This window comes from Dendrobates tinctorius, unplaced genomic scaffold, assembly GCF_039654945.1.
Source record: "Dendrobates tinctorius isolate UK_male_01 unplaced genomic scaffold, ASM3965494v1 ptg000022l, whole genome shotgun sequence".
Taxonomy (NCBI): Eukaryota; Metazoa; Chordata; class Amphibia; order Anura; family Dendrobatidae; genus Dendrobates; species Dendrobates tinctorius.
Genome location: NW_027361690.1, coordinates 24,891,362 through 25,035,540, shown reverse-complemented (window position 1 = coordinate 25,035,540; position 144,179 = coordinate 24,891,362). Strand labels below are relative to the sequence as shown.

The window sequence follows — 144,179 nt, the reverse complement described above, 5'->3', positions numbered from 1 at the left end:
GTGGTGGGAGGGCATCGGGTAAGCGCACATCCCCTGTCCTAGGTACCTGTGTGTGGTGGGAGGGCAGTGGGTAAGCGCACACCCCGTGTCCTAGGTGCAGGGCTGTCACCTGCATGTAGCTGTGTTTGGTGGGAGGGCAGTGGGTAAGCGCACACCCCCTGTCCTAGGTGCCGGTGTGTGGTGGGAGGGCAGCGGGTAAGCGCTCACCCCATGTCCTAGGTGCCGGTGTGTGGTGGGAGGGCAGCGGGTAAGCGCACACCCCCTGTGCTAGGTGCCTGTGTGTGGTGGGAGGGCAGCGGTTAAGCGCACACCCCGTGTCCTAGGTGCCTGTGTGTGGTGGGAGGGCAGCGGTTAAGCGCACACCCCGTGTCCTAGGTGCCTGTGTGTGGTGACAGGGCAGTGGGTAAGCGCACACCCCGTGTCCTAGGTGCAGGGCTGTCACCTGCATGTAGCTGTGTGTGGTGGGAGGGCAGCGGGTAAGCGCACACCCCGTGTCCTAGGTACCTGTGTCTGGTGGGAGGGCAGCGGGTAAGCGCACACCCCCTGTCCTAGGTAACTGTGTGTGGTGGCAGGGCAGCGGGTAAGCGCACACCCAGTGTCCTAGGTGCAGGGCTGTCACCTGCATGTAGCTGTGTGTGGTGGGAGGGCAGCGGGTAAGGGCACACCCCGTGTCCTAGGTGCAGGGCTGTCACCTGCATGTAGCTGTGTGTGGTGGGAGGGCAGTGGGTAAGCGCACACCCCCTGTCCTAGGTGCCGGTGTGTGGTGGGAGGGCAGCGGGTAAGCGCTCACCCCATGTCCTAGGTGCCGGTGTGTGGTGGGAGGGCAGCGGGTAAGCGCACACCCCCTGTGCTAGGTACCTGTGTGTGGTGAGAGGGCAGTGGGTAAGTGCGCACCCCGTGTCCTAGGTGCAGGGCTGTCACCTGCATGTACCTGTGTGTGGTGGGAGGGCAGCGGGTAAGCGCACACACCCTGTGCTAGGTGCCGGTGTGTGGTGGGAGGGCAGTGGGTAAGCACACACCCCCTGTCCTAGGTGTCGGTGTGTGGTGGGAGGGCAGCGGGTAAGCGCACACCCCCTGTCCTAGGTACCTGTGTGTGGTGGGAGGGCAGCGGGTAAGCGCACACCCCCTGTCCTAGGTGCAGGGCTGTCACCTGCATGTAGCTGTGTGTGGTGGGAGGGCAGCGGATAAGCGCACACCCCCTGTCCTAGGTACCTGTGTGTGGTGGGAGGGCAGTGGGTAAGCGCACACCCCGTGTCTTAGGTGCAGGGCTGTCACCTGCATGTAGCTGTGTGTGGTGGGAGGGCAGCGGGTAAGCGCACACCCCGTGTCCTAGGTACCTGTGTCTGGTGGGAGGGCAGCGGGTAAGCGCACACCCCCTGTCCTAGGTACCTGTGTGTGGTGGGAGGGCAGTAGGTAAGCGCACACCCCCTGTCCTAGGTGCCGGTGTGTGGTGGAAGGGCAGCGGGTAAGAGCACACCCCCTGTCCTAGGTACATGTGTGTGGTGGGAGGGCAGTGGGTAAGCGCACACCCCGTGTCCTAGGTGCAGGGCTGTCACCTGCATGTAGCTGTGTGTGGTGGGAGGGCAGCGGGTAAGGGCACACCCCGTGTCCTAGGTGCAGGGCTGTCACCTGCATGTAGCTGTGTGTGGTGGGAGGGCAGTGGGTAAGCGCACACCCCATGTCCAAGGTGCCGGTGTGTGGTGGGAGGGCAGCGGGTAAGCGCACACCCCCTGTGCTAGGTACCTGTGTGTGGTGAGAGGGCAGTGGGTAAGCGCGCACCCCGTGTCCTAGGTGCAGGGCTGTCACCTGCATGTAGCTGTGTGTGGTGGGAGGGCAGCGGGTAAGCGCACACACCCTGTGCTAGGTGCCGGTGTGTGGTGGGAGGGCAGTGGGTAAGCGCACACCCCCTGTCCTAGGTGTCGGTGTGTGGTGGGAGGGCAGCGGGTAAGTGCACACCCCCTGTCCTAGGTGCAGGGCTGTCACCTGCATGTAGCTGTGTGTGGTGGGAGGGCAGCGGGTAAGCGCACACCCACTGTCCTAGGTGCCGGTGTGTCGTGGGAGGGCAGCGGGTAAGCGCACACCCCCTGTCCTAGGTACCTGTGTGTGGTGGGAGGGCAGTGGGTAAGCGCACACCCCGTGTCCTAGGTGCAGGGCTGTCACCTGCATGTACCTGTGTGTGGTGGGAGGGCAGCGGGTAAGGGCACACCCCGTGTCATAGGTGCAGGGCTGTCACCTGCATGTAGCTGTGTGTGGTGGGAGGGCAGTGGGTAAGCGCACACCCCCTGTCCTAGGTGCCGGTGTGTGGTGGGAGGGCAGCGGGTAAGCGCACACCCCATGTCCTAGGTGCCGGTGTGTGGTGGGAGGGCAGCGGGTAAGCGCACACCCCCTGTGCTAGGTACCTGTGTGTGGTGAGAGGGCAGTGGGTAAGCGCGCACCCCGTGTCCTAGGTGCAGGGCTGTCACCTGCATGTAACTGTGTGTGGTGGGAGGGCAGCGGGTAAGCGCACACACAATGTGCTAGGTGCCGGTGTGTGGTGGGAGGGCAGTGGATAAGCGCACACCCCCTGTCCTAGGTGTCGGTGTGTGGTGGGAGGGCAGCGGGTAAGCGCACACCCCCTGTCCTAGGTACCTGTGTGTGGTGGGAGGGCAGCGGGTAAGCGCACACCCCCTGTCCTAGGTGCAGGGCTGTCACCTGCATGTAGCTGTGTGTGGTGGGAGGGCAGCGGGTAAGCGCACACCCCCTGTCCTAGGTACCTGTGTGTGGTGGGAGGGCAGTGGGTAAGCGCACATCCCATGTCCTAGGTGCAGGGCTGTCACCTGCATGTAGCTGTGTGTGGTGGGAGGGCAGCGGGTAAGCGCACACCCCGTGTCCTAGGTACCTGTGTCTGGTGGGAGGGCAGCGGGTAAGCGCACACCCCCTGTCCTAGGTACCTGTGTGTGGTGGGAGGGCAGCGGGTAAGCGCACACCCCCTGTCCTAGGTGCCGGTGTGTGGTGGGAGGGCAGCGGGTAAGCGCACACCCCCTGTCCTAGGTACCTGTGTGTGGTGGGAGGGCAGTGGGTAAGTGCACACCCCGTGTCCTAGGTGCAGGGCTGTCACCTGCATGTAGCTGTGTGTGGTGGGAGGGCAGCGGGTAAGGGCACACCCCATGTCCTAGGTGCAGGGCTGTCACCTGCATGTAGCTGTGTGTGGTGGGAGGGCAGTGGGTAAGCGCACACCCCATGTCCTAGGTGCCGGTGTGTGGTGGGAGGGCAGCGGGTAAGCGCACACCCCCTGTGCTAGGTACCTGTGTGTGTTGAGAGGGCAGTGGGTAAGCGCGCACCCCGTGTCCTAGATGCAGGGCTGTCACCTGCATGTAGCTGTGTGTTGTGGGAGGGCAGCGGGTAAGCGCACACACCCTGTGCTAGGTGCCGGTGTGTGGTGGGAGGGCAGTGGGTAAGCGCACACCCCCTGTCCTAGGTGTCGGTGTGTGGTGGGAGGGCAGCAGGTAAGTGCACACCCCCTGTCCTAGGTGCAGGGCTGTCACCTGCATGTAGCTGTGTGTGGTGGGAGGGCAGCGGGTAAGCGCACACCCCCTGTCTTAGATACCTGTGTGTGGTGGGAGGGCAGTGGGTAAGCGCACACCCCGTGTCCTAGGTGCAGGGCTGTCACCTGCATGTAGCTGTGTGTGGTGGGAGGGCAGCGGGTAAGCGCACACCCCGTGTCCTAGGTACCTGTGTCTGGTGGGAGGGCAGCGGGTAAGCGCACACCCCGTCCTAGGTAACTGTGTGTGGTGGGAGGGCAGCGGGTAAGCGCACACCCCCTGTCCTAGGTGCCGGTGTGTGGTGGGAGGGCAGCGGGTAAGCGCACACCCCGTGTCCTAGGTGCAGGGCTGTCACCTGCATGCAGCTGTGTGTGGTGGGAGGGCAGCGGGTAAGCGCACACCCACTGTCCTAGGTGCCGGTGTGTGGTGGGAGGGCAGCGGGTAAGCGCACACCCCCTGTCCTAGGTACCTGTGTGTGGTGGGAGGGCAGTGGGTAAGCGCACATCCCGTGTCCTAGGTGCAGGGCTGTCACCTGCATGTAGCTGTGTGTGGTGGGAGGGCAGCGGGTAAGGGCACACCCCGTGTCCTAGGTGCAGGGCTGTCACCTGCATGTAGCTGTGTGTGGTGGGAGGGCAGTGGGTAAGCGCACACCCCCTGTCCTAGGTGCCGGTGTTTGGTGGGAGGGCAGCGGGTAAGCGCTCACCCCATGTCCTAGGTGCCGGTGTGTGGTGGGAGGGCAGCGGGTTAGCGCACACCCCCTGTGCTAGGTGCCGGTATGTGGTGAGAGGGCAGTGGGTAAGCGCACACCCCCTGTCCTAGGTGTCGGTGTGTGGTGGGAGGGCAGCGGGTAAGCGCACACCCCCTGTCCTAGGTACCTGTGTGTGGTGGGAGGGCAGCGAGTAAGCGCACACCCCCTGTCCTAGGTGCAGGGCTGTCACCTGCATGTAGCTGTGTGTGGTGGGAGGGCAGCGGGTAAGCGCACACCCCCTGTCCTAGGTACCTGTGTGTGGTGGGAGGGCAGTGGGTAAGCGCAAACCCCGTGTCCTAGGTGCAGGGCTGTCACCTGCATGTAGCTGTGTGTGGTAGGAGGGCAGCGGGTAAGCGCACACCCCGTGTCCTAGGTACCTGTGTCTGGTGGGAGGGCAGCGGGTAAGCGCACACCCCCTGTCCTAGGTACCTGTGTGTGGTGGGAGGGCAGCGGGTAAGCGCACACCCCCTGTCTGAGGTGCCGGTGTGTGGTGGAAGGGCAGCGGGTAAGCGCACACCCCCTGTCCTAGGTACCTGTGTGTGGTGGGAGGGCAGTGGGTAAGCTCACACCCTGTGTCCTAGGTGCAGGGCTGTCACCTGCATGTAGCTGTGTGTGGTGGGAGGGCAGCGGGTAAGGGCACACCCCGTGTCCTAGGTGCAGGGCTGTCACCTGCATGTAGCTGTGTGTGGTGGGAGGGCAGTGGGTAAGCAAACACCCCATGTCCTAGGTGCCGGTGTGTGGTGGGAGGGCAGCGGGTAAGCGCACACCCCCTGTGCTAGGTACCTGTGTGTGGTGAGAGGGCAGTGGGTAAGCGCGCACCCCGTGTCCTAGGTGCAGGGCTGTCACCTGCATGTAGCTGTGTGTGGTGGGAGGGCAGTGGGTAAGCGCACACCCCCTGTCCTAGGTGCCGGTGTTTGGTGGGAGGGCAGCGGGTAAGCGCTCACCCCATGTCCTAGGTGCCGGTGTGTGGTGGGAGGGCAGCGGGTTAGCGCACACCCCCTGTGCTAGGTGCCGGTATGTGGTGAGAGGGCAGTGGGTAAGCGCACACCCCCTGTCCTAGGTGTCGGTGTGTGGTGGGAGGGCAGCGGGTAAGCGCACACCCCCTGTCCTAGGTACCTGTGTGTGGTGGGAGGGCAGCGAGTAAGCGCACACCCCCTGTCCTAGGTGCAGGGCTGTCACCTGCATGTAGCTGTGTGTGGTGGGAGGGCAGCGGGTAAGCGCACACCCCCTGTCCTAGGTACCTGTGTGTGGTGGGAGGGCAGTGGGTAAGCGCAAACCCCGTGTCCTAGGTGCAGGGCTGTCACCTGCATGTAGCTGTGTGTGGTAGGAGGGCAGCGGGTAAGCGCACACCCCGTTTCCTAGGTACCTGTGTCTGGTGGGAGGGCAGCGGGTAAGCGCACACCCCCTGTCCTAGGTACCTGTGTGTGGTGGGAGGGCAGCGGGTAAGCGCACACCCCCTGTCTGAGGTGCCGGTGTGTGGTGGAAGGGCAGCGGGTAAGCGCACACCCCCTGTCCTAGGTACCTGTGTGTGGTGGGAGGGCAGTGGGTAAGCTCACACCCTGTGTCCTAGGTGCAGGGCTGTCACCTGCATGTAGCTGTGTGTGGTGGGAGGGCAGCGGGTAAGGGCACACCCCGTGTCCTAGGTGCAGGGCTGTCACCTGCATGTAGCTGTGTGTGGTGGGAGGGCAGTGGGTAAGCAAACACCCCATGTCCTAGGTGCCGGTGTGTGGTGGGAGGGCAGCGGGTAAGCGCACACCCCCTGTGCTAGGTACCTGTGTGTGGTGAGAGGGCAGTGGGTAAGCGCGCACCCCGTGTCCTAGGTGCAGGGCTGTCACCTGCATGTAGCTGTGTGTGGTGGGAGGGCAGCGGGTAAGCGCACACACCCTGTGCTAGGTGCCGGTGTGTGGTGGGAGGGCAGTGGGTAAGCGCACACCCCCTGTCCTAGGTGTCAGTGTGTGGTGGGAGGGCAGCGGGTAAGCGCACACCCCCTGTCCTAGGTGCAGGGCTGTCACCTGCATGTAGCTGTGTGTGGTGGGAGGGCAGCGGGTAAGCGCACACCCACTGTCCTAGGTGCCGGTGTGTGGTGGGAGGGCAGCGGGTAAGCGCACACCCCCTGTCCTAGGTACCTGTGTGTGGTGGGAGGGCAGTGGGTAAGCGCACACCCCGTGTCCTAGGTGCACGGCTGTCACCTGCATGTAGCTGTGTGTGGTGGGAAGGCAGCGGGTAAGGGCACACCCCATGTCCTAGGTGCAGGGCTGTCACCTGCATGTAGCTGTGTGTGGTGGGAGGGCAGTGGGTAAGCGCACACCCCCTGTCCTAGGTGCCGGTGTGTGGTGGGAGGGCAGCGGGTAAGCGCACACCCCATGTCCTAGGTGCCGGTGTGTGGTGGGAGGGCAGCGGGTAAGCGCACACCCCCTGTGCTAGGTACCTGTGTGTGGTGAGAGGGCAGTGGGTAAGCGCGCACCCCGTGTCCTAGGTGCAGGGCTGTCACCTGCATGTAGCTGTGTGTGGTGGGAGGGCAGCGGGTAAGCGCACACACCCTGTGCTAGGTGCCGGTGTGTGGTGGGAGGGCAGTGGGTAAGCGCACACCCCCTGTCCTAGGTGTCGGTGTGTCGTGGGAGGGCAGCGGGTAAGCGCACACCCCCTGTCCTAGGTACCTGTGTGTGGTGGAAGGGCAGCGGGTAAGCGCACACCCCCTGTCCTAGGTGCAGGGCTGTCACCTGCATGTAGCTGTGTGTGGTGGGAGGGCAGCGGGTAAGCGCACACCCCCTGTCCTAGGTACCTGTGTGTGGTGGGAGGGCAGTGGGTAAGCGCACACCCCGTGTCCTAGGTGCAGGGCTGTCACCTGCATGTAGCTGTGTGTGGTGGGAGGGCAGCGGGTAAGCGCACACCCCGTGTCCTAGGTACCTGTGTCTGGTGGGAGGGCAGCGGGTAAGCGCACACCCCCTGTCCTAGGTACCTGTGTGTGGTGGGAGGGCAGCGGGTAAGCGCACACCCCCTGTCCTAGGTGCCGGTGTGTGGTGGGAGGGCAGCGGGTAAGCGCACACCCCCTGTCCTAGGTACCTGTGTGTGGTGGGAGGGCAGTGGGTAAGCGCACACCCCGTGTCCTAGGTGCAGGGCTGTCACCTGCATGTAGTTGTGTGTGGTGGGAGGGCAGCGGGTAAGCGCACACCCCCTGTCCTAGGTACCTGTGTGTGGTGGGAGGGCAGTGGGTAAGCGCACACCCCGTGTCCTAGGTGCAGGGCTGTCACCTGCATGTAGCTGTGTGTGGTGGGAGGGCAGCGGGTAAGCGCACACCCCATGTCCTAGGTACCTGTGTCTGGTGGGAGGGCAGCGGGTAAGCGCACACCCCCTGTCCTAGGTACCTGTGTGGTGGGAGGGCAGCGGGTAAGCGCACACCCCCTGTCTGAGGTGCCGGTGTGTGGTGGAAGGGCAGCGGGTAAGCGCACACCCCCTGTCCTAGGTACCTGTGTGTGGTGGGAGGGCAGTGGGTAAGCGCACACCCCGTGTCCTAGGTGCAGGGCTGTCACCTGCATGTAGCTGTGTGTGGTGGGAGGGCAGCGGGTAAGGGCACACCCCGTGTCCTAGGTGCAGGGCTGTCACCTGCATGTAGCTGTGTGTGGTGGGAGGGCAGTGGGTAAGCGCACACCCCATGTCCTAGGTGCCGGTGTGTGGTGGGAGGGCAGCGGGTAAGCGCACACCCCCTGTGCTTGGTACCTGTGTGTGGTGAGAGGGCAGTGGGTAAGCGCGCACCCCGTGTTCTAGGTGCAGGGCTGTCACCTGCATGTAGCTGTGTGTGGTGGGAGGGCAGCGGGTAAGCGCACACACCCTGTGCTAGGTGCCGGTGTGTGGTGGGAGGGCAGTGGTTAAGTGCACACCCCCTGTCCTAGGTGTCGGTGTGTGGTGGGAGGGCAGCGGGTAAGCGCACACCCCCTGTCCCAGGTGCAGGGCTGTCACCTGCATGTAGTTGTGTGTGGTGGGAGGGCAGCGGGTAAGCGCACACCCCCTGTCCTAGGTACCTGTGTGTGGTGGGAGGGCAGTGGGTAAGCGCACACCCCGTGTCCTAGGTGCAGGGCTGTCACCTGCATGTAGCTGTGTGTGGTGGGAGGGCAGCGGGTAAGCGCACACCCCATGTCCTAGGTACCTGTGTCTGGTGGGAGGGCAGCGGGTAAGCGCACACCCCCTGTCCTAGGTACCTGTGTGGTGGGAGGGCAGCGGGTAAGCGCACACCCCCTGTCTGAGGTGCCGGTGTGTGGTGGAAGGGCAGCGGATAAGCGCACACCCCCTGTCCTAGGTACCTGTGTGTGGTGGGAGGGCAGTGGGTAAGCGCACACCCCGTGTCCTAGGTGCAGGGCTGTCACCTGCATGTAGCTGTGTGTGGTGGGAGGGCAGCGGGTAAGGGCACACCCAGTGTCCTAGGTGCAGGGCTGTCACCTGCATGTAGCTGTGTGTGGTGGGAGGGCAGTGGGTAAGCGCACACCCCATGTCCTAGGTGCCGGTGTGTGGTGGGAGGGCAGCGGGTAAGCGCACACCCCCTGTGCTAGGTACCTGTGTGTGGTGAGAGGGCAGTGGGTAAGCGCGCACCCCGTGTCCTAGGTGCAGGGCTGTCACCTGCATGTAGCTGTGTGTGGTGGGAGGGCAGCGGGTAAGCGCACACACCCTGTGCTAGGTGCCGGTGTGTGGTGGGAGGGCAGTGGTTAAGTGCACACCCCCTGTCCTAGGTGTCGGTGTGTGGTGGGAGGGCAGCGGGTAAGCGCACACCCCCTGTCCTAGGTGCAGGGCTGTCACCTGCATGTAGCTGTGTGTGGTGGGAGGGCAGCTGGTAAGCGCACACCCACTGTCCTAGGTGCCGGTGTGTGGTGGGAAGGCAGCGGGTAAGCGCACACCCCCTGTCCTAGGTACCTGTGTGTGGTGGGAGGGCAGTGGGTAAGCGCACACCCCGTGTCCTAGGTGCACGGCTGTCACCTGCATGTAGCTGTGTGTGGTGGGAAGGCAGCGGGTAAGGGCACACCCCGTGTCCTAGGTGCAGGGCTGTCACCTGCATGTAGCTGTGTGTGGTGGGAGGGCAGTGGGTAAGTGCACACCCCCTGTCCTAGGTGCCGGTGTGTGGTGGGAGGGCAGCGGGTAAGCGCACACCCCATGTCCTAGGTGCCGGTGTGTGGTGGGAGGGCAGCGGGTAAGCGCACACCCCCTGTGCTAGGTACCTGTGTGTGGTGAGGGCAGTGGGTAAGCGCGCACCCCGTGTCCTAGGTGCAGGGCTGTCACCTGCATGTAGCTGTGTGTGGTGGGAGGGCAGCGGGTAAGCGCACACACCCTGTGCTAGGTGCCGGTGTGTGGTGGGAGGGCAGTGGGTAAGCGCACACCCCCTGTCCTAGGTGTCGGTGTGTGGTGGGAGGGCCGCGGGTAAGCGCACACCCCCTGTCCTAGGTACCTGTGTGTGGTGAAAGGGCAGCGGGTAAGCGCACACCCCCTGTCCTAGGTGCAGGGCTGTCACCTGCATGTAGCTGTGTGTGGTGGGAGGGCAGCGGGTAAGCACACACCCCCTGTCCTAGGTACCTGTGTGTGGTGGGAGGGCAGTGGGTAAGCGCACACCCCGTGTCCTAGGTGCAGGGCTGTCACCTGCATGTAGCTGTGTGTGGTGGGAGGGCAGCGGGTAAGGGCACACCCCGTGTCCTAGGTGCAGGGCTGTCACCTGCATGTAGCTGTGTGTGGTGGGAGGGCAGTGGGTAAGCGCACACCCCATGTCCTAGGTGCCGGTGTGTGGTGGGATGGCAGCGGGTAAGCGCACACCCCCTGTGCTAGGTACCTGTGTGTGGTGAGAGGGCAGTGGGTAAGCGCGCACCCCGTGTCCTAGGTGCAGGGCTGTCACCTGCATGTAGCTGTGTGTGGTGGGAGGGCAGCGGGTAAGCGCACACACCCTGTGCTAGGTGCCGGTGTGTGGTGGGAGGGCAGTGGGTAAGCGCACACCCCCTGTCCTAGGTGTCGGTGTGTGGTGGGAGGGCAGCGGGTAAGCGCACACCCCCTGTCCTAGGTGCAGGGCTGTCACCTGCATGTAGCTGTGTGTGGTGGGAGGGGAGCAGGTAAGCGCACACCCCCTGTCCTAGGTACCTGTGTGTGGTGGGAGGGCAGTGGGTAAGCGCACACCCCGTGTCCTAGGTGCAGGGCTGTCACCTGCATGTAGCTGTGTGTGGTGGGAGGGCAGCTGGTAAGCTCACACCCCGTGTCCTAGGTACCTGTGTCTGGTGGGAGGGCAGCGGGTAGGCGCACACCCCCTGTCCTAGGTAACTGTGTGTGGTGGGAGGGCAGCGGGTAAGCGCACACCCCCTGTCCTAGGTGCCGGTGTGTGGTGGGAGGGCAGCGGGTAAGCGCACACCCCGTGTCCTAGGTGCAGGGCTGTCACCTGCATGTAGCTGTGTGTGGTGGGAGGGCAGCGGGTAAGCGCACACCCACTGTCCTAGGTGCCGGTGTGTGGTGGGAGGGCAGCGGGTAAGCGCACACCCCCTGTCCTAGGTACCTGTGTGTGGTGGGAGGGCAGTGGGTAAGCGCACACCCCCTGTCCTAGGTACCTGTGTGTGGTGGGAGGGCAGTGGGTAAGCGCACACCCCGTGTCCTAGGTGCAGGGCTGTCACCTGCATGTAGCTGTGTGTGGTGGGAGGGCAGCGGGTAAGCGCACACCCCGTTTACTAGGTACCTGTGTCTGGTGGGAGAGCAGCGGGTAAGCGCACACCCCCTGTCCTAGGTACCTGTGTGTGGTGGGAGGGCAGCGGGTAAGCGCACACCCCCTGTCCTAGGTGCCGGTGTGTGGTGGAAGGGCAGCGGGTAAGCGCACACCCCCTGTCCTTGGTACCTGTGTGTGGTGGGAGGGCAGTGGGTAAGCGCACACCCCGTGTCCTAGGTGCAGGGCTGTCACCTGCATGTAGCTGTGTGTGGTGGGAGGGCAGCGGGTTAGGGCACACCCCGTGTCCTAGGTGCAGGGCTGTCATCTGCATGTAGCTGTGTGTGGTGGGAGGGCAGTGGGTAAGCGCACACCCCATGTCCTAGGTGCCGGTGTGTGGTGGGAGGGCAGCGGGTAAGCGCACACCCCCTGTGCTAGGTACCTGTGTGTGGTGAGAGGGCAGTGGGTAAGCGCGCACCCCGTGTCCTAGGTGCAGGGCTGTCACCTGCATGTAGCTGTGTGTGGTGGGAGGGCAGCGGGTAAGCGCACACACCCTGTGCTAGGTGCCGGTGTGTGGTGGGAGGGCAGTGGGTAAGCGCACACCCCCTGTCCTAGGTGTCGGTGTGTGGTGGGAGGGCAGCGGGTAAGAGCTCACCCCCTGTCCTAGGTGCAGGGCTGTCACCTGCATGTAGCTGTGTGTGGTGGGAGGGCAGCGGGTAGGCGCACACCCACTGTCCTAGGTGCCGGTGTGTGGTGGGAGGGCAGCGGGTAAGCGCACACCCCCTGTCCTAGGTACCTGTGTGTGGTGGGAGGGCAGTGGGTAAGCGCACACCCCGTGTCCTAGGTGCACGGCTGTCACCTGCATGTAGCTGTGTGTGGTGGGAGGGCAGCGGGTAAGGGCACACCCCGTGTCCTAGGTGCAGGGCTGTCACCTGCATGTAGCTGTGTGTGGTGGGAGGGCAGTGGGTAAGTGCACACCCCCTGTCCTAGGTGCCGGTGTGTGGTGGGAGGGCAGCAGGTAAGCGCACACCCCATTTCCTAGGTGCCGGTGTGTGGTGGGAGGGCAGCGGGTAAGCGCACACCCCCTGTGCTAGGTACCTGTGTGTGGTGAGAGGGCAGTGGGTAAGCGCGCACCCCGTGTCCTAGGTGCAGGGCTGTCACCTGCATGTAGCTGTGTGTGGTGGGAAGGCAGCGGGTAAGCGCACACACCCTGTGCTAGGTGCCGGTGTGTGGTGGGAGGGCAGTGGGTAAGCGCACACCCCCTGTCCTAGGTGTCGGTGTGTGGTGGGAGGGCAGCGGGTAAGCGCACACCCCCTGTCCTAGGTACCTGTGTGTGGTGGGAGGGCAGCGGGTAAGCGCACACCCCCTGTCCTAGGTGCAGGGCTGTCACCTGCATGTAGCTGTGTGTGGTGGGAGGGCAGCGGGTAAGCGCACACCCCCTGTCCTAAGTACCTGTGTGTGGTGGGAGGGCAGTGGGTAAGCGCACACCCCGTGTCCTAGGTGCAGGGCTGTCACCTGCATGTAGCTGTGTGTGGTGGGAGGGCAGCGGGTAAGCGCACACCCCGTGTCCTAGGTACCTGTGTCTGATGGGAGGGCAGCGGGTAAGCGCACACCCCCTGTCCTAGGTACCTGTGTGTGGTGGGAGGGCAGCGGGTAAGCGCACACCCCCTGTCCTAGGTGCCGGTGTGTGGTGGGAGGGCAGCGGGTAAGCGCACACCCCCTGTCCTAGGTACCTGTGTGTGGTGGGAGGGCAGCGGGTAAGCGCACACCCCCTGTCCTAGGTGCCGGTGTGTGGTGGGAGGGCAGCGGGTAAGCGCACACCCCCTGTCCTAGGTACCTGTGTGGTGGGAGGGCAGCGGGTAAGCGCACACCCCCTGTCTGAGGTGCCGGTGTGTGGTGGAAGGGCAGCGGGTAAGCGCACACCCCCTGTCCTAGGTACCTGTGTGTGGTGGGAGGGCAGTGGGTAAGCGCACACCCCGTGTCCTAGGTGCAGGGCTGTCACCTGCATGTAGCTGTGTGTGGTGGGAGGGCAGCGGGTAAGGGCACACCCCGTGTCCTAGGTGCAGGGCTGTCACCTGCATGTAGCTGTGTGTGGTGGGAGGGCAGTGGGTAAGCGCACACCCCATGTCCTAGGTGCCGGTGTGTGGTGGGAGGGCAGCGGGTAAGCGCACACCCCCTGTGCTAGGTACCTGTGTGTGGTGAGAGGGCAGTGGGTAAGCGCGCACCCCGTGTCCTAGGTGCAGGGCTGTCACCTGCATGTAGCTGTGTGTGGTGGGAGGGCAGCGGGTAAGCGCACACACCCTGTGCTAGGTGCCGGTGTGTGGTGGGAGGGCAGTGGTTAAGTGCACACCCCCTGTCCTAGGTGTCGGTGTGTGGTGGGAGGGCAGCGGGTAAGCGCACACCCCCTGTCCTAGGTGCAGGGCTGTCACCTGCATGTAGCTGTGTGTGGTGGGAGGGCAGCGGGTAAGCGCACACCCACTGTCCTAGGTGCCGGTGTGTGGTGGGAAGGCAGCGGGTAAGCGCACACCCCCTGTCCTAGGTACCTGTGTGTGGTGGGAGGGCAGTGGGTAAGCGCACACCCCGTGTCCTAGGTGCACGGCTGTCACCTGCATGTAGCTGTGTGTGGTGGGAAGGCAGCGGGTAAGGGCACACCCCGTGTCCTAGGTGCAGGGCTGTCACCTGCATGTAGCTGTGTGTGGTGGGAGGGCAGTGGGTAAGTGCACACCCCCTGTCCTAGGTGCCGGTGTGTGGTGGGAGGGCAGCGGGTAAGCGCACACCCCATGTCCTAGGTGCCGGTGTGTGGTGGGAGGGCAGCGGGTAAGCGCACACCCCCTGTGCTAGGTACCTGTGTGTGGTGAGGGCAGTGGGTAAGCGCGCACCCCGTGTCCTAGGTGCAGGGCTGTCACCTGCATGTAGCTGTGTGTGGTGGGAGGGCAGCGGGTAAGCGCACACACCCTGTGCTAGGTGCCGGTGTGTGGTGGGAGGGCAGTGGGTAAGCGCACACCCGCTGTCCTAGGTGTCGGTGTGTGGTGGGAGGGCCGCGGGTAAGCGCACACCCCCTGTCCTAGGTACCTGTGTGTGGTGGAAGGGCAGCGGGTAAGCGCACACCCCCTGTCCTAGGTGCAGGGCTGTCACCTGCATGTAGCTGTGTGTGGTGGGAGGGCAGCGGGTAAGCGCACACCCCGTGTCCTAGGTACCTGTGTCTGGTGGGAGGGCAGCGGGTAAGCGCACACCCCCTGTCCTAGGTACCTGTGTGTGGTGGGAGGGCAGCGGGTAAGCGCACACCCCCTGTCCTAGGTGCCGGTGTGTGGTGGGAGGGCAGCGGGTAAGCACACACCCCCTGTCCTAGGTACCTGTGTGTGGTGGGAGGGCAGTGGGTAAGCGCACACCCCGTGTCCTAGGTGCAGGGCTGTCACCTGCATGTAGCTGTGTGTGGTGGGAGGGCAGCGGGTAAGGGCACACCCCGTGTCCTAGGTGCAGGGCTGTCACCTGCATGTAGCTGTGTGTGGTGGGAGGGCAGTGGGTAAGCGCACACCCCATGTCCTAGGTGCCGGTGTGTGGTGGGAGGGCAGCGGGTAAGCGCACACCCCCTGTGCTAGGTACCTGTGTGTGGTGAGAGGGCAGTGGGTAAGCGCGCACCCCGTGTCCTAGGTGCAGGGCTGTCACCTGCATGTAGCTGTGTGTGGTGGGAGGGCAGCGGGTAAGCGCACACACCCTGTGCTAGGTGCCGGTGTGTGGTGGGAGGGCAGTGGGTAAGCGCACACCCCCTGTCCTAGGTGTCGGTGTGTGGTGGGAGGGCAGCGGGTAAGCGCACACCCCCTGTCCTAGGTGCAGGGCTGTCACCTGCATGTAGCTGTGTGTGGTGGGAGGGGAGCAGGTAAGCGCACACCCCCTGTCCTAGGTACCTGTGTGTGGTGGGAGGGCAGTGGGTAAGCGCACACCCCGTGTCCTAGGTGCAGGGCTGTCACCTGCATGTAGCTGTGTGTGGTGGGAGGGCAGCTGGTAAGCTCACACCCCGTGTCCTAGGTACCTGTGTCTGGTGGGAGGGCAGCGGGTAGGCGCACACCCCCTGTCCTAGGTAACTGTGTGTGGTGGGAGGGCAGCGGGTAAGCGCACACCCCCTGTCCTAGGTGCCGGTGTGTGGTGGGAGGGCAGCGGGTAAGCGCACACCCCGTGTCCTAGGTGCAGGGCTGTCACCTGCATGTAGCTGTGTGTGGTGGGAGGGCAGCGGGTAAGCGCACACCCACTGTCCTAGGTGCCGGTGTGTGGTGGGAGGGCAGCGGGTAAGCGCACACCCCCTGTCCTAGGTACCTGTGTGTGGTGGGAGGGCAGTGGGTAAGCGCACACCCCCTGTCCTAGGTACCTGTGTGTGGTGGGAGGGCAGTGGGTAAGCGCACACCCCGTGTCCTAGGTGCAGGGCTGTCACCTGCATGTAGCTGTGTGTGGTGGGAGGGCAGCGGGTAAGCGCACACCCCGTTTACTAGGTACCTGTGTCTGGTGGGAGGGCAGCGGGTAAGCGCACACCCCCTGTCCTAGGTACCTGTGTGTGGTGGGAGGGCAGCGGGTAAGCGCACACCCCCTGTCCTAGGTGCCGGTGTGTGGTGGAAGGGCAGCGGGTAAGCGCACACCCCCTGTCCTTGGTACCTGTGTGTGGTGGGAGGGCAGTGGGTAAGCGCACACCCCGTGTCCTAGGTGCAGGGCTGTCACCTGCATGTAGCTGTGTGTGGTGGGAGGGCAGCGGGTTAGGGCACACCCCGTGTCCTAGGTGCAGGGCTGTCATCTGCATGTAGCTGTGTGTGGTGGGAGGGCAGTGGGTAAGCGCACACCCCATGTCCTAGGTGCCGGTGTGTGGTGGGAGGGCAGCGGGTAAGCGCACACCCCCTGTGCTAGGTACCTGTGTGTGGTGAGAGGGCAGTGGGTAAGCGCGCACCCCGTGTCCTAGGTGCAGGGCTGTCACCTGCATGTAGCTGTGTGTGGTGGGAGGGCAGCGGGTAAGCGCACACACCCTGTGCTAGGTGCCGGTGTGTGGTGGGAGGGCAGTGGGTAAGCGCACACCCCCTGTCCTAGGTGTCGGTGTGTGGTGGGAGGGCAGCGGGTAAGAGCTCACCCCCTGTCCTAGGTGCAGGGCTGTCACCTGCATGTAGCTGTGTGTGGTGGGAGGGCAGCGGGTAGGCGCACACCCACTGTCCTAGGTGCCGGTGTGTGGTGGGAGGGCAGCGGGTAAGCGCACACCCCCTGTCCTAGGTACCTGTGTGTGGTGGGAGGGCAGTGGGTAAGCGCACACCCCGTGTCCTAGGTGCACGGCTGTCACCTGCATGTAGCTGTGTGTGGTGGGAGGGCAGCGGGTAAGGGCACACCCCGTGTCCTAGGTGCAGGGCTGTCACCTGCATGTAGCTGTGTGTGGTGGGAGGGCAGTGGGTAAGCGCACACCCCCTGTCCTAGGTGCCGGTGTGTGGTGGGAGGGCAGCAGGTAAGCGCACACCCCATTTCCTAGGTGCCGGTGTGTGGTGGGAGGGCAGCGGGTAAGCGCACACCCCCTGTGCTAGGTACCTGTGTGTGGTGAGAGGGCAGTGGGTAAGCGCGCACCCCGTGTCCTAGGTGCAGGGCTGTCACCTGCATGTAGCTGTGTGTGGTGGGAGGGCAGCGGGTAAGCGCACACACCCTGTGCTAGGTGCCGGTGTGTGGTGGGAGGGCAGTGGGTAAGCGCACACCCCCTGTCCTAGGTGTCGGTGTGTGGTGGGAGGGCAGCGGGTAAGCGCACACCCCCTGTCCTAGGTACCTGTGTGTGGTGGGAGGGCAGCGGGTAAGCGCACACCCCCTGTCCTAGGTGCAGGGCTGTCACCTGCATGTAGCTGTGTGTGGTGGGAGGGCAGCGGGTAAGCGCACACCCCCTGTCCTAAGTACCTGTGTGTGGTGGGAGGGCAGTGGGTAAGCGCACACCCCGTGTCCTAGGTGCAGGGCTGTCACCTGCATGTAGCTGTGTGTGGTGGGAGGGCAGCGGGTAAGCGCACACCCCGTGTCCTAGGTACCTGTGTCTGATGGGAGGGCAGCGGGTAAGCGCACACCCCCTGTCCTAGGTACCTGTGTGTGGTGGGAGGGCAGCGGGTAAGCGCACACCCCCTGTCCTAGGTGCCGGTGTGTGGTGGGAGGGCAGCGGGTAAGCGCACACCCCCTGTCCTAGGTACCTGTGTGTGGTGGGAGGGCAGTGGGTAAGCGCACACCCCGTGTCCTAGGTGCAGGGCTGTCACCTGCATGTAGCTGTGTGTGGTGGGAGGGCAGTGGGTAAGCGCACACCCCATGTCCTAGGTGCCGGTGTGTGGTGGGAGGGCAGCGGGTAAGCGCACACCCCCGGTGCTAGGTACCTGTGTGTGGTGAGAGGGCAGTGGGTAAGCGCGCACCCCGTGTCCTAGGTGCAGGGCTGTCACCTGCATGTAGCTGTGTGTGGTGGGAGGGCAGCGGGTAAGCGCACACACCCTGTGCTAGGTGCCGGTGTGTGGTGGGAGGGCAGTGGGTAAGCGCACACCCCCTGTCCTAGGTGTCGGTGTGTGGTGGGAGGGCAGCGGGTAAGCGCACACCCCCTGTCCTAGGTGCAGGGCTGTCACCTGCATGTAGCTGTGTGTGGTGGGAGGGCATCGGGTAAGCGCACACCCCCTGTCCTAGGTACCTGTGTGTGGTGGGAGGGCAGTGGGTAAGCGCACACCCCGTGTCCTAGGTGCAGGGCTGTCACCTGCATGTAGCTGTGTGTGGTGGGAGGGCAGCGGGTAAGCGCACACCCCGTGTCCTAGGTACCTGTGTCTGGTGGGAGGGCAGCGGGTAAGCGCACACCCCCTGTCCTAGGTAACTGTGTGTGGTGGGAGGGCAGCGGGTAAGCGCACACCCCCTGTCCTAGGTGCCGGTGTGTGGTGGGAGGGCAGCGGGTAAGCGCACACCCCGTGTCCTAGGTGCAGGGCTGTCACCTGCATGTAGCTGTGTGTGGTGGGAGGGCAGCGGGTAAGCGCACACCCACTGTCCTAGGTGCCGGTGTGTGGTGGGAGGGCAGCGGGTAAGCGCACACCCCCTGTCCTAGGTACCTGTGTGTGGTGGGAGGGCAGTGGGTAAGCGCACACCCCGTGTCCTAGGTGCAGGGCTGTCACCTGCATGTAGCTGTGTGTGGTGGGAGGGCAGCGGGTAAGGGCACACCCCGTGTCCTAGGTGCAGGGCTGTCACCTGCATGTAGCTGTGTGTGGTGTTAGGGCAGTGGGTAAGCGCACACCCCCTGTCCTAGGTGCCGGTGTGTGGTGGGAGGGCAGCGGGTAAGCGCACACCCCCTGTCCTAGGTGCCGGTGTGTGGTGGGAGGGCAGCGGGTAAGCGCACACCCCCTGTCCTAGGTGCCGTGTGTGGTGGGAGGGCAGCGGGTAAGCGCACACCCCCTGTCCTAGGTGCCGGTGTGTGGTGGGAGGGCAGTGGGTAAGCGCACAACCCATGTCCTAGGTGCCGGTGTGTGGTGGGAGGGCAGCGGGTAAGCGCACACCCCCTGTGCTAGGTACCTGTGTGTGGTGGGAGGGCAGCGGGTAAGCGCACACCCCGTGTCCTAGGTGCAGGGCTGTCACCTGCATGTAGCTGTGTGTGGTGGGAGGGCAGCGGGTAAGCGCACACCCCCTGTCCTAGGTACCTGTGTGTGGTGGGAGGGCAGTGGGTAAGCGCACACCCGTGTCCTAGGTGCAGGGCTGTCACCTGCATGTAGCTGTGTGTAGTGGGAGGGCAGCGGGTAAGGGCACACCCCGTGTCCTAGGTGCAGGGCTGTCACCTGCATGTAGCTGTGTGTGGTGGGAGGGCAGTGGGTAAGCGCACACCCCATGTCCTAGGTGCCGGTGTGTGGTGGGAGGGCAGCGGGTAAGCGCACACCCCCGGTGCTAGGTACCTGTGTGTGGTGAGAGGGCAGTGGGTAAGCGCGCACCCCGTGTCCTAGGTGCAGGGCTGTCACCTGCATGTAGCTGTGTGTGGTGGGAGGGCAGCGGGTAAGCGCACACACCCTGTGCTAGGTGCCGATATGTGGTGGGAGGGCAGTGGGTAAGCGCACACCCCCTGTCCTAGGTGTCGGTGTGTGGTGGGAGGGCAGTGGGTAAGCGCACACCCCCTGTCCTAGGTGCCGGTGTGTGGTGGGAGGGCAGCAGGTAAGCGCACACCCCATTTCCTAGGTGCCGGTGTGTGGTGGGAGGGCAGCGGGTAAGCGCACACCCCCTGTGCTAGGTACCTGTGTGTGGTGAGAGGGCAGTGGGTAAGCGCGCACCCCGTGTCCTAGGTGCAGGGCTGTCACCTGCATGTAGCTGTGTGTGGTGGGAGGGCAGCGGGTAAGCGCACACACCCTGTGCTAGGTGCCGGTGTGTGGTGGGAGGGCAGTGGGTAAGCGCACACCCCCTGTCCTAGGTGTCGGTGTGTGGTGGGAGGGCAGCGGGTAAGCGCACACCCCCTGTCCTAGGTACCTGTGTGTGGTGGGAGGGCAGCGGGTAAGCGCACACCCCCTGTCCTAGGTGCAGGGCTGTCACCTGCATGTAGCTGTGTGTGGTGGGAGGGCAGCGGGTAAGCGCACACCACCTGTCCTAAGTACCTGTGTGTGGTGGGAGGGCAGTGGGTAAGCGCACACCCCGTGTCCTAGGTGCAGGGCTGTCACCTGCATGTAGCTGTGTGTGGTGGGAGGGCAGCGGGTAAGCGCACACCCCGTGTCCTAGGTACCTGTGTCTGATGGGAGGGCAGCGGGTAAGCGCACACCCCCTGTCCTAGGTACCTGTGTGTGGTGGGAGGGCAGCGGGTAAGCGCACACCCCCTGTCCTAGGTGCCGGTGTGTGGTGGGAGGGCAGCGGGTAAGCGCACACCCCCTGTCCTAGGTACCTGTGTGTGGTGGGAGGGCAGTGGGTAAGCGCACACCCCGTGTCCTAGGTGCAGGGCTGTCACCTGCATGTAGCTGTGTGTGGTGGGAGGGCAGCGGGTAAGGGCACACCCCGTGTCCTAGGTGCAGGGCTGTCACCTGCATGTAGCTGTGTGTGGTGGGAGGGCAGTGGGTAAGCGCACACCCCATGTCCTAGGTGCCGGTGTGTGGTGGGAGGGCAGCGGGTAAGCGCACACCCCCGGTGCTAGGTACCTGTGTGTGGTGAGAGGGCAGTGGGTAAGCGCGCACCCCGTGTCCTAGGTGCAGGGCTGTCACCTGCATGTAGCTGTGTGTGGTGGGAGGGCAGCGGGTAAGCGCACACACCCTGTGCTAGGTGCCGGTGTGTGGTGGGAGGGCAGTGGGTAAGCGCACACCCCCTGTCCTAGGTGTCGGTGTGTGGTGGGAGGGCAGCGGGTAAGCGCACACCCCCTGTCCTAGGTGCAGGGCTGTCACCTGCATGTAGCTGTGTGTGGTGGGAGGGCATCGGGTAAGCGCACACCCCCTGTCCTAGGTACCTGTGTGTGGTGGGAGGGCAGTGGGTAAGCGCACACCCCGTGTCCTAGGTGCAGGGCTGTCACCTGCATGTAGCTGTGTGTGGTGGGAGGGCAGCGGGTAAGCGCACACCCCGTGTCCTAGGTACCTGTGTCTGGTGGGAGGGCAGCGGGTAAGCGCACACCCCCTGTCCTAGGTAACTGTGTGTGGTGGGAGGGCAGCGGGTAAGCGCACACCCCCTGTCCTAGGTGCCGGTGTGTGGTGGGAGGGCAGCGGGTAAGCGCACACCCCGTGTCCTAGGTGCAGGGCTGTCACCTGCATGTAGCTGTGTGTGGTGGGAGGGCAGCGGGTAAGCGCACACCCACTGTCCTAGGTGCCGGTGTGTGGTGGGAGGGCAGCGGGTAAGCGCACACCCCCTGTCCTAGGTACCTGTGTGTGGTGGGAGGGCAGTGGGTAAGCGCACACCCCGTGTCCTAGGTGCAGGGCTGTCACCTGCATGTAGCTGTGTGTGGTGGGAGGGCAGCGGGTAAGGGCACACCCCGTGTCCTAGGTGCAGGGCTGTCACCTGCATGTAGCTGTGTGTGGTGTTAGGGCAGTGGGTAAGCGCACACCCCCTGTCCTAGGTGCCGGTGTGTGGTGGGAGGGCAGCGGGTAAGCGCACACCCCCTGTCCTAGGTGCCGGTGTGTGGTGGGAGGGCAGCGGGTAAGCGCACACCCCCTGTCCTAGGTGCCGTGTGTGGTGGGAGGGCAGCGGGTAAGCGCACACCCCCTGTCCTAGGTGCCGGTGTGTGGTGGGAGGGCAGTGGGTAAGCGCACAACCCATGTCCTAGGTGCCGGTGTGTGGTGGGAGGGCAGCGGGTAAGCGCACACCCCCTGTGCTAGGTACCTGTGTGTGGTGGGAGGGCAGCGGGTAAGCGCACACCCCGTGTCCTAGGTGCAGGGCTGTCACCTGCATGTAGCTGTGTGTGGTGGGAGGGCAGCGGGTAAGCGCACACCCCCTGTCCTAGGTACCTGTGTGTGGTGGGAGGGCAGTGGGTAAGCGCACACCCCGTGTCCTAGGTGCAGGGCTGTCACCTGCATGTAGCTGTGTGTAGTGGGAGGGCAGCGGGTAAGGGCACACCCCGTGTCCTAGGTGCAGGGCTGTCACCTGCATGTAGCTGTGTGTGGTGGGAGGGCAGTGGGTAAGTGCACACCCCATGTCCTAGGTGCCGGTGTGTGGTGGGAGGGCAGCGGGTAAGCGCACACCCCCGGTGCTAGGTACCTGTGTGTGGTGAGAGGGCAGTGGGTAAGCGCGCACCCCGTGTCCTAGGTGCAGGGCTGTCACCTGCATGTAGCTGTGTGTGGTGGGAGGGCAGCGGGTAAGCGCACACACCCTGTGCTAGGTGCCGATGTGTGGTGGGAGGGCAGTGGGTAAGCGCACACCCCCTGTCCTAGGTGTCGGTGTGTGGTGGGAGGGCAGCGGGTAAGCGCACACCCCCTGTCCTAGGTGCAGGGCTGTCACCTGCATGTAGCTGTGTGTGGTGGGAGGGCATCGGGTAAGCGCACACCCCCTGTCCTAGGTACCTGTGTGTGGTGGGAGGGCAGTGGGTAAGCGCACACCCCGTGTCCTAGGTGCAGGGCTGTCACCTGCATGTAGCTGTGTGTGGTGGGAGGGCAGCGGGTAAGCGCACACCCCGTGTCCTAGGTACCTGTGTCTGGTGGGAGGGCAGCGGGTAAGCGCACACCCCCTGTCCTAGGTAACTGTGTGTGGTGGGAGGGCAGCGGGTAAGCGCACACCCCCTGTCCTAGGTGCCGGTGTGTGGTGGGAGGGCAGCGGGTAAGCGCACACCCCGTGTCCTAGGTGCAGGGCTGTCACCTGCATGTAGCTGTGTGTGGTGGGAGGGCAGCGGGTAAGCGCACACCCACTGTCCTAGGTGCCGGTGTGTGGTGGGAGGGCAGCGGGTAAGCGCACACCCCCTGTCCTAGGTACCTGTGTGTGGTGGGAGGGCAGTGGGTAAGCGCACACCCCGTGTCCTAGGTGCAGGGCTGTCACCTGCATGTAGCTGTGTGTGGTGGGAGGGCAGCGGGTAAGGGCACACCCCGTGTCCTAGGTGCAGGGCTGTCACCTGCATGTAGCTGTGTGTGGTGGGAGGGCAGTGGGTAAGCGCACACCCCCTGTCCTAGGTGCCGGTGTGTGGTGGGAGGGCAGCGGGTAAGCGCACACCCCCTGTCCTAGGTGCCGGTGTGTGGTGGGAGGGCAGCGGGTAAGCGCACACCCCCTGTCCTAGGTGCCGTGTGTGGTGGGAGGGCAGCGGGTAAGCGCACACCCCCTGTCCTAGGTGCCGGTGTGTGGTGGGAGGGCAGCGGGTAAGCGCACACCCCCGGTGCTAGGTACCTGTGTGTGGTGAGAGGGCAGTGGGTAAGCGCGCACCCCGTGTCCTAGGTGCAGGGCTGTCACCTGCATGTAGCTGTGTGTGGTGGGAGGGCAGCGGGTAAGCGCACACACCCTGTGCTAGGTGCCGGTGTGTGGTGGGAGGGCAGTGGGTAAGCGCACACCCCCTGTCCTAGGTGTCGGTGTGTGGTGGGAGGGCAGCGGGTAAGCGCACACCCCCTGTCCTAGGTGCAGGGCTGTCACCTGCATGTAGCTGTGTGTGGTGGGAGGGCATCGGGTAAGCGCACACCCCCTGTCCTAGGTACCTGTGTGTGGTGGGAGGGCAGTGGGTAAGCGCACACCCCGTGTCCTAGGTGCAGGGCTGTCACCTGCATGTAGCTGTGTGTGGTGGGAGGGCAGCGGGTAAGCGCACACCCCCTGTCCTAGGTAACTGTGTGTGGTGGGAGGGCAGCGGGTAAGCGCACACCCCCTGTCCTAGGTGCCGGTGTGTGGTGGGAGGGCAGCGGGTAAGCGCACACCCCGTGTCCTAGGTGCAGGGCTGTCACCTGCATGTAGCTGTGTGTGGTGGGAGGGCAGCGGGTAAGCGCACACCCACTGTCCTAGGTGCCGGTGTGTGGTGGGAGGGCAGCGGGTAAGCGCACACCCCCTGTCCTAGGTACCTGTGTGTGGTGGGAGGGCAGTGGGTAAGCGCACACCCCGTGTCCTAGGTGCAGGGCTGTCACCTGCATGTAGCTGTGTGTGGTGGGAGGGCAGCGGGTAAGCGCACACCCCGTGTCCTAGGTACCTGTGTCTGGTGGGAGGGCAGCGGGTAAGCGCACACCCCCTGTCCTAGGTAACTGTGTGTGGTGGGAGGGCAGCGGGTAAGCGCACACCCCCTGTCCTAGGTGCCGGTGTGTGGTGGGAGGGCAGCGGGTAAGCGCACACCCCGTGTCCTAGGTGCAGGGCTGTCACCTGCATGTAGCTGTGTGTGGTGGGAGGGCAGCGGGTAAGCGCACACCCACTGTCCTAGGTGCCGGTGTGTGGTGGGAGGGCAGCGGGTAAGCGCACACCCCCTGTCCTAGGTACCTGTGTGTGGTGGGAGGGCAGTGGGTAAGCGCACACCCCGTGTCCTAGGTGCAGGGCTGTCACCTGCATGTAGCTGTGTGTGGTGGGAGGGCAGCGGGTAAGGGCACACCCCGTGTCCTAGGTGCAGGGCTGTCACCTGCATGTAGCTGTGTGTGGTGGGAGGGCAGTGGGTAAGCGCACACCCCCTGTCCTAGGTGCCGGTGTGTGGTGGGAGGGCAGCGGGTAAGCGCACACCCCCTGTCCTAGGTGCCGGTGTGTGGTGGGAGGGCAGCGGGTAAGCGCACACCCCCTGTCCTAGGTGCCGTGTGTGGTGGGAGGGCAGCGGGTAAGAGCACACCCCCTGTCCTAGGTGCCGGTGTGTGGTGGGAGGGCAGTGGGTAAGCGCACAACCCATGTCCTAGGTGCCGGTGTGTGGTGGGAGGGCAGCGGGTAAGCGCACACCCCCTGTGCTAGGTACCTGTGTGTGGTGGGAGGGCAGCGGGTAAGCGCACACCCCGTGTCCTAGGTGCATGGCTGTCACCTGCATGTAGCTGTGTGTGGTGGGAGGGCAGCGGGTAAGCGCACACCCCCTGTCCTAGGTACCTGTGTGTGGTGGGAGGGCAGTGGGTAAGCGCACACCCCGTGTCCTAGGTGCAGGGCTGTCACCTGCATGTAGCTGTGTGTGGTGGGAGGGCAGCGGGTAAGGGCACACCCCGTGTCCTAGGTGCAGGGCTGTCACCTGCATGTAGCTGTGTGTGGTGGGAGGGCAGTGGGTAAGCGCACACCCCATGTCCTAGGTGCCGGTGTGTGGTGGGAGGGCAGCGGGTAAGCGCACACCCCCGGTGCTAGGTACCTGTGTGTGGTGAGAGGGCAGTGGGTAAGCGCGCACCCCGTGTCCTAGGTGCAGGGCTGTCACCTGCATGTAGCTGTGTGTGGTGGGAGGGCAGCGGGTAAGCGCACACACCCTGTGCTAGGTGCCGGTGTGTGGTGGGAGGGCAGTGGGTAAGCGCACACCCCCTGTCCTAGGTGTCGGTGTGTGGTGGGAGGGCAGCGGGTAAGCGCACACCCCCTGTCCTAGGTGCAGGGCTGTCACCTGCATGTAGCTGTGTGTGGTGGGAGGGCATCGGGTAAGCGCACACCCCCTGTCCTAGGTACCTGTGTGTGGTGGGAGGGCAGTGGGTAAGCGCACACCCCGTGTCCTAGGTGCAGGGCTGTCACCTGCATGTAGCTGTGTGTGGTGGGAGGGCAGCGGGTAAGCGCACACCCCGTGTCCTAGGTACCTGTGTCTGGTGGGAGGGCAGCGGGTAAGCGCACACCCCCTGTCCTAGGTAACTGTGTGTGGTGGGAGGGCAGCGGGTAAGCGCACACCCCCTGTCCTAGGTGCCGGTGTGTGGTGGGAGGGCAGCGGGTAAGCGCACACCCCGTGTCCTAGGTGCAGGGCTGTCACCTGCATGTAGCTGTGTGTGGTGGGAGGGCAGCGGGTAAGCGCACACCCACTGTCCTAGGTGCCGGTGTGTGGTGGGAGGGCAGCGGGTAAGCGCACACCCCCTGTCCTAGGTACCTGTGTGTGGTGGGAGGGCAGTGGGTAAGCGCACACCCCGTGTCCTAGGTGCAGGGCTGTCACCTGCATGTAGCTGTGTGTGGTGGGAGGGCAGCGGGTAAGGGCACACCCCCTGTCCTAGGTGCCGGTGTGTGGTGGGAGGGCAGCGGGTAAGCGCACACCCCCTGTCCTAGGTACCTGTGTGTGGTGGGAGGGCAGTGGGTAAGCGCACACCCCGTGTCCTAGGTGCAGGGCTGTCACCTGCATGTAGCTGTGTGTGGTGGGAGGGCAGCGGGTAAGGGCACACCCCCTGTCCTAGGTGCCGGTGTGTGGTGGGAGGGCAGCGGGTAAGCGCACACCCCCTGTCCTAGGTACCTGTGTGTGGTGGGAGGGCAGTGGGTAAGCGCACACCCCGTGTCCTAGGTGCAGGGCTGTCACCTGCATGTAGCTGTGTGTGGTGGGAGGGCAGTGGGTAAGCGCACACCCCCTGTCCTAGGTGCCGGTGTGTGGTGGGAGGGCAGCGGGTAAGCGCACACCCCCTGTCCTAGGTGCCGGTGTGTGGTGGGAGGGCAGCGGGTAAGCGCACACCCCCTGTCCTAGGTGCCGTGTGTGGTGGGAGGGCAGCGGGTAAGCGCACACCCCGTGTCCTAGGTGTCGGTGTGTGGTGGGAGGGCAGCGGGTAAGCGCACACCCCTTGTCCTAGGTGCCGGTGTGTGGTGGGAGGGCAGTGGGTAAGCGCACAACCCATGTCCTAGGTGCCGGTGTGTGGTGGGAGGGCAGCGGGTAAGCGCACACCCCGTTTACTAGGTACCTGTGTCTGGTGGGAGGGCAGTGGGTAAGCGCACACCCCCTGTCCTAGGTGCCGGTGTGTGGTGGGAGGGCAGCGGGTAAGCGCACACCCCCTGTCCTAGGTGCCGGTGTGTGGTGGGAGGGCAGCGGGTAAGCGCACACCCCCTGTCCTAGGTGCCGTGTGTGGTGGGAGGGCAGCGGGTAAGCGCACACCCCGTGTCCTAGGTGTCGGTGTGTGGTGGGAGGGCAGCGGGTAAGCGCACACCCCTTGTCCTAGGTGCCGGTGTGTGGTGGGAGGGCAGTGGGTAAGCGCACACCCCCTGTCCTAGGTGCCGTGTGTGGTGGGAGGGCAGCGGGTAAGCGCACACCCCGTGTCCTAGGTGTCGGTGTGTGGTGGGAGGGCAGCGGGTAAGCGCACACCCCTTGTCCTAGGTGCCGGTGTGTGGTGGGAGGGCAGTGGGTAAGCGCACAACCCATGTCCTAGGTGCCGGTGTGTGGTGGGAGGGCAGTGGGTAAGCGCACAACCCATGTCCTAGGTGCCGGTGTGTGGTGGGAGGGCAGCGGGTAAGCGCACACCCCGTGTCCTAGGTGCAGGGCTGTCACCTGCATGTAGCTGTGTGTGGTGGGAGGGCAGCGGGTAAGCTCACACCCCCTGTGCTAGGTGCAGGGCTGTCACCTGCGGTCACACAGAATGGTGCGTGTTCTTCGGGTCAGGTGCAGCTCCCGAGTCCTGCGGCGATGATCACCGTGTTCTTCACTGCCCTCCCGGGGCTGCTGCTTCTCCCGCTGCTCATCAGCTTCATCTTCCCCTACATCTTCCAGGACATTGCCCACTTCATCACGGTGGTGCGCTTTGGCATCAAGAGCAAGAAGCAGAGCTCGAAGACCCCGGCGCACACGGTGCTGGACACCTTCCTGGAGCAGGTGGAGAAGTCTCCGGACAAGCCGTTCATCATCTACCAGGAGGAGGTGTACACTTACTCCGAAGTAGATCGGCTCAGCAACCAGGCGGCCCGGGCTCTGCGCAAACATACGGGGGTGAAGTCTGGGGACTGTGTGGCCATATACATGAGCAATGCCCCCGCTTACATCTGGGTCTGGCTCGGGGTGGCGAAGCTCGGATGTGCCCTGGCCTGCCTCAACAACAACATCAGGTCCCAGTCGTTCCTGCACTGCTTCAGGTGCAGCGGAGCCAAGATCATCCTGGCAGAGCCGGGTAAGTAAGTGCACCCCCAGAGCGAAAACCTCTATGGAGCCAAGTTACAAGTGACAGCACTTCTTCTCTTCTATTACACTTCTATTACACTTCTATTACTCTCCCATTACTCCTATTACACTTCTATTACTCTCCCATTACTCCTATTACACTTCTATTACTCTCCCATTCTAGTCTATTACACTCCCATTACTCCTATTACTCTTCTATTACTCCTATTACACTCCTATTACACTTCTATTACTCCTATTACACTCCTATTACACTTCTATTACTCTCCCATTCTAGTCTATTACACTTCTATTACTCTTTTATTGCGCTTCTCTTTTACTTCCATTACACTTCTTTTTTTTACTTTAATTACACTTCTATTACTCTTGTATTGCTTTTCTTTAACACTTCTATTGCTTTTCTCTGAGTTTATCTCCATAAGGCTGGTGCAATGACCTGGCCCAAGCTCCTAATAAGAATCTTATAGTAGTGAATGGAATATTCTCATGATTTATGCATTAGATGAAACATGTCTGGCTGTCTTTTATACATTTTTATAAACTACTATACGTTATAATCCAATTCAGAAACCAGATTAAACTGTAATATCTATTGTCTACTGATATCAGGTTTTTCCTTATCACAGATCAGACTGGGGTACTATCAGTCTGGTTACAGTATACCATCCATTACTAGTCATCATGAGCTATTGTCCGCTGTTATCAGCAGTTTCCTTTATTACCACATATCAATATGATGCTCATTACAAGCCCATTAGTCATTAATATTATAATTATTCATACTATGATACATATAATGTTTTTATATGCCTGTTCTTTAATAATTTGGAGAAATTGTAACTGGTTCCACTTAACATGACTTCTGACGTGTTACTGAACAACTTATGACTTTTGCTTTATTCTGTATTAAATGATTTATTTCCAGTCGTATCAATCTCTACACTTCAGACTGAATTTAGACTTGTGTGTTTCACGGTCCACTTCTATAGAGCCTGACGCCGGGTATAAGCTGCTCAGTATGTATCCAGCTGTATGAGCTCAGCCAGGTATGTTCGGCTGTGAAATGCTGCGTTTCAGAGAAATACATACCTTAATAGCCAAATGAGAACCAGAAAGGCACATCTGCCAGTCTGCACAATTTGCCCAGCCTTGGTGTGTGTGGCTCATATAAATGAAAGTATGAAAGGAACAACTATGCAGATGTGACACGCCATAAAACGTGGGAAACCCACTGTGCCGACCACTTGTGGATAGGATGAGACACACTATGAATGTTCTCTGAGCTGATGAGGTTTCTGATTCATAAATCACCAAAAGGTAAGAACCTTGTCAAGTCCCGAGGTCCGTGGTGTGGTACTTTTAATAGTGAATCGCCAGAAATTCATGTGAGGGCATAAAGTGTAGGGTCTCCAGAATCCACATGCACCAAACTTGGGCAAAATGTGGAGACTAGCGCTTGTACCTTTTCTGCTTCAAATTTCACACTTGTTATGCATGTAGGCAGGCAGTATTTGTTTCATCTTTCCGCATTACGTTAGGTAAGTGGAAGCGCTTGTGTTTATTTTATTTATGCTTTACTAGGCACCGGAAGCTGAGTACATGCTATAGATTAGTCGGGCAGGCGGGTCCCCAGCGGCTGCTCCACGCCCGCTGCCCTAGATTGAGAGGTCTCTGGCTATGTACAACTTGGGCCGGACTGGCCATCTGGCAATTCTGGCAAATGCCAGAAGGGCCTGTCTGGATGTGGGCTGCCTTGTCTGCTATGTTGTTAGCAGAATCTATATTCTCAAGACACCCATACTATTAAGAGTTGTGATGGAGCATAAAGTGCTGACTCCGTCACTTACCCCAGCAGGCCACGGGTATCATTAGAAATATTGGTCTTGTAGTAAATCTTGCTTTCCTCCATCCGGGGTAATATTAATAATATGTTTCCATCTGGTGCTTGGGGACCGAGACAGCATGGGCCTGTGTGATTTCAAATGCCAGGGCTGACTTTCAGTCCAAGTGCCTGATACATACTGTCCATGGATTGGGCGGCGTGTATCAGGTGTTAGTTTCACTTTAAGGACCACAATGCTTGACCATGGATCTCCCAACAATAATAAGGGCTCATTCAGACATTAGGTTTACAAGTATGTAAGTACATATTGTATCAGTGATAGACTATCATGGGTACATGTTCTGTTGGGCTAATGGTCCACACCAAAATATGGAGACGTGCAATTTAGATCCAAGTCACATATCAGTCTCAGCAATGCAAATTCTATGGGTCTGAGAAAAAATTGTACAGCACTCAGCTGCCTTTTGTTTTTATTTCTCTGATAGAAATGAGAAATTCTCAAACTTCTAAAAAAAAAAAGAAACTCTGAGGGTAAAAAATGACATACTGATTAAACAATGATGAAAATATGAACCAAACCCTTGATGAAAATCAGTCTGTTTTATGAGAATGAGAAAAATCACTGATGTGCCACAACTGACAGCTTTATAAGCTCATATGAGGCTGTTGGTTAAGGTTAGGGGACCCATGGTTTATTTGGGAATTGTGATCTGAATATGGATTTTGAAACACAGACCTCCATAGCCAGACTAACGGCTCACACAGGTGTCCATTTCTCACATAGGTGTTCTATCCATCCTTATTTTTGGCGGGTCAAGTAACTACAAAAAAAAATGGACATATGTCAGTTTCTTGTCAAAGTCAGATCAAAATTGTACAATCAAGTCTATGGGTCTGTGAAAGACTGAGGCAGATGCCATCATAGGGTACGCTCGCATCTGCATATATAACGTACTTGAGATGGTCAGCCAGAAAGTTGGAGAGTGTCAGGCGAGCATTTTTTTTTCTCACCTAGCATCCGAATGTCATGCCAATGCTATGCGAGTGTGCGTTTTTTTTTCCTCACCTAGCATCTGTATGTCATGCGTATGCAATCAGTATGCAATTCATTTTTAACATCAGTTGTTACATACAGTAATTCTCTTTCATTTTAATCTAGTATTTGAACTTATAAAAATTTTTTATATGCAAATATAGATAGATAGATGATAGTAAGAAATATATCAGTGAGATATACAATTGGCGCAGTACGTGTATAGCTTACTGTACATGAATTTATTTAATAAAGAAATAAAAGAAAAATATGGCTTGAGGCCCCCCTTATTTTTTATACCCAGCTGAGTGAAAGTGGACAGTAGGGCGCTGGTGTTATTATTCTGGGATGAGGCCAATACCCATGAAGCTCCACAGGCTATAGTGTCCCGCCTATTTTTAATAACCAGCAAAGGCTAAGAAGACAGCTGCAGGCTGATATTAATAGGCTGGGAAAACAAATCCATTATTAACCCCATAGTCAAAAGTAATAAACACACACACAGAAAAAAGTCCTTTAATTGTAAAAAGCACTCCCCGACCCTCTTTTACTCATTTATTACCTTTAAAAAAATAAAATAATCCAAAAGGGTCTGCTATAAATCCATTTTACATCCCGACTGTTACATCTGGATGTAGTGCTGAGCGGTGACATCAGTAGTGTGACCACTGAGCATGACAGCCGGAACACGATGACTTTTCTAGCTGAGAATCTCAGCTACTTTATATATCCAGCTGTCTGCTTAGCCTTTGCTAGTTATTAAAAAATAGGGGGGGATGACTCGCATCTTTTTTTTGGTAGGGGTCCCCCTTTTTTAATAACCAGTAAATGCTACACATACAGCCTTGAGCTGATAATAATAACCTGGGAAGCTTCATGGATATTGGCCTCATCCCAGAATAATAAAACCAGCCCCCAGTTTTCTGCTTTCCTCAGCTGGGTATTAAAAATAAGGGGCACCCCAAACAATTTTTTTTTAATTTATTAGCTAAATGCATGTACAGTAAGCTATACGCCACTGCACTGAATATATATCTCACTGACATCTTTCTATCTATTAAATCTAAATATCTATTCTATTCTTACTATTCACGCTTTGAATTTACTGTACGCGGCTGATGAAATGTTGGGTTTCCTATGAGATGGGTATGTAAAAATCGGATGACATGCATGGTCCGTGTGCCGTGCAATTTTTTTCTCGCACCCATTGACTTGCATTGGTGAGTCTCAGACGTTTTGCGCGGCCATACACAGCATGCTGTAGTTTTTTTTCCTCACCCTATTTCCATTTGAGGAAAAACTTGCAGATGCACACTGCCTCATTGAATAACATTGTTGCGAGTGCAATACGATTTTTTTTATCAGATTGCATTCATTGATTTTATATGCAGATGTGAGCATACCCTTAGTTGTATCCTAAATGCTGTCCATATTTCACTGACTGTCGGGAGTGGGGGACTTGTTTTCTGCCAAGAATACCTCAGTGTTCAGTAGTGAATGCTGCGTACGCAGTCTAAGGAAGAATTAAAAGGCCAGCGACCCAAGCACTGTGGCCCCCCCGGAAATCTGCCTGAGGGTAGGAGGAAATTACACAAATGGGCAGATGGTTGATGGTTCCTCATCTTCACCCCTGGTTTAAGGCCAGTTTCACACATCAGTACGTGTAGTAACAGTTTTGTCATGTACCAGAGACACTGACACATGTAAACACATTAACATGAATGGTTCTCTGCACATGTCAGCGTGTTTTCACGGACACACGGTCCGTGTGCAAAACACAAAGACAGGTCAGTGTTTGTGGGAGTGCACGGTCCGCAAAACGTGCTGAACATGGCACACGGAGAAAGAAGTGGCTACTGTTAGCCACTGTTCCCTGATGGCTGGTGCTGAACATCGCTGTAATTCTCTCCTGCTCTGCCGGCAACAGCAAGCAGGAGAGAATGAATGAAAAAAAAAACCGACGTGGGGTCCCCCTCTGTTTGTGAACCAACCCGACAAAACTCACAGCTGGGGGCTGCTATTCTCAGTCTGTTAATGGGCCATTGATCTTGGCCCCCCCAGCCTAAAAACAGCAGCCCACAGCTGCCAAGAAAAGGCGCATCTATTAGGTGCGCCTACTCTAGAGCTTTGACGGGTCTTCCCACTTGCCCTGTAGAGGTGGCAAGTTGGGTCATAAGGGGTTAATGTCACCTTTATATTGTAAGGTGACATTAAGCCCGGGTTACTAATGGAGAGGTGTCAATAAGACACCTATCCATTGCTAATCCTATAGTTAGTCAAGGGTTAAATAAACACACACACAATAAGAACAAAGTATTTTAATGAAAGAATACACTACACACAGTGTTTAAAGCTTTATTATACTCCTAATTCCATATCGACGCCATCATTCGCCTGTAAAAAAAATTATAAAATAATAAACTAACAATATCCATACCTGTCCGGCGCTCAGTCAAGTCCCATGGTGTAATCCATCGCAGGAGTTAATCAGTTTACAGCCGGAGCACTGCTAATGTGACCACTCCGACTGTAAACTACTGGGGAATGAAGGGAAGCAACCGGCGCATGCTCAGCAACTAGCGGTGACATCACAGAACCTGTGTGCGCTGCTTCCATTCTTTCCCCAGTAGTTTACAGTCGGAGCGGTCGCATTACCAGCGCTCCGCCTGTAAACTGATTAACCCCTGAGATGGATTACACCATGGGACTTGACTGAGCGCCGGACAGATATGGATATTGTTAGTTTACTATTTTATAATTTTTTTACAGGAGAACGATGGCGTCGATATAGAATTATGAGTATAATAAAGCTTTAAACACTGTGTTTAGTGTATTCTTTCATTAAAATACTTTGTTCTTATTGTGTGTGTTTATTTAACCCTTGAATAACTCTAAGATTAGTAATGGGTAGGTGTCTTATTGACACCTCTCCATTACTAATCTGGGCTTAATGTCACCTTACAATAGAAAGGTGACATTAACCCCTTATTAACCCCACTTGCCACTACTACAGGGCAAGTGGGAAGAACCTGACAATGCTCCAGAATAGGTGCATCTAATAGATGCGCCTTTTCTTGGCAGCTGTAGGCTGCTATTTTTAGGCTGGGGGGGGGGCAAGATCAATGGCCCCTTACCAGCCTGAGAATAGCAACCCCAACTGTGAGTTTTGCCGGGTTGGTTCACAAACAGAGGGGGGACCCCACGTCGGGTTTTCTCTCCTGCTCACTGTTGCCGGCAGAGCAGGAGAGAAGAATCACAGCGGCGTTCAGCACCAGCTGCCGGGGAATAGCGCTTACTGTAGCGCTTCTTCCCAGTGGCCGTCCGTCTGGTCCTGGTGCGGCACATGCTTGCCACACAGATGTACCATGTATCCACATGGACACACGGACACGGATAGCTCCGGTACCGGTTTTTCTTGTACAGGAATTATCTGGACGTGTGAGACTGCCCTAAGAGGATAAGCTTGAGAAACCTCCCTCAGTTGTTTTGCATCGTAGAAGAACTAATGAAACCCTAAGGCCACGTTCATATGTTCAGTATTTGATCAGTATTTTACCTCAGTATTTGTAAGCCAAAACCAGGGGTGGAACAATCAGAGGAAAAGTATAATAGAAACACGTTACCACTTCTGTATTTATCACCCACTCCTGGTTTTGGCTTACAGATACTGAGGTAAAATACTGACCAAATACTGAATGTGTGACTGTAGCCTAAGGCCGGGGTCACACTAACCGACGCAAAATACGGTCCGTAGTTTACAGGCGTAACACGGATGAATGACCCCTAAATAGTGATCCATATGTCATCCGTAAGCAAGGTGTGGTCGCGTATTTTGCGCATGTAATCCGTATGCTGAGATTTTCTCGCCGGCTTGCAAAGTGGACATATAATGGAGCCCTATGACAGGGTTTATAACACAAACGAAAGAATAGATATATACACATAGAATACATATATATATATATATATATATATATATATACACACACATGTCATTGAGATATAAAAAATATATATATATATATATATTTGTGTATGTCACAGAGTTCTTCATAGCAGAATAGCCGCTAATTCAATTGCCGGCTTTTGTCAAATCATTCCCCAACCCGACATGAAATGACACATGGTTTACATACTGTAGACCATTTCATTTCATGGTTTTTTTTGTATGTCTTTCATTAGTAATTAGAGGAGGGTTGATGTGTAAAATTTGGGAGGTGTAGCTGTTAATTTAAGGGGTTAATTCGTTGTAAAAAAAATGTGTGGGCTCCCCCGGTAATTTGTCAATGCGGGAGCCCACACATATATATATATATATGTATTCTATGGGTCTATATCTATTCTTTCGTTTCTTTATTAAACCTGTCAGTGTGAGTTTACTGTATCGCGCACTGAATTGCCGGCTTTTCTAAAGGACACCGGGTGCGTATTTCTCGCAAGTCACATGTGTGGTCCGTGTGTAATGCGTATTTTTAGCGCACCCATAGACTTGCATTGGCGTACTACGGGCGTAGTACGCTGACAATCGCAGCATGCTGCGATTGGCACGGACCGTAGAATACAGACGAGAAATATACGGCGGTTGGGAGCTACCCCATAGAGAATCATTTGTCCGTGTGTAATGCATGCTTTTAACGCCTCTCACTCGTCCGTATTCCTCTCTAGTGTGACCCCGGCCTTAGGCTAGTTTCACATTAGCGTTTTTTAGCACTGCGCTTCGTGCGCAATAGAATCGCATACAAAAAACGGATCATGCGTTTTGTATGCGTTTGATTTTTTTAGGCGCATGCGTTTTAACAAGTTTCTAGCCATGTTAACTCTTAAAACGCATGCGATTTTAACCCCTTCACTACCAAGGGTGGTTTGCACGTTAACTCCTGGGCCAATTTTTACAATTCTGACCACTGTACCTTTATGAGGTCATAACTCTGGAACGCTTCCATGGATCCCGGTGATTCTGACATTGTTTTTTTGTGACATATTGTACTTCATGTTAGTGGTAAAATTGCATTCAAATAACTTGCGTTTATTTGTGAAAAAAATGGAAATTTGGCGAAAATTTTGAAAATTTCGCAATTTTCCAACTTTGAATTTTTATGCCCTTAAATCACAGAGATACGGCACACAAAAAACTTAATAGATAACATTTCCCACATGTTTACTTTACATCAGCACAATTTTGGAACCAACATTTTTTTTTTTGTTAGGAAGTAATAAGGGTTAAAAATTGACCAGCGATTTCTCATTTTTGCAACACCATTTTATTTTTAGGGACCACTTCACATTTGAAGCCACTTTGAGGGGTCTATATGATAGAAAATACCCAAAAGTGACACCATTCTAAAAAATGCACCCCTTAAGGTGCTTAAAACCACATTCAAGAAGTTTATTAACCCTTTAGGTGCGTCACAGGAATTTTTTGAATATTAAAAAAAAAAAATGAACATTTAACTTTTTTTCACAAAAAAAATACTCCAGGTTCAATTTTCTTTATTTTACCAAGGGTAACAGGAGAAATTGGACTGCAAAAGTTATTGTGCAATTTGTCCTGAGTACGCTGATACCTGATATGTGGGGGGGAACCACTGTTTCGGCGCATGGCAGACCTCAGTAGGGAAGGAGCGCCGTTTGACTTTTTCAATGCAAAATTGGCTGGAATTCAGATCGGACGCCATGTCGCGTTTGGAGAGCCCCTGATGTACCTAAACAGGGGAAACCCCCCAAGTGACCCCATTTTGGAAACTAGACCCCCCCAAGGAACTTATCTAGATATGTGGTGAGAACTTTGAACCCACAAGGGCTTCACAGAAGTTTATAACGTACAGCGGTACAATTAAAAAATCATATTTTTTCCACAAAAATGATCTTTGCACCCCCAATTTTTATTTTTCCAAGGGTAACAGGACCCTAAAAGTTATTGTGCAATTTGTCCTGAGTACGCTGATACCCCATATGTGGGTGTAAATGACTATTTGGGCGCATAGCAGAGCTCAGAAGGGAAGGAGCGCCATTTGACATTTTTGGCTGGAATTGAGATCGGACACCATGTCGCGATTGGAAAACCCCTGATGTACCAAAACAGTGGAAACCCCCCGCAAATGACACCATTTTGGAATCTAGACCCCCAGGGAACTTATCTAGATGTGTGGTGAGAACTTTGAACCCCCAAGGGCTTCACAGAAGTTTATAACGTACAGCAGTACAATTAAAAAATCATATTTTTTCCACAAAAATGATCTTTTCACCCTCAATTCTTATTTTTCCAAAAGTAACAGGACCCTAAAAGATATTGTGCAATTTATCCTGAGTACGCTGATACCCCACATGTGGGTGTAAACCACTATTTGGGCGCATGGCAGAGCTCGGAAGGGAAGCAGCGCCATTTGACGTTTTTGGCAGGAATTGAGATCGGACACCATGTCGCGTTAGGAAAGCCCCTGATGTACCAAAACAGTAGAAACCCCCCACAAATGACACCATTTTGGAAACTAGACCCCCAAAGGAACTTATCTAGATGTGTGGTGAGCACTTTGAACCCCCCAGTGCTTCACTGAAGTTTATAACGTCCGGGCGTGAAAATAAAAAAATCGTATTTTTTCCACAAACATCATCTTTTAGTCCCCATTTTTTTATTTTCCCAAGGGTAACAGGAGAAATTGGACCCCAAAAGTTGTTGTCCAATTTGTCCTGAGTACGCTGACACCCCATATGTGGGAGAAAACTACTGTATGGGGACACGTCGGGGCTCGGAAGGGAAGTAGTGACGTTTTGGAATGCAGACTTTGATGGAATGGTCTGCGGGTGTCATGTGCGTTTGGAGAGCCCCTGATGTACCTAAACTATTGAAACTCCCCACAAGTGACCCCATTTTGGAAACTAGACCCCCCACGGAGCTTATCTAGATGTGTGGAGAGCACTTTGAACCCCCAAGTGCTTCACAGAAGTTTATAACGCCTGGGCGTGAAAATAAAAAAAACTTTTTTCCGCAAAATTATATTTTTGCCCCCAATTTTTTATTTTCCTAAGGGTAACAGGAGAAATTGGACCCCAAAAGTTGTTTTGTAATTTGTCCTGAGTAGGCTGATACCCTACATGTGGGGGTAAAACACTGTTTGGGCGCATGGCAGAGCTTGGAAGGGAAGAAGCACCATTTGACTTTTTCAACGCAGAATTGGCTGGAATTGAGATCAGACGCCATGTTGCCTTTGGAAAGCACCTGATGTGCCCAAACGGTGGAAACCCCCCAATTATAACTCCAACCCTAACCTCAACACACCCCTAACCCTAATCTGAGCCCTAGCCCTAACCCTAACCCTAGCCCTAACCCTAGCCGGAAAATGGAAATAAATACATTTTCTTTTAGTTTTATTATTTTTCCCTAACTAAGGGGGTGATAGCGGGGGGTTTGATTTACTATTTATGGCGGTTTTTATGTTTGGCAGCTGTCGCACGCTAAAAGACGCTTTTTATTGTAAAAATAGTTTTTGCATCACCACATATTGTGAGCTATAATTTTTCCGTATTTTGACCCAACGAGTCATGTGAGGTCTTAATTTTTTGCGGGACGAGTTGACGTTTTTATTGGTACCATTTTCGGGCACGTGACATTTTTTGATCGCTCTTTATTCCGATTTTTGGGACGCAGAATGAACAAAAACCAGCGTTTCATGAATTTCTTTTGGGGGGTGCGTTTACACCGTTCCACGTGCGGTAAAATTGATAAAGCGTTTTTATTCTTCGGGTCAGTACGGTTACAGCGATACCTCATTTAGGTCGTTTTTTTATGTTTTGTCGTTTTTTTGCAATGAAAACAATTTTATATAAAAAATAATTATTTTTGTATCGCTTTATTCTGCGAGCTATAACTTTTTTATTTTTTTGTGGATGATGCTGTATGGTGGCACGTTTTTTGCGGGACAAGATGACATTTTCAGCGGTACCATGGATATTTATATGCGTCTTTTTGATTGCGCGTTATTGCACTTTTTGTTCGGTGGTATTATAATAAATCATTATTTTTTGCTTCGTTTTTTATTTTTATTTTTTAAGGGGTTCGCTAAAGGGGTTAACTAATGGGACAGTTTTATAGGGCAGGTCATTACGGACGCGGCGATACCAAATATGTGTACTTTTATTGTTTTTGTTTTTTTTATTTTGAAAAAATGGATTTATTGGGGAATATTTTTATTTTTTTTTACTAATTTATTTAGCGATTTTTTTAAAATTATTTTTAACACTTTTTTTTTTTTACTTTATTACCTTGTCCCAGGTGGGACATCACCGTCCTGTGACAGATCGCTGATCTGTCACATCACAGATCAGCGATCTGTCACAGGCACTGCTGCAGACTTCCTCATGCCTGCGCTTTGCAGGCAGTGAGGAAGTCAGCTCCCTGCAGGCCCCCGTCGCCATCTTGGATCCGGGGGCCTGTAGGGAAAGAGCCCTCCGCAGCAGCGCTGCACATTGCGCTGCCGTGGGGGGCTCAGGAGGGAGCCCCCTCCCTGCCGATGCTTCCCTTTAACCCCCGGTACACCGCGATCGCGTTTGATCGCGGTGTGCAAGGGGATAACGTGTCGGGGGCGGTCCGTGACCGCCCCTGACACATTGTGCCGGGTGTCAGCTATGATAATTAGCTGACACCCGGCCGCGATCAGCGGCGCTCACCACGTGGGCGCCGCTGATCGCTGGGACGTAATATTCCGTCCATGGTAGTTAGGTCCAGGGTCACATGGACGGAATATTACGTCCTTTGTAGGTAAGGGGTTAAACCCAGGCCTGCGCATGTCCATGCGCATGCCTGCGATCCCATATACTGTAATGTGATTTTTTTTTGCGCATTCCGTGCGCATGCGTTTTTTTGAGACAGGTTGGACGGACCAAAAATGCAACAGGTTGCGTCCGGCGCACACTACAAAAAACCGCATGCGCACGAAAACGCATACATATGCTAGACCATGCGCCCCTATGTTAAAGATAGGGGCGCAGGACGCATGCGCATGGACGCGCACAAAGCGCAGCGCTAAAAAACGCTAGTGTGAAACCAGCCTTACCCTAAAATCTGACACTCTGACCAAATACTGAAGACAATTGGTCGTCTTTATTCCATGAACTATTGGCCTTAAGCTTTATTCACACATCAATTTTTATCATCCATGCACTGTCAGTTAGTTGTTCCCGTGAACGACATATTGTCACTTTATACTCTATGGAGCTATTCACACGTCAGTTTTTCTTACCAATATCCCTCAGAAAAAAAAGACAAAAAACTGAGTCACATCCTACTCTTGCCTGTCTTGTGGACGGATCAGGCCCATTAAAGTGGATGGGTCATTGAAAAAGAATAAACAGCAGACAAATGCAGATGCCATCCTAGATGAGAAGCCTACATTGGTTTCTATTTGCATACAAGTAAAAGAGGTAACATACGGATGGTACAAATGGACACACAGACCAAAAACTGATAAAAAAAAAAATAGATCTACTTTTTTGTGGCCATGATAAAACAGTGACGTGTAAAAAAGGCCATATTGAATGACTCCTTTGCACCATATTTTATGTCTGGTCACCTTTACCATATTTTTTTATATGTGATGCTAGTTTTACTATATATTTGATGTCATTGTATATTATGTACCATTTGTCTCAGCCCTAAAAGAGGATTTTTCAAATATATCCATGTGAGAAGATTCCATCTTAGAATCATAGAATCGTAGAGTTGGAAGGGACCTCCTGGTCCATCTGGTCCAACCCCCTGCTCATAACTCTTATTGAGTTATTTCTTGGATCTTGGTCCAAGTTAAGTTATTTTCTTCAGTATCAAATAGATATTACAGTCATTGTCTTACTAAGGTGTCTTTTTTTTTTTAACCAATTCATAAGGTGAGGGCACTTCTGCTATAGTATATATGTGGAGGTCATGTATTTTTGGGGTTAATTACAAATGCCATGATTATTTCTCTATAGGAGTATATTGAACATTTCTATGGGATATTGCATTGTTTTTGAATTGTTTTATTTTACTTGCTAAAAAAAATATTTCTCCTCAAATATGATGTTAAGTCGACGTGGAACTCTACCCTTAAGGGAAAAACATTCTGAGATACTGTGGACAGAGTTGCATGTGGAAAATCTACTATGTATTTTAGCATCAGCATTATCAATGAGTTTTCTCAAAAACCCCATTCACATATTGCATAGAAAATGGACCAGGCTGCAGATTTGAAATATGTGGCATGTCAAACAATTTATGGAGCAAGCATAGAGGGAAAAGTCCGGCAAATCCTTACCTTTTCTGCAATAAAGTCCATAATGGTAGTTACAGACATGTGAACGGTTCCATTCATTATTATAGGTACCAGTGCTATGTGTGAACAACACGGATAGCACTCATACGCAAAAACCGGATGTCTGAATGGACCCTAATTTTGCTCCACAAATCAAGTCAAAATTTAGACATGTCTGCATGATTTTCTTTTAGCAGACATTGACTGTAATGGGTATGTGCTCTATCCGTGAAAAACATGGATAGAACACGTACGTGAAAAATCGATGTTTGAATGGGGTCTATTAGGCCGGGATCACACTTGCGAGAAACTCGCACCTCAATCCCCGGAACTGTCGCCGGCGCTCGGGACCGGAGTATTTCTATGCAGCTGAGCGCTCCAGTCCAATTGCCAGCGGCAGTGCTGTGTATTGAAGTGCGAGTTTCTCGCAAGTGTGACCCCGGCCTTAGGACGCAAGTAGGAATGGAGATCCGGGCAGGCCCTCCTTCCCTCATGACCTGTTTATCGTCACACTACTGGCCGAAGACCAGTAATCCAATCACCAAAAATGACCAAATAGCGAATATAAAGCTTTAAAAATATAGCAAAATAGAACTAATTTGTTAGTTACTGTGCCAAGCATTTGAATGTGCAAGGAAAGGGTTATTATTCACAGAGGATAATAATAGCAACAGGCTTGTTGGCAGCTAATTAAAATAGGTGCCCCCAGACTAAATAGAGTCCTAAGGGATCTAGAAACTTGGGACATTTTAACTGTTTATCTACTTAGCTGCCATCACAAATCTGTTGAAAGTCTGACTATATAGTGAAGCACGCATTTGTTTTCAGTGAGGTACATGGATGAGAAAAAGGGGCTGAGAAGTGTTAGATGATTACACGATAAGACCACATTCACACTATCAGTATTTGGTGAGTTTTTTACCTCAGCATTTGTAAGCCAAAACCAGGAGTGGGTGATAAATACAGAAGTGGTGACATGTTTCTATTATACTTTTCCTCCAATTGCTCCACTCCTGGTTGTGGCTTACAAATGCTGAGGTAAAATACTGACTATATACTGACCGTGTGAACGTGGCCTGAGGCTACATTGACAGGACCATATATTCGGTCCGAGTGCTCCCGTTGGACCAAACTGACATCACACGGACACCACTAGGACCGACGTTATTCATATTGGCTATTCTGAAGACAGTTGTTTTACACAGATCGAATGTTCGTGTGAAAAAAAATCACAGCATGCACTGATCTCTTCCGTACTTTAGATGATACTTGCATATTTAAGTCAGTGGGTGCATTAAAAAAATCTAATCCCAACAGACATGTGTGACAATCGTACTGCACTCGAATGTCATCTGCATGCAGTCCCATTTTTTTTCCCCGTGGACTCATATGGCTGAGTGCGACTCAATAATCGGCGTCAACTCCGGCATACTGAAATTTTATTTTCCTAAGGTTGGCTCTTGAGAACGGCAAAAGTTACATAAATTTAGTGGAGTCGCCAAGTGTGATAAAATGATGTGACTTTTCAAAGATTTTTGTGCCAGAATATTGCAAAGAAGCTTTGCTATATTAGGCCCTGAGTTTTTGAAGAGCTTTTTATTCAAAATCCTTCTCAAATACTGCTTCAAAAATTCTTGGAAACACTTTCCTTTCATTTGCATGGGAAATACACTTTGAAAAACAATGTGCATGAGACTGCTTTAGCTGATCCTGAAGGAATCTGCTCAACTGCTCACTGTCTTATCAAAAGGATCCAAAAATGCTTCAAGTAAAAAAACAACTTTACACAACTGTAAACAATTCAGGAAAAGAACAACCCTTCCACATTGTGAACAAAGCCTAATATCTCATTACCTGCAGTGTTTGTGCTGTATAATATGTCCTATACTTACGTCCATAATCAAACGATTATGTTCTTCAGCATGTGACAATTTTTAACTCCTCACTGTGAAATTTTTGGGCAATATTATATGTAAAGATCTATGGTATTTCCCTATCTCAGCCATATATACACATTAGGCCTAATCTCATATAAAGGCAATGAACCCATTGAGGGGCAGACATATCATTGTTGTAACCTATTCTACCTCATAGGGGCCCAAAAGGAAAGGGGACTCAACTCTACTTCCAAAGCAGCTAACAGCTTCTGTCATAGACAGAACTATTGGTCTGCAAAGGGCCCATATACTGTTCTTGCACAAGGGTCCTTTTCTGTCAATTTCCAACACTGACCCCATCAGAATGTTTTTGAAGTTTTAAAGATCAATGAAGGAAACCCACAAGTTTTACCTTACATAATGCAGAATATGTGAAAGGCGTCTTCTTCATCCATCGACTCTAACAGAAATGCTACAAATCACCCCATGAGGGTTCAATTAGTATTGATGTCTTTCAAAATCCATCGACCCCTTAATTCAATATACCTACAGAGTGTGTACTGTATTTAATACCATTTCCAATAAAAAAAACATATTACAGACATGAAAATATATGATTTATGGGGTTATGTATTGTTATTTTTTTTTATATAATTTTTTATAAATCTTTAACACATTACAGTTACATTTTAGCACAATACTAAACTACGTTAATGTATGGTCAGATATCTACGGGATCTGCCATGTTCTCACACAATTATGGTACTTTTTATTTTTCTTTTATTCATCTAAATAGCGATTATTGTACTTCAGCTCTGACGTAGGGCCCTGTCACACATAGCGATCTCACTAGCGAGATCGCTGCTGAGTCACAAGTTTTGTGACGCAACAGCGATCTCACCAGCGAGATCGCTGTGTGTGACACTTATCAGCGATCGCCCCCCCCCCCCCGCCGGTATTGGGTCGCCCTCCCAGGGCTGTGGGGTACTCGGTACAGGGCCAGTATCAGCGGGATGTGTCACAGCAGCGGGGACCCAGTCCATGGCCCTGGGCACCCAAGTAATGGGGGAATGAAATGATTTTAATGAATAGTTCGTGACGCCACCTGTGGTGTTCGGCAAGTGAGATGTTAGGCCGACGCTGCATGCAGATCCTCTGGGGCTGGTGGTGTGTTGCAGCCAAGATGGTGACGCTCCCCACAGGTGTAGCTGTAGCCCTAGGGCAGTGTAGATGTGGGGGAAAAGGAGAGGCACAAGCGGTGTAGAAGCTGGTACCCAGATGTAGCGGGGCAGGATGCATTGGCGCAAGAATGAATGGAGGACACCAGGGCTTGCAGTTCCAAAGCTTTATTCACAGTCAGTAGTACACACTGGTGCCAGCCTCCGTGCCGTGTCCTCCGGGTAAGGGACGCAGTCAATCTCCAGGCAAGATGGAATGCTCTGTTGTGAGTTCATTTTCCCCTTCACCATTGAGGTCTGATGAACTCCCTCTTCTAGTGAAGGAAGGTAGTGAGGCTGATTACAAAGCACCTGAGCAGAATGATGATGATTGGGTGACTGGAATTGCTGACTGGATATAAGGCAGCCGACGCCCTTCTGCCTTGCGGGTGATTTCTCTGAGGGATTCTTGGAGACCAGTCTGATTCCTGCTCCTCAAAAGCTAAGTTTTCTGCTCTGCTTTTTGCACTTGTGTTTTGGTTTTGTTTTGCCTTGTTTTTCTGGATTTCTGTCTTTCCCTGCTGTGTGAGCTGAATTCCTTTTTGCTCTGTCTTCAGAAAATACCTGAGTACTGATATAGTCTTTTTGAAGCTTAGCGTCTTCAGGGCTTTTTTTCCCTATCAGTCTGTTGGCTCTTGTTTTGAGAGGGTTTTGGCGGATTGCAGACAGCAGCTTTTCTATCCTGTCCTATTTAGTTAGCTTGGGCCCCATCATTTGCTCACCTTATCTTTCTATCTGTGTGTTTTTTCATCTTGCTTCACCATCATTATATGTTGGGGGCTGCCTATTGCTTTGGGGTCTGCTCTGGGGCAGTTTAGATTTCCCTTTCTGTCTTTAGGCTATGTAGTTCTCCGGCTGTGATCGAGGGGTCTAGGGCACCGTAGGAACCCCCCACGGCTACTGCTAGTTGTTGTTGTTAGGTTCAGGGGTCTGCTACCCGATAGCTGCCAACTTCTCTGGTTTTCTGGACTTGGCTAGTATTTCTGTTTTTGCCTCCTACGGTGACTCATTCATAACAATGCTCCCTTCCAACGCTCCGCCAACATGTGCCTTTCTGAACGTCTCCTCTATAGCGCCTTTAAGTGTGAAGTACTCCCAGTACTGAGTTACACTGGAGTGCCTCCTGACAGATGTTCCCAAGAACTTGTACGGCAGACAGCTGTAGCCTGCTTCGGGGACTCTCTACTCCTGAGTCCCGGCTCACTATCCAAGTTGCTGTTGTGCCCCCAAGTCTTAGATGGGAGTAGTGCATTTACAGCCCACTACTCCACCGGTGTCTGCTGCAGAACCATTAGTGTCCATACAACCTCGGGGACCGGGCCCCGGCCTTGCGCTTAGAACTTCTAGGCAGGGTTCTTCCTCTAACCCACTTCCTCTGTTCCCTTTTACTCATTCGTTCCGTGTGCGGTAAAATTGATAAAGCGGTTTTATTCTTCGGGTCAGTACGGTTACAGCGATACCTCACTTAGGTCGATTTTTTATGCTTTGGCGCTTTTATACAATGAAAACTATTTTATATAAAAAATAATTATTTTTGCATCGCTTTATTCTGCGAGCTATAACTTTTTTATTTTTTCGCTGATAATGCTGTATGGCGGCTCGTTTTTTGCGGGACAGGATGTTTTCAGCGGTACCATGGATATTTATATGCATCTTTTTGATCGCACGTTATTACACTTTTTGTTAGGCGGTATGATAATAAATCATTATTTTTTGCTTCGTTTTTTATTTTTTAAGGGGTTCGCTAAAGGGGTTAACTAATGGGACAGTTTTATAGGGAGGGTCGTTACGGACGCGGCGATACCCAATATGTGTACTTTTATTGTTTTGGGTTTTTTTTTATTTCCAAAAAATGGATTTATTGGGGGAATATTTTTATTTTTTTTTCTAATTTATTTGGCGATTTTTTTTTTATTTTTTTATTTTTTTTTTTTAAACACTTTTTTTAATTTTTTTTTTTAACTTTATTACATAATCCCAGGTGGGACATCACTGTCCTGTGACAGATCGCTGATCTGTCACATCACAGATCACTGTGACAGATCAGCGATCTGTCACAGGCACTACTGCAGACTTCCTCATGCCTGCGCTTTGCAGGCACTGAGGAGGCCAGCTCCCTGCAGGCCCCCGAAGGCCCCCGTCGCCATCTTGGATCCGGAGATGCAGGGAAAGAGCTGTGGGGGGCTCAGGGAAGGACGGAGGGAGCCCCCTCTCTGCCGATGTTTCCCTTTAACCCCGGCACACCGCGATCATGTTTGATCGTGGTGTGCAAGGGGTTAACGTGTCGGGAGCAGTCCGTGACCGCCCCTGACACATTGTGCCGGGTGTCAGCTGTGATAATCAGCTGACACCCGGCCGCGATCAGCGGCGCTCACCACGTGGGCGCCGCTGATCGCGCTAGACGTACTATCCCGTCCATGGGCATAGGGGCCCGGGTCCCATGGACGGGATAGTACGTCTGATGTTAGAAAGGGGTTAATTGAACACCAGAATCAAGTTCTGAGGATTTGGAGAGTTTGTGCTCCCAAATAAATCCGAGTGAAAACTGAGTTCTTGGAGCACCAGAACCACCATCCGTACAAGAATGCAGCATCAGAACCACCATCGGTACAGGATTTTAGCACCAAATCCATCTTCACTGCATGAATGCTGTGCCAGAACAACTATCAAGACATTAATGCAGTAGAAGAACCTCTGTCAGTACATGAATGCAGTGCCAGAACCACCATCTGTATATGAATGCAACAACAGAATCAGCATTGATACATGAGTGTAATTCCAGAACCACCGTCAGTACATGTATATATCACCAAGCTTAGTACAGCAATCAATTGCAATGTCAGGTCATCCCCAAACACAATTAGAAATCTCTTAAACTTACAACTCCAAGTGTGTCCTTAGCAATAATAAGGAGATACTGTGAGTTGTTGTTTCCAGTCATCATTAGGTTGTTACCAAGCCATCATCTGACTGCAGACCTTACAGGAACCCCAGTAGTGTTGAGGTGTAGTCAATATCAACATTTTTTTTTACATACAGGTATCTTATAGACGAAATCTTCACGGTGGCTCAGTGGTTAGCGCTGCAGCCTTGTAGCGCTGGAGTCCTGGGTTCAATTCCCACCAAGGACAACATCTGCAAGGAGTTTGTATGTCCTCCCCTTGTTTGTGTGGGTTTCCTCCAGGCACTCCGGTTTCCTCCCACATTCCAAAGACATACTGATAGGGAATTTATATTGTGAGCCCCATTGGGGACAGCGATGATAATGTGTGCAAACTGTAAAGCACTGCGGAATATGTTAGCGCTATATAAAGATTATTATTATTATTATTATTCGTTCCGTTCTAATCTCTCTCTTATGGAAGATCAGGTTTCAGTTCAATGTCTTTCTCCTTCTTTCCTTTCCCATGCCAGCAGACCCAGGTCACTTAGGTCTGCTGCAGCACCTCCTTCCTCCATCCCTCTCTCAGGGATCTCCGTTCCTCCCTCCTCTCTGAGTGGCTTCCTCTCCAAGACTGACCTGTAGTTCTAAGCCTGCCCGCTCTTTTATGTTTTCTCAACTCCACCCGCCTCCCAGCACGTTTCGTGTTCCAAGCAGGGAACCACCAAAGGTGCTCTGCTACTCTCTAAGCAAGGAGCCGCAATGTGGCTTTGCTGAACTACCCTGTTGTGTGGGGTGCGAGTGTTGGAGCGTGGTCAGGAGCCTCCAACTTACCTGGATGGTGGGGCACCACACCTCAGGAGTAGGTGCAGTACCTCTGTGGCGACTGAGCCTCAGGGGTGCCACAGTATCGCTGATCGCTCTTGGAAAGCCCTGGACATTTCGTTGATTGCTGGTCTCATGCTGGCCAGCACGCATCGCTGCTTGTGACAGGCGGGAGACGAGCGATCAGCTGGTAAATAAGGTAAACGCAGGGTTTCTAAGCACCGGGCGGTGCTTAGAAACCCGATGTGTACCTTAGTTACCAGCGCGCTGATGCAGGGAGCTGGTAACTAAGGTACACATCGGGTTTCTAAGTGACGCACATCCCTTAGAAACCCAATGTGTACCTTAGTTACCAGCTCCCTGCATCAGCGCGCTGGTAACTAAGGTAGAGGGGAGAACACTTACTGTAATGTTTTTTCTTGACATAGTAACTTGAAGCTCTAGGGTCCCAATGCAAAGTACTGTATATACACTGTGTGTACAGTTATTAGGCAATTTGTATTTCTGATGATTAATTTTATTATTGAACAACCACAGTGCTGTTGATCAATCCAAAAAAATAAATCTGAAACCTGAATATTTAAGAAAGTAAGGTTTTGTCTTTCTTTTGTGTGCAAAGTTATTGGGCAATTATTAGTGTGCTGAATTATTAAAAAAAATGAAAAATGTAAGTTTCCCATCTCAAATTGTTTATTTTAATGTTTTAACCAAAAAAACTCAAAATGTACAAAAATCTAATTCTGACATCTAAAATAAAATATCAGTAACCAATATTCCCTTCCTTCTTTTTAATCACAGTAATAAGTCTTCCAACAATGGAGTTTGTCAGTTTCTTAATCTGCTGATCAACTATCTGGGAAGCACCAACCACAGCCCCCCAGAGAGGTGACTTTTTTTCTTCACTGTATATCAAGGGCCCACAATTTCTCAATAGTATTTAGGTCAGGTGAGGAAGGGGCCATGTCATTGTCATCTTTAAGGCCTTTACTGGCAGCCAATCAGTTGAGTACTTTGATGCTGTATTGTCCTGCAGAAATATCATGGTTTTCTTGAAAGTTATAGACTTTTTCCTGTACCACTACTTGAAGTGTCTTCTAAAAATTAGCAATAGGTTTAGATGTTGATTTTAAGTCTATCTTCACTTCTTAAGGGTCCAACTAGCTCATCTATAATAACACCAGCCCATAGCAGTATGCCACCTCCACCTTGCTATTGTCTGAGTCAAACTGGAGAACTCTGCCCATTACTGATCCAGCCACTGACCCATCCATCTGGTCCATCAAGAGTCACCCTCTTCTCATCAGTCCTTAAAACCTTTGCAAAATCTGTCTTCATATACTTATTGTTCCAGTCTTGAAGTTTCCTCTTCTGTGTCTTGTTCAGTGGAGATCGGGTTTCAGTCTCCCTTACCTTGGCCATGTTTCTGAGCACTGAACATCTTTTACTTCATTGACACCTTCCTTGTACTACGTTGACCCTTTTGACTATTTGCAATAAAACTTTGGACATTCTGTGATCATGCCCTCTGTAAGACAACAATTTCTGACTTTTCAGAGTCAGTTAAATCTCTTTTAGCCTGTTTTGCCTCAGGAAAACACCATGCTTCATGTTTCTGCACACCTTGATAGGGGGTGATATCATCAGGTCTCAACCTCCTCATTACACAAATTTATACAACTTGGACTTTGAAAATGTGTATAAAATGATGATATGATCAAAATACTGACTTGCCTAATAATTGTGCTCACAGTATGTTAAGGACCCTCTTCTGCAATTTATGACAATCGCATTTATAATAATGGATTCTTCCTATTTGACAGTAGGGCCTTGGGGCCACCTTAGCCACCAGGGTCTGTGTGTGGGTAAAATTTCTGCCCCCTGTCATAGATATGCTATGCTTCTGACAGAGGCATTCTTTGTCAGGGCAGAAATTGCCTGGTGCCTACTCCCTATATCAGTTCTGCTGGCACAAGTTGTGATTGCAGAATTGAATTTCCACGGTGAAATTGAACATGGAAAAAGGAGCTTTGGATTAGCTTCATTCCACTCTATATGTTATCTTGATGGCAGCACATGGTGTCCTAATTCAGCTCCACATACCTTTTTAATTAGTATTACCTTTGTGGCAATGTGTCAAATGATTGTGAGACATTAAAGCTTTGTGCCCTGTCAGGATGATGATTTGGACCATGACAGAACACACCACCAACACCAATTTAGCCTGGCACTAGTTTTTGAAAATCTATTCCCCTGGCACTAGTTTTTGAAAATCTTTACTGTCACACATAATTATGAAACCAGCAAAAAGTAACAATGAAAATGAAGCTTTAGGAAATAATGTGACAACTAATATTAAAATATTCTTTAAATGGAATGGTGAACTGTCCACATTTTTACACACCTTCTGCTCACCTTTGTTATATAGGATCTAGTTCATGTAACCGCCATTCTTGAAACAAGCCTGGTTAAGCTGGTCCGCCTCTATTATTAGTCAAAACCGGTTTAGTTTTCTCCTAGAGGTTAATTTACCATATACAGCACTATAGTTTACAGTTTAACATTCACAGCAGCGTTGTCAGAAATTGTGTGTCCACATATTCTGTACATATCAGGTCATGTGTGATGTCAAGTGACTTCCTGCCTCCCATGTATAAAAGAACATAAAATCGGCTCTCTGAAGCCCAAATTTGCTTCTATCCAACAGTTTCTCAAGTTTTCAGGTTGTAGTCAATGAATGGAAATCTTCATTGTGTATTTCCAGAAGCTGTAAAATAAACCTTTCATGTGATGGACACACAGATACATTGCTTATTAGAAGAGATTCTTGATATCTGTATTGTATGGTCCTGATTACATCACGTTTCTCCCTGCATTTAGCATGTATGCCAAAATAGGCCCCCAATATACACAGTAAACTTGGGCATATGGTTCCATTCCCAAATGCAGGGCAAAAGACTATTCGTCAGTATACAATGTCAACATAATGCCAAAAAAGGTATTGAATCATGGATGACAGATGACATTTTCTAGCCTCCATCACAGTTGTCTATGTTGAGACATAATAAGCCTTTTCAATTGCTTTTCATATCATATATCCTAAATGGATGTCATTATAGCCTTTGGGTGATGGATGCGTTAAACACAACATTTCTATAGATACTAGATTTGCATTAATTTAACCAATATGTATCTGTTAAACAGTTTCCATATTTGTCTGTTGCTGACGGATACCACAGCTCATGTTTAACATGTACTTTCCCAAAAAAGGAATACAGATGGCACTCACCTGTAAAAATCTTCTTTATTCTATTACTTTAAAACATCGGCATAGGGAGGATGGGAGCAGGAGTGGAGATGACGACAGCTGTTTCGCGCTGCAGTAGCGATGTGACGGCACATCGCTAACGCATGCCGATTATGACATGTGTTAGCAATGCACTACGTTATGGCAGTCTATTGGGTTTGTTAATGTTAATGCCGCTTTGTAATGCAATCTGTTAAACGGACTGCCATAACGCAATGTGAACCTGGCCTAATTGCTAAGGACAGCCACCGTACAGTCTCCTGCCCAAACTGCAGGCTGGAAGTTGTGCACTGCAGAAAGTATTCTGTAGGTTTGTGGATGTTTCTGATGACAATGGACTGTTGTGGAAAAATGGATCTGGTGTGGCGTTTTTTTCTTGATCAAAACAGGATTTGTATATTTTTATTGCTACTTATGCTGGAATAACTATGTCTCCGTCGAGTGATATAGCGTTAATTGGATATTCACTACACAATATTTGAATGATACACAAATGCTGCGTATAGTGTAGACACTATAGTCACCTTTCATGCTAGAAGTATTCATGTTTCAATAGAATAGCTGTGACTAAGAGCAGGCACTTTGTATATCATACAAATTTATGTATGTTTTGTCTTTGGGATGCCCAGCTCTTATTTTAAAAAGTTTATAATAAAAGTTAATTTTAATCCCAATTGCTACATCACCTATTTAGCTGACCCAGGTATACTCAGCTCAATGTACTTCCCACTATGGATTATACTTGAAATTAGTCCAAAGGCCGGGGTCACACTAACCGGCGCAAAATACGGTCCGTAGTTTACAGGCGTAATGGCGGATGATTGACCCCTAAATAGTGCTCCGTAGGTCATCCGTAAGCAAGGTGTGGTTGCGTATTTTGCGCATGTCTGCATCCGTATGTAATCCGTATGGCGAGATTTCCTCGCCGCCTTGCAAAATGGACATATAATGGAGCCCTATGACAGGGTTTATAACAGAAACGAAATAATAGATATAGACACATAGAATGCATAATATATATATATATATATATATATATATATATACACACACACATACACTCACTGGCCACTTTATTAGGTACACCATGCTAGTAAGGGGTTGGACCCCCTTTTGCCTTCAGAACTGCCTCAATTCTTCGTGGCAGAGATTCAACAAGGTGCTGGAAGCATTCCTCAGAGATTTTGGACCATATTGACATGATGGCATCACACAGTTGGCGCAGATTTGTCGGCTGCACATCCCTGATGCGAATCTCCCGTTCCACCACATCCCAAAGATGCTCTATTGGATTGAGATCTGGTGACTGAGGAGGCCATTTGAGTACAGTGAACTCATTGTCATGTTCAAGAAACCAATCTGAGATGATTCGAGCTTTATGACATGGCGCATTATCCTGCTGAAAGTAGCCATCAGATGTTGGGTACATTGTGGTCATAAAGGGATGGACATGGTCAGCAACAATACTCAGGTAGGCTGTGGCGTTGCAACGATGCTCAATTGGTACCAAGGGGCCCAAAGAGTGCCAAGAAAAAATTCCCCACACCATGACACCACCACCACCAGCCTGAACCGTTGATACAAGGCTGGATGGATCCATGCTTTCATGTTGTTTACGCCAAATTCTGACCCTACCATCCGAATGTCGCAGCAGAAATCGAGACTCATCAGACCAGGCAACGTTTTTCCAATCTTCTACTGTCCAATTTCGATGAGCTTGTGCAAATTGTAGCCTCAGTTTCCTGTTCTTAGCTGAGAGGAGTGGTACCCAGTGTGGTCTTCTGCTGCTGTAGCCCATCTGCCTCAAAGTTCGACGCACTGTGCGTTCAGAGATGCTCTTCTGCCTACCTTGGTTGTAACGGGTGGCAATTTGAGTCACTGTTGCCTTTCTATCAGCTCGAACCAGTATGCCCATTCTCCTCTGACCTCTGGCATCAACAAGGCATTTCCGGCCACAGAACTGCCGCTCACTGGATTTTTTTTCTTTTTCGGACCATTCTCTGTAAACCCTAGAGATGGTTGTGCGTGAAAATCCCAGTAGATCAGCAGTTTCTGAAATACTCAGACCAGCCCTTCTGGCACCAACAATCATGCCACGTTCAAAGGCACTCAAATCACCTTTCTTCCCCATACTGATGCTCGGTTTGAACTGCAGGAGATTGTCTTGACCATGTCTACATGCCTAAATGCACTGAGTTGCCGCCATGTGATTGGCTGATTAGAAATTAAGTCTTAACACACAGTTGGACAGGTGTACCTAATAAAGTGGCCAGTGAGTATGTATATATATATATATATATATATATATATATATATATATATATATATATATATATATATATATATATATATATATATATATACACATACATACACACACACAAGTCATTGAGATAAACACATATATATATATATATATATATATATATTTATTTATTTATTTCACAGAGTTCTTCATAGCAGAATAGCCGCTAGTTAAATTGCCGGCTTCTATCAAATCCTTCCCCAACCCAACATGAAATGACACATGCTTTACATTCAGTAAACCATTTCATTTCATGTTTTTTTATATGTCCCTGACTAATAATTAGATGCGGGTTTGTGTGCAAAATTTGGGAGTTGAAGTTGTTATTTAAAGGGGATAATTCGTTTATAAAAAAATGTGTGAGCTTCCCATTGCCCTGTAGCGGTGGCGATTGGGTTAATCTAACAAAGGGTTAATGTGACCTTACAATCGAATGGTGACATTAACCCTTTGTTAGAGTAACCCACTCGCCACCAATATAGTGCAAAGGGAAGCCCACGCATTTTTTAACAACGAATTAACCCCTTAAAACAACAACTACAACTCCCAAATTTTGCACACAAACCCTCATCTAATTATTAGTCAGGGACATATAAAAAAACATGAAATGAAATGGTTTACTGAATGTAAACCATGTGTCATTTCATGTCGGGTTGGGGAAGGATTTGATAGAAGCCGGCAATGTAATTAGCGGCTATTCTGCTATGAAGAACTCTGTGAAATATATATATGTTATATATATACACTCACTGGCCACTTTATTAGGTACACCTGTCCAACTGTGTGTTAAGACTTAATTTCTAATCAGCCAATCACATGGCGGCAACTCAGTGCATTTAGGCATGTAGACATGGTCAAGACAATCTCCTGCAGTTCAAACCGAGCATCAGTATGGGGAAGAAAGGTGATTTGAGTGCCTTTGAACGTGGCATGATTGTTGGTGCCAGAAGGGCTGGTCTGAGAATTTCAGAAACTGCTGATCTACTGGGATTTTCACGCACAACCATCTCTAGGGTTTACAGAGAATGGTCCGAAAAAGAAAAAAAATCCAGTGAGCGGCAGTTCTGTGGCCGGAAATGCCATGTTGATGCCAGAGGTCAGAGGAGAATGGGCAGACTGGTTCGAGCTGATAGAAAGGCAACAGTGACTCAAATTGCCACCCGTTACAACCAAGGTAGGCAGAAGAGCATCTCTGAACGCACAGTGCGTCGAACTTTGAGGCAGATGGGCTACAGCAGCAGAAGACCACACTGGGTACCACTCCTCTCAGCTAAGAACAGGAAACTGAGGCTAAAATTTGCACAAGCTCATCGAAATTGGACAGTAGAAGATTGGAAAAACGTTGCCTGGTCTGATGAGTCTCGATTTCTGCTGCGACATTCGGATGGTAGGGTCAGAATTTGGCGTAAACAACATGAAAGCATGGATCCATCCTGCCTTGTATCAACGGTTCAGGCTGGTGGTGGTGGTGTCATGGTGTGGGGAATTTTTTCTGGGCACTCTTTGGGCCCCTTGGTACCAATTGAGCATCGTTGCAATGCCACAGCCTACCTGAGTATTGTTGCTGACCATGTCCATCCCTTTATGACCACAATGTACCCAACATCTGATGGCTACTTTCAGCAGGATAATGCGCCATGTCATAAAGCTCGAATCATCTCAGATTGGTTTCTTGAACATGACAATGAGTTTACTGTACTCAAATGGCCTCCTCAGTCACCAGATCTCAATCCAATAGAGCATCTTTGGGATGTGGTGGAACGGGAGATTCGCATCAGGGATGTGCAGCCGACAAATCTGCGCCAACTGTGTGATGCCATCATGTCAATATGGTCCAAAATCTCTGAGGAATGCTTCCAGCACCTTGTTGAATCTCTGCCACGAAGAATTGAGGCAGTTCTGAAGGCAAAAGGGGGTCCAACCCCTTACTAGCATGGTGTACCTAATAAAGTGGCCAGTGAGTGTATATATACAGTGGGGCAAAAAAGTATTTAGTCAGTCAGCAATAGTGCAAGTTCCACCACTTAAAAAGATGAGAGGCGTCTGTAATTTACATCATAGGTAGACCTCAACTATGGGAGACAAACTGAGAAAAAAAAACAGAAAATCACATTGTCTGGTTTTTTTTTCCATTTTATTTGCATATTATGGTGGAAAATAAGTATTTGGTCAGAAACAAAATTTAATCTCAATACTTTGTGATATATCCTTTGTTGGCAATGACAGAGGTCAAACGTTTTCTGTAAGTCTTCACAAGGTTGCCACACACTGTTGTTGGTATGTTGGCCCATTCCTCCATGCAGATCTCCTCTAGAGCAGTGATGTTTTTTGCTTTTCGCTTGGCAACACGGACTTTCAACTCCCTCCAAAGGTTTTCTATAGGGTTGAGATCTGGAGACTGGCTAGGCCACTCCAGGACCTTGAAATGCTTCTTACGAAGCCACTCCTTCGTTGCCCTGGCGGTGTGCTTTGGATCATTGTCATGTTGAAAGACCCAGCCACGTTTCATCTTCAATGCCCTTGCTGATGGAAGGAGGTTTGCACTCAAAATCTCACGATACATGGCCCCATTCATTCTTTCATGTACCCGGATCAATCGTCCTGGCCCCTTTGCAGAGAAACAGCCCCAAAGCATGATGTTTCCACCACCATGCTTTACAGTAGGTATGGTGTTTGATGGATGCAACTCAGTATTCTTTTTCCTCCAAACACGACAAGTTGTGTTTCTACCAAACAGTTCCAGTTTGGTTTCATCAGACCATAGGACATTCTCCCAAAACTCCTCTGGATCATCCAAATGCTCTCTAGCAAACTTCAGACGGGCCCGGACATGTACAGGCTTAAGCAGTGGGACACGTCTGGCACTGCAGGATCTGAGTCCATGGTGGCGTAGTGTGTTACTTATGGTAGGCCTTGTTACATTGGTCCCAGCTCTCTGCAGTTCATTCACTAGGTCCCCCCGCGTGGTTCTGGGATTTTTGCTCACCGTTCTTATGATCATTCTGACCCCACGGGGTGGGATTTTGCGTGGAGCACCAGATTGAGGGAGATTATCAGTGGTCTTGTATGTCTTCCATTTTCTAATTATTGCTCCCACAGTTGATTTCTTCACTCCAAGCTGGTTGGCTATTGCAGATTCAGTCTTCCCAGCCTGGTGCAGGGCTACAATTTTGTTTCTGGTGTCCTTTGACAGCTCTTTGGTCTTCACCATAGTGGAGTTTGGAGTCAGACTGTTTGAGGGTGTGCACAGGTGTCTTTTTATACTGATAACAAGTTTAAACAGGTGCCATTACTACAGGTAATGAGTGGAGGAAAGAGGAGACTCTTAAAGAAGAAGTTACAGGTCTGTGAGAGCCAGAAATCTTGATTGCTTGTTTCTGACCAAATACTTATTTTCCACCATAATATGCAAATAAAATGAAAAAAAAAACAGACAATGTGATTTTCTGGATTTTTTTTTCTCAGTTTGTCTCCCATAGTTGAGGTCTACCTATGATGTAAATTACAGACGCCTCTCATCTTTTTAAGTGGTGGAACTTGCACTATTGCTGACTGACTAAATACTTTTTTGCCCCACTGTATATATATATGTATTCTATGTGTATATATCTATTCTTTCGTTTCTTTATTAAACCTGTCAGTGTGAGTTTACTGTATAGCGCACTGAATTGATGGCTTTTCTAAAAGACACCGGGTGCGTATTTCTCGCAAGTCACATGTGTGGTACGTGTGTAATCCATATTTTTTGCGCACCCATAGACTTGCATTGGCGTACTACGGGCGTAGTACGCTGACAATCGCAGCATGCTGCGATTGGCACGGAGCGTAGAATACGCCCGAGAAATATACGGCTGTTGGGAGCAAACCCACAGAGAATCACTTGTCCATGTGTAATGCGTGCTTTTAGCGCCTCTCACTCGTCCGTATTCCTCGCTAGTGTGACCCCGGCCAAATACCACATATATTCTGGCACTTCAAAATATCAGAAACAAACATTTTCGGGCCAATATACCATGACGGCCCCAAAAATCATGAAGAGATCCAGTATGAGAATAAAATATCAAATTAAACATTAAAAATATTATAAAATTACAAAAACGCTCAGCAGGAGGCGCTCAAAACATTCATGCCATTAGTTAATATAGTCACACAGACAAATGTGAATCCTTGCACATAAGTAATTATAAATAATTTCCAACAAGAGTATAATATCTTTATAAATGTAGAGAATATTCACAGCACAGTATTAAAAAATATATTGAATATAAATCAGGCCCAATATATGTAACTTAATTAAATAACCTCAGTGTCAAAATAACTGAATATATCGTGACTGAACAAAAAAATACTGTGTGGAAATAATCTGGGACAACACTACAGGCAACTCACTCTGAATGTAATAGAGACCCACATTAAATTGCACCTGAATGAAGGTAACCCAGTCTGATATATGCTGCAGGTAAAAGTAAATGACCTCAATGTCAGCAGCACGATTAAATAATATCACAGCTGAGAAAGTACTAGAGGATTGCTGCATAAATCCACAAAGGTTCAAAATACAGGTAAAAAATGGTAATACCTATGAAAATGCTGATGCCAGGTCTCTGGTGAATGTGACTGCCCCCCGGAAGAAGCTAGTGCAAAACACGTGTTGGGGTGAAGGAGGTCGCGTCATTCACCAGAGACCTGGCCTAATTTATATTCAATATATTTTTTAATACTGTGGTCTGAATATTCTCTACATTTATAGATATTATACTCTTGTTAGAAATTATCTATAATTACTTAGGCCTGTTTCACAATTCAGTTTTTTTCTTGTCAGTTAAAATCCGCCAAAATGGCGGAAAGCGGATCCGTTGGTAACTGAAGCTATCGGATGTCAGCGGACCGTTTTTTTGATGGATCCGTTGGTGAGAGAGAGAGAGAGACAGAGAGAGAGACAGAGAGAGAGACAGAGAGAGAGACAGAGAGAGAGACAGAGAGAGAGACAGAGAGAATATTTTTACCGTCCGCCAGAAATGATTTCAGGGTTAAATTTCTGGCTGAGATCATTCCTCCGGGCATGCGCAGTACAAAAATGCGGATCCTTCAGCCAAAAAAAGTTACACGCTCCGTCCGGGCATGTCGGCGGACGCAAAAAAATTGGCGGATCCACAAAAAAACGGATCCGACAGATGGCCATCCGTCAAGATCCGCCAGTAATGCAAGTCAATGGGGAAAAAAACGGATCCGCCAAACAAAATGGTGGATCCGTTTTTTTAGGAAAACGGCGGATCTTGACTGATGGAAAAAAACTGAAGTGTGAAACAGGCCTTATGTGCAAGGATTCACATTTGTCTGTGTGACTATAATAACTAATGGCATGAATGTTTTGAGCGCCTCCTGCTGGGCATTTTTGTAATTTTATAATATTTTTATTGTTTTTTCAATAAAATTTGATATTTTATTCTCATACTGGATCTCTCCACTATGGATTATGTTGCATACTGTAAAAACTTAAGCTTAGGGAATATTTACTCTTGTCTTTAGTGTGGCAGATAAATCTGTACAGGATGGTCCACCTTCCAAAACTTTTATATTTCTATAGAGCAACCCTCCATTCTCTACATAAAGCTCATTTTAAAGTTTAGATAAATTCCTTACACCTTTCTTATAGAGCAGCCTGAGGGAATTGCTAGAGAGATCATAGAAGCCCCATTGTTTATATATTATATTGCCACACAGCAGCCTTATGACTGCATCATTAGTGCTAATAGTAATAACCCAGCAGGGGTGCTGGAGGCGATAGTATTGGGTTCATATGTGGCTCTCATCTCCCCAGTCCATTGTATAGAGAGAGTAGTAGGTACAGAATGACAGAGGTAGTAGCTGCAAGAAACTCTTACCCTGTGGTATAAGGGGAGGGGGAGGCGAACAGAGAATGGTCCCCCACCTTACATACCACCTAGGGCTGGTACATCTTACCTCACACAATTCTATCAGGAGGGTAGCATCAAAATAATTACGTCCCTAAAATAAAGGATAATAAAATAATTAAAATATCTGCAGGAGTACAACTCTATAGAAAAAGTCAGAAGATAAAATTTGAGTATGCTATTCTCTAATTGATCACATATTGCAGCAATATCTAATCTAATCCAAGTCTTCTCGCTGGCAGCGGCTATCACACATTAATGCCCCTTTCACCTAGATCTATTATTGTGTAATTGGAGACTTTCAGCGCGGAGTAGACTTTTGTTCAGTTGCTCAACACAACATTAGACCAAAGGTCAGCAAATTAGTAGGTAAACCGCATTTCTGTCCATTTGTCCATAAAGCAAATTACAGCAATAAAATTAAATTCTTCATTTGCATTCAACATTAACATAGTTCCAAAATATTGTAAAGAGGTTCTCACCAACCAGTTGTCACAGCGGTGACTCACAGGCCTCCCCAGTGCCGCTCGGCTCCCCATGCCGTTTCTCCTCATGCCTGGCCATCCTCCTGAGTCAGCTTCATGCAGCACTGCCTCACCTGCATGCGCTTACATCTAGCCTTAAGGGGGTATGGCCGGTCTCTGCAGGAATTTAACCCTACTGTGTCCTGCAGAGATTAGGCTCCCTGACCTATTCCCTGTCAGCAGGGCCTATAATTGACAGTGCCTGCTACCATTCCTTGCCCAATGGTTGGTTCCTATTCTGTTAGCACCCAGTCTTGTGGCCCTTCATAGTCTGTATCTTTTTAACGACCAGGCCTGTTTACCCATCCTGTCTGACCTCTGTGCGTCTGACCTCGGCTACATGTAATGACCCTGTGCCACCTGACCTGACCTCGGACCTTTTGACTAAGCGTCTGCATGCCCGAGTTTGATCTGACATTCGGATCACACTTGGCTATGCAAGTCAATGAGTGTGTGGCAAACATCAGACTGCAGTTGGATGACATCTGAGCACACTCTAATTTCCACTCACTGACACAATGGAGAAGATGGAGAAATCTTCTCCTCATCCAAGAGAATCCGATCATACTATAGTAACACTCTGTCCACAGTTTGTTCAGAGTGTCATTTGCATAATTGGCCCAATTCTCTCAAATGAGAGAATACAATGCCGTCTGTACCTACCCTAAGAAATAGAAATCAAGGCCAGATTGTGCAGAGTAGTCATTTTTGGCACCCATGAAAAAGCTAAAAAAGTGTCCCAGGGTCCATTTTTCAACCCAACAGTGCCAGACCACATGTTGCTTGTGCTACCAAGAGCAGCCTGCAAGGCTTAAACGTGCTACCCTGGGCTGCAGTTTTCTCTGGAGTTGTCTAACCTGTGAGTACATCTGGGACATCACTAGTCAGCAATTGTAAAGGGATCTGCCAGCAGCAGATTTTGGTTATTTGTGTTCCAAAATGTGTCTTCAGGGTGACAGAACATTCCTCTGACAACCATGACAGCAGCCAAGGTATGTCCGTGCAAGTATATATACATACTTGATGCTGATTCAATAGTGATGTTTTGAAAATGTGGGCCACGATTCGTTAACGCTGGCATTGCACACGCCAGTCTTAATTAAGGGGTATTTTGGTGTAGGATGCATTGAATTCATTAAAAGAAATTTGTTGTTTCTTGTTGGTGGTGGAGCCTCCAAGCTCCTCACCAGAAATGATACTACAGTCAGTAGCACTCCTGGAGTAAAAAAAAGCCGCCACTATTCATACAGTTGACGGTAAGGCTTTGCCACAATCTGTTCCACCACGTCTCCTCAGCAGCTCTGCCTATCTTGGTGGGGCTGCCAAAAAACTGGTGTCACCAAAATTTGCAAAATGTTTGAGTTTGGGAACTTTTGAAACAGTTTTACTCTTGCCTTCTGGCATAAACACTTAGACAAATGGGGCCTTGGTTTCCATTTTGTCATCATTCCCATATCAGTAACATGTCTATCATGTCTGTGATTTCCATAACACCACAACTTTCCCTTCTTGGTGTTACAAGCTCAATGTTGAGTGTATTCATGGTTCCTGCATACACTTTCAACAGCCTTGGAAATAATAGAAATAAATATACCTGTCATATTAGCATTGGAAGGAATAACAACCCAGTGTGAGTATTTTTAAAGGATTGATCTAGTCCAAACACCTAAAATAGGTTGTTTCATTTTGTATCTGCTGATACAGTGTATTAAAGGTTTTATTTTGTGTTATTTTTCTCGTTATCTCTGATTTTCCAGATTTGCTTGTCGCAATAATATTTCTCGATTTTTATTAGTTTTGCAAGGATATGTTATATTTTATGTCATATTGCATTAATATTTAATGAATCTTTGAGTTAAATGAGGCAAACACAGAGAGATGTTTTTACTGTTTAGCAGTAGGCAAAGGTCAAATAAAGATACTGGAACAAAGGTCACCAAACGCAGAAAAAATGGAGGGCAATATAAAATATTTGCTGTTACTATCTCTCTATCTTTTGTTTTCTAGTTCAAATGTAACTTCACTGAAGGCACAACATGACCCCATACAGCCCACACTTTCTGCACCATTCTTCCTCGGCATGGATCCCCCTCCTGTCTTTCTAGGACCATGGTGATGTTTGGTTTATAGTGACATCCAGGCAGTCATTGGTGATCACAGTAATGTAACATCTGTGAATAGATGATTTATACTGCAGGCACACAATATCCTTTTAATATCCCAATTCTCAGCAGGACATCATTGTTCTAAACAAAACCTCATAATAAGTAGATCAGATTCATTATCCATATTTTTTGGAATGGTTTCTATGAAGTCTTTACTGTTTTTTTCCATTTTCATACATGCAATGTGCTTATAGCTCTTTCTCCTGTACTTTCTTGAAGAACTCAAGGATGCCATAGATGAAGTCATGCCAGAGCTGAGGAAAGAAAATGCCAGAGTTTTCTACATCACTGAAACACCCGTCAGTGAAGGGACAGAAACGTTTCTCGACAAAGTCAAATCCGCTTCATGTGACTCCGTTCCAAAATCCCTCAGGTCATTTGTTGGGACAAAAACACTGGCAATGTACATTTACACATCTGGAACCACAGGTAATGCTTCTCTTCTTACCTTTCATCTTTGCCTTGAAATTCTGAAAGATCATATTGTCGCCTCGTATCTGCACAAACTTTCCACTGTGAACACAGATGGAAATCAGTGAAATACATTTATATTGCTGTGGTTTTGCAGCAGATTTCATGACATAAGGGGTATTCATGACTCATGTGAGCTTAAATTCTTAACCTTTTAAACATCTAATCCCCTCCTGATCTTTTATACTAAAAGCCCAATACACACACCACACTTAGAGTGGATTAATTGGCCACAGCAGCCTTTTATTAAAGGGGTTGTCCGGGCTTTTCACATAATCTCAGGGCATATCTGGGCTGCAGAATTGTGACAATAAGTAATTTACTTTATGTCACTAGTTTGCACGGTTTTGTAGATATTCTTAACATAACGTCCAAGGCGGGTGTGTTATGGCATTGAAATGACAACTGGTCGTTTCCTCCTCCGCTACAAAAATCATTCCCTCTGTAGCAACAACCCCACCCTCCATAGCTACAGGCCCTCCCCGTCCACATAAAGAAGCTGTCAGAGACACCGCACTGCACTTGCTCATAGAGCCAGTGCGTGTGTCCTGAGTACAGAAGCAGTGCTAAAAGATACCTGTGGAGAAGGGCAGCAGAGGTGACCATGCGTGCTTCAGGCTAATAGTGTCAGGGTCCAGTCAGCGCTGGAAAGTAAAGAGGCATAGGACCTGCGGACACTGAAAATGAATAATCTGGCACGGGACCTATGGTCATGTGACTGCAAGGGGGCGGGGCTTAGCGTCCTGTTTTCAGATAGGACAGGACACCATACAACAACTCAAAGTCAGGCAAAACAGAGGTCACAGCAGTACGGGCAAACGAGGTACAGGAGGGACAAACAGACGGGTAGTCAGACAAAGCCAAAGGTCATACACAAGAGGGCGACGAGGTACCAAGGGGACAAGCAGAGAGAAGTCGGGTCACAAGCAGAGAGTCATACACGAGAGGAAGCGCAGTACAAGAGGGTCAGGCAGAACTCGTAACAGGGACAGAACCGAATCACAACCGAACAAGCAAGCAAGATATCAGGCACAAGGCACACGTACGCACAAGGTCAACTAACTCAGCCGAGGACAGGAGTATAACTGACACCGGACCCAGGTCCAGTGAGCACTAAATAGCCTCCTTCTGCCAGAGAGAGGCAGCACAATTAACCCATAGTCTAACCAGGACGGGTCAAGGCGAAATCCCGTCCTGGATCATGACAGAAGCCCTCACACAGTAACAAATCTTCCCCACCGCTCCATTCCGCCCCCTTCCCCCCCCGGCGCCATTCCCCCCCTCCCTGCCGCTCCATCCCCCCCACCACGCCGGTCCGTCTCACCCGGTCTTCACATTGCCGGTGAAAGCTGCAGCCCCGGGAATGAGCGGGTCTTGTGACAGGCAGGCTGAAGTGACGTGCACAGAGTCTGTCACATGACCCGCCCCTTCCCTGCTGCCCTTTTGTAGGGAAGGTGACCTGGCGGACTGACTGGTCAGATTTCAAAAGGGAAAACAGCTAGGAAAGTGCAGGTGACGTGCAGTGCCTTGAACTGACATTAGAGGGAAGGGAGGAGTGTGAGCATAGGACTTGACATCAGCTTAGGGCTAAGAAACTGTTGGTCATGGGGGGCGGAGTTATAGGGAACCGGGAAAGCTATAAATTTGACAGGAGGGTTCCAGAAAGTTCCAGTCCCCAGGGGGAGCTCAAGTGACGAAGAGACTGTGACAGTTGCTGCACTGTGAGGAAAACCCAACCAGGGGGACTGAGGAGAAAGGAAGTCAGGGGGGTGGTCCTGACATAAAGTACCGCAGTATAGACGAGGCTCCGGGTGTAGGACACCGTATTTGGAACGACGTTTGACCAGTAAAATTACTGTTGGTGCACAGGCCTACAGCGGCCACAGTGACGGAGCTGTCAGAAGCGTCGCAGAGTGTAAAAGGGGGAGGTACGTACATATACATCCCCGGATAAAGTACGGTGTCGCAAGATGTTCTGTAACCGGAGAGCTGTGAAAAGAATTGCGGTGTGCTGTGAGGCCATCTGGCGGACGGCGAGAGAGAGAATAAACTTGGACCTGTTGCACCCGAAACTTGCCTCCAGCTTGTGTCTGTACGTTACTGCGCGGTATCCAGAGGGACCACGCCCCAGCCCACCGACCCTACACTTGGCGTAGTCGGCAGGATCAACGCCGCTAATACAATATCTTCTGCGGAAGGCCTGCGTCTGAGGAATGAGAACGGACTTAGACTGCACTGTGTGGATTATAAACCCCTGTGGATTACAAATTACCAACCTGGGGATTACAAATTGGGAGCACTGTGGCGTATCTGCATTGCCAGCAGAGGATCCGGGGCGGTACCAGGTCCGGAGCAAGATGGCGGTTCTGCTTCAGCGCAGAGGAGAGATCCAGGTGTTTGCCGTTGTCTCCAATGGACTTGGGCCCCCTCCTACGTACCCTTGGGGACGGCGATATGTAGCAGGAGGCCGACGCTCCCACATACTGGACCCTGACAAGTGGGTGGAAAGGCCTGCTGTCTCCCCACCCAGCAGAGGGAGTGGCACAGAGGAAAAGATTGTCTGTGGCTGTCTGGCGCCATTCGATTGCTGCCCGCTGGACGGGATGCAACGCTGCGTTTGTAGAGGCATCGGCCGCTTGGAGTGGCGATGGTGGCGGGAGGTCAAGCTCTGCCAGAAGATCTATACCTCGGAGTCACGAACAGCCAGTCCAGTCTCGGGTGGAGGAGCGGAGCCATGGCGGATCCCACTGGAGCGGCCGCCCAAGATACCAGCAGAGAGCCCTTCCGCGGAACCTCTGGGCCTGGAGGCCAGCCTCACCGGTTGGTGAAGTGAAGAGCGGAGACTGCAGGAGCAGCCGCGGGAAGATGTGATGCAGACCGCAGTGCTGGGGAAGGTGAGAGTTCCTCCGGCTTTGCCAGTGGCTCCGCAAGCGGCCCCCACCCCTCAGCCGCAGTGCGTGGCTTCCTGTGATCCCGAAAGTCTGGCCAAGGAAGATCCCACTGTCTATGCGGAGCTGAGTGGGGCCTCCACTCCCAGCCCTGAGCCACCCCACCCGGTGTCGCCGGTGCGGAGCCTCTTTCCCGAAGACACTGTTGCGTCCCCCCTGCAAGTGACGACATCCTCCCCGAAACCAGCTGTTACTCCGGTTATGCCAGCTCCGGCTGAAGCTCTGGATGCAGTCCACCCTGCGGCCGCGATTATGCCGGCTTTGGAACTGGCTGTGGCCTATGTGTCAGGCCCTGTGGCCCAACAACCGGAAAACTTGTCTGCCCCTATCCGCCACCCGGCCCCAGTGGCTGCTGGGCCGCAGACATCACCGGCCGCCTCTGCCCTTTTTTTGTCCCTGGGTAAGTCCCGCCCACCGGACTCCCGGGCTCACACCGGACCCTCCGTTTGGGTCGCAGAAGTGGTAAAAAAGAAGAAAGCCAGGGAGCAGGAAGTATGGAACCTGCTTCATGCAAAGGGAGAGGCTGGCATGGCGGCTACACGATCTATGGGACGGCTCGTGTATACGAATATACCCAGGGGGTATGGGTTCATACGCGATCTGGCTACCGGCCAGAAGGTTTATATTAATGTGGCCTCTATTCATCAAGGCCGGGCTCTACACGAGGGGGACTTGGTGTCGTACTACAAAGAGTACTGTCCCAGCGGCTAATACGCGGTAGCTGTGATTGCTGAATCTGAAGGTCACGAGCCCCCGTAGAAAGTACTCACAGGACACTCCTTACATCCCGGGAGCTCCACGGCTGTGGGGCCCCTCGCTGCCAGCCACTAGGAGGTGGCTTGAACTTTCGAAATTTCATTGCACCGTTGTGCAAATCACAAGGACAGTTTTCGTCCAAGTTAATGAAAAAGTTTAATATAAAAATGTAAGTTTTTTGTGTGTTAAGCCTGACAAAGCGGGGATGTAAGGAGAGAGGAAGTATCCATGTTAAAGGAAGGGGGAGAAGGAGAAAATCTGTTATGTTCATGTTATTTATATGTTGGTTTTAACAAGCAATAGTAAAAAGAAACAAAATGTAAGAAAATGGGGTACTTGTGATATTATAGAGTTGTTCTGATGTATGATATGCACAAGAAAATGCAACAGGTCCGAGTAAGGGAAGGTCTGTGTGACCAAAGGAAGCGTGAGACCGAAGGGGTCTATGAGATGAGAGGGTCTGGGAGACCAGGATGCCGACCATGACTGGTAATTAAGAGAAAGACAAACAAATGGAAGATGTGAAGCAGACAGTAGTCCTAGGTCAGGTCCCAGACACCACGGCCCCCCCAAGAAGAGGAAGGCGGGCGCCGGCGATGATCTGGTAGGTGTAAGGCCACGATCATGGCGTACCGGATTGTGAAAAGTGACAGAAGGGAAGAGTAGGAGAGTAAGATTGTCGGGGACGACGATAGACAATGGAAGGGAGAGTGTAGGGAAGGTGACCTGACGGACGGATTGACTGGTCAGATTTCAAAAGGGAAAACAGCTAGGAAAGTGCAGGTGACGTGCAATACCTTGAACTGACATTAGAGGGCAGGGAGGAGTGTGAGCATAGGACTTGACATCAACTTAGGGCTAAGAAACCATTGGTCATGGGGGGCGGAGTTATAGGGAACCGGGAAAGCCATAAATTTGACAGGAGGGTTTCAGAAAGTTCCAGTCCCCAGGGGGAGCTCAAATGACGAAGAGACTGTGACAGTTGCTGCACTGTGAGGAAAAGCCAACCAGGGGGACTGAGGAGAAAGGAAGTCAGGGGGGTGGTCCTGACATAAATTACCGCAGTATAGACAAGGCTCCAGGTGTAGGACACCATATTTGGAACGACGTTTGACCAGTAAAATTACTGTTGGTGCACAGGCCCATGGCGGCCACAGTGACGGAGCTGTCAGAAGCGTCACAGAGTGTAAAAGGGGGAGGTACGTACATATACATCCCCGGATAAAGTACGGTGTCGCAAGGTGTTCTGTAACCGGAGAGCTGTGAAGAGAATTGCGGTGTGCTGTGAGGCCGTCTGGCGGACGGCGAGAGAGAGGATAAACTTGGACCTGTTGCATCCGAAACTTGCCTCAAGCTTGTGTCTGTACGTTACTGCGCTGTATCCAGAGGGAGCACCCCCCAGCCCGGCCCACCAACTCTACACTTTCACCGGCAATGTGAAGACCGGGTGAGACGGACTGGCGTGGTGGGGGAAAATGGAGCGGCAGGGAGGGGGCGGAATGGAGCGGCGGGGAGGGGGCGGAATGGAGCGGCGGGGAGAGGGTGGAATGGAGCGGCGGGGAGGATTTGTTACTGTGTTGTGAGGGCTTCTTTATGTGGACGGGGAGGGCCTGTAGCCATGGAGGGTGGGGTTGTTGCTACAGAGGGCATGATTTTAGTAGCGTAGGAGGAAACGACCAGTTGTCATTTCAATGCTATAACACACCCCCCCTTGGACGTTCTGTTAAGAATATCTACAAAACCGTGCAAACTAGTGACATAAAGTAAATTACTTATTGTCACAATTCTGCAGCCCAGATATGCCCTGAGATTATGTGAAAAGCCCGGACAACCCCTTCAACATTTAATACAAAACAGTATAACAGTAACCTCCCAGAAGAGGTGGTCTTCGAAGCCCCAAAACTATAAACCGCAGGTTTAACCCCTTTCTGCCATGTGACGTACTATCCCGTCCATGTGCCCTGGGACTTAAGGTACTGTCACACTTAGCGATGTACCAGCGATACCGACCAGCGATATGACGCGGTCAGGATCGCTGGTACATCGCTAAGTGGTCGCTAGTGAGCTGCCAGATAGGCAGATCTCACTAGCGACATCGCTGGGGACGGAGATCGCTACTTACCTGTCACACCAGGCGATCCTGCGTCCTCCCGCCCGGCTCCACGCGTCGCTCGTCCTCACAGCAGGAAGCGCCACAGGAAGCTGACGACGAGAAACAGTCCTGAACGTTCTCGCGCGATCAGCGATAACCAGCGGGGGAGCCGGTCGCTGGTAAGTATCAGACACAGAGATATCGCTAGCAATATCGCTATAACGTCACTAGTTATAGCGATATTGCTAGCGATATCTCTTAGTGTGACATGCCCTTAAATCCCCAGGGACGGGATAGTACGTCACAGCGATCAGCGGCCGGGTGTCAGCTGATTATCACAGCTGACACCCGGCACTATGTGTCAGGGGCGGTCACGGACTGCCCCCGAAACGTTAACCCCTTGCACACCACGATCAAACACGATCGTGGTGTAACGGGGGTTAAAGGGAAGCATCGGCAGGGAGGGGGCTCCCTCCGTGCTTCCCTGAGCCCCCCACAGCAGCGCAATGTGCAGCGCTGCTGCGGGGGGCTCCTTCACTGCAGGTCCCCGGATCCAAGATGGCGACGGGGACCTTCGGTGGCCTGCAGGGAGCTGGCTTCCTCAGTGCCTGCAAAGCGCAGGCATGAGGAAGTCTGCTTCTATGCCTGTGACAGATTGCTGATCTGTCACAGCGATCTGTGATGTGACAGATCAGCGATCTATCACATGACAGTGATGTCCCCCCTGGGACAATGTAATAAAGTTTAAAAAAAAAGTGTAAAAATAATTTTTAAAAAATCACTAAATAAATTTAAAAAAAAAATATTCCCTAATAAATTCATTTCATGGAAATAAAAAAAACCCAAAACAATAAAAGTACACATATTTGGTATCGTCGCGTCCGTAACGACCCGCCCTATAAAACTGTCCCATTAGTTAACCCCCTTTAGCGAACCCCTTAAAAAATAAAAAACGAAGCATAAAATAATGATTTATTATCATACTGCTGAACAAAAAGTGCAATAACGCGCGATCAAAAAGACGCATATAAATATCCATGGTACTGCTGAAAACGTCATCTTGTCCCGCAAAAAACGAGCCACTATACAGCGTCGTCAGCGAAAAAATAAAAAAGTTATAGCTCGCAGAATAAAGCGATGCAAAAATAATTACTTTTAATATAAAATTGTTTTCATTGCATAAAAGCGCCAAAACATAAAAAAAACATAAATGTGGTATCGCTGTAACCGTACTGACCCGAAGAATAAAACCGCCTTATCAATTTTACCGCACGCAGAACGGTGTAAACGCACCCCCAAAAGAAATTCATGAAACGCTGGTTTTTGTTCATTCTGCGTCCCAAAAATCGGAATAAAAAGCAATCAAAAGATGTCACATGCCCGAAAACGGTACCAATAAAAACGTCAACTACTCCCGCAAAAAATAAGACCTCACATGACTCGGTGGATCAAAATACGGAAAAATTATAGCTCTCAATATGTGGTGATGCAAAAACTATTTTTAAAATATAAAGCATCTTTTAGCGTGTGACAGCTGCCAAACATAAAAACCGCCATAAATAGTAAATCAACCCCCCCCGCTATCACCCCCTTAGTTAGGGAAAAATAATAAAATTAAAAAAAATTATTTATTTCCATGAGGGTTACGGTTAGGGCTAGGGCCATGCGCCCAAACAGTGTTTTACCCCCACATATGGGGTATCAGCCTACTCAGGACAAATTGCAAAACAACTTTTGGGGTCCAATTTCTCATGGTACCCTTGGGAAAATAAAAAAAATTGGGGACTAAAAGATCATGTTTGTGGAAAAAATACGATTTTTTTATTTTCACGCCCCGGCATTATAAACTTCTGTGAAGCACTGGGGGGGTTCAAAGTGCTCACCACACATCTAGATATGTTCCTTGGGGGGTCTAGTTTCCAAAATGGTGTCATTTGTGGGGGGTTTCCACTGTTTTGGTACATCAGGGGCTTTCCAAACGCGACATGGTGTCCGATCTCAATTCCAGCCAAAAAAGTCAAATGGCGCTGCTTCCCTTCTGAGCTCTGCCATGCGCCCAAATAGTCGTTTACACTCACATATGGGGTATTAGCATACTCAGGACAAATGGCACAATAACTTTTAGGGTCCTGTTACCCTTGGGAAAATAGAAATTGGGGGTCATTTTTGTGGAAAAAATATGATTTTTTAATTGTACGGCTGTACATTATAAACTTCTGTGAAGCCCTTGTGGGTTCAAAGTTCTCACCACATATCTAGATAAGTTCCTTGGGGGGTCTAGTTTCCAAAATGGGGTCACTTGTGGGGGGTTTCCACTGTTTAGGTATATCAGTGGCTCTCCAAACATGACATGGCGTCCGATCTGAATTCCAGCCAATTTTGCAATGAAAAAGTCAAACGGCGCTCCTTCCCTTCTCAGCTCTGCCATGCGCCGAAACAGTGATTCCCCCCCACATATCAGGTATCAGCGTACTCAGGACAAATTGCACAATAACTTTTGCAGTCCAATTTCTCCTGTTACCCTTGGTAAAATAAAAAAAATTGAACCTGAAGTATTTTTTTGTGAAAAAAAGTTAAATGTTCATTTTTTTTTTTTAAATATTCAAAAAATGTCTGTGAAGCACCTGAAGGGTTAATAAACTTCTTGAATGTGGTTTTGAGCACCTTAAGGGGTGCAGTTTTTAGAATGGTGTCACTTTGGGGTATTTTCTATCATATAGACCCCTCAAAGTGGCTTCAAATGTGAAGTGGTCCGTAAAAATAAAATGGTGTTGCAAAAATGAGAAATCGCTGGTCAACTTTAAACCCTTATAACTTCCTAACAAAAAAAAATTTTGGTTCCAAAATTGTGCTGATGTAAACATGTGGGAAATGTTACTTATTACGTTTTTTGTGTGTCATATCTCTGTGATTTAAGGTCATAAAAATTCAAAGTTGGAAAATTGTGAAATTTTCAAAAATTACGCCAAATTTCCATTTTTTCACAAATAAACGCAAGTTATTTGAATGAAATTTTACCACTAACATGAAGTACAATATGTCACGAGAAAACACTGTCAGAATCACCAGGATCCATGGAAGCGTTTCAGAGTTATTACCTCATAAATGGACAGTGGTCAGAATTGTAAAAATTGGCCCGGTCATGAACGTGCAAACCACCCTTGGGGGTTAAGGGTTTAATAATCCCACCTTGGTCCCAGATTAAGTCTTACCTTAAGCCGCTATGCCCCAGCTCAGAGGCAGCTATCAAACATCCTGGCCAATATCCAGAAAAACATTAACTGGTCTCTTTTTAATCCCTTCCGCAGGATTATTTAAACACCCGTCCACTTGAATCCACCCAGGGAGAGTCCAGGACCTCTTGAGATCCCCCCTCCGATCCACCATTCAGCGTTCAAATAAATTCCATCCTGCCTCCAAAATTCCCCTTCACCAGACTCCAGTTCCACATGGCGCACCACCACAGCACCATTTCTTACCATAAAGTGAGACACCGCTCTATTTACTTTAATTCTCACTTTATTCACCTCCTCAATAGACCGAGCTCCCCGCCACACCTTCCTGGGAATGATATCGACCAGATTGCTAAAACCCTAGGAAACATTGCCCAAAGCTGCAATATATCAAACTTGATATCATTAATCAATACCCTACAGGGTCTCTTACCTAAATTGTTCCCCCTTAGATGTATTACCAGGACATCCGGAGCACGGTTTAGACACACAAAACGGTGAAACTCCGGTAGTAATTGCTTCCAGATCATCCCCCGTTTACCAATCCAACGTAGAATTGCCGCATTCCGTGGGAAACCCAACTGCTGCCCAATCGGGACAAACCGCTGTCCTGAAAGCCACCCAGAACTCGAACGAATGTCCCATGATCCACACGAGCAGCTGTCTATGCTCTGAAACAAAAGAACAACAACGCTTTCAACCTCATAAAAAATCACACTCACTTCAAACTTAAGCAAATCTGGACGAACATAAGAAGGAAACCTTGCAGACTCCCAACTCCCAATTCTCTTCACCACTTCCTCGCCCAAACCTAACCTGGCCACCTCCATAGCCACTACAATCCAAAATGAATGCCCACTATAATCTATTGAAGAAATGCCATCTCGTTCCAAACAATGCTTAAATATAATTACGAACTGGAAACGCCATAAAAAGGAACCATTTGCATGGACTAACAGCGTGGCGTTCAGCACGCCACCCCGACTCATAAAACCGTTTATACAGTCCACTGAACATAATGGGGAACCCCTAACTCCGAACATCACTACCCTGCATCCTTTTCCACTACCATCCGTCTTGGAAGAAGGAATGAACACCACCGCTCTATCACTGTAAACATCCACGTCTTCCCTCAACAAACGTCGATGTACAATAACAAATTATATTGTGGTACCGTGTTAGCCAGGAAAATCGATGTGAATACTTTTCTGCCCAGTGATGTCATCACTGGACAGCAAAGTATTCACACTCAATAAACCTCCTCTTTTAACTCTGGAGGGGCTGACCAACTCACTCAGACGAAAAGCACCAAAGAAAGCCAATGAAAAAGCCACCTTAAAAAGCTCTACCTCCCAATGCGATGAACATACTTCCCTCAACTGACTACCAATAATTAGCAACACCTCATAAGAAACCGGACATCTTGCATCCGCTACTCTCCAAGCTTTTTTCCAACCTTTTAACGCCTAAAGTACCAAAAAGGACTTTGTTTTGTCCCTAAGACCTCATACCTTAAAACCAAAAGCCAGCCCCGCCATTGGCATATTCAATTTTGCCACTGACCAACCCATCTACCAACAATGCCCCATCATCAAAAATGGTCTACTCTCGTCCACCATTTCCACCCCCAGCGATGCCCTCCAATCCTCCCACATGCTCCAAGCCCGGCCGTAATGCACCCATGTGCTATCCGATAGCGACCTAGAAAACAAATCCCTTACTACCCACAAGGAAGGTTCCTGTTGTGAGTTCATTTTCCCCTCCGTCACTGAGGCCTGGTGAACTCCCTATTCTAGTGAAGGAAGGTAGTGAGCCTGATTATCAGGCACCTGGGACTAATGAAGACGATTGGCTGAGTGGAGTCACTGACTGGAATTAAGGCAGCCTACGCCCTTTCTGCCCTGCGGGTGATTTCTCTGTGGACTCTTGGACACCAGTCTGATTCCTTCTCTCCTAAAGCTAAGTTTTCTGTTTTGCCTTTTGCATCTAAGATTTGTTTTTGTTTTTCTTGCTTTTTGGATTCTGACACTCCCTGCTGGAGTGTGCAGTGTTCCGTGAGCTCTGTCTTCTGAAAGCACCTGAGTGCTGATTTAGTTTTTGAAGCTTAGTTGCTTCAGGGCCATTTTTATATCAGCGTGTTGGCTTTTGTCTCTGATAGGGTTTTGGCAGATTGCAGACAGCAGCCTTCCTATCCGTTCCTATCTAGGTAGTTTTTGGGCCCCGTCTTTGCTCAGCCTGTCTTTCTGTCTGTGTAAGTGTTTTCATCTTGCTTCACCGTCATTATATGTGGGGGGCTGCCTATTGCTTTGGGGTCTGCTCTGGGGCAGTTAGATTTCCCCTTTCCTTCTTTAGACCTATGTATCTCTCCGGCTGTGATCGAGGGGTCTAGGTCATCGTAGGAACCCCCCACGGCTACTGCTAGTTGTGTTGATAGGTTCAGGGGTCTGCAATCTGATAGTTGCCAACTTCTCTGGTTTTCAGGACTTAGCTAGCATTTCTGTTTTTGCCTCCTACGGTGACTCAATCATAACAGGTTCCACAATTCTGCTGGACACACCAGGCCTGATGGATCCGCTTGAGTCGCCAGCTGCCGAAAACGATCCCACTGTTAATGAGAAAGAGCATCAGTGAAGGGATTAACCAAGCCCAAACTGACCTCAGCCACTATCCACAAATTAAATGTCAAGCCCAGTAAGACCAAGTTCTGCAAAACTTTAACCACTGTCGGTGTCACTCATGATAATAAATTTATTGCCACGCCACCCCCTCGAACTCACAACAAAAATGTATCTTTCTATTTTGAACCCTTTCCCCAACAATGACAATGCCACAACAATGGGAAAACAAAAAGCAAAAAACACAAATATCCTGAACTTGCCAAGTGACGTGAATGTGAACAAGGATCGAGCGGCTGAACCACTAGTAAAAGCTTAGGCCAGACAGGATGGTTTTCCCAACTCACAAAGAGGGCGGTCACACCCATATATGCACTGAATGCTCAATGAAATGAATAAAAAACGAATCTGAACTGAGAAAAGTAAGTTAATGTGTATGCACAATGTAAGTGCATATTAACACATGACCATTAACCAGAGAAAACAGAAAGCAAAAAACACAAATATCCTGAACTAAAAAGTAAAAAATAAACTGCAAATAATGCATAAAGGTAATAATAATAATAAGGGTATTTAGTAAACATAATTTTGATCAAAATAATGTACAAGCCATCCCACCACGTCATGGCAACCCTTGTGGGACAGTCCCTACTCTAGTATTTAAAACCTTTTCTCTTGCCAAGTGAAGTGAATGTGAACAAGGATCGAGCGGCTGAACCACTAGTAAAAGCTTAGGCCAGACAGGATGGTTTTCCCAACTCAGAAAGAGGGCGGTCACACCCATATATGCACTGAATGCTCAATGAAATGAATAAAAAACGAATCTGAACTGAGAAAAGTAAGTTAATGTGTATGCACAATGTAAGTGCATATTAACACATTATTATTATTATTATTATTATTATTATTATTATTTATTGTTATAGCGCCATTTATTCCATGGCGCTTTACATGTGAGGAGCGGTATACATAAAAACAAGTACAATAATCTTAAACAATACAAGTCATAACTGGTACAGGAGGAGAGAGGACCCTGCCCGCGAGGGCTCACAATCTTCAAGGGATGGGTGATAATACAGTAGGCGACCATGACCATTAACCAGAGAAAACAGAAAGCAAAAAACACAAATATTCGGTCTGGCTTAAGCTTTTACTAGTGGTTCAGCCGCTCGATCCTTGTTCACATTCACGTCACTTGGCAAGTGAAAAGGTTTTAAATACTAGAGTAGGGACTGTCCCACAAGGGTTGCCGTGATGTGGCGGGATGGCTTGTACATTATTTTGATCAAAATTATGTTTACTAAATACCCTTATTATTATTATTACTTTTATGCATTATTTGCAGTTTATTTTTTACTTTTTAGTTCAGGATATTTGTGTTTTTTGCTTTCTGTTTTCTCTGGTTAATGGTCATGTGTTAATATGCACTTACATTGTGCATACACATTAACTTACTTTTCTCAGTTCAGATTCATTTTTTATTCACAACAATGGGAAGTAAATGAAGCAATATCCGGTTTGCCGTCAAACCCTGTTCAAAGCAAACATGAGGCCTTTCCTCCCCCAGCCAACTCCTTCGAAAATACAAACTAAAACCGTGCTGACCTTGAGAAATGACGAGAAAACCCAACGTTTCCGCGTTCATCACCGGTTGAATCCCAAAAGATCTACCGTTATACGACTCCAAAAAACATGCCCACACCTTCAAATCCTCTCGCACTTCTCTCTTCAGTCTGATAAATTGTGTAGGGGATTTCACACCCACTGTTGCCAAGGATAACCTCAGACAAAAGGCTCTGCCCATCGGCATTATTCTTCATGCAAAATTTAGCTTACCCAACAAGGATTGTAATTCGTGTAACGTTATTTTCAACAAACCACTCACTCTCAAAACCTCAGTTCACAGTCCAATCACCTTGTCATCCGGCAATCTACACTCCATCGCCATGGTATCAATCACAATCCCCAAGAAACTCCGAGAAGTTATCGGCCCAACCATCTTTTCCGCTGCTAAAGGAACCCCAAATTGTTTTGCCACACTTTCCATCATATGCAACAACATAGAACAATCATATGCCTGAGCCGGACCAATGAACAAAAAATCATCTAGGTAATGGATGCAAGAATTCAGACCTGTCACATCCTTAACCACCCATTCCAAAAAAGTGCTAAATGTCTCAAAGTAAGCACATGAAAGTGAGCATCCCATAGGAAGACAGCGATCAACAAAAAATCCCCCGTCCCAAAAACAGCCCAACAAATGCATGCTATCAGGATGTACCAGTAACAATCTAAATGCAGCTTCAATGTCAGTGTTTGCCAACCAAGCCTCTTTACTACACAATTCATAGCCGAAACTAACGATGTGTATAAGGCAAAACATAACTGTGGATCTATCCTGTCATTCTCCGAAGACCCTTTTGGAAAAGATAGGTGATGGATTAACCTAAATTTATTAGGCTCCTTTTTCGGATCCACACCAAGTGGTGAAATCCTCAAATTACTGAGGGGAGCCACTGCAAATGGTCCCGACATCCTACCCAAAGCCACCTCTTTTGCTTATCAGAAACCACATCAGGAAATTGCAATGCTGACTTTAAATTCTTGGTGGACAACCGAACTTTCATGTCAACAAAAGGGATTCTGAAACCATCCCATAAACCATCTCTTAATAAACCAGCCGCCTCTGAATCGGGATACTTATTTAGAAGGCCCTCCATCACGTCCAGATGCACCGGTGTCACCACTTTTTTCAATGGAATCGCCTCCCCTCTGTCTGCCCCCCTTGAAACATTTTGCTACTCTGTGCGTGACCCCACATGCTAAGCACTCATGCTTAAATTTACACTTGTTCCCAAATTTGCATGTCCCCTGATTAAATGAGAAACACAGCCCTCTCTGCATTGCTACAGTGTGTTGACTGTCCCGGACCTCTGGTGCCCCCAGGAAATGGCTGACACCCCTATCCCAACCAAGTAAGGACCATCACCCTCATCCATAAAGCTATATCTTTATGATTCCACCGAATACTGGACCGAACTGCCTTCCGCTCACGAAACTGCTTGTCGTACCTTAACCAACCCTGACCACCGTACACCCTATAAGGCTCACCAATCGCGTCCATATAACAAAAAAGGCCTGGACAATTCTCCGGGGTCTTCTTGCCGATCACGCTAGCCAGAATGGCAAATGCCTGTAGCCAATTAGAGAAGATTCTGGGAATTATCTTCCCTCTTAGAATCCTCTTTCCTTGCCCTATCCAGATTAAAATGCTCCAAGGGTAGCAAAGAAAATATTTCCACGTATTCCTTTCCAAATCTTTTCTCTTAATTCATGCTTCAGATGAGCCTCCAACGGACCCTCAAAACATACATACACCTCTCCCTTTGCTACATCATCCAAACATACCAAATTCTCCTTCTCTTTTTCCCCATCTTCCCCCTTAGATTGTCCTGAACCTGCTGCTCCCTCAGCTGTCATATTAACACCCAATGTCCACTTCCCCCAATAGATGCTGAAACACCTACCCCTATACCGGAAGTACCATGCCCTCTAATATCTTCTGGAGACCCCCCAACCCTAAAATTGCCCCAGAATTACCCAACCATGCGGCCGACGGTGATACCCCTCCCTGAGAGCTCCCAGACCCCCATAAAATAGCTAAATCTCTCAAACGGTGTAAGATTAGCCCCATGCCCCCGTTAACCCCCCCAGAAAGCACATCCTGACTCCAAGTTTCAGGGGAAGCTAACAAAGGGTTGATAGGAAATAAATGAGCAGTCTCACCTAGCTGCCTGGGCACTGTGATCCCAGCAGCCGGAAATCCGGAATCCTGCAGATGCTGTCCAAAGCCCGATTCGATTCTGTGCCGGTCTGAAGCTGGTTCTGCAGCTCCTGGGTCTCCCTGTCCCACAGACAGCCGACTATGATGGTATGCTGTGCCAGCCTTCTGTGCAGTGACCCTCTGTGCGGCTGTTGCGATGTATGCAGGACCAGCATCTTGCTGCCCATAGTGGGATGCCCCCCATGTGCTTTGTGCAGTCTCCCTTACTCTGCTGACCGAGGCAGCCACCTGCTGCCCGTTCCCTCCTGTTGATCCCTGTTCCGGTGGGTCTCCGGGGCCAGTCTGGCATTGCTCGTTACTCTCCCCAACGGCCGACGCCTTTGCGCTGCCTGCTGAGCCGGCTGGCTGCCAATGGCGATGCTCTCCACGCTGGAGGGCCGGATGGTAAGGCCCCATCTCCTCACCTCCTCTGATCGTGCCGCTCCTGCTCCCGGTATTTCCCGCGCAGTCATAGAAGAGAGGGAGGCCGACTCCTCCCCCTGCTGTAGGCCCCATCATACTGTTTAATTCCTACTGGTCCTTGGACGCCAGGTTGCCGACCTGCAACCCGTTCCACTCACCAGCAGGTCCCCTGAGGGGCTCCTGACACAGCATCGGACCCAGGGGGTGATCTTGGGAAGGAGGCGTGCTGGAGACCTAGTACTCCAAGGCAGGCATCCATCCTGAGGAGTTTGAGAAGCTCTGGTCACCATCCCTTGCAGCAGGCTGTGCACAGATGATGGCAGCCAGTCTGTGCCATGTGTGCCTCAATTGCTGAAGCAGAACCTCAACGTCCATATTGCAGGTACCCTCTAAAGCTTCTTAACTCAGTCAAGAGGTACCTAAAATGGCTACCCACACCAAAATGGCTGACCCTTTTAAATTACTGCTCCATAACCCCTCCTCCCCAAGACCTAACCCAAGCTCCTCCTCTAAACTAGTCTGTTAACCCCCAATCTACTAAATATGCATCTAGCTCACTATTTTCCCAAGTCAACCCTGTCATGTCAGCCTCCCTTCGAGGCCGGGGGCCAAGTATGGCCTTTCTCACTTAGCACTGCAAAGGAAGCTATACATTGTTATTTACCTCTGGCCACAATCAGATCTGATAACAGCTAATCAGTGAGGTTGTCGCGTGTCAGACGCCCACTGATCTTCTGTTGATGACCTATCCTTTAAAACTTGTGCTGTTGACTATATTTTTGGCAGCATATGTAAGAAAACAAGATATATTGTACTGAGGGCACAGTTTGTGGATATTTTATTTATGTAACCAGAGACTGGCAGACAGTGGCGTAACTACAAAGTTATGGGCCCGGTGCGAACTTTCAAATGGGGCCCCCCTATGACAAAATACACCCACATATCCGCTCCGTACACCTCGTACACATGTGGCTCCGCTCCGTACACCTCGTACACGTGTGGTTTTGCTCCGTACACCTCGTAAACATGCGGCTCCACTCTGTACACCTCGTACACGCCCTTCTCTGCTCCGTACACCTCGTACATGCGCGGTTCCGCTCCGTACACCTCGTACACGCGTGGCTCCGCTCCGTCCAAAATTGTACACACACAGTTCTGCTACATCCACCCTGTAAACCCCCACACATAAACTTTACCTCATCCATCATCCTGACAACCAGCACAGCAGAGTCCTGCAGACACAGAGGCCCCTGATCATGTGATCCCTGACTCCTCCCCTCCTGTGACCTCATCACATTAGAGAAAACAGCCTAGCCACATCATTGCAGGCTGTGAGGGCTACTGTCAGTGCAGTGGGTCTCTGCGGGAAGGCGAGGATGGGGTGCATGGGGGGCGTGGCGGCTCAGTGCAGTGCGGGAAAAATAGACTCCCAGGCGGACACGGGTGGGGGGGGTCAAAAACGGGACTGTCCCGTGAGAATCAGGACGGTTGGGATATATGCCTGCTGGGCCCCTGACTCCCCCCAGGCCAGGTTGTAGTGGCGACTGCTGCAAACTTGGTAGTTACGCCCCTGCTGGCAGAGCATTGTGGATGAACCATGCAGACTTGAAGATTGATTTGGAGATGCAAAAGTGATATGGGAGGCCACAGAGAAGGATAATGCCATAGTTTAGACAGGATATGAGGACACATAGAAGTTTTTATATTTTTCTGTAAGATTCCATGTTATGTCTCTACAGGACTTCCTAAAGCAGCTATCATTGATCACGAGCGCATGAGTGCAGCTAGTGGCCTGTTTGAACTTTGCCACGTTCGGCCCAGGGACATTGTGTATATTACCCTCCCACTGTACCACAGCGCAGCTATGTTGATTGGAGTCCACGGCTGTATCCTTAAAGGTAACATCACTTATTTTGATGGTTTTTGCACACAACTGCCGTCAAGCAAAATATATTTTGTGGTTCATTTGTTTTGATTTTTTTTACTCCAGATTAAAAAGTTAAAGCTGAACACAATGGTTGTTTTTGTCAACAGGTTTACTTTCTACTGTGACACCTATGATATTTTTCCATGGTTCCGAGCCCTTAAAGAGTAACCGTCATTAATATGTATTTCATAAATTAATAGTACACAGGAAAATAAGAAACTTTGTAATATATCTCATTAGAGAGATCTCTGTCTTTCTCTGCCAGAATTAATCAGTGATTATCAAAATTGTCAACTCTGAGGTAAAATCTGTATTCAGTGAAGACAGACTTTCCCATTGCTGACATAGGAGATGGCGGCAGCTACTAAGTAGAAGCACACTTTTGAGCTAGTACAGCCATTAGTCTTCTTGGGAATAATGCAACAAGTTTTTCACACCTGGATTTGGGGATCCTCTGCCATTCTTTCTTCCAGTTCCTTCAGGTTGGATGGTGAACGATGGTGGACAGCCATTTTCAGGTCTCTCCAGATATGCTCAATTTTGTTTAGGTCAGGGCTCTGGCTGGGCCAGTCAAGAATGGTCACAGAGTTGTTCTGTCCTGTCTTTGCAGCTGAAAAACACCCCCATAGCATGATGCTGCCACCACCATGTTTCACTGTTGGGATTGTATTGGGCAGGTGATGAGCAGTGCCTGGTTTTCTCCACACATACCACTTAGAATTATCACCAAAAAGTTCTATCTTCGTCTCATCAGACCAGAGAATCTTATTTCTCATAGTCTGGGAGTCCTTCATTTGTTTTTTTAGCAAACTCTGTGCAGGCTTTCATATGTCTTGCACTGAGGAGAGGCTTCCATCAAGCCTCTCTGCCATAAAGGCTCAACTGGTGGAGGGTTGCAGTGATAGTTGACTTTGTGGAACTTTCTCCCATCTCCCTACTGCATCTGTGGAGCTCAGCCACAATGATCTTGGGGTTCTTCTTTACCTCTCTCACCAAGGCTCTTCTCTCACGATTGCTCAGTTTGGCTGGATGGCAAGGTCTAGGAAGACTTCTGGTGGTCCCAAACTTCTTACATTTAAGGATTATGGAGGCCACTGTGCACTTAGGAACCTGCAGAAATTCTTTTGTAACTTGGCCAGATCTGTGCCTTGCCACAAATCTGTCTCTGAGCTCCTTGGCCAGTTCCTTTGACCTCATGATTCTCATTTGGTCTGACATGCACTGTGAGCTGTGAGGTCTTATAAAGACAGGTGTGTGCCAGTACAAATCAAGTCCAATCAGTTTAATTAAACACAGCTGGGCTCCAATGAAGGAGTAGAACCATCTCAAGGAGGACCACAAGGAAATGGACAGCATGTGACTTAAATATGAGTGTCTGAGCAAAAGGTCTGAATACTTATGACCATGTGATATTTCAGTTTTTCCTTTTTAATAAATTTGCAAAAATTTCTACATTGCTGTTTTATTAGTCAAGATAGGGTGCAGAGTGTACATTAATGAGAAAAAAAATGAACTTTTTTGAATTTACCAAATGGCTGCAATTAAACAAAGAGTGAAAAATGTAACCCGTTTCTGACATATGACGTACTATCCCATCCATGTGCCCTGGGCCTTAATACCCATGGACGGGATAGTATGTCATATATGATCAGCCGCGCTCACCAGGGAAGCCTGGCTGATCGCAGCCTTTAGTCAGCTGATTTTCACAGCTGACACCGTCTCTAAGTGCCAGGAGCAGTCACAGACCACTCCCGGCACCTTAACCCCTGATACACTGCGATCAAACATGATCGCAGAGTCCGGGAGCAAGCAGAAGGGCTGTCAGCTGTGACAGTCCCTCTGCCTTTGGGTCGGAGACCCTGCGGCATGACGCGGGGTCCTGATCGCTGCCATGGAGACCCGATGTCGTCACGACAACATCCGGGTCTCCACTGCTGAGAGACTTCCAGTCGTGCGCAGTGATGACCAGGAAGTCTCTCAGGTCAGTGTGCAACTTTGTGCAGCGCTGACAGCTTCTATAGCATGCAGATCTGCATGCTATAGAAGCGATCAGCCTGTACAAAATGAGTGTCCCATAGTGGGACACAGTGTAAAAATAAGAATTAAATAAAAAAAATTAAAATAATTGTAAAAATATTTTAAAAAATAATTAAAAAAATCAATATTTATTCCAGCAATAAATGAATATTTAAATTTAAAAAAATCCACACAATAAATGTACACATATTTAGTATTGCAGCATCCGTAACGACCCGCCCTATAAAACTATCCCACTAGTTAACCCCTTTAGTGTACACCATAAAAAAAAAATAAGGCAAAAAAACAATGCTTTATCATCATACTGCTGAACAAAAAGTGGAATAACACGTGATCAAGAAGACGGATATAAATAAACTTGGTACCTCTGAAAACGACATCTTGCAAAAAACAAGCCCCCATACAGCATCATCAGTGAAAAGATAAAAAAGTTATAGCTCTCAAAATAAAGCGATGCAAAAATAATTATTTTTTATATAAAATAGTTTTTATTGTATAAAAGCATGAAAACATAAAAAAAATAAATGAGGTATCACTGTAATCGTACTGACCCAAAGAATAAAACTGCTTTATCAATTTTACCACACGCGGAACGGTATAAACGCCCCCCCCCCTAAAGAAATTCATGGATTGCTGGTTTTTGTTCATTCTGCCTCACAAAAATCGGAATAAAAAGCTATAAAAAAAGTCATGTGCCCGAAAATGGTACCAATAAAAACTTCCTCACATGACTCTGTGGGCCAAAATTTGGAAAAATTATATCTCTCAAAATGTGGTGATGCAAAAACTATTTTTTGCAATAAAAGGCGTCTTTTCGTGTGTGACAGCTGCCAAACATAAAAACTAACTTAAAAAACCCCGCTGTAAATAGTAAATCAAACCCCCCTTTACCACCCCTTAGTTAGGGAAAAATAATAAATTAAAAAAAAGTATTTCCATTTTCTCATTAGGGTTAGGGTTGGAATTAGGGTTAGAGTTGGGGCTAAAGTTAGGGTTAGGGTCGGGGCTAAAGTTAGGGTTAGGGTTGGGGCTAAATTCCAGCCAATTTGGCATTGAAAAGTCAAACGGCGCTCCTTCCCTTCCGAGCTCTGCCATGCAACCAAACAGTGGTTTACCTGCATACATAGGGTATCGGCGCACTCAGGACAAATTATACAACTTTTGGGGTCCAATTTCAACTGTTACCCTTGGTAAAATAAAATAAATTGGATCTGAAGTAAATTTTTTGTGAAAAAAAATGTAAATGTTCATTTTTTTAAAAACATTCAAAAAATTCCTGTGAAGCACCTGAAGGGTTAATAAACTTCTTGAATGTGGTTTTGAGCATCTTGAGGTGTGCAGTTTTTAGAATGGTGTCACTTTTGGGTATTTTCTGGGTATTTTCTGTCATATAGACCCCTCAAAGTCACTTCAAATGTGATGTGGTTCCTAAAAAAAAATGATTTTGTAAATTTTGTTGTAAAAATGAGAAATCGCTGGTCAACTTTTAACCCTTATAACTTCCTAACAAAAAAAATTTTGGTTCCAAAATTGTGCTGATGTAAAGTTGTCATATGGGAAATGTTATTTATTAATTATTTTGAGTGACATATTTCTCTGTTTTAAGGGCATGAAAATTCAAAGTTGGAAAATTGCTACATTTTCAACATTTTCACCAAATTTCCATTTTTCATATCAAAGAAATTTTACCACTATTATGAAGTACAATATGTCGCAAGAAAACAGTGTCAGAATCACCGAGATCCATGGAAACGTTCCAGACTTATTACCTTATAAAGGGACAGTGGTCAGAATTGTAAAAATTGGCCCGGTCATTAACGTGCAAACCACCCTTGGGGTAAAGAGGTTAAAGGGGTCTGAATACTTTCCGTTCCCACTGTATCTACTGTACATAGACTTGTATCTGAAGCTACTGCCATCTCCTATCTCAGTAATGGGAATGTCTGTCTTCACTGAATACAGATTTTACCTCAGAATTGAGGATTTTGATAATCACTGATCAATTCAGTTATAGAAAGAAGCAGATTTCTCTGATAAGATACATTACAAAGTTGCTTATTTTCCTATGTAATATTGATGGATGAAATGAAAAGTAAAATGATGGTAACCTATTAAACAATGACTTTATGTCTGACAAGTAACAGTAGATAACCAAAATATTTTATTGAAAACTGATAGGTGTGATGAATGCTTTACCAAATCTAATTCATCAGACTTGTTGGTAATCAAAAGTTGTCCACAGATTTATTGGCATTTGTGTAATTACCCGAAGACCAACCAATGAAACCGAGAGGCACGTCTCATTCAGCACGTGACAAGTACACTTACTTGGTCTGAATGTAACGTGACATGGAGCAGTAGTCGTGGGCGAGGTACTCATTTCATACGCTCTGGCATATTACATGAGAGTGGAGGTCCTGGCTGGGTGTGTGGACTTGTGCTAAGGGCGCTACGCCCATGCAGGCCTCATTTACCGATGATGTTGGTTTGCCAGGACCAGATGTTTCTTAGTTCAATGGGGGAGACCACCAGTCAAAAATAAACTTTTTAATAAATGGGAACTTGGTAGGGAATATAGCAGGTACACAACTTCACAAATGTTTTTTACAACCAGGGGCATTTTCCACACAGTTTTGATTCCTTCCTCTTTACTCTCTCTACTTGGCCTCAGTATTCACTATTTCTCACTAATTCATCATAACCAAACTCGACACTACAGTTCAGTTTAGCAAAAGTCCTTTACTCAACCCGCGGTTTCATGTCTTTTCTCTTAGGGAAGCTATGATGTCAGTATTGGTACTTAACTTCTCTAATGCTGACGCTCTGGAACTGCTGCCCGGGGCTATCAATTCGTCTTGCATACTCAGTCCTCTCTAGGCCACAGCGCAACCCCAAAGCATGATTGATTCAACCCCTTCTTAATGGTTGACAAAATGTTCATTTCCAGAAATTATGTGCCCTTTTTTCTACACACATATCTTTGCTTATTGTGGTCAAAGAATTATAGTTTAACCTGATAGATCCACAGGAATTGTTTCCAAAATGCATCAGACTTGGTTAGATATTCTTTTTCATACTTCTAACGCTGAATTTGATGGTGAGGACACAGGAGAGGTTTTCTTCTGATGACTTTTCCATGAAGACCATATTTGTGCAGGTACCTTTGAAGAGTAGAACAATGTAACACAACTCCAGAGTCTGCTAAATCTTTCTGAAGGTCTTTTGCAGTCAAGTGGAGATTCTGATTTGCCTCTATAGCAATTCCACAAGCAGCTGTCACCAATTTTGCTTGGCCTCCCAGACCTTATCTTGACCTCCACCATTTCTTTTAACTGCCATTTCTTAATTACATATCGAACAGAGGAAAGGGCAACTTGAAAACGATTTGCTATCTTCTTATAGCCATCTTCTGATTTGTTGGCCTCCACCATTTTCATGTTCAGAGTTTTAGACAGCTGCTTAGAAGGAGCCATCACTGCTGTTTTTTGTCACATGGTTAGAGGAGGCTGGGTTTTTATTAAGCTGGGAAATTTCCATTACCTGGGGTTTCCTAACTATGATAGTTAACAACCCATAATCCTAATAGGCTAATTAAGGTCTGAAACCTTGGTCAAAGTTTTTTGCGCGCACAAATCTCCAAGGGTGCCCAAACTTTTGCATTGGCCCATTTTCTTATTTATAATTTTTAAAATGTAAAAGATGAAAAAATATACTGTATATTTTTGAGCCTAAAATACAAAGGGAATGTGTCATCTCTAACTTTAGGCCTTTTAGAGATCATTTCATCTTCAACTTGTTTAACAGTTCACAATAACAGTAATTTTGACCGGAGTGCCCAAAATTTTACATGTTACTCTAGACAGTTTAGATAGAGAATGGATATTGTCCTGACAGGCCAAAGTGAAGGGAAGGTTTAATTTCATGGCACAGAGATTACTACACACTAATGAAGAATGTTATTTTGTAGGAAGTTATTTAATGATTTATCGAGTCATTTTTTTTCCTAATTGTTCTCAGGTGCTACTATAGTCTTGCGAAAGAAGTTTTCAGCCAGCCAATTTTGGGATGACTGCAGAAAATACAACGTGACCGTTGTGCAATACATTGGGGAAGTGCTACGATACCTATGTAACGTCCCAAAGGTACCTTTATCCTCTAGTGAAATGTATGATTTTAATGGGATCAGGTGTATTATATTTATGATATTTAGCATTTTTGTTACAATGTAGTGAAGGCTATTAAGTCCATGGACCCCAATGCAAAATTTTGTACAGGGACCCTCTACTATCATGTGCCATACTTGTGTCTTATGTGGCAGAAGAAACTATGGTCATCCTTGAGCACCATGGCCCTGGTGCAACTGCTATTTCTGCCCCCCTCCAGCTATGCTCCAAATAAAGAGGAAATTAGTTTAAATATTTGCCTTTTAAGCAGGTCAGACAACATATTTCACAATGCAAAATATGTGCATTTTTAAATTCGTCTGTTAGACCTGCTGGGGCTGATGTACTTACTTTGAAAATTCTCTTCAGAATTTTTATACAATATTGATATTAAAATTAGCATGTAATGAGTTCAGACAGAGCTGGACTCATAAAATGTTCATTAAAGTAATAGGCAGCAAAACTTTCAGAAATGTTTATACTGCCATTCTGACTTAGATTTTTCAAACTAAGTACACCAGCCTCATCAGAAATATTTAATACATGTTTTCAGTGTGCATTGTGAAATCTGGCTGCAGATCTCCTTGCATATAATAAGAACTTCTGATTGCAGAGTAGATATTATTTTGAAAGCATATTTCTAATTATTTCTTTAGAGCCATCTATAGAAATGTTTAAACAGCTGGCACTGATGATTTGGGTAATATTGTAAAACAATTGGCTATCATCACCTTTGTTAAATTATTAACAATTCTTGTTAATTTTGGACCAGTTTTATACTTTAAGCAGATAGTTAATTTCCAACTTCATTACAAGGAGACTGTCAGGACAAAATGAAGTAATTAAATAATATTATCTCCATGTAGGGCAGAGTTCCCTGAAAAGCAATATACATGTAGTTCCAAAATCTGCAGGCTACTATTCTTTTGAAGTGATATGCAAATTTGGTGCTCAGTTCACTGTGGGTGGTTTAGAGCACTGTGCCTCAATCAGTCTGGCTGTCTGACTCCTCCCTCCACTTCCTTGATTGACAGCACTGGTATTTAATCGGTGAGGGAATAGGAAAAATAAAGGACTACACAGTTCCTACTAAATTCACTACTTTATTCCTTATAATGAGGGGAAGAAAAACAGAAAAATCCGACCATAAAAGTCCCAGCACATCAGAGTTAGTGAAACAGAATTATATTTTATTACGATCAGGTGACCACAAATAGAATAACAAACCAATGTCATAAAACCATGAAAGATAAAAAGAATAATAAAAATAAGCGACGCACACCCACAAAAATAATGACCAATGTCCAAAGGGGAGTATTATAGAAAAAAATGAGGTAAAAGAGTAGGTATATCAAGCCTATAGAAGTTTGTATATATAGATGTCACATATATAGCGCATGTATAACTATACCAGTACAAAATATAGAAAAATATATGTAAGGTGCTAGTGCAAGAATTACATAGTTCTTTAATGTCTGTGTAGAAAATGCTAGTACATACTCAGCTGATGTTTATGGGATCCAAGTACATGCAAAGTGCCAGTGCACAAATCAAGGTTATATTATGAGCATGGTTGAACATACCAATTACAATCACATCCCGGGGGAGTGGATGCCACTTGGAAGATGGAGTTTGATAGTGTAAGTCCCTATGCTACCTTTATTATTTTCTTTGTATATATTTAATATCCTGCAATGTCAAGTGTTATAAGTGGCGGATATTGGCTCACACATGACTGATTATATAGTATAATAGTGACTATGTGATTATAATTGGTATGCTCAACCATGCTCATGCTATAATCTTGCTTTTTGCACTGGCACTTTGCACATACTTGGATCACATAAACATCAGCTGAGTATCCACTAGCACTTTCTACATACTGTACTACACATTATAGGACTATGTATTCTTGCACCAGCACCTTACATATATTCTTTTTATTTGTGCTATATTGTGTACCGGTATAGTTATAAATGAGCTGTGTATGTGACATCTATATATACAAACTTCTGTGGGCTTCATATATACTGTATACTATTTTACCTTGTATATATACTCGTTTAGCTTGTTTCAGTACTGGGACTTTTATGGTTGGATTTTTCTCTCTTTTTTTTTCCGCTTGGTATTTTTACCGACTGTCCAATTTTAGGTTTATAGGGTCCAGTCTTTCAGTTTGTGAGGATGCTATATACATTGCATAATAGTAATATCGGATGTTAATCTCACAACGGGACCAATTGTTTTTCCCTTGCTTCATATCTTATTCCTTATAATGCCTGATCTTCAGAGCCAAATAGATGGGATACTATTCATTACCAACTCGTGACTAACCGATCTCATCTACCATATAATCGTCTTATTCTGTCTGTCTGTCTGTCTGTAACGGAAATCCCGCGGTGCTGATTGGTCGCGAGATCTGCAGCGCATAGAGAGAGATTTTAGAATACCTGATGCGTTAGAATCGAGCCACCATCTAGAACTGTAATAATGGACCATGGTGTAGGATACTACAGTATGTGTGCTCTTTACAATTGCTGATGTGCAGGTCCTGATGTCTGATGTTTGGCCTCCCTTAGACTGATGACGATGGGTCACATAATGTCCGGATGGCTATTGGGAACGGCCTGCGTACTGATGTGTGGAGCGAGTTTCTACGAAGATTTGGTGACATTCAGATGTATGAGTTTTACGCAGCGACTGAAGGAAACGTTATGTTCTTGAATTACACTAACACAGTTGGCGCAGTGGGCAGAGTAAATAAGTTGTACAAGGTAAGTCTCAAGGATCAATCAGATAATTATATCTCACGGTCACGTATGCGGAATCACTGCATTTATAGCACAGATTAGTAATAAACATAAATGATTACTCCTTCATTTATGACTTTTAATCATGGCGTTTCCCATGGTTTTAATAATGTACTAGATATTGTTTTAGCTCAGTTTTATCCATATATACTGGAAATTGCAGGGATGGTGTATATGATAGATACATACGTTTGCCAAGACTAGTGTCGTTGTATCTTGTTTACAGTAACCATAGCAACCACAGTGGCACTTGCTTGCACTCATTGCAGGGTCAGTGTTTGCCTTGGCTACTGATTTATCAGAGTACTATTACCCTTTTCTTATAACGCTGAATTCTTTGTCATTTCAACTGTAACTTACTGCACAATGGATACTAGCAGCACCCAACTGATCCCATTAACTCATACATAGGTCTATCGTGTTCACCTTTGTGTCTCTTATTTTCTGTATTCCAAAATCTCCAACAGAACATCTGACGCAGGTGTGAAAATTATTATTATTATTATGCATTTAAATACCGCCATTTATTCCATGGCGCTTTACATGTGAAAAGGGGAAATATAGACAAGTATAATAAACATGTGTAAGACAAGGGATACACAAGTACATAAGGAGAGGGGACCCTACCCGCGAGGGCTCACAGTCTACAGGGATGGGTGAGGATACAGTAGGAGAGGGTAGAGCAGGTCGTGCAGTGGTTCAGTAGACCGAGGATCATTGCAGGCTATAGGCTTGTCGGAACAGGTGGGTCTTCAGGTTCTTCTTGAAGGTTTCCATTGATGATGAGAGTCTGATGTGTTGCGGTAGAGAGTTCCAGAGTATGGGGGAAGCACGGGAGAAGTCTTGTATGCGGTTGTGGGAAGAAGAGATTAGGGGGGATTAGAAAAGGAGATCTTGAGATGATCGAAGGTTGCGTGCGGGTAGGTACCTAGAGACCATGTCACAGATGTATGGAAGAGACAGGTTGTGGATGGCTTTGTATGTCATGGTTAGGGTTTTGAATTGGAGCCTCTGGGCAATAGGAAGCCAGTGAAGGGCCTGACATAGGGGGGAGGCTGGGGAATAGCAGGGAGACAGGTGGATTAGTCGGGCAGCAGAGTGTAGGATGGACTGGAGCGGTGCCAGAGTGTTAGAGGGGAGGCCAGAGAGTAGGAGGTTGCAGTAGTCGAGGCGGGAGATGATAAGAGCATGCACTAGTGTTTTTGTGGTTTCGTGGTTGAGGAATGAGCGGGTCCGGGAAATATTTTTGAGTTTGAGGCGGCAGGAGGAGGCAATTGCTTGGATATGTGGTTTGAAAGAGAGCGCAGAGTCGAGGATTACCCCAAGGCACCGAGCTTGCGGGACTGGGGAAAGAGAGAAGCCATTGACATTGATGGATAGGTCTGATGGAGGGGTAGAGTGAGATGGGGGAAAGATGATGAATTCTGTTTTGTCCATGTTCAGTTTGAGAAAGCGAGCAGAGAAGAAGGCTGAGATAGCAGACAGACATTGTGGGATTTCAGTCAGTAAGGAGGAGAGGTTGGGTCCAGATAGGTAGATCTGCGTGTCATCGGCATAGAGGTGATACTGCAAACCGTGGGATTCTTTGAGCTGTCCCAAGCCGAAGGTGTAGATGGAAAATAGTAGGGGTCCTAGGACAGAGCCTTGGAGAACACCGACAGACAGGGGGCGAGGTGAGGAGGTGGTGTGTGAGAGGGAGACACTAAATGTTCGGCCTGTTAGGTATGATGAGATGCAGGATAGGGCCACGTCTGTGATGCCAAGAGATGAGAGAGTCTGTAGCAGGAGGGAATGGTCTACGGTGTCGAAGGCAGAGGACAGGTCCAGGAGAAGGAGGACAGAGTCGCTTGCTCTTGGCGGTTAGTAAGTCGTTAGTGACTTTAGTTAGGGAAGTTTCAGTTGAGTGATGCGGTCGGAAGCCAGATTGTTACCGGTCAAAGAGGAAACAAGAGGAGAGATAGGAGGACAGTTCAAGATATACAAGCTGTTCCAGTAGTTTTGAGGCGTAAGGGAGAAGAGATATCGGGCGATAGTTAGACACAGAGGATGGGTCAAGGGAGGGCTTTTTGAGGATGGGTGTGATTGAGGCATGTTTGAAGCATGAGGGAAAGACACCATTTTTAAGTGAAAGGTTGAAGAGGTGTGTTAGAGATGGGATGAAGACTGTGGCCAAGTTAGGGATGAGGTGAGACGGGAGTAGGTCGAGGGCACAAGTGGTGAGGTGTGATCTTGACAGACAGGTGGAGAGCTGATCTTCTGTCATGGTGGAGAAGCTGGCTTTTGCAGAACAGGGCTGAGCGGCTAAGAGGGGCATTGGGGCAGCGGGCCAAAGTTTTGTCTGATTGTGTCGATCTTCTGCTTAAAGAAGGAGGCAAAGTCTTCAGCAGAAATGAGAGGAGGGGGAGGAGGTGCTGTGGGACGGAGTAGAGAATTGAAGGTGTTGAAGAGCTGTTTAGGGTTGTGAGACAGGGAGGATATGAGAGATGCGAAGTAAGTTTGTTTTGCGGCAGAGAGCGTGGACTTAAAGCTGGCAAGGGACTGCTTGTATGCGCTGAAGTGCTCAGTAGAATGGGTTCTCTTCCATCTCCGCTCAGCGGCTCTGGAAACCCGTCTCAATTCTTTGGTCAAGCTGGTCAGCCAGGGCTGCCTGTTGATTGTTCGAGTTTTGCTCTGCGTGAGGGGGGCAGACGAATCAAGTGTTGCTGTTATTGTGGTGTTATAAAAAGTGGCAGCAGCATCTGTGTCATGAAGAGAAGCTATGTCTGTAAGAGGGAGAAGGGACTCAGAGAGTGATTGTAAATTGAGGTGTTTGAGATTCCTGCGAGGGTGAGCGAGTTTATGGAGCATGGAGCGGGGGTTGTGCAGTAGGAGAGGAGAGAGGAGAGGGAAGAGAATGTCAGTAGGTTGTGGTCAGACTGGGGGAGGGGTGAGTTATTGAGATTAGTGAGGGAACAGAGACGGGTGAAGATAAGGTCCAGCGTGTGACTATCTTTGTGAGTGGCTGCAGAGGACCATTGAGTGAGACCGAAGGAAGCCATGAGCGATAGAAGTTTAGAGGCAGCCGGGGTGGAAGTGTCAATGGGGATGTTTAACCTCTTCGCGACCGCCCACAGTAGATAAACGTTGGCGCTTGCTGGGCTTTGTGCAGCGCCGACGTTTATCTACTGTCGGCGGTTTTGTGCCCCCCGGGACCCCCTCATACCTTATAACGCGGGGATCCCGGTGCACAATGCATGCTGGGACCCCCGACGTCATCGAGACCTGATTGGTTCAGGTCCTGATGATGTCGCGTCACAGCAGCCAATGAGAGAGCTCGCTGGGAAAGCTGCTTGTTTCCCGGCGATCTCCTTCATTATAACGTGACTTCTCCTCTGAGCTCATGCTGACAGATGAGCAGAGGTGAAGCAGCGTTACTGTGTGACTAGATCGCTGCCTGGCACAGCTGATCGCTGCCTGGCACAGCTGTGTCAGGCAGCGATCTTGTCACACAGTAACGCTGCTTCACCTCTGCTCATCTGTCAGTGTGAGATCAGAGGAGAAGTGGCGTTACTATGTGCCGGGCAGCGATCTTGTCACATAGTAACGCTGCTTCTCCTCTGATCATCTGCCAGTGTGAGATCAGAGGAGAAGTGGCGTTACTATGAGTCAAAAATACAAAAAATAAAAAACACAAAAATAAAAAAAAAAGTAAAGAAAAAAAAAGCAGGTAGGCAGGGTAGGGCTAGGTCTAGGGTTAGGGCTAGGTCTAGGGTTAGGGCTAGGGTTAGGGTTAGGGCTAGGGTTAGGGCTAGGGTTAGGGCTAGGGTTAGGGCTAGAGTTAGGGGTGTGTTGGGGTTAGGGTTGGAATTCGAATTGGGGGTTTCCACTGTTTAGGTACATCAGGGGCTCTGTAAATGCAATATGACGCCCACAGACCATTCCATCAAAGTCTGCATTCCAGAACGTCACTACTTCCCTTCCGAGCCCCACCGTGTGCCCAAACAGTGGTCCCCCCCCACATGTGGGGTACCAGCGTACTCAGGACAAATTGGACAACAACTCTTAGGGTCCAATTTCTCCTGTTACCCTTGTGAAAATAAAAATTGGGAGCTAAAAGATAATTTTTGTGGAAAAAAAATGATTTTTTTATTTTCACGGCTCTACATTATAAACTTTAGTGAAACACTTGGGGGTTCAAAGTGCTCACCACACATCTAGATAAGTTCCTTGGGGGGGTCTAGTTTCCAAAAAGGGGTCACTTGTGGAGGATTTCCACTGTTTAGGCACATCAGGGGCTCTGTAAATGCAATATGACGCCCGCAGACCATTCCATCAAAGTCTGCATTCCAGAACGTCACTACTTCCCTTCCGAGCCCCACCGTGTGCCCAAACAGTGGTCCCCCCCCACATGTGGGGTACCAGCGTACTCAGGACAAATTGGACAACAACTCTTGGGGTCCAATTTCTCCTGTTACCCTTGTGAAAATAAAAATTGGGAGCTAAAAGATAATTTTTGTGGAAAAAAAATGATTTTTTTATTTTCACGGCTCTACATTATAAACTTTAGTGAAACACTTGGGGGTTCAAAGTGCTCACCACACATCTAGATAAGTTCCTTGGGGGGGTCTAGTTTCCAAAAAGGGGTCACTTGTGGAGGATTTCCACTGTTTAGGCACATCAGGGGCTCTGCAAACGCGACATGACACCCGCAGACCATTCCATCAAAGTCTGCATTCCAAAACGTCACTACTTCCCTTCCGAGCCCCCCCGTGTGCCCAAACAGTAGTTTTCTTCCACATATGGGGTACCAGTGTACTCAGGACAAATTGGACAACAACTTTTGGGGTCCAATTTCTCCTGTTACCCTTGTGAAAATAAAAAATTGGGGGCTAAAAGATCATGTTTGTGGAACAAAAATTATTTTTTATTTTCATGGCTCTACGTTATAAACTTCTGTGAAGCACTTGGGGGTTCAAAGTGCTCACGACACATCTAGATAAGTTCTTTAAGGGGTCTAGTTTCCAAAATGGGGTCACTTGTGGGGGTTTCCACTGTTTAGGCACATTAGGGGCTCTCCAAATGCGACATGGCGTCCTATCTCAATTCCAGCCAATTCTGCATTGAAAAAGTCAAACGGCACTCCTTCCTTTCTGAGCTCTGCCGTGTGCTCAAACAGTGGTTTAGCCCCACATACGGGGTATCGGCGTATTTGGGAGAAATTGCACAAAAAATTTTGTGGTTCATTTTCTGTTTTTACACTTGTGAAAATAAAAAAAATGGTTCTGAAGTAAAATGTTTGTGAAAAAAAGTTAAATGTTTATTTTTTCCTTCCACATTCCATTCATTCATGTGAAGCACCTGAAGGGTTAATAAACTTCTTGAATGTGGTTTTGAGTACATTGAGAGGTGCAGTTTTTAGAATGGTGTCACTTTTGGGTATTTTCTGTCATATTGACCCCCCAAACTCACTTCAAATGTGAGGTGGTCCCTAAAAAAAATGGTGTTGTAAATTTTGTTGTAAAAATGAGAAATCGCTGGTCAAATTTAACCCTTATAACTTCCTAAAAAAAAAAAATTATGTTTCCAAAATTGTGCAGATGTAAAGTAGAAATGTGGGAAATGTTATTTATTAACTATTTTGTGCGATATCACTCTCTGATTTAAGGGCATAAAAATTAAAAGTTTGAAAATTGCAAAATTTTCAAAATTTTTGCCAAATTTCGATTTTTTTTTTAACATATAAGTGCAGTTCATATCTAAGAAATTTTACCACTATCCTGAAGTACAATATGTCATGAGAAAACAATGTCAGAATCAGCAGGATCCGTTGAAGCGTTCTAGAGTTATGGCCTCATAAAGTGACACTGGTCAGAATTGAAAAAATTGGCCTGGTCACGAAGGCAAAAACAGGCTCAGGCGCGAAAGGGTTAAGTCGCCCATGATGATGGTGGGGATGTCAGCAGAAAGGAAATGGAGTAGCCAGGTGGTGAAGTGGTCGAGAAAGGTGGAGATGGCTAGTTCTGGGGGGTGGTAGATGACAGCCAGTTGGAGGTTGGAGGGGGAATAGATGCGGATGGAGTTCACCTCGAACGAGGGAAGAGTAGCGGAGGGTGGCAGAGGAATTGGGGTAAAGGAGCAGGTATCAGACAGGAGCATGCCAACTCCTCCATCATGTTTGTTGCTGGGGCAAGGGGTGTGAGAGAGATGGAATCCACCATAGGAGAGCGCAGCTGGAGAGGCTGTGTCAGAAGGAGTGAGCCAGGTTTCAGTGATGGCAAGGAAGGAGAGTTTGTTGGTGATAAAGAGGTCATGGATAAATGATTGCTTATATAACACAAGACATCATTTATGGAAATCAAAAACAAAACACAAAACAAATATCCTAAAATAAAAAAGTAAAAAATAAATTGCAAAAATTGCATGAAGGTAGTATTAATAATAAGGGTATTTAGTTAACATAATTTTGATCAAAATAATGTACAAGCCATCCCGCCACGTCACGGCAACCCTTGTGGGACAGTCCTAACTCTTGTATTTAAAACCTATCCACTTGTCAAGTGACGTAAATGTGAACAAGGACAGAGGGACTGAACCACCATTAATAGCATAGGCCAGACAGGATGGATTTTCTATGTCTACATAATCCTATATATATGTATGTGTGTGTATATATATATATATATATGCAGCTGTGCTCAAAGGTTTGCATACCCCATATGAATGATAACACCAAAACTTTATGGTTAGTGGTTGGGTGAAGCCATTTATTGTCAAACTACTGTGTTTTCTCTTTTTAAGTCATAATGACAACTAGGAAATACAGCACTTAGTGGAATAAAAATCCACAATTTCTCACAATATAGAAGTATGAATCAGCAATAGAGAAATAATAAAACATAACTTTTAATGATATATATATAAAAATTACCAAAAGATAAAGTGAAGTTAAAAAACACACTAGATCAATTTCCACAGACTATAACACGGAGTGTCTGTATATTTTCCACACCAGATCACTCAGAGTATATGCATGTGACTTATTCTATGTCCAAAAGTAACCTGGACAGACAAGTATTACTAGATAAAAGACAATGTGAATAACAACCATAGTCTAATCATGAATGGTTACCTTATCAGAGGCATATGCAGCCTCTATCTCATTTAGGTTTTAACAAGGAAATAACCCATTCATATCTAAGGAGGAGACATCAAAAAACAATAATCCATAAACACTCTGAGTAAAGGATAGATCTCACCCATGCATCTGGAAGATGCCCTAAATCATGTCCATCAGAGTCAGGTCAGGAAACAAGGCATTACCCTAGTCAAACCCTGTAGGAGCTAGCAGACCTGACACCCATGACTCCCGCCCTAACAAGGGCAGTCCACATCTGACCCTCATAGAATTAGCCCTACAATGTCCCTATGCATCCCAACGCGTTTCGTCATTTGCTGACTCTTCAGGGAATCTAATTGCACATATTGGACGCAAAACACAGTAACTAGGCTACCTCCTAGGTGACAATAGAGTGAGGCAGCCTGTAACAAGGGGCTAGATATAGCCTGCTAATCAGGATAAAATCACCCACCTGAAATTAGAACACACGCTTTGAAGCGCCACCTGTGATCAATAACGCTAAACGCCATAAACAGAACGCCTCCTGTATTCCTGGCGTGTGTATACACCACGGTCCAGGCTGCCATACTTCCGGTTTACTCACTCAGCCCGAAACCAACATGGCAGCGGAACTTCCGGTCATGCGCAACTCTAACAACATGAAACCGCTCCATGGATACCGCGAAAATAATCGCGATACTCAGGGCGCTGATAAAACCCCATGCTCACATGTACACCGCGATCAGACCTATTCCATTCCCGATAATATACATACAAATACATTGCGTTCTTCACTGCCAAACTTCCGGTTAAATCAATATGCCCAAATGCAACATGGCCTCGGAACTTCCAGTCATGCGTAAATCAATTGACTCCTCCACAACTACCATGGAAACTATAACAATACTAAAAGTACTGATGCACCCTTATGTTCGCGCATGCGCCATAATCCAGGCCAACATGCTTACGGTCTGTAACACACACCCACAAGCATCATGGCCCTGAAATCTCCGGTCATGCGCATATGTATTATACAAAGCCAATACAACAAAAGGGCAAAATTAACTAAAGGTGGGAAAAATTAAACCTTTAAACATAGAATGATATGGTAGCCAAATAATTTAATGGGTATTTTACAGTATATACAAAGATAAAATCAAAAAACGTTCACACATATGTACATCCAAATATAGCAGCTGTAATTAAGTTGATCATTAAGCCCCCTAGGGGTCATAGTATCTAGACAAAAAATCCATTTGGTCTCCTTTTGCAGAATGATACGGTCCCAATTACCACCTCTTGGTGGTTTTTTCACTCTCTCAATCCCCAGAAAGTGGATGGAATTAATATTTCCACCCTGACATTGATTAATGTGACGTGAAATGGGGGTATCTCTTTTATGGGTAATGTCCCAATATGTTCCCCCACCCTACGTTTAAACTCCCTAATGGTTTTGCCCACATATTCCTTGCCACACAGGCAAGTGGCTTTGTAAATCACTCCTTTACTGCTACAGTTAATAAGCTCTCTAATTTGAAATTGTTGTCCTGTAACATTACTAACAAAGTCGCCACCAGAGGCAATATGGGGACAAACGACACAATGGCCACATCTATAACAGCCTTTAACATTCGCAGGCAGCCAAGTAGTATTAGAAGGTCTGGTGAAATGACTATTGACCAGACGGTCTTTTAATGAACGGCCTTTTCTATATGTAATTAAGGGTCGTGTAGAAAGTACCCTTCCAATGTCCTTATCCATCAGCAAAATAGGCCAATGTTTAGTAAGGACGGCCCATACATCTTTAGATCCATTGTCAAAAGTAGTAATTAGCCTTATTTCACCCTTATTCTCAACTCTAGGTCTGGGTTTAAAGAGTTCCAATCTATATTTGCCTTTTGCATTTTTATAGGCCCGTTTCAAAACATCAAGGGGATAACCTCTGTCCAAAAATCTGTCTCTAAGTTCCTTTGCCTGCTTCTCAAAAGATTCCTCTGTGGAACAATTTCTGCGAATTCTAAGGTATTGACTTTTAGGTACACCACGTTTTAAATGCAACGGGTGGCTACTGTCCCACTTCAAAAGAGAATTTGTAGCAGTAGGCTTCCTGTAAGTACATGTAGAAATGATACCGTCAATACCTCTCTCAATCAAAATGTCCAAAAAGGATAGTGAACATGAATCAATCACCGAGGTAAAGTAGAGACCACAATCATTATGATTCAATAAACAGACAAATTCCGAAAAACTGTCAGTAGAGCCCCTCCGTAATATGAGAATGTCATCTATGTATCGGACCCATAGTTCGATACATCCCATGACATCCAGGCGACTCCTAAAGATCTGAGTCTCCTCTCACCAGCCCAGGAACAAATTAGCATACGCCGGGGAACATGGACTCCACCATAGCGGTGCCCCTGAGCTGGTGGTAGATCTTATGGTCAAATATAATGAAGTTCCTGGTAAGACAAAACCGAAGTAATTTAATAACAAATTCACTATGTGTCCGATAGTGACATCCTCTGGTGTTTAGAAAATACATAACAGCTTCCAACCCCTTATCATGAGGTATAGAGGTATACAAGGCCTCAACATCAATACTATCCAGATTTACCTCAGGATCGATACATAGTCCCTCAATTCTCCGAAGGAGATCAGGGATATCTTGTACAAAAGACTGTAATGAGGCGACAAAAGGTTTCAAGACCCGATCTAAATAAATGCCGATATTATGGCTCACACTGCCAATACCTGATACAATTGGCCTACCTTTTAAAGGGGATAAGCCTTTGTGTAATTTTGGTAAGCAATAGAAGGTAGCCATTATTGTATCTTTTAGCATTAAAAAATCAAATTCAGATTTGTCAATGACACTCAGAGATAAACCTTCATCCAAGATGTTTTTGAGCTCCACAAGATATTCAAAAGTAGGATTATGGGCCAGAACTTCATAGCTCACTCTATCTTCAAGCAGTGTTTCACACATTTTGGAATACTGTATAGAATCAAGGATGACCACATTGCCACCCTTATCAGAGGGTTTAATGACAATGTGGTCATCCTGTTCAAGCCTATTAATAACTCATCTCTGCTTTGGTACAATCAGTGGCGTATCTAGGGGGGGGCAGCCGGGGCAGTTGCCCCGGGCGCAGCCAGCAGGGGGGCGCAGTTGGGCCGCCTAATGCAGCGGTCCGCAGTGTCCTCCCTGGCGGCTGCGTTCTTCCGCCCCCCTGGCCTGGGAGTCGGCGGTTCTCTGTGTCAGCTGTCAAGCTGACAGCCGGCGCAGAGAAGGAGCACGTGCCGGCTCCCACGGAGCAATTGTACTGGTGTCTATACAGACTCCAGTGAAATTGCAGCTCTGTCCGCCGGGTCAGAGTGACGTTACCAGCGTGATCAGGTCATGTGATCACGCTGCTGACGTCACTCCCCGGCGCCCAGAGAGAACCCTGGTGGTAAGTGTGCTCCACTGTGGAGCTGAAGAACCACCGAAGATGGGAGATGGGGGGATTTGTAGAGGGGATGGGGATTAATGTGTGGGGGGATTTGTAGACGGCATGGGGGTTAATGAGTGGGAATGAGGGTTAATGTGTCTGGGGGTTAATGAGTGGGGATGGGGGTTAATGAATTGGGATGGGGTTAATGTGTGGAGGCGTTAATGAGTGGGGATGGGGGTTAATGTGTGGGGGTGTTAATGAGTGGGGATAAGGGGTAATGTGTGGGGGGATGAATGGGGATGGGGGTTAATGTGTGGGGGTTAATGAGTAGGAATGGGGGTTAATGTGTGTGGGGGTTAATGAGTGGGAATGGGGGTTAATGAGTGGGGATGGGGTTAATGTGTGGGGGGATTTTGAGTGGTGATGGGGGTTGATGAGTGGGGATTGGGTTAATGTGTGGGGGGATTTGGAGGGGGGGGAGGGCGCCGAACCGAATTTTTGCCCCGGGTGCTAGAAAGCCTAGATACGCCTCTGGGTACAATTGTACCTAGAAAATATCTTTTTTCCATGTAAGGATTTTAAGTCTTGTGTGACTAAATTCTCAAAGATATCTATTGCAGAGACAGTGGCGTATCCAGGGGGGGCAGCCGGGGCAGTTTCCCCGGGCGCAGGCAGCAGGGGGGCGCAGTCGGGCCGCCCCGGCCGCCTAATGCAGCGGTCCGCAGTATGCCAGTATCTCCCCTCCGCGGCGGCTGCGTTCTGCCGCTACCAGTCCTGGGAGTCGGCGGTTCTCTGTGTCACCTGTCAAGCTGACAGCCGACGCAGAGAAGGAGGCCGCGCGGAATCCCAGGCAGCAATTGTACTGGCGTCTATATAGACGCCAGTACAATTGAAGCTCTGACTAGAGCGCCGGGTCAGAGCGACGTCAGCAGCGTGATCAGGTCATGTGATCACGCTGCTGACGTCACTCCCGGCGCCCAGAGCGAACGCTGGTGGTAAGTGTGCTCCTCTGTGGAGCTGAAGAACCACCGAAGATGGGAGATGGGGGGGTGGGGTGTTAATGAGCGGAGATGGGGTTTAATGTGGGAATGGGGGTTAATGTGGGAATGGGGGTTAATGAGTGGAGATGGGGGTTAATGTATGGGGATGGGGGTTAATGAGCGGAGATGGGGCTTAATGTGGGAATGGGGGTTAATGAGTGGAGATGGGGGTTAATGTATGGGGATGGGGGTTAATGAGCGGAGATGGGGCTTAATGTGGGGATGGGGGTTAATGAGTGGAGATGGGGGTTAATGTATGGGGATGGGGGTTAATGAGCGGAGATGGGGCTTAATGTGGAGCTGGGGGTTAATGTATGGGGATGGGGGTTAATGAGCGGAGATGGGGCTTAATGTATGGGGATGGGGGTTAATGAGCGGAGATGGGGCTTAATGTGGAGATGGGGGTTAATGTATGGGGATGGGGGTTAATGAGCGGAGATGGGGCTTAATGTGGGATGGGGGTTAATGAGTGGAGATGGGGGTTAATGAGTGGAGATGGGGGTTAATGTATGGGGATGGGGGTTAATGAGCGGAGATGGGGCTTAATGTGGGAATGGGGGTTAATGAGTGGATATGGGGGTTAATGAGTGGAGATGGGGGTTAATGTATGGGGATGGGGATTAATGAGCAGAGATGGGGCTTAATGTGGGAATGGGGGTTAATGAGTGGAGATGGGGGTTAATGTGGGAATGGGGGTTAATGAGTGGAGATGGGGGTTAATGAGTGGAGATGGGGGTTAATGTGTGGGGGTTAATGAGTGGAGATGGGATTAATGTGGAGATGGGGGTTAATGAGTGGAGATGGGATTAATGTGGGGATGGGGGTTAATGAGTGGGGGTTAATGTGTGGAGATGGGGGTTAATGAGTGGGGGGGTTAATGTGTGGAGATGGGGGTTAATGAGTGGGGGTTAATGTGTGGAGATGGGGGTTAATGAGTGGAGATGGGATTAATGTGGGGGGTTAATGTGGGGATTGGGGTTAATGAGTGGAGATGGGGGATTAATGAGTGGAAATGGGGGTTAATGTGTTAAGGGGTTAATGAGTGGGGATGGGGGTTAATGTGTGGGGGGATTTGGAGTGGGGGTACATAATGTGTGGGGGGATTTGGGAGTAGGGATGAGGGGTTATTGAGTGGGGATGGGGGGTACTTAATGTGTGTGGGGGATTGGGGATGGGGGGGATTTGGAGTGGGGATGGTATTTAATGTATGTGGGGAGATTTGAGGACACAAAATGAAGAGTATGTATGAGGAAACAGTATGGGGGATGGGTGCAGACAGTAAGGAGTGCGAACGGGTGAATGCATGTGGACACAGTATGGGGAGTCGGGGATATGTGTGAGCAGACAGTATAGAGAGTGAGGGGGTAAATATATGAGGAGACAGTATGAGGAGGGAGGGGAATAGTGTGAGGCGACAGTATATTGCAGATATTTGTATTTAGGGGCATTATAATGACACTTCTATCTTTAAGGTCATCGTGTGGGGATTTGCTGCAGAAGACCGGAGAAGATGGAAGTCTGCAGAGACGGCTGTGGATGAGAAAACTCATCATGGGGTCTGGACAAGAAGAAGAAAAGGAGACCGACTGCAGAGACGACATCATCTATAAGGTACCTGGATGTAAATATTTGTGATACTGACTAATTCTCATGTTTTTATTTGTTAGGAACATTAAAGGGGTTGTCCAGGTTTGTGCTGAGTCTGCAGACATTCTATGTGACTGCAGACGTCTGAATTCTCACAGTGCTCACTGAACGCTGTTAGGATTCTCTCATGCCGGTAATTTACATACATACGGTCACATGCTGACTAGACATGCGTGGCCTCACTCAATGATAATGAACAGAGCGAGGCCGGGCACGTCTAGTCGGAATGTGGCCAGAAGTATACAAATCACATACTTGTGCTGACATGACTGTACATCGGCCAGGGAGAATCCTAAAAGTGTGCAGTGCATTCGTTGTGAGAATTCAGAAGCTGCAATGTCAGGATTCAGCTCTGCAGGTTCCAGTAGTCATCACATGGACACGTCACTCATATGCGATTTTCATAGTTATGGTCCTGTGACAACGAGCTTCTCTTCCTGCTTTCAGTTTTTTACTGAACATTGAGAGCATTAGGGAGAGCAGCTCGTGGGTACATGGCTAAGTGTGCAAGTCGCATATGTACTTGGGGGGGGGGGGGGGGCGCCGAACCAAATTCTTGCCCCGGGTGCCAGAAAGCCTAGATACGCCTCTGTGCAGAGATGTCTTCAGTGGGAGGAGGCATTTTAATGCTCTTATTTTTTAAGTCCATAAAAGGACCCCTTCCAACATCATTGGGATTAGTATCCCCAATACTATTCAATAGGCGTACATCCGATAGTAAATCAAGCGGAATCCCCATATCAGCACAGATACGATTATCTTGCTGAAGAAAAACTTTCTACAGCGTATCTTTCGTAAAAACAGATTTAAGTCTTTCACAGATCGAAACAAATCAAAATCTGTGCTGGGGACAAAAGTGAGACCCTTTTTCAAAACATGTAGTTCCTCCTGGCTGAAGGTCTTAGAAGATAGATTCACCACTTGTATATCATTAGAAACCATGAGTTCAGGTGCTTGATTAGAAACACGATTAATAGGTATGATATTAGTAGAGCGGTTATCCTCGGGAATAATCACTATTTCCGAACCTGATGTTGGCGATTCCTCAGAGGATAACTTTGATCTAAAAAATATGCTCCTACATTAATATCAGTTCTATCAGAGGGACCACGGTTACCACGGCCCCTCCCTCTACCTCTATTCCTCCCCCTGTTGTTTCTACCCCTTCCTTCAGTATCAGAAAAATCTGTATCAGTAGAGGACAATTCAGTCTCAACATCAATATTATTCATGCGGGTACCTATAACCAAATAGGCCTTATTATCTTTAAAATCTTGTGCATCCCTTAAATATTGACTATGTTTACGCTCTTTAAGATGATACTGAAAGCGCTCAAGGTTAGTTTCCAATTTGGTTTCTTTTAGAGAAAAATCAGTCTGTGTAGAAAATTTTTTTGTAACCTCAATTTGATCTTTCAACCGATCATTCAAAAGACTCAAGGTCTTCTTTTCTTCCTCTAAGAGGAGTTGCATGAGGCGGAGGGAGCTACTTGTAGCCTCTTTTTCCCATTTAGTGATAAAACTGGGGTTCCTGTGTCGTGTTCCTGCAGAAATATTAATCCTCATGGAACGATACCAGCCTTCAGATAATTTTCTAGACTCTGTACCTCCCACCAGGATGTGATCTGATCACGGTATATTTTGGTAAGTTCTTTGAAAGCTACACTATATGTTGGAAGATACTTTTTCTGTGTGAACGTATGTTCATAGAAAACCTCCTTAGCTTCAGCTAGCCATTGGTCCGTATTCAGACCAGTTGACAGAAAACCTGCCATACCCAAAATGATAAATAGGAAATACAGCACTTAGTGGAATAAAAATCCACAATTTCTCACAATGTAGAAGTATGAATCAGCAATAGAGAAATAATAAAACATAACTTTTAATGATATATATAAAAGCTACGAAAAGATAAAGTGAAGTTAAAAAACACACTAAATCAATTGCCACAGACTATAACACGGAGTGACTGTATATTTTCCACACCAGATCACTCAGAGTATATACATGTGACTTATTCTATGTCCAAAAGTAACCTGGACAGACAAATATTACTAGATAAAAGACAATGTGAATAACAACCATAGTCTAATCATGAATGGTTACCTTATCAGAGGCATATGCAGCCTCTATCTCATTTAGGTTTTAACAAGGAAATAACCCATTCATATCTAAGGAGGAGACATCAAAAACCAATAATCCATAAACACTCTGAGTAAAGGAAAGGTCTCACCCATGCATCTGGAAGATGCCCAAAATCATGTCCATCAGAGTCAGGTCAGTTCAGGAAACAAGGCATTACCCTAGTCAAACCCTGTAGGAGCTAGCAGACCTGACACCCATGACTCCCGCCCTAACAAGGGCAGTCCACATCTGACCCTCATAGAATTAGCCCTACAATGTCCCTATGCATCCCAACGCGTTTCGTCATTTGCTGACTCTTCAGGGGATCTAATTGCACATATTGGACGCAAAACACAGTAACTAGGCTACCTCCTAGGTGACAATAGAGTGAGGCAGCCTGTAACAAGGGGCTAGATATAGCCTGCTAATCAGGATAAAATCACCCACCTGAAATTAGAACACACCCTTTGAAGCGCCACCTGTGATCAATAACGCTAAACTCCATAAACAGAACGCCTCCTGTATTCCTGGCGTGTGTATACACCACGGTCCAGGCTGCCATACTTCCGGTTTACTCACTCAGCCCGAAACCAACATGGCAGCGGAACTTCCGGTCATGCGCAACTCTAACAACATGAAACCGCTCCACGGATACCGCGAAAATAATCGCGATACTCAGGGCGCTGATAAAACCCCATGCTCACATGTACACCGCGATCAGGCCTATTCCATTCCCGATAATATACATACAAATACATCGCGGTCTTCACTGCCAAACTTCCGGTTAATTCAATATGCCAAATGCAACATGGCCGCGGAACTTCCGTTCATGCGTAAATCAATTGACTCCTCCGCAACTACCATGGAAACTATAACAATACTAAAAGTACTGATGCACCCTTTTGTTTGCGCATGCGCCATAATCTAGGCCAACATGCTTACGGTCTGTAACACACACCCACAAGCATCATGGCCCCGGGAGTCATGGGTGTCAGGTCTGCTAGCTCATACAGGGATTGACTAGGGTAATGCCTTGTTTCCTGACCTGACCTGACTCTGATGGACATCTGATTTTGGGCATCTTCCAGACGCATGGGTGAGATCTTTCCTTTACTCAGAGTGTGTTATGATTGAGTCACAGAGGAGGAAAAACAAAACACAAGCTCAGCCCAGAAAATCAGAGAGGTTGGAAACTAGCGGATTGCAGACCCCTAATCCTATTACACAACTAGCAGTAGCCGTGGAGTGTTCCTACGGTGATCCTAGACACCTCATCACAGCCGGAGATCTACATAAGCCTAAAGAGAGAAAAGGGAAAAACTGACTGCCCCAGAGCAGACCCCAAAGCAATAGGCAGCCCCCAACATATAATGATGGTGAAGCAAGATGAAAATACTAACACAGATAGAAAGATAGGTTGAGCAAACGATGGGGCCCAAGCTAACTAAAAAGGACAGGATAGAAAAGCTGCTGTCTGCAATCCGAGAAAACCCTGCTCAAAAATATTACCAACACAACTGATAAGCAAAAAGGACCCTGAAGTCACTAGACTTCAAACCCTATATCAGCACTCAGAATATTCTGGAAGCAGAGCAAAAGAGAACACTGATCAAGGAAAAAGAATCCAGCACACCCCAGCCGGGGATGGCTGAACTCCGAAAAACAAGGTAAACAAAACCAAAACTAATAAGTTCAATAGCAGAGCAAAAACTTATCTTTGGGAAGCAGGAATCAAACTGGTCTCCAAGAACCCAGCAGAGAAATCACCAGCGACTCAGAAGGGCGTCGGCTGCCTTATATCCAGTCTGAAGTTCCCGTTACCCAGTCACCATCCACCTGACCAGGTGTTTAGTAATCAGCCTCACTACCTTCCTTCACCAGAAGAGGGAGATCCTCGGACACAAAAGATGAATGAACAGATGAGCTCACAACAGAGTGTTTATGGATTATTGTTTTTTGATGTCTCCTCCTTAGATATGAATGGGTTATTTCCTTGTTAAAACCTAAATGAGATAGAGGCTGCATATGCCTCTGATAAGGTAACCATTCATGATTAGACTATGGTTGTTATTCACATTGTCTTTTATCTAGTAATACTTGTCTGTCCAGGTTACTTTTGGACATAGAATAAGTCACATGTATATACTCTGAGTGATCTGGTGAGGAAAATATACAGACACTCCGTGTTATAGTCTGTGGCAATTGATTTAGTGTGTTTTTTAACTTCACTTTATCTTTTCGTAGCTTTTATATATATCATTAAAAGTTATGTTTTATTATTTCTCTATTGCTGATTCATAAGTCATAATGACAACCCAAAATATCCAAATGACCCTGATTAGTAGTGGCTGACAACTGGATGTTCTGGTCCGGCGGGTTCAGACGAACAGTTGCAAAAAGTTCGGGTTCGGGTACCAGAACAGTACCCGGACCTGAACCCGAACCCCAGTCACTTGAATGGGGGTCCCAAACATCCAGTGTTTGCTGCGCTGGACAGCGGAAGCGCTCAGCTGTGATCGGAGGTATAAGCTTTACCATCAGTCACTGGTGTCAGCTGATGGGACTACAGCTCCCATTATCTGACACCTGCTACCATTAATTACAGTGACAGCAGGAGCGGCGGATGTGAATTTCATTAGCCGCTCCTGCGCTGTAAATAAATAATTACAAAAAAAATGGTGTGGGTTCCCCTGTATTTTTGCTAACCAGCCAGACAAAACTCACAGCTGGGGGCTGCAACCCTCAGCTGTAAGCTTCAGCAAGGCTAGTTAGCAAGACTAGAGGGGTCCTCATGCTGTTTTTTAAATGATTTAAATAAATAATTTTAAAAAACGGCGTGGGGTCCCCCCCCATTTTTGACAACCAGCCTTGCTAAAGCTCAACGCTGGGGGTTGGTATTTTCAGGCTGGTAAGGGACCATTGATATAGGGCCCTCAGCCTAAAAACAGCAGCCCGCAGCTATTAGATGCGTCTTTTTTGGCGCTTTGTCCGGCTTTTCCCACTTGCCCTGTCGCAGTGGCAAGTGAGGTTAATATTTGTGGGGTTGATGTCACCTTTGTATTGTTAGGTGACATCAAGCCCACAGCTTAGTAATGGAGAGGTGTCTATAAGACACCTCACCATTACTAATTCTATAGATATATATGTTAAATAAAGACACAGCCAGAATAAAGTCCGTTATTTGAAAAAATGACACAGACTCCCTTTTTAATTTCAATTAAACCATATTTACTGCATCGCCTAATCCCAGCGAAGCCCTCGATCTCCTGTAATAAAAATAAAATAAAAAACAATATACCATACCTCTCCGATGTTCTGTCCCACACCGTAATCCATGTTTGGGGACTAAATAGTTTTCAACCTGGACGGTGCTGAGATGCGACCGTCCCGGTTGAAAACCACTGGTGAATGAGCTGCTGAGAGTGCAGCATCATTCACCAGTGGTGACATCATCGAGGCCGGGCTGAACTACGATGACCTTGGTGAGATCCCCGCTAGCACGATGAGATAAACTCTCACAGTGGTAGCGGGAATGTCAAAGAAGGTCACCGCCATTCAGACCGGCTGGGAACGGAGGCTCAGTGACCAGACGTAACCTCTATGACGTCACCACCAGTCTCTGAGGCTGCGCTCACAGCATCTCATTCACCAGTGGTTTTCAGCCAGGACAGTTGCATCTTGGCACCGTCCAGGTTGAAAACTGTTTATCCCCCAGACCTGGATTACAGAGTGGGACAGAATGATGGACAGGTATGATAAATATTGGTGTTTTTTTATTTTACTTTTATTACAGGAGATCAAGGGCTTCGATGGGATTAGGCGTTAAAATAAAAATGGAAAACTGTGTTTATTCTTATTTGAAATAAAGGACTTTATTCTGGCTGTGTCTTTATTTGCTATACAACTATAGGATTAGTAATGGATGGTTGTCTTATAGACGCTTTTCTATTACTAAGCCGTGGACTTCATGTCACTGGAAAATACCTACACTGTGTGAATACCTATCAAAGGCTGATGTCTGAATTCCTGGGTGAATATGGACACCTCTGTCAGCAATGCCTGCATTTATTGGTAAGTAGGGACCGGCTATAATTAAAATCACCTCCTGGTGGAGGGCTGAGTGCTCAGTCAGTAAGCTAACATACAAAAGACAAAAAAACTGACTGGCATATCCAGACTAGTGTGAATAGGTTCACACCAAGGGGATCTACCCCCATATACAGTATACAAAGAAAGGTTACACTCTATCATGCTAAAGCATGTCAATGTGGAATACAGTTGTGGCCAAAAGTATTGACACCCCTGCAATTTTGTCAGATAATATTCAGTTTCTTCCTGAAAATTATTGCAAACGCAAATTCTTTGTTATTATTATCTTCATTTAATTTGTCTTAAATGAAAAAACACAAAAAGAATTGTCCTAAAGCCAAATTGGATATAATTCCACACCAAACATAAAAAAGAGGGTGGACAAAAGTATTGGCACTGTTCAAAAAAACATGTGATGCTTCTCTAATTTGTGTAATTAACAGCACCTGTAACTTACCTGTGGCACCTAACAGCTGTTGGCAATAACTAAATCACACATGCAGCCAGTTGACATGGATTAAAGTTGACTCAACCTCTGTCCTGTGTCCTTGTGTGTACCACATTGAGCATGGAGAAAAGAAAGAAGACCAAAGAACTGTCTGAGGACTTGAGAAACCAAATTGTGAGGAAGCATGAGCAATCTCAAGGCTACAAGTCCATCTCCAAAGACATGAATGTTCCTGTGTCTACCGTGCGCAGTGTCATCAAGAAGTTTAAAGCCCATGGCACTGTGGCTAACCTCCCTAGATGTGGACGGAAAAGAAAAATTGACAAGAGATTTCAACGCAAGATTGTGCAGATGTTGGATAAAGAACCTCAACTAACATCCAAACAAGTTCAAGCTGCCCTGCAGTCTGAGGGTACAACAGTGTCAACCCGTACTATCTGTCGGCGTCTGAATGAAAAGGGACTGTATGGTAGGAGACCCAGGAAGACCCCACTTCTTACCCCGAGGCATAAAAAAGCCAGGCTGGAGTTTGCCAAAACTTTCCTGAAAAAGCCTAAAACGTTTTGGAAGAATGTTCTATGGTCAGATGAGACAAAAGTAGAACTTTTTGGGCAAAGGCATCAACATTGAGTTTCCAGGAGAAAAAAAAGAGGCATTCAAAGAAAAAAACACGGTCCCTACAGTCAAACATGGCGGAGGTTCCCTGATGTTTTGGGGTTGCTTTGCTGCCTCTTGCACTGGATTGCTTGACCGTGTGCATGGCATTATGAAGTCTGAAGACTACCAACAAATTTTGCAGCATAATGTAGGGCCCAGTGTGAGAAAGCTAGGTCTCCCTCAGAGGTCATGGGTCTTCCAGCAGGACAATGACCCAAAACACACTTCAAAAAGCACTAGAAAATGGTTTGAGAGAAAGCACTGGAGACTTCTAAGGTGGCCAGCAATGAGTCCAGACCTGAATCCCATAGAACACCTGTGGAGAGATCTAAAAATGGCAGTTCGGAGAAGGCACCCTTCTAATATCAGGGACCTGGAGCAGTTTGCCAAAGAAGAATGGTCTAAAATTCCAGCAGAGCATTGTAAGAAACTCAATGACGGTTACAGGAAGCGGTTGGTCGCAGTTATTTTGGCTAAAGGTTGTGCAACCAAGTATTAGGCTGAGGGTGCCAATACTTTTGTCTGGCCCATTTTTGGAGTTTTGTGTGAAATGATCAATGTTTTGCTTTTTGCTTCATTCTCTTTTGTATTTTTTCTTTTAAGACAAATTAAATGAAGATAATAATACCAAAGAATTTCTGATTGCAATCATTTTCAGGAAGAAACTGAGTATTATCTGACAAAATTGCAGGGGTGTCAATACTTTTGGCCACAACTGTATATGAAATTTGACCAGCAATACAGCTTTGGAATATTAGAAAAAATTATATGAGACGCTTAGCATAAAATTTGGCCAAATATTATCTGCCCACCAGCCAACGTCAAGGCGGTCTCAAATCTGATGGGTACCTACACTGTGTGAATACCTCTCAAAGGCTGATGTCTGAATTCCTGGGTGAATATGGACACCTCTGTCAGCAATACCTGCATTTATGGGTAAGTAGGGACCTGGAATAATTAATATCCTTCTATGACAAAATCACTGACTGGGTGGATCAGGGAAATGCTGTAGATATAGTATATCTTGACTTCAGCAAAGCATTTGACAAAGTATCTCACACCATTCTTATTGAAAAAGTTACTATGTATGAAATAGACAAGGCAACTGTTAGGTGGATTCATAACTGGCTTAGTAATTGGACCCAAAGAGTGGTCGTAAATGGCTGCACATCCAGTTGGAAGAATGTCTCAAGTGGGGTACCACAGGGTTCTGTCCTGGGCCCTGTATTGTTCAACATCTTTATCAATGATTTAGATGAAGGAATTGAGGGTAAACTGATTAAATTTGCTGATGACACAAAGCTAGGAGGGATAGCTAATACTAGAGAAGAGAGAGAGAATTCAAAAAGATATTAATAAACTGGAGCAGTGGGCAGCAACTAACAGAATGGTTTTTAACAGGGAAAAATGCAAAGTACTACATCTGGGCAATAAAAGTGAAAAAAGCATATACAGAATGGGAAGAATAGGGCTAAGCAACAGCACATGTGAAAAAGACTTGGGTATACTAATAGATCACAAACTGAACATGAGTCAACAGTGTGATGCAGCAGCAAAAAAAAGGCAATTGCAATTCTGGGATGTAATGACAGAAGCATACAGTCTAGATCACATGAAGTCATTATTGCCCTCTACTCCTCTTTGGTCAGACCTTATCTGGAATACTGTGCCCAGTTTTGGGCACCACATTGTAAAAAAGGCATCAACAAACTGGAGCAAGTTCAGAGAAGAGCGACCAGAATGGTGACTGGTCTGCAAACCATGTCCTATGAGGAACGTTTACAGAATTTGGGAATGTTTAGCTTGCAAAAAGAAAGACTGAGAGAAGACTTAATAGCTGTCTACGAATATCTCAAGGGCTATCACATTGTAAAAGGATTATATTTATTCTCATTTGCACAAGGAAAGACTTGAAGCAATGGGATGAAACTGAATGGGAGGAGACAGATTAGATATTAGAAACATTTTTTTGGCAGTTAGGGTGATCAATGAGTGGAACAGGCTGCCACGAGAGGTGGTGAGTTCTCCTTCCATGGAAGTCTTCAAACAGAGGCTAGACAGACATCTGTCTGGGATGATTTAGTGAATCCTGCTTTGAGCAGGGGGTTGGACCAGATGACCCAGGAGGTCCCTTCCAACTCTACCATTCTATGATTCCAACATCCATGGTCCCTTACCATCCTAAGAATACCAGCCCCCAGCTGTCGGCTTTAGCAAGGTTGGTTGTCAAAAATGAGGGGGACCCCAGGCCATTTTTTAAAATTATTTATTTAAATAATTAAAAAAACAGCTATCAGCTATCTAGCCTTGCTGAAGCTGATAGCTGAGGGTTGCAGCCCCCAGCTGAGAGTTTTGTCTAGCTCGTTAGCAGAAATACAGGGGAACCCACACAGTTCTTAATTAATTATTTACAGCGCAGGAGCGGCTAATGAAAACACCCATCCGCCACTCCTGCTCTCCCTGTAATTAGCGGTAGCAGGTGTCAGATGTTGGTAGCTGTAGTCCAATGTTAGACGTCGGGTTCCGGCCGCTGCACAGCAGGAATCCCGAGCTTTGCATTCGGCGGTCTCCCATTCTTCTCCGGCTGCACAGGAGGCTGCTCAGCAGACTCGTTGATCCAGGCGCTCTGCTCAGACCAGCTCTGTATGCTTGGTTGCAGCTGCCACCTCTGGTCCAGGTATAGCAACGCATGCTGGTCAGCAGCGAACTACTCCAGGGACTAAGTCCACATTTCGGTCCACTGAGCATGCCTGTGGGACGATCTCTCATTGGAAATCGGAAGTCACATGCTCAGGTCCTTCTCCACCTCGGATTGGACCATCAGGAGGGTCAGGAAGGTCCCGGAAGGACGCTGCTATAAAAGAGCCACACCGCCATGCACTAGTATAGACTCTGTTATTATGTGTGTGAGTGACGATGGATGTATGAGACTGGTGACTGACTTATTATGACTCCCCTCCCTCTGATATTAAGAATGTGGTTAGGGTTTAGAGGTTAGAGTCAGCGACAGTCAGTGGCTTGTGTATATACGCCATAGTGCGGTCCACTCCTCAGCACACTAGCGTCCTATGGTGTCGCCCACTGTAGGGCACTGTCGTACCGCGCCAGGTAGCACTAAACGCCAGAGCGGCGCTGTGCGCAGTTCCAGCACTTTCCTCCCCTCTCTGGGTGGTTAGTGGCATCCGCCGAAGCGGTCCTGTGTGCACTTGGCGCCATTACACTTTGTCCTTTTGCTAGCACCACAGCCACGGTGTCGAGCGCTGATGTCGAGTCCTGTGTCTCAGGCTCAGAGTTCTGTGACCTGAATCAGCACTCACTCAGCTGAGCCCTGTGAGTTTAACAGGCTTCGGCGTCTCGTCTGTCCTTGCGGCTCTGTGAAGCAACAGAGTTCGCTTGCATTCACACTAGGTGAAGTTAACCCACGTGTGAGCTAGCATTCATTATCCATCTCGTTCTGCCATTGCTCAGCAGCAGGTTCCATCTCTGCACGGCGGACCCCGGGCTGCGAGCGCACCTCTTATCTCTTTATTATTTGGTGCGCTCCGCAGGCCCTAACACCCATCAGCTGGCACCAGTGACCAAAGGTAATATTTATACCTCCGATCACAGCTCAGCGCTTCCGCTGTCTTTTGACAGCGTGGCAACCGCGGCTCTCTGATCGGCAGGGAGGATTTCCCTGCCTTTCAGAAGTGGTGTTTGCCACGCTGCCATGCACATGACAGCGTGACAAACACCCGGTGTTCGGGCAGCCGAACCCGAACAGTAACATGGACTTCCTGGTGAAGTCCATGTTCAGTGTCTGTGCCCGAACTGTAGATGTTTGGTACAGATGCCGAATGACAGGTCGACTTGGCATTGTATTTTGGATTGTTGTTATATTGGTATGTCCAAGTACATCCCATGCGCAGTTTCCGGGCTGATTATTGCAAATTTGCCTCCAATATTTGCTGATAATGTGCTGCATTCATCTTTCCTTCAACTTTGACCACGTTTCCTGTGCCTTTGTAGCTAACACATCCCCAAAACATCAGCAATCCACCTCCATTCTTTACAGTAGGAATGGTGTTCTTTTCATCATAGGCCACACTAGCCACACCGCTAGTTTTCAGAGAGTCCAGTATTTCGGCTGATGTTATTTGTGGGTTTTTCTTTGCATCCCGAACTATTTTCCTGGCAGTTGTGGATGAAATTTTTGTTGGTCTACCTGACCGTGGTTTTGTTTTTTACAGAGCCCCTGATTTTCCATTTGTTAATCACAGTTTGAACGGTGCTGACTGGCATTATCAGACCCTTGGATATCTTTTTGTATCCCTTTCCTGTTTTATATACTTCAACTACATTTTCCCGTAGATCTGTTGACAATTCTTTTGCTTTCCCCATGACTCACAATCCAGAAACGTCAGTGGCTGTATGAAAGATGCAAGAGTCTGTCTGGATCCCAGAAACTCACTCAGCTTTTATGCACATACACTGATTACAAGCAAACAGGTCACAGGTGAGGATGTTGCCTATAGTAGCCACTCAAACCCATTTGTGTCAACTTCTGTGCATCTTATCAGGCCAAAATCACCAGGGTATGTGAACTTTTGATCAGGGCCATTTGGATGTTTTGGGTTTGTCATTATGATTTAAAAAGAGAAAACACAGTAGTTTGAAAGTAAATGGCTTCACTCAACCACAAGTAGAGAAAAAGTTTTGGTGTTATCATTCATATTCTCTGAAAAAGGTCAAGAGCACAACTGTATACCAACATTTAATTAATCAAAAATGTAATGGAGGGATTCTTTAAGCACAGCACTTTGCAGCTGACATATCCCTACTAAAAATCCTACTCGTAGTGCTCAAATTTGCATTTGCCAGAAATGTTTCTATAGTCAAGTATGCTAGTGAGGAGCTCGGTGCACCCTTGGTGTGTCCAAGTGGTTCTGTGCACCTTCACAGCTACTTTTTTTCTTACTCTCTCTGCCTTCATCTGGCTCCTGAAGAACAGAATGAAAATAGATGGAAGACAATTAATTGGGGGTGATGTGGGACAGTTCACTGAATTGCTTGGCTTCAGCAAGAACGCACGCAGCAGCTCATTAGCGTATTGGTATAAAAAAAAACATTTTTGGCAAAAACAGCAATGGATTTGGACACTAATTATGATTTCTATTAGGGTTACAGTATGTTCTCTAAAAGATATTGTACTTGATTTAAACTGATATTTTGCAATGACAGACACCCTTTAACTATGTTGGTGTCTAATAGAATCTATTCACAAAAATATATTTATTAAACCAAAAGCCACAGGGTACAACAAATGCATATTAAAAATGATCATCTGAGAGCAAACCTAAGTCCTAACTGACCCTGGAAGCAACTCCATGAAACAACATATTGTATACCAGAGAAGGAAGTTGGAGTCTAAAGTGCTTCAAATATAACAAACCTCAAACCTCTTATTGATACTAATATTTATGAATAGTAAATGACAAATAGAAAATATTAAAAGGTGACCACAGCAAAGAGCATCTGGTGCAAAAAGGTCCAATATAAGGACTCACACAGCGTTGATATGTAGTCTTGAAAATGGCAAAAAGACATTAACATGAGTCCTTACACATGAATATCAGGCATGAACATGTTAACAATCCCACATTATAAAATAATTTATAAGTCACAGCATGTGATGTGCGGATATACACTTATAGTTGTGGTGATCAAACAGAACATACCGCTTATAAAGCACCAGAGAGAGAAGAGGTCAGCCCGAGAACGAAACCCCCTGTGTCTTCTACGCGTGTTTCGCTTTTTTATATGTACCGCTTTATCATGGGAGGATGGTTTACCATTCACCTGACAGAACCTTAGTTGATCACCCCAACTATAAGTGTATGCTGTGACTGATGACATATTTCATAATGTGGGATTATCAACATGTTCATGCCTGATATTTCTGTGTAATGACTTATGTTACTGTCCTTTTGCAATTTTCAAGTCTACGTATCAGCACTGTCTGAGTCCTTCTATTGGACTTTTTTGCACCAGATGCATGTGTCAGCTCTGCTCTTTTCTGTGATCTTTTAATATTGTCTGTGTCTAATTTTCTATTCAAGTGGCTAACATAATAAACCCCAAAAATAAGATAAATATAAAAATTAAGTAGATTAAAAGGACTAACAACAACAAACACATCAGAAAGACAAAAGGTGCACACTAGGTTTCCCTATATATATAATGTCTAACCTGTTGCCTGCCTACTAGCGGAGGTTGGCACTCTATATAGACGCAAATGGCGCCCTCGCTCCTCGGTGGCTGTCCCTAACTGCCCTGTAAAGTCCTAGATGCGTGATGACGTCAATCAAACACAGCCAATAAATGATGGGTGCCAATCTGGCTAACCACCATATGAAACAGGCTTGCAAAAAATTTGCACTAGTAGCAGTAAGAAAAAGTCCCTTAAGAAATTTGCTTTTGCACAGGAAATGACAAAAATCGTGACCCTAGATGTATTCTAATGATATAAGAAGATAGAACTTGTTGATACATAAAAATGTAGAAAACCGCAAAGTAACACTAACCTGTCTCCTGATAACTGAATGCCTGCCTAAACAGTGGAAGTTGGCACCCTACTTTACAGGGGATATGGTGCCCCAGCAGCATCAATTTATTGCACCTCCTGATGATTCCATGTGGTGAAACGCATTGAGGTTATGATGATTCTGCATAGATAAGTACCCCTTCATGTTTCCTAAATTGTCTCTATGCACTACGTTTGTACACCTAATGCTGTTTATATCTATTCCATTGCTAGTTCCTTATTAGGCGGATTAAGATCATAAGATTGCCTTGTTCCTTATTACAGGAGGATTGAGGATACAAAATACTATTACCTGCTGATATATGAATTAGATCTTGGCTTTGCTATCATAACATGTGCCTTAATAGTACACCCTCTGGGGCTGTGTGTTATGAGATATGTTCAGGCATGCAGAGCCTTTCTAAATTGTAGTTCAGCTGATTGAATTTGATAGATCGTTTTTCTTCCGCTAGAACATATATATGTAGCTAGAGAAGCAGCTGCAATCTCATACCACAATACTACCACATACTGACATACCAATATAGCAAAAAATAGGTAGTTTCTAAAACTTAACCTTTATTCCGAAGTTTCTTTTTTTTAAAAAATGGCTTTCACCATTATTCCAAGTGAACCAGTACAACGGTGCACAAAAAATCAAATAACATCATAAAACCATTTCTCATCCCTATGAAGGATGTTTTTCAAACACATCAGACCCCTGTATGGGGAAATAATCTATATCAAAATTGTCTAAATTGAACTCAGTCCCACAATTATATACACATCATGCGGAACACACATACAGCCCAATAGACCCTTCAAAGAAAAATTATAGGAACAGTCTCACCCATTTCTGGTAGCCTTAGGCCTCTTTCACACTTCCGTTTTTGACAATCAGTCAAGATCCGCCAATTTTGAAAAAAAACGGATCCGCCATTTTTCTTTGCGGATCCGTTTTTTTCCCCATTGACTTTCATTATTGGTGGATCCTGACTGATTGCCGTCCGTTGCATCCATTTTTTTGAGGATCCGCCACAATGTTAGTGTCCGTCAACATCCTCAAAGATTTGCAAACGGAGCTTGCAACGTTTTTTTGCCCGGCGGATCCTCCAGACACTGAATTAACCCCAAAATCTGTCTGGGTGCCGGACAGAAAAAAATTCTCTCTCTCTCTCTCTCTTCCCGGCCAGCGGTTCCTTTAAATTTCATCATTTTCAGGATCCGTCTAAAAACGGATCCTGTGCCATCAGTTCACGTCAGTTGAGAACGGATCCGCTTGTCTGCCTTTTTAGCGGATTTTAACTGATGCAAATAACTGAAGTGTGAAAGAGGCCTTAGTCGTCCTTTATCCACATCATGGAGTCGGGGTCCATCTATTGTCCCTACCAGTCCCTATTTTGGACTGATCCTGACCCCCAAGAATCCTGCCCTTACAAGGACAGTCCACAGCTAGCCCTGCCACTAGCCAGCCCTGGACTGACCCTACATGACTCCCGACGCGTTTCCTCAGGGCCTCGATTCATCAGGGGAATGGCACATAGTCTTCCTCCTCTTAGGAGTAACGGGCAGCATGTCCCACCAGGAACAGCCTATTGCCATTTATGCACTGAGGCACTGAGGAAACGCGTCGGGAGGCACGCAGGGTCAGTCCAGGGCTGGCTAGTGGCAGGGCTAGCTGTGGACTGTCCTTGTAAGGGCAGGAGTCTTGGGGGTCAGGATCAGTCCAAAATAGGGACTGGTAGGGACAATTGATGGACCCCGACTCCATGATGTGGATAAAGGACGACTAAGGCTACCAGAAACGGGTGAGACTGTTCCTATAATTTTTCTTTGAAGGGTCTATTGGGCTGTATGTGTGTTCCACATGATGTGTATATGACTGAGTTCAATTTAGACAATTTTGATATAGATTATTTCCCCATACAGGGGGTCTGATGTGTTTGAAAAACATCCTTGATAGGGATGAGAAATGGTTTTATGATGTTATTTGATTTTTTGTGCACCGGTGTATTGGTTCACTTGGAATAATGGTGAAAGCCATTTTTTTTAAAGAAAGAAACTTAGGAATAAAGGTTAAGTTTTAGAAACTACCTATTTTTTGCTATATTGCTTTCTTCCGCTAGAACCAGTAGATTTGCAGGGCTTTTTAGGGACAGCTGCTGAGGAGCGGGGGGCCATATCCGCTGTAAAGTGGGGTGCAAACCTCCGCTGCGTAGGCAGGTGTTCAGTTATCAAGAGACACTTTAGTGTTACTTTGTGGTTTTCTACATTTTTATCTATCAACAAGTTCTATCTTCTTATATCATTAGGATACATCTAGGGTCACCATTTTTGTCATTTCCTGTGCACATGCAAATTTATTAAGGCACTTTTTCTTACTGCTACTAGTGCAAATTTTTGCAAGCCTATTTCATATGGTGGTTAGCCAGATTGGCACCATTTTTTGGTTGTGTTTGATTGACGTCATCACGCATCTAGGGCTTTACAGGGCAATTAGGGACAGCCGCCGAGGAGCGAGGGCGCCATTTGCGTCTATATAGGGTGCCAACCTCCGCTGGTAGGCAGGCAACAGGTTAGACATTATATCTATAGGGCTAGCTGATGTGCACCTTTTGTCTTTCTGGTGTGTTTGTTGTTGTTAGTCCTTTTAATCTACCTAATAAAAGTTAATTTTTATATTTATCCTATTTTTAGGGTTTCTTATGTCAACCACTGTTATACAGCACCCATAGAGTTTAAGATAGTCATTTTCTATTCAGAATTATTTGTATCAATAAAAGGTTTGTTATATTTGAAGCACTTTAGACTCCAACTTCCTTCTCTTAAATGCAAAGAATTATTTATGTAATACAGTGCCTTGTTAAAGTATTTGGGTCTCTGGAGCTTTCCAACCTTTTCCCACATATCATGCTTCAAACATAAAGATACCAAATGTAAATTTTTGGTGAAGAATCAACAACAAGTGGAACACAATTGTGAAGTTGAACGAAATGTATTGGTTATTTTAAATTTTTGTGGAAATTCAAAAACTGAAAATTGGAGCATGCAATATTATTTTGCCTCTTTACTTTCAGTGCAGCAAACTCACTCCAGAAGTTCATTGTGGATTTCTGAATGATCCAATGTTGTTCTAAATTACTAATGATGATAAATATAATCCACCTGTGTGTAATCAAGTCTCAATATAAATGCACCTGCTCTGTGATAGTCTCAGAGTTCTGTTTGAAGCACAGAGAGCATGATGAAGACCAAGGAACACAACAGGCAGGTCCGTGATACTGTTGTGGAGAAGTTCCAAAACTTTAAACATCCCTAGGAGCACTGTACAAGCGATCATATTGAAATGGAAGGAGTATCATACCACTGCAAATCTACCAAGATCCGGCCATCCCTCTAAACTTTCATCTCAAACAAGGAGAAGACTGATCAGAGATGCAGCCAAGAGGCCCATGATCACTCTGGATGAACTGCAGAGATCTACAGCTGAGGTGGGACAGTCTGTCCATAGGACAGCAATCAGTCGTACACTGCACACATCTAGCCTTTATGGAAGAGTGGCAAGAATAAAGCCATTTCTCAAAGATATCCATAAAAAGAGTCCTTTAAAGTTTGCGACAAGCCACCTGGGAGACACACCAAACATGGGGAAGAAGGTGCCAGACGATATGTTTGGCGTAAAGGCAACACAGCTCATCACCCTGAACACACCATCCCCACTGTCAAACATAGTGGTGGCAGCACCATGGTTTGGGTCTGCTTTTCTACAGCAGGGACAGGGAAGATGGTTAAAATTGATGGGAAGATGGATGGAGCCAAATACAGGACCATTCTTGAAGAAAACCTGTTGAAGTCTGCAAAAGACCTGAGACTGGGATGGAGATTTGTCTTCCAACAAGACAATGATCCCAAACATAAAGCAAAATCTACAATGGAATGGTTCACAAATAAACATATCCAGGTGTTAGAATGGACAAGTCAAAGTCCAGACCTGAATCCAATCGAGGATCTGTGGAAAGAGCTGAAAACTGCTGTTCACAAACGATCTCCAACAAACCTCACTGAGCTCGAGCTGTTTGCCAAGGAAGAATGGGCAAGAATTTCAGTCTCTCGATGTACAAAACTGATAGAGACATACCCCAAGCGACTTGCAGCTGTAATCGCAGCAAAAGGTGGCGCAACAAAGTACTAAGTGAAAGGGGCCGAATTATATTGCACTCCCTACTTTTCTGTTTTTGACTTACCACAGAAATTTAAAATAACTAATACATTTCGTTCAACTTCACAATTGTGTTCCACTTGTTGTTGATTCTTCACCAAAAATTTACATTTGGTATCTTTATGTTTGAAGCATGATATGTGGGAAAAGGTAGAAAAGTTCCAGGGAGCCAAATACTTTCGCAATGCACTGTAAGTATGCATTGACACTCCTTTTATTAATTTTGTATCTAATAATTGTGTTCCAGAGATCTTTCCTTTGTACATTACTTTTTTATCTTGCAGTCTCTAATCTTTTAATCCCTTAATTTGAGAGGCAACGAAGATTCCCTTATTATTAGTTTAGTGCTTATTACTGATTGTGTAAACTGTGTATATTATAAAACCACGCACACTATTTAGTAAATTATTCCTCTTTTGTATATTTTCAAACAGAATTACCTCTCCTTGTTTAAATATCTGATCAACCTTTCTTAACCCAAATCTTTTCCATAATTCTTAATTTTTCACTATAATAATCTTTTACCAGTGTATTTTATTTTATGTGTCTATTTTAACAAATTAGTGTGACCTACGAAGTGCTTCATATTAGGAGAGAAACTCCTTCCTGACTCTACATACAACAATCAGACTAGTTCCCTGGATCAATTTCCCATCATAAAATTTAGAACCCATAACCTGTAATATTATATTTTTCAAGAAAGTCATCCAGGCCCACCTTGAACTTTCTTATTGCATCAACCATAGCAAGAGCACGTGGCCGAGAGTTCTATAGCCTCACTGCTCGTACAGTGAAGTATCGCTGTCTGTAATGATGGAAACCTTTTTTCCTCTAGATGTAAAGGATGCCCCCTTGTCACCAGTGCAGGCCTAGGTGTAGTAAGATCATTAGGAAGATAGCACCCTCTCTTTACCTCTTGCTTTTTATTTCTTTATTGCCCAATCCCAAAATTTTCACATCCTGTTTCTTCTAAACTCTCAGATACTTTTCTACTCATGACAGTGAATACATTCAACATTTTAATGGTTTTATTTATTCCTTAATACTAATTTAGCTTATTTTCTTTTAACAGAAAGCATTACCATATGAATTTATCAAATATGATATTGAAAGAGATGAGCCTGTAAAAGATGCAAAGGATCGCTGTATCAGAGCAAAGAAGGGTAAGTTATGCTTGAATCATCATATATGGTCTCCTTTCTTGGTAACATCTTGTTAATAGCAGGTATCATGTTTCCCTGAAAATAAGACCTACCCCAAAAATAAGCCCTAACATGATTTTATTGGATTTATGGAGTATGCTTGGAAAAAAACGGCCAACTCCAAAAATAAGCCCAAGTTGGTCAGAGCGGGTGTTAAGGGGAGTCAAATTGAGTAATCGCCTAGGACTCCCACTCTCTTAGGGGGCCCCTGCATTTCTATTCCCAGGTTAAGACTGCTTAAGGACCTTTAGTGACTCCACAGTCATGTGACCATAATGTCACCATAGGTCTCTTAACTGCAGGAGGTTAGAGGCCCTTATTTGCAGGGACCATTTTAAGGGGAAGCAAGTGCAAACTCAGACACCCCCCCACTCCCTTAGGGACCCCCAGAGTTTCTATTTCAAGGTTAAAACTGCTTAAGGACCTTTGGATTCATTGATCCATACCCACATTGTGTGTCCAGTCCGTGAGACTCTGAGCACATCTATTCTCATCTGTATTGTGGATCAGTCTCAGACATTAAAGGGATTTGTCGAAAATGGATGAAAAGCAGAAGACTTTTTTATTTTAGTTTTCCATAAATGTTTCATACATTTTTACTGATCGGCCTCATTTAGACATTCAGATTTTTCTGGTACGTAAAACACAAACTAAATTTCTTCCATGTTTTGGATCTGTGTTTCATAAATTTTTGGTCAGTGTTTCAGTTTGTACCATAAGTGTTTTTTTAACGGAACCATAGACTTCTATGGCTAATTTTGATCTGTGTCTCGGCTGAAAAATAGACTCCATGTTTTTCTATCCCTGCAAAAATGGATAAAACATGGGCATGAAAAATGGATGTCTGAATAAAGGAATAGATGGATAAATAAAAGATAAGACATTCTAACGCCTTCTATTCTTAAAATTGGATGAGAAAAAAACAAGCAAAATGGAGGAGAAAAAAATGTATGTGAATGTAGCAAAATAGGGTCAAGCTGCAATAGCAACTCAGTCTATGGTCAAGGGTGGTGCTGTTTCTCGGAGAATTGTTAGGTCTGTTTTGTTTTTTAAATTCCAGACAACACCTTTTGACTGAAGAACCAGGAGACAAAATATTTCTTTTTTGATGTGGGGTCAGTTAAAGAACCCTAATGTACGTGAGTTACATTTAATTCCCCCTTTCTGTATGCAATTAGGTCAGCCCGGGCTTCTTATCAGCAAGATCACAAAACTTTCTCCATTTGGAGGCTATGCTGGAGACAAGACTCATACAGAAAAGAAGATCCTTAGGGATGTGTTCCGGAAAGGAGACTTGTATTTTAACACTGGCGATATTTTAATGGTGGATCAGCAAAACTTTGTCTATTTCCATGACAGAGTGGGAGACACTTTCAGGTCAGATCAGATCTCAATGTCAGATCACCTTTAGGCCACGTGCACACATTGAGTAGTTGATGTGTTTTTTACTTCAATATTTGTAAGCCAAAATCAGGAGTGCAACAATCAGAGGAAAAGTGTAAGGGTATGTTTCCACGGGCAGGATTGCAACCGAAATAGCTGTGGATTGAACGCTACGTACAGCCGCAGCGTTCAATCTGCATCGTCCAGATGTTACAGCATAGTGGAGGGGATTTTATGAAATTCCATTCAATGAACACATCCGGAATCACCACACGTACAGAAGGGGTAGGCGCTTTGGGCGGAGTGGGGTTTCCGCTCCGTCCAAAGCGCCGACAATATGGCCCGAGGAGACGTACCCTTATACAAACATATCACCACTTCTGTATTTTTTACCCACTCCTGGTTTTGCTTACAAATACTTAAAGGGTTTTGTGGAGATGTGGTATGATCAGACCATGTTCCTGCACAGTAAGACACAGCCATTACACAGAACATAGCAGGGACACATTTATAAGATTATCTCAGCACAGGAACATTTTAGTTAAACACATCCAATTGTGGAAATTATCATTATTCCAAGATGAATTAATTAAAATTAACTTTTGTTCATGGGGAAAACCCCATTAAAGCCTGTTTGATCGCTTGTTGGTTTGTGTTTCACTGTGAAAGAGAGAGATTTTCCAGCTACAAAGTTCTCATTCAGATCCTCATTCATTTCTATGGGTTTCTGGTTCAGATTCAAGTTCCCGGTGGCCACCAGTGGCTGCCAATCACTGCCCCCTCCTTCAGACAAATCTGAGTGAGAGTCTGATAGGCGTGCACCCCTGAGGTGTCACTTGCGTCTGTGACCAGAATGACCTCTCACTCGCCTAGTGAGTTGCTTGGCTGTTTACATATCTCCTATAGAAGTGAATAGAGAGATGTGTGCAATGTGTGGGACCAACTGTCCATTTAATGGCTGCCTCACCAGATCAGATGGGTTGGGGATCTCACTTTTACCTCCAGCTGCCACATCCAGGCATACAGTGAATGGAGAGGTGGCTGTGCATATGCTTGGATATCTCCTTTCACTTCTATAGGAGCAGCTGAAATGCTGACATGTAGAAGACACACACTGCTGATGGGTGAGGATAGTACCTCTCTATCCACTGCTATATGACTAACGGAAATAGCTTTCATTCTCCACCAAATGTAGAGGCTGGTGGATCCTAGAGGTTGACTTCCACCCAATTATGAAATAACTTCTGGCGTTGGTGATATCCTTTTAAACTTTCTTGTCTCCTCCTGAGTCTGGATATTAATACTGCTCATAGTTTCATGGTGATTGCTTAATGTAGCATAGCAGGCCATGTAAGGCTGACATCACTAACTTGTCAAGATGTTGGCTGTGTTGCCTATCGTCTCAAGGTCTCAATTTGAACATTTTGGATTTAGATGAAAGTGTGCTATGCAGCTGACACATCTAGAGTAGTTACCCACAGCAATTCACTGTTGTCAGGAAATACAGAATTTCATATATGGTTCTGCTCCAGCCTGCAGTGACAAAATTGCTAAGAACCTTTTAATCTGCTTTTTCAGATGGAAAGGAGAAAACGTTGCTACCACGGAGGTCGCTGATATCTTAGGTCTTGTGACTTTCATTGAAGAAGTGAATGTGTATGGAGTACCCGTGCCAAGTAAGGAGGACTGTAATTAGAGCAAGTGTTGGGTATTCAATAAGAGACATAAAGTCTTGTATCTATATACTGTATGTTGTACTCCTTCTGTTGAGATCTAGGGGCTGTGACATTAAATATGATTGCACATCACTAATGAATAGCATTACATTTCCTCAGCCCTGAAAACTGAGGACGTCATTGTGATACCACAGTTTTACATTACAGTAAGCGGAAATGACACAGCAATATCAGTGCCAGCAGCAGTACACAATGGTAATCACTGCTCTTTTCCACGGTTCTTAAGATAATCATATAAGCACCAGGAGATATATTTCCCATGCAATGAACAGCATAGACACATAGTAAATAGCGCACACCTTTGTCTATAATGTTGGCCAGTATATAACCAGCTGGAATATAATATGGCTTTCTCTGTCTTCTCCTGGGGATCTAAAAACTCTCTGAGGTTAAAGATGAGGCATGCATACTGCAAGTGAATGGCACTGCATGTAAGTGGCTTCTTTGTATTCTGATCCCACCTATATTTTACTTAAAGAGTAATTATTTTTTTATTTTGTTTAATTGTCCTCCAGACTTAGCAAAAATATGATTTTTTTTTTTCTAATATACTTTATTTTGCTTCCTCCTCTCGCACTATTATGCAGTGTATTGTCAATGATCAATTCTTGGCTCATTTAGAAGATCCTTTCAACTGCAACTCAGGGAGAATCCATTCACTACATTCAGTCATAGGATGAGACTTTCCTTGTCTAAGGGAATGTGCACACAGAGTGTTTTTTTAGGAGGTCTGGGAGCAGAAATTGAGTGGAAACTGAGCAGAAACATTCCAAATCCTTCTCAAAACTCTTCAAAAACGTGAAGTTTCTGCTTTGAAAACTCCGCAAAAAGACTTTGTGTGCACATATAGCCTAAGCCTCTTTGCTCCCCAAACCTGTACTAAAAAGGGCAATTTCCTTAAACAGACTGTTTGAATATGTTGTACAAATAATGATGAGCAGCAGTTGAAAGCAGCTTCTAAAGGAACAAGAATTGAGCATAGAAACTGCATTACAGCATAGTGTTAGGTAGAGAAGGAAGCAGCATAAGGTAAAGAAGTATAATATGAAAATTCATAACTTTTCAATACCTTTAGGATATTATAATTATAAACAAAAGGGGCATTCCAAGGATAAAAAAGGGTCTTCATTTTTTCCAGAAATGGTACCACTGTAAATGAGTGTGAATAGACTGTTTGGCTTTGCAGTTCATTTCCATGTAAATTAATATGATTGGGCTGTAATACCAGATGCAGCCCAAAGTAAAGAGTGGCGCTATTTGTGAAAAAGATAATTTTTTTCAAACACGACTTTGATAACCATGCCTAATGGGTTGTCTTATGATTTTGTATGTGTGTGTATATAATTATGTAATACATACAGTGTGTGTATACCCTTCACATTGGGCATAGGGGACATCTCCACTTAAAGACCACCATTCTCTTACATTTTTCATCATACTGTAATTTGCTGGGGTTTTTTTAATAATTTAGAAGGGGTGCCCACTATGTTTTTATGTTAAAAAAACAACATATACTCATCTATCACACACCTGACATGTTTTCTGTGTCCTTCTTGTTTCCTCTCCCACCAAGGAATGACACATGATCGCTGAAGCCAATCTGTGGCCAAGGAAAAAAGTCTGTGCCAGACACACACTTATGGATAGGTTTTCAAAAGTCAAATACTATATCTGATCACATTTATCATGACCAATCTGCCATATTCTGCAATGATAAAGTAATGCCACTTTTACTAACATTTCACAGCATAAATTTGCAAAACCATAGCATTTTTGTCAATTTTGGATAAATATGCCATGGCAAATAAGGTTTAATATTTCAAGTACTGTTGAACGAGACAAAACTGTTTCGAAGTTGCTTCCGAGTATCACATTCTTACACCATGTAATAGTTAATATTTTGTACTTGGTCGCAATCTGAGATATTTGCTTTCTTTACAGATCACGAAGGCAGAATAGGAATGGCCACTCTTAAACTGAGAGAGTATGAGCATTTTGATGGTAGGAAGTTATATGCTCATGTCCGAGACTTCCTACCAAACTATTCAAGGCCGCGCTTCATTCGGATTCAGGTGAGAAGTCTAACACATACTTCATGAATTTATGGTATCATTTACAAATATGACTTCCTAAGTAAAAACACTAAGATGCATTATGACTGTGCTTAAAGACAGATATAAAAGTTTTCCATACCTGCCATGATATCAGTAATGTGGGCCAGTCTTCCCTCAACCACAATTTCTCCTGCTTGGGTGAAGTAGTGTCTTTACACTTGGTGCCTTCCTGTCCTTCTCCACCAGCAATATAAATGAATCAGGAGGTTGAGGGCAGTCTTACATATATGAGATTACGTTATGATGAAACTTTTATTTGGTCACTGTATGTTGGTTTTATTTATGCAACCTGCGGCATTGTTTGGCATTGCTACTTAAGGCTGTCTAGTGTATTTTTGAATGTAGTGATGGTGTCGCTTTATAGTATTGTTTTCTAGGGAGATGTATAGAAGTTTCATTTGACCAACACATGGTTACTATAGTGTACAGCACTTTAAATTAGGTACCATATGGTTATTAGCATGATTGTACATACAATTGACATGAAATTCTCACCAGATGTCGGTAACAACCCATCCAATCCACACAGGCAAAGAAATCCAACCATAGATGTCCATAAATTAAGTTATGTGTAATAATGAGAAATGACACACAGAAAAAGTATTGCACCCATGAAGAAAGAAGTTTAAAAAGCCAAGAAAAATCATGACAGCAGCTGAAATCTATCAGTAATTAGAAAGCAATACTGCCACTTAGTGAAAAATAATCAGCTGATGGCCTATAAAAGGGTGTCTCATTACTAAGGTGCCACTCAAGAAACAGCTCATGATGGGTAAAACCAGTGAGCTGTCTCAAGACCTTCACAACCTTATTGCTGCAAAATATACTGATGGCATCGGTTATAGACCCTGTTGAGAGGAACAGAGGCCGCTATCTGCAGACCGGATATAACCTCAAGAGAAATGTGCTGTCTTCCAGGTGCAAAAATTAAAGATGTGTCTGACAGGATATCAGGACTCTTCAGACCTACAGATGACTACCCATTCCTGCTAATTCATGTGGGAACAAATGACACAGCAAGAAACGACCTGGAAACCATCTGCAGTGACTCTGAAAACTTAGGTAAGAAAGTGAAAGAACTGGGAGCCCAGGTGGTCGTCTCTTCCATCCTCCCAGTGGATGGCCATGGAACAAGGAGGTGGAATAAGATTCTGCAAGTGTACAACTGGCTACATCGATGGATCACGGAGTGAATTACCTATACGATGGACTACTTGTTAGAGATGGGGTGCACCTTACGAAGACTGGAAAACATGTATTTGGAAGTCGCCTTGCTACACTCATCAGGAGAGCTTTAAACTAGAACAATGTGGGAAGGGAAGCAAAAGGCCAGAAAAAGCCATACACCTGACAAATGCTATTGAGAACTCTGCTATTAGAAGTGGAAAGGAAGAACAAAGACAAAAGAATCTAAATAATAAAAATATTGGAGAAAGAGAAACCAATCACAAACTAAAATGTTTCTATACTAATGAACAATGCATGGGCAACAAATAAGGAGAATTGGAACTACTAACACATTGGAATCACTGAAACTTGGTGGGACAATACACATGATTGGAATACAAGGCTAGAAGTATACAACTTATTTGCAAGAAACAGACTTGATAAACGAGGTGGAGGTGTTGCTTTGTTTGTTAGAAACGCGTATGTCTGCACAGAGATTGAAGCTTCAGAGAGTGGGAGTTCTGTGGAAACTGTTTGGGTAAGAATACAAGGACAGAACAATGGAAAGGACACCATTGTAGGCATTTACTACAGGCTGCCTGTGCAAGCTGAAGATATGGATGAACTCTTTATGCATCAAATGGCCAAGTTCTCAAAAAAATATGACATAGTTGTCATGAGAGAATTCAACTATCCTGACATTTGTTGGGAATCTCTCTCAGGCAAAACTAACAGGTCAAGGAATTCTTATCCTCTCTTGCTGACAACTTTATCTTCCAAAAGGTAGGGGAGAAAACAAGGGGAACTAATCCTTATAAACAGGGAGAAAATGGTTGAGGGGGGTAAACGTGGCTGGGACCCTAGGAGGTAGCGACCATGCTATTTTAGAATTTTGGATAACTAGAGGAGGAAGACCTGTGAAGACTCAGACGTCAAGGTTAGATTTCAGAAAGGCAGATTTTAAGGGATTCAGAAAGAGAATTGGAGAGATCCAATGAATGGCTGGATATTCTTAAGGACAAATATGTCCAGGAAGGATGGGAAATCTTGAAAAATGAAATTCTCAAAGCACAATTGTTAACAATTCTGAAAAGAGGGAAGAATAGGAAGCATTTAAGGACAACAGGGTGGATGAACACAGAACTTAAGCACATGCTAACAAGGAAGAAATAAATGTTTATAAAATGGAAAGAGGGAGGCATATCTAAAGAAGAATATAATGCTGTCTGCAGAACTTGCAGGGCACAAATCAGATTACTAAAGCTGACAATGAATTGAGGCTTGCAAGAGACGTCAAAAGCAATAATAAAGGATTTTGGGGATATGTCAAAAGTAAAAGAAAAGTCAAAGATGCTATAGGATTTTTACAGGATAAAAATGATGAAATGGTAAGACAGGATGTTCAGAATGCCGAACTTTTAAATTCCTATTTTGCATCTGTTTTCTCTCAGAAAGGAAATGTAACATCAACTGTTCTTCACTGTCCTATTAAGGGAATAGAAGAATCCAGGATATCTATAAACAGAAAGATAGTGAGGAAACACTAAGCTAACCTAAATAAATTCAAGTCTCCAGGTCCAGATGAATTACACCCCAGAGTACTGAAGGAGATAGCAGAAGAAATTTTTGAACCCCTCTCCATAATCTTTGAAAATTCTTGGAGAACAAGAGAAGTCCCAGAAGACTGGAGAAGAACAAATGTTCCTATCTTCAAAAAGGGAAAGAAGGTGGACCCAGGCAACTGTAGGCCGGTGAATCTGACTGCTATACCAGGAAAGATCTTTGAATAAGAATGAAGTGATTAAACAGAGTCAGCATAGGTTTGTAACTAATAAGTCATGTCTGACTAACTTAATTTCCTTCTATGACAGAATCTATGACAGAATCACTGATTGGGTGGATCAGGGAAATGCTGTAGATATAGTATATCTTGACTTCAGCAAAGCATTTGACAAAGTATCTCACACAATCCGTATTGAAAAAATGGCTAAGTATTGAATGACCAAGGCTCCTGTTAGGTGGATTCATAACTGGCTTAGTGATCGGACCCAAAGAGTGGTCGTAAATGGCTGCACATCCAGTTGGAAGAATGTCTCAAGTGGGGTACCACAGGGCTCTGTTTTGTTCAACATCTTTATCAATGATTTAGATGAAGGAATTGAGGGTAAAATGATTAAATTTGCTGATGACACAAGCTAGGAGGGATAGCTAATACTAGAGAAGAGAGAAAGAGGATTCAAAAAGATATAAATAAACTGGAGCAGTGGGCAGCAACTAACAGAATGGTTTTTAACAGAGAAAAATGCAAAGTACTACATCTGAGCAATAATAATGAAAAAAACATATACAGAATGTGAGGAATAGGGCTAAGCAACAGCACATGTGAAAAAGACTTGGGTATACTAATTGATCACAGACTGAATAGGAGTCAACAGTGTGATGTAGCAGCAAAAAAGGCAAATGCAATTCTAGGATGTATTAACAGAAGCATACAGTCTGGATCACATGAAGTCATTATTGCCCTCTACTCCTCTTTGGTCAGACCTCATCTGGAATACTGTGTCCAGTTTTGGGTGCCACATTTTAAAAAAGACATCAACAAACTGGGGCAAGTTCAGAAAAGAGTGACCAGAATGGTGACCGGTCTGCAAACCCTGTCTTATGAGGAAAGGTTGCAGGATTTGGGAATGTTTAGCTTGCAGAAGAGAAGGCTGAGAGGAGACTTAATAGCTGTCTACAAATATCTCAAGGGCTGTCACATTGTAGAAGGATCATCTTTATTCTCATTTGCACAAGGAAAGACTAGAAGCAATGGGATGAAACTGAATGGGAGGACTTTCAAACTTTTTGACAGTTAGCGTGATCAACGAATGGAACAGGCTGCCACGAGAGGTGGTGAGTTCTCCTTCAATAGAAGTCTTCAAACAGAGGCTGGACAGACATCTGTCTGGGATGATTTAGCGAATCCTGCTTTGAGCATGGGGTTGGACCAGATGGCCCAGGAGGTCCCTTCCAACTCTATCATTCTATGGTTCTAGACCATCAGTACGCAAGACTCCGTTGCTGAGCAAAAAGCATGTATAAGCGATTTTAACCCCTTCACCCCTGTTTCCACCTTCCTGACCAGGCCAATTTTAAACCCCTTAGTGACAGAGCCAATTTGGTACTTAATGACCAAGCCAATTTTTACAATTCTGGCCACTATCAATTTATGAGGTTATAGCTTTGGAATGCTTCAGCGTATCCCACTGATTCTGAGACAGTTTTTTTGTGACATATTGTACTTCATGTAAGTGGTAAAATTTCTTTGATACAATATGCATTTATTTCTGGGAAAAAAAAACGGAAATTTGCCAAAAATTTTGAACATTTTGCAATTTTCAAACTTTTATTAATTTTGCACCCTTAAATCAGAGAGTGGTGTCACACAAAATAGTTAATTAATAACATTTCCCACATGTCTACTTTACATCAGCACAATTTTGGAAACATAATTTTTTTTGTTAGGACGTGATAAGAGTTAAAAGTTGACCAGCGATTTCTCATTTTTCCAACAAAATTTACAAAACCTTTATTTAGCTACCACCTCACATTTGAAGTGAATTAGGGGGGTCAATATAACAGAAAATCCCCAAAAGTGACACCATTCTAAAAACTGCACCCCTCAAGGTGCACAAAACCACATTCAAGAAGTTTATTATCCCTTCAGGTGCTTCATGAGAACGAAAACAATGTGGAAGGAAAAAATGAACATTTTACTTTTTTCACAAAAAATTTACTTTGGAATCAATTTTTTTATTTTCACAAGAGTACCAGGAGAAAATTGACCACAGAATTTGTTGCGCAATTTCTCCTGAGTACGCCGATACCCCATATGTGGGGAAAAGCCACTGTTTGGGTGCATAGCAGGGCTCACAAGGGAGGAAGCACCATTTGATTTTTTGAACGCAAAATTGTTTGAAATCAATTGTGGTGCCATGTTGCGTTTGGAGACCTCCGATGTACCTAAGCAGTGGAACCCCCCAACTCTAACTCCAACCATAACTCCAACACACCCCTAACCCTAACCACAGCCCTAACCCCAACACACCCCTAGTCCTAATCCCAACCATAACCTTAACCACAAACCTAATGCTAACACACCCCTAACCCTAATCCCAACCCTAACCGTAATCCCAACCATAACCACAACCCTAATCCTCGCCCAACCCCAGCCCTTCCCTAGCTGAACCCTAACGCTAACTTTAGCCTAACCCTAACGCTAACTTTAGCCCAACCCTAACTCTAACTTTAGCCCAACTAACTTTAGCCCAACCCTAACCCTAACTTTAGCCCAACTCACTTTAGCCCAACTCTAACAATAATGGAAAAATGGATATAAATACATATTTTATTTTATTATTTTTACCTAACTAAGGGGGTGATAAAAGGGGGTTTGATTTACTATTTCTTTTATTTTGATCACTGTGATAGACCCTATGACAGTGATCAAAATGAACTAATAGGAAAAATGTCCTATTGTTGCCGGGTGCCGACCGGAAGATCTCGGCACCGACACCGGCGGCCCAGGGGACTTCACAGGGGATGCAGAGACACTAAAGCTACCGGGGGTGGATTGGGGGACCCCATTTCTCTCTCCTCTGATGTGCAATCACATCAGAGGAGAGAGAAATTAAATGGAAAATCAGACATTTTTTTTTTTTTTTTGCAGTCGCCGTTATACCATTAATAACAGCAATCGCAACACTGGGGTCGGTAAAAACTGACCCAAATCATGTTCTCTGGGATTTAGCTGAGACCCTGGAGAAATTCCGACTCTGGGAGGCGCTATATACTTATTTCTCAACGCCTTTAAAAATCGGCGCTGAGGCTTAAGTAACCTTAACGGCGTATCGGCAGTCGTTAAGGGGTTAATCCTGACCACTGTCTCTTTGAGGTAATAACTCTGGAATGCTTAAATGGATCCCACTGATTCTACTGTTTATTCCACTGTTTATTCGTGACTTATTGTAGTTTCTGAAACTGGTAAAATTTATTTGATATGACTTACTTTATATTTGTGAAAAAAATCGGAAACTTGGCAAAAATGTTGAAAATTTAGCAATTTTCAAACTTTTAATTTTTATGACCTTAAATCAGAGTGTCATGTCACACAAACTAGTTAATAAATAACATTTCCCACATGTCTGCTTTATATCAGCACAATTTTTGAAACATAATTTTTTGTGAGAATACTATAAGGCTTAAAAGTTGACCAGCGATTTCTCATTTTTCCAACAAAATTTACATCATTTTTTTAGGGACCACATCACATGTGACTTTGAAGGGCCTATATGACAGAACATACTCAAAAGTGACACCATTCTTAAAACCGCACCCCTTAAGGTGCTCGTCAATACCACATTCAAGAAGTTTATTAACCCTTCGGGTGCTTCAGAGGAATTAATGGATCGTGGAAGGAAAAAATAAACATTTAACTTTTTTCACAAAAAATTTTCTTTAGATCCAATTTTTTTACTTTCACAAGAGTAACGTGAGAAAATGGACCACACTATTTGTTGTGCAATTTCTCCTGAGCATGCCGATACACCATATGTGGGGGAAAACCACTGTTCGGGCACACAGCAGGGCTCAGAAGGGAAGGCGCGCCATTTGACTTTTTGAATATAAAATTTGCTGGCATAATTAGTGTCCATGTTGTGTTTGGAGAGCCCCTGATGTGCCTAAAAAGTGGAAACCCCCCACAAGTGACACCATTTTGGAAACTAGACCCCTTAGGGAACTTATCTAGATGTGTATTGAGCACCTTGAGACCCCAGGTGCTTCACAGAAGTTATAATGTTGAACCGTCGAAATAAAAAAAATCACATTTTTCCCAGAAAAATATTTTTAGCCACAAATTTTGTACTTTCACAAAGGTAACAGTAGAAAAGGGATGTCAAATTTTGTTGTGCAATTTCTCCTGAGTTCACAGATATGCCATATGTGGTCAAAAACTACTTTTGAGGCACAGTGCAAAGATCGGAAGGGAAGGAGCGCCAAATTACAGAGTAAATTTTGCTGCTCTGGTTTTATGGTGCCAAGTCACAATTGCAGAGTCCCTGCATTGCCAGAACAGCAGAACCCCCCATAAGTGTCCCCATTTTACAAACTACACCTCTCAATGAATTCATCTAGGAGTGCAGTGATCATATTGACATCACTGGTGTGGCACAGAAATTTATACCATTGGGTAGTGAAGAAAAAATAATTTACATTTTTACCACCAAGATTGTGTGTTAGGGAAATGGGTAAAAATTGCACCAAAATTTGTCCCACAATTTCTTTTGAATGTAGAAATACCTCATATGGGATTGTACAGTACGGCTTAGCCACACGGCGATACTTGGGAGGGATGGAGAGCTATTTGCCTCCTGGAGCACAGATTTTCCTAGAATAGTTTGCAGATTCCGTATACAGAGCCGATAAGTGCTAGAAAAGCAGAATCCCCCCTCAAGTAACTCTATTTTATAAATAATACCATTTTGGTAATTTATCTACAGGTCTAGTGACGATTTTGACTCCATGGGTATTTTCCAGAAACAAGCAGCAGTGGATGTTGCTGAGTGAAAATTGCAATCTGCCGTTGTAGTGACCAGTACGCTGTAGTGACCAATATGTTGAAGTGACCAGTACATCATGCCCAGCTCATGCTTCTGGAAACATGCACCCGTAAATTAGGCAGGCTCTCATCACCACAGAAATGCCAAACATGTGGGCGATAAATTTGTTTTAGACACACCGGGGCTTAGACTGGAGAGGGGCATTTGGATTTGGGGGAACAGAATTTGCTGAATTTCTTTTCCAGAACCTTTGTAATACCCGTAATGTGGAAGCCCCTTATATTTCCGTTAACAGATGACGGACCTGAGTGGGGACTTGCTTCTTTTGTTAATTGAGTTGAAGCTTTTATTGAGGACAGTTTACATAACATTTAGGATCACATTTATCCTGTGCTCTAATGCAAAGCACTTACTTTGGGGTTTCCATCGAAATCTCCGAGTGACGCGATTCAGATGGAGATCCTCTCACTATACTGAGGCAACAGAATTACTCTGGACTTAGTCTGGCCTCTGCTCAGCGGTTTCCTTCTTTTCAGAAGTGCACAAAACTGTGGTCGACTTTGCTTTTATGTTCGCCTAAAAAGACGAACACCTCCGTATCACCAGTCCTATGGTGTCCACAATACCTCCATCTGCCTCATTATAGAGAATCTTCCGCAGGGGGTTCCATCTGAATCATGTATTTCAGAGATTTAAACCCTGGTGTAAGCACTTAGTGCAGAGCACAGGATAAATGTGAGCTGAGCCTTATTGCAATCTTTGGGAGGCAGAGTGAAAAAATCAACACCAGGTGAAGAGTTGGTTTTTATTATTATTTATTTTCATTAGACAACTTTATTCTTCGGGTCAGTGCGATTACAGTGATGCCAGATTTGTATCAGGTTTTTCTGTTCGGCTGCTGTCACACACTGAAAGACACTTTTTATTGCAAAAACTGCATCCCCATATTTAGACAACTATAACTTTTTCCATATTTCATCCGACAGAGTCATGTGAGGTCTTGTTTTTTGCGACACAAGTTGACATTTTTATTGGTACCATTTTAGGGCATATGACATTTTTTGATTGCTTTCTATTCCAAATTTTGGGAGGTAGAATGAATAAAAACCTACAATTCAGGATTTTTTTTATACTGTTCCGTGTGTGGTAAAATTGATAAGGCAGCTTTATTCTTTCGGTCAGTGTGATTACAGCGATACCCCAATAATATAGTTTGTTATGTTTTGGTGCTTTTACACAATAAAAATTATTTTATAAAAAAATAATTATTTTTCCATTGCTTTATTTTGAGAGCTATAACTTATTTTTCCACTGACGGAACTGTGGCTTGTTTTTTGCGGAACAAGATGACGTTTTCAGTGGTACCATTTTTATATACAGTCGTCTTTTTGATCGCTTTTTATTGCCCTTTTTGCCTCATTTTTTTCTATATTTTTTTACAGTGTTTACTGAAGGGGTTAACTAGCGGGGCAGTTTTATAGAGCAGATCGTTCCAAACGCGGCGATACCAAATACGTGTACTCTTTTTGTTTGTTTTTTGTTTACATAAATAAATGTATTGGATTCATATTTTTTCTTTTTTTTTTCTTTATTTGAGGATTCTTTTTTATATAGTTTTACACTTTTTAATAACTTTTTTTTACTTTTTCACATTGTTGTACTATGGGACATCATCCTTATACTGCCAGATCGCTGATCTGATACTCTGCAATGCTTCTTCACTGTAGAGCATCAGAGCAGGATCTAACAGGCAGGAGAGGATGCGTGTCAGCTTCTGCGCTTAGCAGGCGCTCACTGGCAACCTTCCCTGTAGGACCCTGAAGGACCCCACGGCCATCTTGCCGCCGGTGGTCACCATGAAGGCCACCAGCACTACACAATCACGTCACTAATGACAGTGGCATCAGAGGGGTTAAACGTCCGTGATCGGTGCTAGCATGTGTGTTGCTGCAGAGTGCCAGCTCTCACATATAGCTGACAGCCGCACCTGATCACGTTGGCGCTCAGCGTGAGCCTGCATGATCGCGGCGCCGTTCATGTACTGTGATTTGTGCATGTCAGGAAGGGGTTAAAGTTTGCTCAACAACATTTAGACAAGTCTGATAAATACTGGGAGAATACAGTCTGGTCAGATGAGACCAAAATTTAATTCTTTGGATGCCATAATACACATCATGTTTGGAGGCCAAAAAGCACTGCATATCACCCCAAAAACACCATACCAACTGTGAAGTTTGGAGGTGGGAATTTCACTTGGTGTGGGGGTGTTTTTAGCATAATGCACTAGCAAACTTCATATAATTGAAGGAACAATGAATGGACAAATGTATGGAGTCATTCTTGATCTGCTGTCATCTATCAGGATGATTAAGATGAAGCGAGGATGGACATTTCAGCAAGACAACGATCCCTAACACAGCCAAGGAAACTCTCAATTGGTTTCAGTGAAAGAAAATAAAGCTGCTAGAATGGCTGAGCCGATAACAAGACCTAAATCCAATAGAAAATTTATGGAAGGAACTAAAGCTTAGAGTTCATAGGAGCCCACGGAACCTTCAGGATTTGAAGAGAGTTTGTGTATTAACTACATTTCCGTAAGCGTGTGCAATACTTTTTCCCTATGTCATTTCTCATTATTACACATAACTTTATTTATCTACTTCTGTGGTTTGATTAATTTGCCTGTGTGGATTAGATTGGTTGTTACTGACATCTGGTGAGAATTTCATGTCAATTGCACCTTTAGAAATATATTTACTTAGAAAACTGATGATGCGTTCAATACTTCTTTCACTCGCAGTATATGAGAGGACCATAAGTATGATACCACGCAGGGTATTATGCAACATATGGTCAGCCGTGGTATTTTATAATGAGCTTTGTCTTTTGGGGCTACTTCATAAGAAACGTATGGCACACTAAAACAAATTTGTCAATTCTGTCTAATTTTTAGGCGGTGCAAGCATAGATTATACATTTTTAAAATGTGCCAGATTTATCATTCATGCTGCACAGACTGTATAGTGTATATTTATACTAGAGATTTGCAGGATCGTGGTCCTGAGGCCACATCAGCATTCTGTGGCTGCTCAATGGGAGGACTACGAGCCACCTCTTACTTGTCTAAATCTCCAGCTCCCCTTCAGATTTGTAGGCCTGACACAACACCATTGTTTGGCATGATGTACGTATGATGTTGCACCAGGCCTATTAAACAGAAGAGGCACATGGAATACCGGACGCTAAGAGGAAATTTGTAGGACCCTCTTCTTCTGCCAGTCATGGACAACCAAAACGGTCGCTATTTCAGTGTCCTGAGAATCGTTTTGCTCATCTCTAGTTTATACCATCTATGAGTTGGCTTTTATTGTGCAACAAGTTTCTGCCAAAATTTGGGCCCATTTTGGTGCACAGTGTTGCATTTACCCCAGTTTCCACTACAATACAACCATTTTCTAGTGAAGCAACGTTTCCTTGCCGGACAAGGCACAATGAGTGTCTAAACACATAATAAATGGATTGGTCTGTTCTTATCATATGTTTTTACTCTTTTTAGAAAGAACTAGAGATCACAGGAACCTTCAAACAACGGAAAGTGGAGCTTGTAAAACAAGGGTTTGATCCGTCTAATATTCCAGACCCCCTCTATTTTCTGGATGAGAGAGAAAAGAAATATGTCCCCATGACCCAGACTATTTATGATGAGATAAAGAATAAAAGACTCAAACTGTGAGACTATGAACAACTGGAAAGCGTTAGTCCCTCTGCATTCATCATACCCCTGTGTTAACACTGCACCTAGATAATTCTATATAAAAGAGATTGTTAATGTAAGGATATGTTTGTACTTTCTTAAGAGGGTTACTTAGTAACAACATTAATTCCATCAGGATGATATTAGGGGCCCCACCGGGGCCAATTTGTGAGCTGTGACCCTCTGAACTGGTTACAAAAATAAACAACATGAGCGGCTTGTGTTGTAATACAGCTGCAATACTCGGCACTGCTCATTTAGAGCAATCCATGTAAGACATTACAAAATATGATGCGGCTTGCCCTTCAAAAGAGAAAAACAGATATCTATGGGTATGGTACATGCAGGTTGGCCATTTGCCATAATTGCAGCATAGTGGCCCTTTAAAACCACATCGAGAGGCTGTGATAATAAAATCTCAAGTTTACAGAAAAGTCAAAATCAGTTGTCAAAATCCCACCCAAAGTGACAATGCTGGTATTACACCAGGTAAGAAAATAACATATTTATGGCAAATGTCAGGTTCTCACTTACATTCCTATTACGATGAATGGTTATTTGAAGAATAATCATGTCCGCATGAATTTCGGCTTATATGAAATTGAGGGAGGAAACAAAATAGTATTTGTTATCTTTGCACCTTTTTCCATATTAAATGCACAGGTGTAGTTGGGACTAGCCCTGTCTCAAAATACCCTGACCAATGAAGTGTGGCTTGTCGGCACCCCAACCTGCGCCGGCCTGGCACCCAGCACCCAGGGCTCATGACACTTCAGCCATCCTACAAGGTTAGCTAGAAAAAAACAGAGTTAACTCTTTAGTTATTTTGTTGTCAGATCTCACTATTTGCGGACAATGAATCCATAGCCGGGTCACATCTCACTCTGTGTTTATTCTCTGGGATTTTTAGAAAGTACTGTTTTTACCAAAGAGCTGTCAGTTTTATGTGTGTACAGAACACCTGTGCCAGTTATCTGATATCTACAGCTAGATTACTACTAATGCCACGATGTACCTGTTTCCTGACCAGCCACATAGCTCAGATTTACATATTCACCACTGGGGCTCCAGCAATAATATCTTCAAATGTTACCAGCTTAGAAACAGCTCATTATTTTACTGCTGTTTTTATGGAATTCAGAAAAGAAATAATAACCTTTTAAAGATAAAATAAAAGATGGGGCTAAAAAGCGTGATCAAGCTTATTTTCTGACAGTAAGGGCAGGTGCAGACGACGATATTATCGGTGTAAGTGTGATTCGACAAAACGTTAGATCACACCCGGGCTAATGTTATGCTATGGGGCTGTGTACATGTCTTTGGACACAGACCATCCAATTAAAAAATTGCAGCATGCCCGATTTTGATCCGATATTCAGATCGTCCTCAAGTCAGTGAGCGCATGGAAAACCTCGGACTGCCCTTGAATGACATCTGAGTGCAGTCTGATTTCCGTGGCCTCACAGAATGGAGAAGATAGAGACATTTTGTTCATTATCTTCTCTTTATCTGAGAGAATCGGATCCCACAGCCATCACACTCTAATCAAAGTCTCTTCAGAGTTTGATCAGAGTGTCATTTGCATAATCGTCCCGATACTCTATGATGAGAGAAGCTATGGCTGTCTATACCTGCCCTAAAACAAGGTGTTTAAGATTTTTTTTAACTAATGCGTCAGAGCCCCCAGCAGACAGATTTACATTGCTAATTATCATGGCTTACTCTGGTCTTTTATTTTCAAGCCAAATGTTTACTATTGACTAATAAAGTAATTCTTTATAGAAGTGTATAATTTGGTTTTGTAATATTTATCTAGAGCACTATTGATAATAAATAATAATATTAATAATAAATATGTGAACACCATAACAATTATTGCTACTGTTTACTTATTCCATAGAGGAATAATAGTTGTACAAGTCCTTGCCTTAACCAAGCTTCTAATCTAATGCTCTCATCACAATCATGAGCAAATAAACATACATTTCGAACATCTTGCGTTCTTTATGTGACCCTAAAGCCAGGGTCAGACTTGCGAGAAACTCGCACAAGTCTCGCACCTCAATACCCGGCACTGCCACTGGCACTCGGGACCGGAGTGTGCGGCTGCATGTATTTCTATGCAGCTGAGCGCTCCGGTCCGAGTGCCGGCGGCAGTGTCGGGAATTGAGTTGAGACTCGAGATTCGAGCGAGTTTCTCGCAAGTCTGACCCCAGCCTAAGTCTGTTCTTTTTCCCATGCTTCATGTCCTTCCAAAATGACGCACTGATGCCTGCATTGTCCTACTAAATTAGTACCCATTGCTAATGATCCACAACATTATTAACATCTCTAGTGGCTCATTGATTTAATAACAACACTGCTGCTCCTGTGGATTAACAAACATTATCCTTATAATCTATAGTCTTCATTGACATAATAAAAATGCCACTGAATCTTCAGGTCAACCAATGGGCATTTAATATAGTCTGTATTGGAGATGCCGAAAATCTTCAAAACATCAGATATTTAAAACTTTGAATATGTTATTAGAAAATACTGGACTTATGCCTGTGCAATCATGTCTACAATCTTAAAGCACCACTTCAGCATTTTGTTTTTGCTTTTTTCAGCACTGGAGTAGTGCTACTAATCTAAGTTTCCTGACCCTAGTCTTATACTTATCAGCTGCCGTCTTCAGCTCTTCCCAGCACAGCTTCGGTCCTGCGCCACCGCTTGAGACTGCAACGTCTGACTGACTGGCAGACAGAGGTAATGGTCATAGACTTACACTGAGAGCCTTGTTCTAGCCTATTTCTCACTCCCATAGACTGACATGGAGTTGTGACTTCCGGATCGCCCAGCAAACACTGAAGTGATCCAGCAGGTCACAGACTGCTGGAGAACGACCGGAGCACCCCTGATAACAGATGAAGATGGTGCGTAAAATACTAGGGACATAAGATTTAGAATAGTAGCACCACTCCAGCTCTGCAATAAAAAGATGCTGGGGTGGTGCTGTAATGCTTCAGGGCCCTGAGCAACATCTTCAACAGCGCATCTCCTCTACTACTTGTCTTTTTCTTAACAAAGGGGCTCTTAAGGGCCTTCAGGCACCATAACCACTGTTGCAGCCAACCAAAAGAGACCAAAAACAATCAGAAACTTCTCAAAGTTAATTATGGCTATAATAGATACATACATGAATGTGGGGCTCCCATAACATGAATGGGTTGTACAATAAATGTAACATAAACATATTTACCATTAAAAAAACAATATTAAGATGGTTTCAGATGTCTGTGAAAACAGGCACCATGCCCGGATCACAGCCCAAACGCAGGGTCTCCTTTCCTGGATAACTGCCTCACAAGCATATATTCAGGTCAGAAGATCCGCATGTTGTGATCTCATCACAGTTCGTGTTGCATGGATGTGTGAAACTGGCCTTATCATTTTCGTAGCATTTTGTTTAATCACAAGATGCTACCTAAATGATAAAAAAGCTTAATTGATAAAAAAATCAACCTCTGATATAACTGCAAAGTCTGAAATATTAATTTAAAAAAGAATATGGAAAGTAAAGACAAAGTATTAGATCGTTAGCGCTGCTGTGATACGACAATTAAAATCAGAAATCGCTGAAATGTGTTTGTTCTAAGATACAATCCAACGTCTAATTTATAACAATGAAACCGCACTGCTCTGTGTCATATTTTATGCAGCGGTGAACACATGATGTATGAAACTTGGTGGACCATAAAAAGCCCCTTCCATCATACAGAATACACATCGCTATTAACATCTCGGTGACGGGTACTTGGAGACTGAAGCTCCGTCTGTGCGCTTTTTCTAACAAAGCATTACTGATCCCCCAGTGAAGGTTTCAGATCCCACTGGAGTTAATTTATTCCAGGTTTCTTCGCTGTACACTAGAGATTCAGTTTACCGAAACAAACATACAGTACATGTGTAAAAGCACAATTAAGCACTCCAAATTAAAGGTAGATCTAAATTTAGCAATCTGCCGCCATCATTTGGGAAAATGGCTGCTTGGGAAGGTGGAGATGAAAGTATTTATTTTTAGAAAAGACAAAGAGAAATAGAAGAAAAGCTGCCGCATCCACACTAAAGATAATGTACTGCAAGCTCCCGTAGTTTGCAGTGCAATATTTTGGCTCATACAGCCGGTCAAGGTGCAGTGCCCATGTACAAGCTATTTCTACCTTTTAATGACATACTGAAATATACCCACCCCTTGTTTATAGAGTTCTAAAACTATGAGTTGGTTACTTTTTATAAAAATCTAAAGCCTTAATTAATCAAAGCGTTTATACCCGAATTCTGCTGTAAATCGTTTTCAAACCAATTTCGCTCAACTCCACCAAAATAAGTGGAACTGGAGTGGAACAGGGCATGAATGGCTTGACACCACTGCTCCTCTAACTCACAAAGAGCTGTGTCATTCCTTACACCAGAAATACTCACCTTACTGATCCCGCCAGCACCTGTTCCATCTCTTCATGGTCCCCCGCCAGTTTGTTTTTACTGATCCAGTGATGACATCCTGGCATGGACAAGTGACCACTTCAGAGACCTAGCCAGGAGTTCAGCAGAGGGGGCACAAAACACATGTGAGTGGGTCCCTAACCTAGGTAACCAAGCTTCCAACTACTACTTTGTCATTTGAGTGGGTATTAGTGGGCATCTAAGCCCACCAAATAAAACTACTATACAAAGAACGAGTCCGATATTACCATCATATAGTGAACGAAAAATGGTAGATACCAGTTGAGCAGACCCTTTAAGTACAGTACAGTTATATATAGTGACTTACAGTCAATGTTCTTTCTGATGGGGATATTCACTTTTCCAGTCTTTCACATCTAGCCTAGACTGACGTGATGACTTCTTCCTGCCAAGAATCATCAGCATTTGCAACAAAGACACATATGACTTCTACCTTTTCCAGCGCTGTAACTATTCCTGACCTACACAAACTTCGCATCCAGCTGATATCTCAATGCCGAGCCCATTGCTGCCCTATTTGTCCCTTTATTAATGGAGCAGCAGTATGGCATGGTAACACTGCTCCTCTTATTGTCCCACAAAGAACTAATGCCCACCACTGTGGCTATTACTTAGCAAAGCCATCTAGCTGTGAAATAGCCCATAAAAATAATGCTTTCAATGAGGGCTCTATAAATTTTTAGTGCCCTTTTTTTGAACCCCAGAAAGTAGTAATGATCCCTATGTGCTCTTTAGTTGGTACCCAGAGTGCCCCTCTAAAGTAAAAATGCCCCTTAAGTGCCAATTTCAAAATTAATATTCCCAAGTCCTGTAAAAAGCCATAATGCCCCTTAAGTTTTTGTTATGAACATTTACAAACTCACACATGGGAAACGCATCTACACCCAACTGATCAAAAATACTGATGTGTAATTACTGAGGCCTTAATGTATTTTCATACCCCACTAAAGATAGATCTGGATGCAGATTTTAGCAGTGCAGATTTTAGCAGTTTTTGACACCGAATGATCATTGAAGAGGAATTTTCTCTAATAAGAAATGTATAGCATGTGAAGTTTCTCTTTAACCCTTTCCCAACATACAGGTATAGCCTATGTCAAGTACCAGGAGCTGAGCCCAGAGAATCCTTTTTAATACTGTTAATCTCTTTTAACAGGGATATTTAGGACATGGGGTTTCCAATGGGCTGCCATGACAGCTGGTCGACTGCCATGCTGGTACTCCTGTGAGGCCTGGCTGTGATTTTACCTACATACTATAATACTTTTTATTAGAGTACATAATGTAAAAACAATGAACAGACAATCACCGGTTTAGATCCCGTAAAGAGGCTAAAAAAGTTAGACCGGACATTCAGCGTCTCCCACTCACACACCACCTCCTCACCTCGCCCCCTATCTGTCGGAGTCCCACAAGGTTCAGTCCTAGGGCCCCTGCTGTTCTCTATTTACACCTTTGGCCTGGGACAGCTCATAGAATCTCATGGCTTTCAGTATCATCTTTATGCTGATGACACACAGATCTACATCTCTGGACCAGATATCACCTCCCTACTAACCAGAATCCCTCAATGTCTGTCCACTATTTCATCCTTCTCCACTAGATATCTGAAACTCAACATGGACAAAACAGAA

At 46.7% G+C, this 144,179-nt stretch overlaps 1 protein-coding gene across 1 annotated transcript; it reads left to right on the top strand.

Annotated features, from left to right (window-relative positions):
• The first annotated feature begins 26,644 nt into the window (after positions 1-26,644).
• Positions 26,645-139,908, top strand: SLC27A2 (solute carrier family 27 member 2). Its single transcript, XM_073568509.1, has 10 exons — positions 26,645-27,282; positions 61,685-61,894; positions 79,566-79,724; positions 85,808-85,932; positions 88,533-88,727; positions 121,151-121,241; positions 122,459-122,657; positions 124,242-124,339; positions 126,341-126,471; positions 137,839-139,908. Exons 1-10 carry the CDS (start codon positions 26,805-26,807, stop codon positions 138,013-138,015), a joined length of 1,863 nt encoding a protein of 620 aa, XP_073424610.1. The 5' UTR covers positions 26,645-26,804; the 3' UTR covers positions 138,016-139,908.
• Positions 139,909-144,179: the final 4,271 nt, after the last annotated feature.

Excerpts from the sequence above, each read along its gene's own strand:
- SLC27A2 (XM_073568509.1), top strand. The coding sequence starts at position 26,805 with ATGATCACCGTGTTCTTCACTGCCCTCCCGGGGCTGCTGCTTCTCCCG. Across the intron at positions 61,895-79,565 it reads TTACACATCTGGAACCACAG|GACTTCCTAAAGCAGCTATC; the intron begins GTAATGCTTCTC and ends ATGTCTCTACAG. Across the intron at positions 121,242-122,458 it reads CTGTATCAGAGCAAAGAAGG|GTCAGCCCGGGCTTCTTATC; the intron begins GTAAGTTATGCT and ends GTATGCAATTAG.